General features: G+C 44.0%; 1 protein-coding gene across 1 annotated transcript; it reads right to left on the bottom strand.

The window, feature by feature from the left end:
* Nucleotides 1-13,547: 13,547 nt before the first annotated feature.
* Nucleotides 13,548-100,426, bottom strand: LOC126233971 (uncharacterized). The gene is made up of 4 exons (XM_049942900.1): nt 99,923-100,426; nt 26,950-27,153; nt 13,771-14,171; nt 13,548-13,674 (listed from the first exon to the last, which is right to left on the bottom strand). The coding sequence occupies exons 1-4, from the start codon at nt 100,424-100,426 to the stop codon at nt 13,548-13,550; spliced, it is 1,236 nt and encodes a 411-aa protein (XP_049798857.1).
* Between the last annotated feature and the right edge of the window lie 5,226 nt (nt 100,427-105,652).

The raw sequence follows: 105,652 nt of genomic DNA on the forward strand, positions 1-105,652 counted from the left end.
TCTCTCTCTCTCTCTCTCTGTCCCCTCCCCTGGTCTGTTAGGTATGAGGGATGATCTTGTCTGAAAGCTTAGTGATGATTTCTTTCTTGTTTATGAGCATGTAGACATCTGAATCCCAGAACTATTAGGTGCTTGTTTACCTTTATACTTTGTGTTGTGTTTCTACAGTAAACTGTTAAATTTAATCATTACATTGCCAGTACAAGGGAAATATCTGGTTTATTTTGGGTATTTCTTTTTATTCATATAATTCTGTGCCAGTTTTCTGTGGGATATGATTTGATATTCACTGTATCTTTTTTTCATGAAAATTTTCCCCATGTGGTATAACTGATCAGCTAGGCTTCATCTGTCGGAAAGGGCAGGGAGGCCTATCGACAACTGTTTCATCACTCTGTCATTGAGAAGTGGTGACAACTGGATATTAACAAATAAAGATTGGTAGGCATCACTTTGCAATAGATGCTATGTAAAAAAGGACAATCTATTCTCCTCCATAAGAAAACATCTGGGAACCACAACCAATCACCTTTCTGATCAACCACAGTAAACTGAATATTATGATGCAAAGAAAGGAAATCCCAACACGTAAAAAGTAGTGGAAACATTACTAAGACTTTGGACAATTTCCAGGTGAAGAAGAAACTAGTACAGTAAATGCGTGCCCCCCCCCCCCCCTCACACACACGGGGAATGAAATGGTAGTCATCTCCAATAAAATAGCACAGTGGTCACTTTGGAATGCTGTGGATGGTGCAGACCTCATATCAGGTGGTCATGTGACCCTCTACCATCGCCATCAGGCATGGAGTGAAATGTGTGCTTCTTAGCTGTATGAAATCATTGTATTGTAGGTCAACATGACAAATTGCAGAGATGAGCTTATGTGTTGGGGTGTGTTTGCTGTGAATGAAGTTGCCCACTTTGTTAGCATTTCAACGCAGACTGCCCATTGTGTCTAGAAGGAATGGTGTACCAAATGCAGACATATAACACGGCGTGAAAACTGTGGCTGTAAATAGATCTTAATTGACAGGGATTGGAGATAATTGTCACACCTTTCAGTGATGATCATTTACGAGTGTGACGAGTATTGCTGATGTCAGTGAATGCAGATCAGGCTCAACCAATTCGTGAGTGAACATTGCAAATGGAACTACACGCAACGCTGGAGTGGTGTACCTCGCAAAAAGCTTTTGCTCATAATGGCACATAAAACTGCACATCTTCAGTGGCAGAACAATATTGAAACTGGACAGTATCCAATGGGAAGTATTTAGTGTGGACTGAAAAGTCGCAATTTTGCATATTTTCAAACACTTTGAGGCATCAGGTGCATTGACAAAGCAATGAGACATTTAATCTGTAGTGTGTGGAGAATATAGTTCAGGCCAGAGGTATTTCTGTGATGATGTGGGTGTGTTTTTCTTTCCATGATTTGGGCCTCATTCTGGTTACCATGAACATGAGCCAGAATTTACATTCAAACACTCTGTGACCAAGTGTGTGCACTTTCTTTTACATGTGGTGAATATACCATGAACACTTCCAAGGTAACAGTAGCCATGTTCACATAGCTGCACATTTCTGGTTTGACGAATGCTCTGTCGCACTGCAACTGGCTGAGTAAATCTCCTTGTTTTAATCCATAGAAAATTTTAGGGACCTTTTGGGACAGCATGTGAAATGTAGCAATCAACATCCTTGCAATTTGAGAGCACTAGAGGATCTAATGGTAAGTAAGTGTATTCAGCTGGGTATGTCATGCCTGAAAAAACTTGCAGACTCTTTTTGTCATCAAATTTAAGCCTCCGTTAAAGCTAAGGAAATACTCGGCACTACTAGTGTGATGTCTCCTGGGAGTGACTTAATTATTTTTCTGGTGACATTACATATGAATATACACATACACCATCAAACTATATTGTCCCAATTGACTACATAATACCACACTGCAGAGCTGATTTACCTAAAGAAGATATTAAATTACGTTAGATGATGATACACTGTTTGTTCTGTCAGCCCATAGTCAGCAGATCCTCGAGGATGTGGAAAATGCAGCAAAATGAAAATACATTAACACATAATTACCAAAGAAGTCAGATGGTAATGCTCCTTCCACAGATCGCAAGTGGGAAGCATCAGTGGCATGAAAAAATACATATTTTTCCATTTCCAAATTAAATAAAAAGCTTACCACAAACTTTTAAAGATATGAAATAAAGTTTTAGGATAATTTATAGATTATTATAACCAAGCACCCATATAACAAACAGATTACAAGGTTTACTTCACAGATTGATTTCTGCACTGAAGCTGTACCGAAGTCAAGTAATACATAGCATTCATCTCATGTGACAGTGTTAGTAATATTCTAATATGGTTCTGTTAAGAAATTAAACATTGGAGTGTGAGAAGTTGGCGATCAATAAATCCTCTAGTTTGTTTGCAAATTGTTCTTCATTAGTAGCTAAATTTTTGATCCATCGACTGTGCTGTTGGTTGAAAAGAGACATTTTACTTATGGCAAACTTAATTAAGGAATAAACGTACTGTGAAGCAATGTTAGTATACCAATTTTTTTGAACAACTTTCAGCAATATGTTCTTGGATTTGTACAATAGTTAATTCATATTACCTTCTTTTGGACTTAGAGTGAACTTTTCTCTTGCCTTGATGAGTTTTCCCAAAATATGATGCCATATGACACTATAGATTGACAGTAAGCTAAAGTATGCCAACTTCTTTTAATTTACATCATTAATGAGTGACCTCATTCATATTTATTTAAGTGTTTCAGCAGATCTTTTGTATGCTCTTCTCAGCTGAGTTTATCAAGTTTTAACCTCAAGAATTTAACACTGTCGACCTCTTCTGTATAGAGGTAAATCTTGTTATATGCAAATCTTACGTTCTGCTAAATTGCCATGCATCCAAAATTTGTGTAAATCGAGAGTAATTTTATATGTAAGATACGGGGTTAGGCTCTTCTTTACTCAATAGTAAGTTTAAAACAGCAGAGTTTCTTAGTATTTTTACCAAAAATATCTGTTATTATCTTCCCAAAATGCATTTTAATGCAAAATTTGTAAACTTAAACATTTGACACTGAACACATAATAATAATAATAATAATAATAATACACTAAAATCATTTTCATCAAATCCATCTACACTATAAATAGAACCTGGATCATATACATTGGAAGAATATGTTGGTTCTGTAGGCAGTTCAGTTTCTGTGATGGATTTTTTTGTATGCAAATCCTTTGCAGCTGAAGTGTTCTTGCTAGGCGTTTGACATTCATTTGAAGTGTCACACTGTTTCGCAAAGAAATGTTTGTTGGCTGTGTTTTTTTGCCAGTTGATTATGCAGCTGGAACATTTATGAGAATAGTCAGCTTCTCTTTTCACTATTTTGCTCCTTATTTCTCCAGGAGTATGTTGTTCAGAAATTGTTTTTGTCAGTTCAGCATTGACGATTTTCAAGGCCTCTGCCATTTTCTTCACTGTCAGATTTTTAAAAGGCTGAACTTCCTTGACTTTCATTTCTTCTTTATTACTGTTGCCACTGGCAACTGTCAAAGCTTGTTGCCCAGATCCCAAAATGTGAGTTTAGAAGGTCACACATATTTTCTTAGACATCAGTGAATCCATGTCATTTCTGCAAGTTCCTTAGCTGCAACAGTGATATCTCTGATCACTTCATATTCTAGCACTGACAAAGCATTGGGACACAGTTTCCTCTTACATCAGTCATACATTTTGGAATGATGTCAGTCCATGCATCTCTAGTAACATCAGTTGCTTAATGTTAAACTGTTGCAAGAAACTCTTGATGGTAAGTTCTATATGATGAGAAGGGAAGTTGCTACTCACCATATAGAGGAGGTGCTGAGTCGCAGATAGGCACAACAAAAAGACTTTCACAATTAAAGCTTTCGGCCATTAGCCTTCATCAACAATAGACACACATACACACAAGACTGCAGTCTCAGGCAACTGAAACCACACTGGTTTCAGTTGCGTGAGACTGCAAAATCGTGTGTGCAAGTTGCACTTGCATATGTGTGTGTTGTGTGTGTGTGTGTGTGTGTGTGTGTGTGTGTGTGTGTGTGTGTGTGTGTGTGTCTAATGTTGATGAAGACCAATGGCCAAAAGCTTTAATTGTGAAAGTCTTTTTGTTGTGCCTATCTGTGACTCAGCATCTCCACTATATGGTGAGTAGCAACTTTCCTTCTCATAATATTGTTACATTCCATTCTGGATTTTCCATTGTTTGATGGTAAGTTCGTCATTTGAATCACATTCTTCTATGAGACTGAAGAAAGTTTTATACAGGTAGCATGCCTTGAACAAAGAATTAACGCCCTTGGGTTGCAGGATATATGTAGTGTTTGCTGGCAGAATGTTTTTATTTGAATTGATAGTGGAAATTAGGATGCTGAGAATATTGTTTCTTACAGTTCACTGAAAATAGCAGATGTCATCTAGGCTCTTTTATTCCGTCTCCAGTGAACTCCAGCCTGTGTACAGCCTAGTGTCCCATGATTTTGAGAGAGGTGGGTGATAAGGTGGTTTTAATTTATAATCCATTGCAGCATTTCCTTAGGCACCTGTTACATCAAGTTGGAAACCTGCTTGGCAGCATAGCCTTTTTCTGTTGCAATTTCTTTAAACCTCTTATTTTTTAATTCCTCGGCTCCAGCTGCAGCTGCCTCTTATGACATTTTAATGTTGTGAAAGTCAAAACAATGCTTGAAGTGATCAAACCAACCTGAGCTGGCCAAGAAGGGCACTGGATTGTCCTCCGTATTCATTAAATCTGCACACCAACTACTGGCTGTAGATCGAATAGCAGCTCGAGAGCAAGGCATGTGCTGTTGCTTGTGGTGTTCAATCCAGTGACTTACAATTTTTTCCATTCTTTCCATCGCCTCCAAGTGCTATTTGGTCACTCTAGTCACACTTGGTTGGAGATTGAGCAGTTTTTTGAATTGATTCCGTATTTTCACAGATAGTTCTCACAGTGGATTCTCTAAGTCCCAAGCCACATTGAATGCCAACAGTGCTCACATCTTTCTCATAACAGTCCAAAGCTTCTGACTTTGTTTCTGATGAATATGACTTTCAAATATGCTTCTTTCACTCAACAGACATACTTTCTTTCCTTTCACCTAACATTTTAAATACAGACCGTATCAAGTACAACTTCACAGCTCTGACCTGAACTGATGATTCCCATCTTGACAAACATGACAAGTGTGCTAATGCACTACTGCTCCCACTTACTGTTAACAGATGGCAACGTCTGACAAAACTAAAATTGCATATATGCAAAAACGCAGATATCAAATCTGCGTATAACTGGGTCTACGTGTATATGTTGGTTGGAAGCCTCTTGCAGGTTCTAAACTGCATATAGTGACTTTTTTCAAAGTGTAAGGACAAATGCATTGGCTTCAACACTATCAACCTCAGAACCTTTTCTCCAAAGTCCAAACTGCAGAGGTTAATAATAAATGGCAAGCAGGGTCTTCTTATGGTGATGCCATCCACCTGTTTGTAGCATTTGGCATGAGAACTGTAGTGGGTGTGGTGGTTGAAGATAATGCTCAACTCATTTCAACCTTTGAAATCTTGTTGAGTCATTACTACTACTACTCCACCTGTTGTTTATTTCTTCTTTTTAGATCGCCTGTAAAATTTTTCACTGCACACATAAGGGAATATCAATAAAAATTCCATCATTGGAATCTGTTATAATGAAGTGGTATGCTATTGTAGTAGTGATTTGCAACATACTCCTTGACATGTATAGCATATTTTATTGCATATAGAATATGGTGAATACATATCATTTTTGTACACCATACCAATAAATAATACATCCAAAAATACAACAGTGAACAACAGATATTGGGGTGGCGACTGGGGGAGAGAAAGATTATTCTTGAGCAAACACCAACATACTCTTCAGGTCAGAATATTTACCATTTCTTTTCACTACCTTGGGATGTATTTTTGCAGGTACACTTGGTTTTGTGGTTATGTACAGTTAGAGTTGCATAAAGCTTAGGATTTCTGATGAGCAGAGGAAGGATCTGACACCCTTGCTACCTTTTCTGTCTTTTCTGTTAATTTATGTTTTCATACTACAGTGAGATCAGCAACTTCCAATTTTTTGATGTTATTGCTTAGAGCATACAAACCAGATTTCATAATATTTTGCAAACAACAATGTGCATTGTAGGAGGACTAAAAAGTAACCAGAAAACAAGACAGTAATTACTGAAGTTTAGCAATGAGAAGCTGTCATAAAAACATTTTGAAAATATATCCCATCGAGCTGCAAATATTAACTACCTTGATCTGTGACAAATGAAGAGCGAAATGTATAGCAATAGCAGTAAACATCTGTACTTGTGTCAGAAATAGCCACATTTAAGTAAATATGACGATCACAGTGTACTTTGTGCCCCTCTTTTTGTGATGCCTGTCATCTTTGTGTTCCTCTTTCTCTAGAAGAAAGAAACACCAGATCTACACTCTGAATATTTTCAGTTTTACTGTCATTCTATGCGAGATTACTCACTACAAAGCTTTTTTCTAGTGTGGACATTTTATCTTTCTTTCATTTTTAACTTTATTACTTTTAGATTAGAATTTCATATAATTCATGTTTTATATAGTGAACTGAGGGAAAGCTAAATGTGTATCATTCCAGTATTACTGCTCTGGTTCAGCATAACAGCCATAGAGTTACACTCTCATTGTAGTGTGATAACATCAACAGTTTTCCTGTTTCATAGAAAAATGTACTCTATTAAAAAATACAATATTTTGCATAACAAATGTTTGATAATTTTGTATTGTACAAGTGAGAAATTGTATAGCTTTTCTTTCAAACCCCAACAACTGCATAAGATCCAACATGAACAAATATACAAGTCACACTTTTGGACAGCAGAAAATACAAAACAGCGATAAATATTGAATTCAAGAGCATTATTGTGTGCCTTAAAGTAACAGTACTGTCATGTGACAGGTAAATGTAAGTGTACCAAACCATAGGTACTCTTCTTACATGTTTAATGTCAAGTTAACACACCAGTTATTTAACCTGAGTTGTCCATTTATCTAGTACCCTGTTGTATCAAAATGAGGCATATGGAAACAAATACAGTAAAGAATTACCTAATGTTACAATTCTGTAAAAATCAACAACTTTATCATGTTACAAATATTTTACAGTGAATTACTGGAAAAATATTTATAATTCCATTTATCACAAATTAATGTGGTTCAACACATAGAACAAAACTGAAAGTTTATTAGTTTTCAAATTAGTCATTTATTCTGGCATGCTGAGAGGACACTATCAAGGTATACTTTACACAGTCTCCCATTGTGTGGACTGATTGATACTGACTTTCATTTAAAGTGATTATTTGTTCTGAAAGGGTTTGAACAAATTGTAATACAGAAAAATGAAGGTCTGGTTCAGCTTTAAAAATAAAATTGACAGGCTAAGCACTTTTAAGTTATGCCTGAAGTTTTCTGTTGAACATTTTATTACACCTGTAGAAAATGTATCAAGGCCCAGTATTTTACAAAACTGTATGTCTAGCATTACTTTTTTCCCCCCCTACCTTGTTGTACCTATACTTCGAGTGGTATGTGCGTGTCCTGTTGGTGATGTGCCCACAGCAGTAAACACTTATTAATATAGGCCTACAGGGTCAAATAAAATTTTATTGAGTTCTATTTAGGCTTGGGAATATGTGTGACCCTCAAACATCTTGTGTGAGTTGCTGATGCATGACATATTCTTTTATGTATGTCTTAGTCACAGTAGGTTTTGACTTGTGTATTATAAATTTAGTATTGGAGGGCAGCGTGGAGGGTAAAAATCGTAGGGGGAGACCAAGAGATGCATACACTAAGCAGATTCAGAAGGATGTAGGTTGCAATAGGTACTGGGAGATGAAGAAGCTTGCACAGGATAGAGTAGCATGGAGAGCTGCATCAAACCAGTCTCAGGACTGAAGACCACAACAACAAACAACAACATTATAAATGAAATATACATATATGATTACTAATCAATATACATTATATACAGAAAATTATTGACGTCTTTGAGTCAACTTGTTTTCTACAACCTTGATCAATACAATATATTTTCTTACATCATACTTAAGCAACACAAATTATTTGCACACTAGCTTATACATGAGACAAACAACACATAACTCTACTTGCAGATGGAACCTAAACATAAGTTTTTAATTATTTACAGCTATAGGGAGGTAGTGGTTAACCTATGAAGATATCCCAGGTCACTGTGCTTGGAGAAATGTTTCACTCGCATACATCAAGAATTTATTGTGATGTGAAACTTCACACATTATTATGAATACAGTCGTATTAGAATTGTTAATATGTTCCATTTTAGATGATATTGTTCTCCTGTAGGGTTATAATTTTTTGTCACTATTATACACTGTATGTATTTACCATATACACAGTTGCTGTTGAAATGTGTCTGAAAGCTACAGTCTGGCATCACCATCAGTTGATGACAGATTATAATGCACCCTGGGTAAAAGTGTTCTAATAATCATATTCTAGTTAGGTTTTTGTTTTTAGGCTGCATTTTTTTAGACAAGCCACCTTGAAATAAAAGCATTTTTACATTTCCTCCTGAGCATTTTTGGACAAGACAGTCAACTGAAGTGGTCTATGTCTGTATAAAAACCACAGGGCCTCAACCCTCTGTTGATTTCCACACATCAGCAAATTTCCAAAGCTGTTTGTATTCGTATTGGGAAGGGAGAAAGCCAGTTGACAATAAAATGGGTTTGAGGTGAGCTTCATGGCTGGTTCAAATGGCTCTGAGCACTATGGGACTTAACATCTATGGTCATCAGTCCCCTAGAACATAGAACTACTTAAACCTAACTAACCTAAGGACGTCACACAACACCCAGTCATCACGAGGCAGAGAAAATCTCTGACCCCGCCGGGAATCGAACCTGGGAACCCGGGCGTGGGAAGCGAGAACGCTACGGTGAGCTTCATGAAATGTGATTGAAGTATGTAATATTGACCACCTGCAGACCTACATGTGATGTACAGACATTATGCACATTTAAATGATTCAAGTACTTAACACAGAAAATGCATATGCACGAAAGCTATGAGTCACACATTTGGTGAAATGGGAATTGTTCTGGACAAATTGTACTGTTTGTACACACAATAAGCATCTACCATTTATCTCCACAGCAGATCTGGCCAGGTTAGCTGGCTGCTGCTATAACTTGACCCGTACCAATATATTTGAGGAATGTTCATATAGTCTGTTGTGTATAGTAATATGATCCTATTGGATATTGACCTGCATATGACCATTGTTTCATTCTTTGTATAAGGTGGTATCCAATGGCAGATTTGGAGGATTGTGCAATAAGCACATTGGTTTCTTGAACATTAATGTCAGAGTTTGTAACTGATCTGTTATGTTTCTTTCAAGTGACTCCTCAGATATCCCACAGAAGGCAGAGTGGAGTGTTTCACTCCTTCCATGAAGGTAACTCCTTAGTAGTAACTATGACTGAAATTGGTTGGTTCTTCACATGGCAAGAAGATGGTAATGTAATCAAATGATGTACTACTGTGTATATTGATTTACAAATTTTACTGTTCTTGATCATCTCTCTTTTTTTTTGTGCAGTAAAGGCTGGCAAAGTGTGCAAAGATAATGGCTGAAGAAGGGGACAGTAGTTGTATAGCAAAGGAGTCTAAATGAATACAACCTAAGTAGAAAAGTGCCATAATTAGTGGTGACATTTATTTTATTCGCACTACGCCAAGGTCTAAGACATCTTTCTGTGCGTTACTTTCATCTCCAACTACAGGTGACACAGTCTGTAGCTAACTAGTCTTTATAGCCCTGAGGATGTTTCACATGGATGGAAATTAAACATGCCATAGACCATGCCCTAAAGCCCATTAAAGAAATACCTTCAAAGTTGGGATACTGTACACAGATTGTAGTGGTCTTAAAGACTGTGTCATGGATAAAAAAAGATAATGATTATAAAAAAGAGAAAAAAAACAGATAGTTTATGATAACAACATTAATGTTGACATCTTGAGTGTGGAAGATCAAAGAAGTATTTAGGGGAAATGGTAAGAAGGGATATGAAATGGGATAATCATTTAAAACCAGTGTTCAGGTGGGCAAATAGAAGAATGTGATATATTGGAAGGGTTCTCAGAAAGTGCAGTGTATCTGTAAAGGAAATCACATGTAAGGCACTAGTGTGACAAGTTGTAGAATATTGTTTGAGTTTTTGGAGCCATTATCAAGTAGGCCTGACAACAGATACAGAACAAATTCAAAGTAATTATGCTAGGATTGTAACAAGTCAGTAGCAATAGCCCATACAAAAGTAACACAAATGCTCAGAGAACTTAAATGGGAATCATTGGAGGAAAGACAACATAGTTCTTGCGGAACTCTGTTGGGTAAATTTAGAGAATCTATATTTGAAGAAGACTGCGACAATTTTGCGACCTCCATCGTGTTTCACTTGGGAATTGTGAGAATGTGATTAGAGAGATTAGTGCATGCACAGAAGTATATAGACACTATTTTTCCCCTCACCGGGTATGTGAATTGAATACGATAAAAAGTGGATAATATTGGTACGATGAACTGTACAGTGGAATGCAAAGTATAAATGTGGACATAGAGGTAGGCTACTATTTGCCAGCTCCTTGAAAGTACTCAGAGTAATGGCTGATGGGGGTTAACTGAAATGACACTAATTGATTGGCACTAATAGTTGGCTCTGAGTTTAGCATATTGTCTGCTTTTGTGTACAGAAGCAGACATGATATATGGAGGTCAATGACAAACCAAACAAAACTCGACATGGTGGAGGTGACACAGGATGGTGACAATAATTTCAGTGTAAACTGCATCGTATGCTGAGCTAAAGCGTGTTCTACATGATCAATTTCCTAGTCAAAATCGACTATGCATTCTGGGTACATGTCAAGTGCTTGCATGTAAATCAGGCCCCGCAACCATGTTGCAAGTGAGTCTGTGATGTTGAAGTTCAATTGACTGTGCCAAGTGAAGAGCTTTAAATTCCACATTTGTGGATAAACAGGAGACTGTGGCGACGTCTGAAAAGTTAAGATTATTCTCTTTGAGCTCACTCCTGATATTATAATGGATTTTGTGCTTTTGTGGCCTCTTAATTTTGATTTTGTTGTTAACTTTGTTTTTGTAACAGATTATAAAGATTGCCAGGCCTGATATTTTTTGGACAAAAAAGTGTACTTAATGAATAAATAAGAACCTATATAGATAAACGTTTTTAAATGAAATTTATTTCAACATCGAAAAAGTCAGTTCTATCTACCAAGAAAAATAATTTTAGAAGGAAAACAAGATATATAGAGTGAAGTAAAAAGGCGATATTTATTGCCTCCTAAATATTGAATGATGCGTTTGTAAAGTGTGGAGAATTTGCCATATGTCATACGACCTTTGTCAAAACAGTCCACTATGAATTGTGTTTTGGTCATTGTTAGTTTCTACACTCCATAACTATGAAAGTTGTCACAACGCGTGCAGTTTTCGCGCATACGTGTTAATGAAAGCGACCATTCGCGACAGGTAAGACAATACAGGAATAAAACATCACGGGGCGTTGCAGTAGGCTGACTTGCCGCGAGTGTACTGTGTTAATTATTACTTTAGCCGATCAGCTCCCATTACAAATAGTCCTGAATAGGTAGAAGTCGGAAGGCTTCGGGCGGTAGTCACTAGTTTTCGTTCAACCAACGTATCAGAGTTGTATGTTCACTTGCTGTGTGCTATGTTTTTGTGTTGTATTTTAGTCTACGTCGTGCTGGCCCTTTTCCTTGTGATGAATAGTTGTTGTTGTAGCAGTTACCACCTTTACTAAACAAGTCAATACCGGTACACAAAGACGATTTCAGTTTCGATTGCGAACAACGTTTAAGCGATTTCCACCTAGGTGCATGACTTGCAGTTTCATGAAAGCATGAAACGCAGCTTTTCTTCACTAGTTTGTCAAATTATTTGACAGTTTGAGTCTTTGTTCAAGTGTTTCACAAACCTAGAGAGAGAGAAATTTTAATCGACAGCGGATTTCCGAGCTGTCAGCCGTTGATTGTGCTGATGTTTCGTCCCAAATATTTAGTGAGAAAGAGGTTTTCTCACTTTTTTGTGAGTTTCCACAATTGTGGAAACTACGACCAATAGAGTATATGGATAAAAACAAAAGAGCTTTGGGAATTACCAAAATGGTTGAGGTGTTGCGCCTTTTCTAACTGTATATTACGCAGGAAGACATCAAGAAGAAAATCAATATTCTATGCGCAACATGCAAATTGGAGTGCAGTAAAATAAAAAAAAAATAAAAAATTGAATATCTCCGGTTCTTTCAGAGATGTATATACGTTCCCAAATTGTGGTGTTTTAACCAACTATCATTAGGTTTTCATGGGTATATTTATCTCCCAATTTCAATCATTCCCTGGACCAAAATATTATTTTATTCCGTCTTCTTCTTCGTCTTCTTTATACACAGTAATAAAATCGATGCAAGAAATGCTTTGTCGGCATTGGCAGGCATCTCCACTGTTCAAGGGCGCCAATACTCGGTGGCAAGAGGGGGGTGAGGCGACCATCCCCATCCCTCCCCCGGGCGCTCAGGGAAAGGAGAAAAATATAGCGTGGGCAGGTGTTTTTCCTTCAAGTATACCACTTAAAAGGCTGTATTATGAACGCCCTTGCCACTAGTGTCAAAGAACAGTGTGACAGCTGTTTCAAAAGTAAAGTAAATTTGACAAACTTTGCCGGTACGACGGTGCACTTGTTTGACAAACCATTCGAAAGCAATCATTTAAATTGATAAACAAGTTTGATCGTTTATAGGGGCTTCAGGTGCCAGAATTGCAGGAGGAAGGCGGGACTTGTTCCTCCCGCAGGCTCCTCACCCCGTGGCGGTATATGTGGGAGGTGGACTTGGTAGCGTCGCTCCGCACAACCCGCTCTGGCGATCACCCGACGCGCATTTAACACACTGTAGTCGACTGATAAAAGATCGATCGTGTAAAGGGGCCACAATTTTCGTAACGACGCCAAACTGAATATCATTCTTTTGGCCACAGTCCGTTCTGCTACTCCCATCGAGCAATGCACCGACTGCTCTTGTGCACGATCAATAGATGCAGTGCAAGGGATCGGGCGAGACTTTATTGGAGCTGGCTGTTCGCGTGCCCGTTGAAGGGCGGCCGGACGGCTACGGGCACAGACGAGCAGGGTCTGCCAGACGGCAGATACGCGTGCGGTAAGGCTGGTAATATGTGCGACAGTTCTGCACCGGCCAGACGCGGACGGGGTCGGTCAACTGGTTCGCGCGTTAGTTCCTTCTGGTGGGCAGCTTATAACGGCTGCGCCTGCCCCCAGCAGTGCCCGTAGCGTCGGAGCAGCCCGCTTAGAGCGTGGAGACAGCCGTGGGCCGGCTGTAGATGTCGACGACAGAGAAGGGGGGTGGCGGCTCGCGTCCGTGCTCCAGCCGGCACAGCGCGATGGAGCCGCCGGCGCCCATCTCGTCGTCCAGGCTGTCAGCGTCGTAGTCGTCGGCGACGTCGCCCTCGACGTCGTAGTCGTCGGCAGCGTCGGGGTCGGCATCGGCGGCGTCTTCGGCGTCGGCGTGCGGGCGGTCTGGCTCCTCGGGGCGGCCGCCGCCGCAGCAGGTGGGGTGGTGGCGCGGCTGCGTGTCGAGCACGACGGCCATCTCGGCGCGGAGGCGCGCGTCCAGCCAGGCGAGCAGCAGCGCGTTGTAGCAGGCGGAGCGCGCCGCGGCGGCCTGCGTGGCCGCGTAGGCCAGCGACGCGTAGGGCCAGGCGGCGAGCACGGGCCGCGCCAGGCGCAGCGCCGCGTGCGGCAGCCACGACAGCAGCAGCGCCGACGACAGCGCCATCAGCGCCGCCGCCGTGCGCCGCACGCGCTCCGGGTCGGCGCACCGCCGCAGCGGCCACGGAGACAGCGGCGGCCGCGGCCGGGGCCGCGACTCGGGCGACGACGGCGACGCCGCCGCGCTCCACTGCTGCTGCTCCTGCGCAGTATACACACAAATGGTAACGACTACACTCGTGCCACATACGTACGTTACTTTTAAAAGACTGTTGTACAAGATACGCTACTGGCCATTAAAATTGCTACACCACGAAGATGGCGTGCTACAGACACGAAATTTAACCGACAGGAAGAAGATGCTGTGATGCGCAAATGATTAGCTTTTCAGAGCATTCACACTAGGTTGGCGCCGGTGGCGACGCCTACAACGTGCTGACATGAGGAAAGTTTCCAACCGATTTATCATACACAAACAGCAGTTGACAGGCGCTGCCTGGTGAAAGGTTGTTGTGATGCCTCGTGTAAGGAGGAGAAATGCGTACCATCACGTTTCCGACTTTGATAAAGGTCGGATTGTAGCCTATCGCGATTGCGGTTTATCGTATCGCGACACTGCTGCTCGCGTTGGTCGAGATCCAATGACTGTTAGCAGAATATGGAATCGGTGGGTCCAGGAGGATAATACGGAACGCCGTGCTGGATCCCGACGGCCTCGTATCACAAGCAGTCGAGATGACAGGCATCTTATCCTCATGGCTGTAACGGATCGTGCTGCCACGTCTCGTTCGCTGAGTCAACAGATGGGGCCCCGTCTGCAAGACAACAACCACCTGCACGAACAGTTCGACGACGTTTGCAGCAGCATAGACTATCAGCTCGGAGACCGTGGCTGGAGTTACCCTTGACGCTGCATCACAGACAGGAGCGCCTGCTATGGTGTACTCAACGACGAACCTGGGTGCACGAATGGCAAAACGTCATTTTTTTCGGATGAATCCAGGTTCTGTTTACAGCGTCGTGATGGTCGCATCCGTGTTTGGCGACATCGCGGTGAACGCACATTGGAAGCGTGTATTTGTCATCGCCATACTGGCGTATCACCCAGCGTGATGGTATGGGGTGCCATTGGTTACACGTCTCGGTCACCTCTTGTTCGCATTGACGGCACTTTGAACAGTGGCTTTACCCTTCATTCAATCCCTGAGAAACCCTACACTTCAGCAGGATAATGCACGACCGCATGTTGCAGGTCCTGTACGAGCCTTTCTGGGTACAGAAAATGTTCGACTGCTGCCCTGGCCAGCACATTCTCCAGATCTCTCACCAATTGGAAACGTCTGGTCAATGGTGGCCGAGCAACTGGCTCGTCACAATACGCCAGTCACTACTCTTGATGAACTGTGGTATCGTGTTGAAGCTGCATGGGCAGCTGTACCTGTACACGCCATCCAAGCTCTGTTTGACTCAATGCCCAGGCCGTTATTACGGCCAGGGGTGGTTCTGGGTACTGATTGCTCAGGATCTATGCACCCAACTTGCGTGAAAATGTAATCACATGTCAGTTCTCGTATAATATATTTGTCCAATGAAAACCCGTTTATCATATGCATTTCTTCTTGGTGTAACAATTTTAATGGCCAGGAGTGTATTTATTGATTTGAAGAATATAACACGAAATGTGGAACAATAATTACTCTTCTAAAGAGATATTTACTCTTTGACTTTTGAACTGTATCCCATTTGTGAAAATGTCTTTATTGCTTAATATGTCCTACATAATACGATTCAACGTAATGAATACAATCCTTATACCATCCTCAAAGTGTTTAATCGATACTTCCATACAAGCCAGTTGCCTTTTAGCCACTGAGCGTCAGGCTGTGTTGTAGCTTCTGAGACGCTTGAAGACTTACAAAGACGATGTCAGTTAAATGCTGTACCACAGAGACGCCGCTCCTTTACATGTGGGATGTGGTAGGTTTTTAGTAAGACTGGATCTCATTATGATATGCGAGCGTATCAGCTGGTGAGAGGCACGCACAAGAGGACAAATGACTTTCTTGCACATACAAATATTATAACATTTGTGCTGCACCGAATTAGAAAGTGGTTCTTTTCTTTCTTCGTCGAGTTAGTATGTTTGTTACTCCTTTACGGCGAAGCATCTGGACGGATTTGGATGAACTGTGGAATGGAGCTAGCCTATGTTGTGAATTAACACTCAGACTGCCTTTTATTCCTAAAAAAAACTCACCGTACCCGTGGGATGGTCAACGTGATAACTGTTCACATGGGATGGGTAATATTACTAAAAAGGCATTCATGAAAGTTAACTATCAAATGAACGCATTTCATTTTGCATAGAGATACTGGCGCCCAAGAATCATCAATAAAAAATTATTCTTCAAATATCTGGTGAGGTGACAACCTATATGTCAGTCAACACAGTGATGATCAGAGATGACGCTATTACATACAGTGCAGAATCTCGAAACTCATTGTAGCTGTCGAAGGTGCCATCCCAGAAGTTGGAGCTGAATATGGCTGTGCCTGTCATACTGATACATAACCTGGATCCACCAAAATTGTGCAATGGCACCAGTTTAACCATTATGGGAGGTGAGAAGGTGTATCTTGCAGGCCATCGTCATCTCAGGTGGAGCCAAAAGAGAGACTGTATTGGTACCATGAATTCCTACCATCCCTACAAACTTGGGTTTCCAGTTCAAATGCTTGCAGTTCCCTTTGAAAGTGGCCTTCTCGATCACTACAAATAAGAGTCAAGGACAAACGTTAAAAGTGGGAGGTATTCATCTGGACACGCCATGGTTTTCGCGTGGACAGCTCTACGTTGGCTGCTCGTGTGTGTCGAGAGCCAGAAATCTTAACATATGTGCAGAGACCAAGAAGCCTCAGAACGTTGTTTACAGAGACGTAATACAGTAGATTTCTGGCTCTCCATTCACACGAAGACAATTATGATCTTTTCCATGCTAGGCATGTCGCAGATATAGTAAAATTATTTACTCTCTTTCGTGGCAAATTTTTTAATTCACCACTCGGTCGTATAAAAATTTTTTCCTTAAGTTAACGAGTGAGTTATGAGCGACATGTATTCTGCTGGCGTCTCACCGTCTCAAAATTTGAGTCCCCGCCCCCCTTCGCGCGGTTTGCTGGGCCGCAAGTGGATAACTTTTGTGATGGCACATAGATGTGAATAGTGAGTTTCGGCATTAACATTTCTTTATAAATAACTGTTTAACCGCATGTAACGTCTGGGGGCGCAGCTAGTTCTATATAAAAGACTTTACGAGACAATCTGAGCAGTCGTCTTAGATTGTTTCCGAATGATGCTGCCGTTTACCCTCTAGTCATCAGAAGATCAAAACGAATTGCAAACTTACACAATGTTACCTTCTAGTCATCAGAAGATCAAAACGAGTTGAAAACTAACTACACAGTCTTATGTAAATAGTAGCCCGCAGCTCGTGGTCGTGCGGTAGCGTTCTCGCTTCCCACGCCCGGGTTCCCGGGTTCGATTCCCGGCGGGGTCAGGGATTTTCTCTGCCTCGTGATGGCTGGGTGTTGTGTGATGTCCTTAGGTTAGTTAGGTTTAAGTAGTTCTAAGTTCTAGGGGACTGATGACCATAGATGTTAAGTCCCATAGTGCTCAGAGCCATTTGAACCATTTTTTTGTAAATAGTTTGCAATTCAAATCTGTCTCCGGCAGAACTTGTGTGAGACCACTCGGGCATCAACTCCGTCCAAGTGTCAATATCCGAGATATCAAGGACCAGTTACAACAGCCGTGGGCCAGATTGCCTCAGGAGATCATGTAACGGCTTTATCATACCGTTCCCAAGTGAATCGGTGCATGTATCCGGGCCAGAGAGGGTGCAACGCCATTCTGATAAGAGGGCTCATGCTCCCAAGCATTTTGTCAATTTGACTTGATTTTGTAATCATTCAAATGTTATCACGTTCCCTTCAACTAGTGAAATTTCCCTTTTCGGTCCCTCGCCTTTTTTGTCAGTCAGCATAAATAATTAGGGATCACAGATAAGAGCAACTTAAATTAGAATAACCATAGAGAAAATGTTATGGGAAAGGCGAAGCTAAGACTGCGTTTTATAGACAGAACACGTACAAGATGCAACAAATCCAGCAAAGAGATTGTCTACACTACACTTGTCCATCCTCTTCAAGAGTATTGCCGCACGGTTATGTATCTTCACGAGATAGAGGACTGTCGGAGGACACTGAAACAGTTCAGAGAAGGGCAGCTCGTTTTGTATTATTGAGAAACAGGGTAGAGAGTGTCACGGATACGATAAGCGAGCAGGGGAGGCAATCATTAAAACAAAGGAGTTTTTACTTGTGCTGAGATCTTTTCACTAATTTTTAAACACTAAGTTTATATTCTGAATGCGAAAATATTTTGTTGACTTCTACCTACATGGGAGAAATGACCTTAGGAACAAAATAAGAGAAATCAGAGCTCGCAAATTGCAGAGTAACGACGTAGATCACCGCCGTTCGCTCAGGAGCAGCAGCACACGCAGCAGTGTAGTACTGCAGATGTTACGTACACAAAGCAGTGTGAAAGTGTCGTAGGGCAAGCGACAGGGTGAGACAAAGGACAATGACTACTCACCCTCTAAAGTTGGTCCCAGTACGTCTGAAGAGTTTCCAGATGGTTTCACAGACTTTTTACAAGAAAAAATTTCAGAGGAGGTACTTCGAAACAAGTTAGCCAGTTAGTTAAAACAGACAAATGGGCTTTGTTTCAAGACAAACATATTGGCAGGCTTAAGGCTCTGAGCACTATGCGACTTAACTTCTAAGGACATCAGTCGCCTAGAACTTAGAACTAATTAAACCTAACTAACCTAAGGACATCACACACATCCACGCCCAAGGCAGGATTCGAACCTGCGACCGTAGCGGTCGCTCGGTTCCAGACTGTAGTGCCTAGAACCGCACGGCCACTCCGGCCGGCGGCAGGCTTAAGGGGATACAGACAGAGAATCCACGCTTACGCGATCAGCTTTCCAAAAATGATGCTCAGGTGTTATAAGTACACGTTGAACTATTAGAAGTAATTACAGTATGAAGAACGAAGTGAGCAATGTGGCCATTAGGTTTGCGGCTGTAGCCGCATACCAAAAGCAGATTTCGACAACGGCTTTCATGAGCCAACAGACGTTCAACAAGAAAATAAAATACATAAGACTAGTGGACAATGAAGACACCAGGGGAGTAAAAAATAAATTGACACATGCTATAAGACACAGGGAGGATAAAATCATAATGATACCGATCAGGGCAGCTAACAGCGTCACAATTGTTGAGACAGAAGATGAATAAGGTTGCAAAAAATTACAGGAAAAGGCAAAAGAGGAAAGTGATCTCGAAGAAGCGGCGCAGGCTCCCACTCACGGTATACAGTGTTTCAATAGATATCACAAATGAAGACCTGTTAGGTGAGACCAGTTAGCCCCACGGTCAGTTCTTTAGAAAATCGAAGTCCCATTTTGACAACAGCTTCAAACAACCGATTACTTTACAAAGGAATTAATGCACCGAGTGAGGTTGCGCAGTGGAGTCGCATTCGGGAGGACGACGGTTCAATCCCGCGTCTGGCCATCCTGATTTAGGTTTTCCGCGATTTCCCTAAATCGCTCCAGGCAAATGCCGGGATGGTTTTTTCGAAAGGGCACGGCGGACTTCCTTCCCCGTCCTTCCCTAATCCGATGAGACCGATGACCTCGTAGTTTCGTCTCTTCCGCCAAACAACTCAAACCCTGAGTTAATGCGTTAAATGTTTGACGTTAAGCATGTAAAATCTTTATGGTTGAAGACGCAAAGCCCTAACTAAGTTCGTTTCATTAGTTTCGGATTATTCACCCATAGACTAATGAAAAAGTCAAAACCAAAACTGATAAAGGTAGTAGTCTATTAAATTTCGGACATGCAGCCGCGCAAATAAAATTTCTTCCACTGATGTATCGTTCGGACATCTTCAGAGTTAAGTCGCAAGGAAAGTTGAAAATGCACATGGTAAAGGTAGTGTTTGTCCTAAAAAATGTCTCGTACGGTGATATAATTTTGTTGGTATCTTCGGTTTTATAGGTGGATACTGTCCACCAAATATGTCACGTATAGAGTTAGTAGTAAAGAAGTAATAAATTAAAAGTCATACCTGATGCAGAAATCTTACCACACCAACAACGTAAATATAGTAGACGATAAACTTTTTTTCCTTTCATTATTTTGCGGGGGTGCCAACGAGGAAAAGTTCCGAAAACATGTGAAATTATATGTTAAATTTGTTGAGATATATACACAGTTTTAAACTTTAATACTTGACTTATTGTGTTTAACCTTTAACGCAAGACTATACCACTTAGTGGGTAGGATATAACTGCGTTTTAAATTTTTAAATTCGTTCAGTAATGGTAGGAAACACTGAAAACCACATTTTTGTAGTCCCTGGAAGCTGTCAGATAGGCAACTTGCTACTGGGAGTGAGTGACAGTTTTATCCTGTGTTATATTGCAGCACCATCAATTAGACGAGACTGAGCAGCTGTAAGGGGGGGTCCAAAAGTGTCTGGCAGAAGCTTCTGTCTTATTACTGATTCTACTAATCACAGGACATAGAGGTTTTGTGCCTGTTTGTGTAGACTGGGGTTCGAACTTCAAATACGCCCCAGAATGTTACTGTGTAGCTGCTGTGCAAACTATGCAGCACCTGTCGAAGAGTGTCCGATACGAAAATTTCCTGGTGGATCAAATGAACTGCGTTTGGTGACACCAAGATCTGTGGAATCCCTTACCTGCCAGGGTAGCCGAGAGCGCTAACGCGCTGCTTCCTGGCGCCGGGTCGAATACGCCCGGCGGATTAACGACGATGGCCGATGTGCCAGCCAGCCTGGATGTGGTTTTTAGGCGGTTTTCCACATCCTGCTAGGTGAATACCGGGCTGGTCCCCACGTCCCTTCTCAGTTACACGGCTCGCAGACATCTGAACACATTCGCACTATTCCATGGATTACACTCTACGCAGACAGCTGGGGTACACTAATTCCATCCCGGGGGTACGGGGTGGCGGCAGGAAGGGCATCCGACCACCCCTTAACCATTAACACGCCAAATACGATTAACGATGGCTGAACCTGCGTAACTGTGGGACAAGGCTCAAGCGATAGATAGATAGATAGATAGATAGATAGATAGATAGATAGATAGATCTGTGGGCTCCTTAAGAGTCCTAGATATTCAGTTATAAAATTTGTGTGTGTTTGTTTATATTATATATTTTATGTATATTTTACCATTTATATACGAAGTACTTAAATACGGATATGAAATGACGATGTAAGCCACAGCAATGATGTGAAAGAATAATATTAATATAGATTTGTGAACTGAATATGTCAAAGAATCTTTCTAAAAGTCAATTTAGTGGTGAGGTGAAAATGAGATTTAAAATGGGCCAAAGGCTTCAGTGCGCTGAATGTCGCGAGTTATTTAATAGTTGTCTTAATGGAATTGTTAGCTCTGTTCCAGTGCTTGAAGAAAATAATAATGAATTAAAGAGGGTCTGCCTTCTTGCAAGCACAATTTTTGTTTTGTTTAGTCCCCGAACATGTTCGACTACAATTGTGGCATCTCCAGTGCGTTTTTTGTTTATGTTTCCGAAATATATACAGGGCTATTACAAATGATTGAAGCGATTTCATAAATTCACTGTAGCTCCATTCATTGACATATGGTCACGACACACTACAGATACGTAGAAAAACTCATAAAGTTTTGTTCGGCTGAGGCCGCTTTTCAGGTTTCTGCCGCCAGAGCGCTCGAGAGCGCAGTGAGACAAAATGGCGACAGGAGCCGAGAAAGCGTATGTCGTGCTTGAAATGCACTCACATCAGTCAGTCATAACAGTGCAACGACACTTCAGGACGAAGTTCAACAAAGATCCAGCAACTGCTAACTCCATTCGGCGATGGTATGCGCAGTTTAAAGCTTCTGGATGCCTCTGTAAGGGAAATCAACGGGTCGGCCTGCAGTGAGCGAAGAAACGGTTGAACGCGTGCGGGCAAGTTTCACGCGTAGCCCGCGGAAGTCGACGAATAAAGCAAGCAGGGAGCTAAACGTACCACAGCCGACGGTTTGGAAAATCTTACGGAAAAGGCTAAAGCAGAAGCCTTACCGTTTACAATTGCTACAAGCCCTGACACCCGATGACAAAGTCAAACGCTTTGAATTTTCGGCGCGGTTGCGTGTTTTGTGCTATCTCACGGTTTTCTGCGAAAAAAAAAAAAGTTACAGGACACGTGTACCTGGACATGCTGGAAAATTGGCTCATGCCACAACTGGAGAATGACAGCGCCGACTTCATCTTTCAACAGGACGGTGCTCCACCGCACTTCCATCATGATGTTCGGCAGTTCTTAAACAGGAGATTGGAAAACCTATGGATCGGTCGTGGTGGAGATCATGATCAGCAATTCATGTCATGGCCTCCACGCTCTCCCGACTTAACCCCATGCGATTTCTTTCTGTGGGGTTATGTGAAAGATTCAGTGTTTAAACCTCCTCTACCAAGAAACGTGCCAGAACTGCGAGCTCGCATCAACGATGCTTTCGAACTCATTGATGGGGACATGCTGCGCCGTGTGTGGGAGGAACTTGATTATCGGCTTGATGTCTGCCGAATCACTAAAGGGGCACATATTGAACATTTGTGATTGCCTAAAAAAACTTTTTGAGTTTTTGTATGTGTGTGCAAAGCATTGTGAAAATATCTCAAATAATAAAGTTATTGTAGAGCTGTGAAATCACTTCAATCATTTGTAATAACCCTGTACATACAAAATTTGTGTCGCTTAGGAATACGGTTGTCTGCATTCGCGCAGCGAATACATTTAATTTATTTCATAACGGCTTTAGTCGCCGCACTGCCTCTTCGTTTGGAAATGCATGCGTGTCCGATGGAACTTTGGATCGTAATTCGGAATAACACAGGCACTGCAAAATATTGCGACTCAAATTGTCGCCGTGATCTGTTGTAATTCATAGCAGCACACTAAAATGGGCGATCCATCCCCTTCAGAGTCCAGTCGTGACAGTTTCGGCGATAATGTCATCGATCGGGAATACCTCGGGCCAGCATGTAAAACGATCGATGCCTGTAAGGCGGTAGGTGTACCCTTCCAGCGGTGGAAGAGCAATAAAAGCGTTTCTGAACACGAGAAATTTGTTAAAATCGAATATAGATTTAAGTATTAGGAAGTATCTTCTGAAAGTATTTGTCTGGAGTGTAGCTTTGTATGGAAATGAAACATGGACGTAGACAGTTCAGGAAAGAAGAGAAAAGAAGCTTTTGAAATGTGGTACTATAGAAGAATGTTTAAGATTAGATGAGTAGATCGCTTAGCTAGCGAATAGGTACTGAGTAGAAGTGGGGTGAGAAGAAATTTGTGGCGGAACTTGACTAAAAGAAAGAATCGGTTGATAGGATTCAACGTGAGGCATCTAGGAATTATCTGTTTTGTATTGGAGGGAAGTGTGTGTGTGTGTGGATGGATGGGGTGGGGGGTAAAAAATAAATTGTAGAGGGAGACTAGGGGTGAATATAGTACGTAGGTTCAAAGTCTGTAGGTTGCAATAGTTACTCGGAGATATTAGGCTTGCACAGGATAGAGCTGCTTGGAGATTAGCATCAAGCCGAGGAGAGCAGCATCAACCTAATATTCGGGCTGAAGACCACTACACTACAACTTCTCTGTAAGCTACTGTAGAATGCATGGCGGAGGGTATTTTTACTAATACTAATCTTCCCCTTAATTTATGCATGTGCAAGTTCAATGAGGAAAAAGACTGCTTATATGCCTCTGTGAGTGCTCTAATCTCCTTTATTTTGTGCTGACGGCTCTGATGTGAGAGGAATATTAGAAGCAGTAACACCAAATGTGGGTTTTCTAAACTTCCTCAACAATGTTTTACGAAAAGATTGTCTGTTCGAATTGACAGGCATGTATCTGAATTGCTCGGATGTCTTCCTCTAATCTGACGTAATGGAAATTCTGTACACTCAAGCAGTATTCAAGAATTGGCCACACCAGTATAGACGTACCACACTTTCACAGAACTCTTCCAGTAAGCTAAAGCCAGTCCTTCGCCTTTCCTACACCTGTCTTAATGTGCTTGTTACATTTCAAATCACTTCGTAATGTTATGCACAGGTATTTAAGTGATACGATTAATTCACGTTGCATACAGTAAACACTGTATTCGAACATTACAAGAATGTTTCTTCTACTCACAAGCACGAACTTACGTTTATGTACATTTCAACTAAGTACCACACAGAAATTCGTTCCAAGTGAACTTGAGTCCCCCTGTAGGCATTCGACGACAGCATGTTACCATATACAACAGTGTGACAGTAAACAGTCTCAGATTGCTGCCCACCCTAATCAAAGGACAGGCGTGGGTCTATCATGCCTCCCTGGGGTAGTACTGGTACTAACTTTGCCTCTAGTGAATGCCAGCCATCCAGGCCAATATACTGGGTTATGTCAATGAAAACCTCACTTTGCAGAGTGACTCATCTTTTTCTGGCTGATTTCCAAATTCCCTAAATCATTCTACTTGAGATTCTGGTCGGTTGATTGGTTGGATGATTAAAGGGACCAGACTACTAAGTCATCAGTCCCTTTTTCCTCGAACAGGCAGTTCTACATGACTGTAGATCAGAGATAGCGTACAGCGCAAGACAAGAGGAAGAAAACTCGAAGATCTGGGAAAGGACAACGAGAACGAGATAAAGGTCAAAAAGAAGAACGGGAGACAGAGGAAGAAAGGAAGGCAAGGTGCCCCACCTAGGTAGCACTCGTAAGCCCCAGAGAGCAGAGTGCAACAAGGGGACATACATCCCCTATCGCCCACCTCTTACCAGAGGCCACTTAGAAGTTATCTAGGAAAGACTAGCAACACGGACAGGGCAAGAGAAGCAGAGAGAGACAAAAGGTGAACAAGTATAACTGACCACAAGACAGGGGAGAAGAAGAGTAAAAGAGCAGGTAGTGGGAGGACTAGGCTGGACCACCAAGTCCAGGCAGCCGCAGCTCCGGCAAGAGTGTTTTGCCAACCCTTCAATGGACCGGTGAGTTTAAGTGGCCCACCGCTAAACAGATTGTGATTTTGTTGCAAACTGCTTTTGTCTATAGCAGGACAATGGTGTTCCTCTTTTACCTCAGCTAATAGGCGATATTTATTTTTTCAATCTGAATCTGAAGGAGCTCTTATCACATATTTGCCATTCTTCTGTTACATTTTCTCAGCCCTCCTTAATTACCCTGCTTCACTTTTCTAGGTAATTAGACCCTGGAATTTGAAAGCTAACGTACGTTTTAACTTTTGTGTCTGTAAGTCCGCTGCAAACCGGTAACTGGATATTTTATGCCTTTATTTGATCGTTGCACGTATTCTGTAACATCATGAATCTAATTAAATTCATCTTTAACGCATTCGAATGGGGATGGAAAATACTGGTATCCTACTACAGGATGAAAAGTATTCAAACCGACAAACTCTAGGGGGTTGTAGGGGACATCAAAACAAATATTTTTCCCTAATGTCATTTTTTCCTATGAGGAGTATTTAAACCGGTAGAGGAAGATTTCTCTGGCGCCCAAGTAATTAAACCGACAAACACTTTTCCATTTTTTTATGACCAAGAGACAACACATTAACACAACCCAATTTCAGTTACGGTAGATTTTAAAAAATGCCTCCATTGACACGTAAACAAAGGTTACACCGTCGGATCATGTTCTGTCTGACACGGGCAAAAACTCCAGGAGTATCCTGAATTCTTCCTGCTGCTGCTACTATTATCTGGGCAATCAGATCCTCTTCTGATGAAACAGGAGTTGCATAAACAAGGTTGCGCATCTCTCTCCACACACAAAAGTCCAGAGGGGACATGCCTGGGGATCGAGCAGGCCATGGTACAGGATCACCTCTGCCAATCCACGTTTCTGGGAATCGTCGGTCCAGGAATCGACGTACACGACGACTGAAATGTGCCGGCTCCCCGTCATGTTGGAACCACATGCGTCGTCTTGTAGGGAGCGGGACGTCTTCCAGCAATTCTGGCAATGGTCTGGGTGGATAATCAACTGGTTCCAGGTTGTGGACACGCTGTAAGTGAAATGGACGTAACAGTTGCTCTCGAAGGACTGTTCTTACATTAGTCTGATTCGTCCCCATGTTACGTGCAATTGCACGGGTGCTGATTGAAGGATCCCGTTCCACATGCTGCAAGACAGCTTCCTCAAATTGCAGCGTTCTTACCGTGCGACGGCGTCTCTGTCCAGGTAATCTGCTAAATGACTCAGTCTCACGCAGACGTTGGTACACAGCAGCAAAGGTCTGATGATGCGGGATACGGCGATTAGTTGTTGATAAACCCGCTGTGCAGCTCGTCCGTTGTGGTGTGCTATGTAGTACGCACCAACCATATCAGTGTACTCACTGCAGGTGTATCGCTCCACCAACCATTTCAGTGTACTCACTGCAGGTGTATCGCTCCATTAGTAGACAGAGACAATGCACTACTACACTGGTGGACAGCAGTTGCCTACAACTGAAGAGTGTAATACGGCCTCCACCGGCTTAAATAATCCTCATGAGAAAAAATGACATTAGGGAATAATATTTGTTTTGATGTCCCGTACAACCTCCCAGAGTTTGTCGGTTTAAATACTTTTCACCGTGTATATACAAATTTCAGTTTCATACTTTAAGATGATTGCTAGTGTCACTCAGATTTGGATTATATCTGCAGCTCCATGTTACAAAATGCGGAGACAGTAGCGAGAACGGTGTAAGTGTGCAGGTCGGCAGGCGACAGGCGACTGAGGGGCGGACTTGTAGATTGGCAGCGCGCAGGGCGTGACGCACCTCGAGGCGCGCGCGCACGGTGAGGCAGCAGGGGTAGACGACGGCGAGCGGGCCGCCCAGCACGGCGACCAGCATGGGCGTGGCGACGCGCTCGCCGTCCTCGTCCTGCGGCCGCCACGACCAGCAGCTGCCGCGGCCCTTGCCCTCCTCCATGGCGCCCATCTTCAGCACCGTCACCAGCGCCGCCACCACCCACAGTCCGATCTGCAACACCGCCGCCGCCAACTCATCACTGGCAAACTTTGACAACTGTCTTTTTATCTACCCTGCCGGAAAAAAATTAGTAAACCCTTTTAGAGGTTTCCAATTCACTCAAGATTTATCGTTCTAACAGTGCATGTGGAGTACATGAAATGATTACATTCACAGATCAGTAGCACAAACGGTTCTGAAGCACCTGGCATCGAATCGCACTCAAACACCTATATTAGTGCGTGGTGTACACTCCACGGGTGACAATGTAGCCACTGACCCTAGCATCCAGTCGGTCGTGCAGATGGAAAATACTATTCTGGGATACCTTAGTCCATGCCTGTTCGACCTGTTGTTGTAGTTCTGTAAAAGGTGTCAGTTACATGAGTCACTTATCCCGTCATATCCCACACGTGCTCGATTGGATACAAGTTCGGAGATCGTGCTGGCCACGTAAGTTCCTGCACGCCTTGCAGAGCACATTGACTTTCATGGGCAGTGTGGGCGAGCATTATCCTGTTGGAACAACACACCACTTTTCTGTTACAAGAACGGATCTACCAACATTCTGCACATACTAAGCGCTGGTCAGCGTCCCCTCCAGAAACTCCAATCGTGAACGAGAGTTCTAGCTTATCGCACCCAAGACCATAAGATGAGCGATGGGGCCAGTGTGTCTCAGGCGAAGCACTCTACATCTACATCTACATCCATACTCCGCAAGCCACCTGACGGTGTGTGGCGGGGGGTACCTTGAGTACCACTATCGGTTCTCCCTTCTGTTCCACTCTCGTATTGTTCGTGGAAAGAGGGATTGTCGCTATGCCTCTGTGTGGGCTCTAATCTCTCTGATTTTACCCTCACGGTCTCTTCGCGAGATATACGTAGGAGGGAGCAATATACTGCTTGACTCCTCGGGGAAGGTATGTTCTCGAAACTTCAACAAAAGCCCGTACCGAGCTACTAGAGCGTCTTCCTGCAGGGTCTTCCACTGGAGTTTATCTATCATCTCCGTAACGCTTTCGCGATTACTAAATGATCCTGTAACGAAGCGCGCTGCTCTCCGTTGGATCTTCTCTATCTCTTCTATCAACCCTATCTGATACGGATCCCACACTGGTGAGCAGTATTCAAGCAGTGGGCGAACAAGTGTACTGTAACCTACTTCCTTTGTTTTCGGATTGCATTTCCTTGGGATTCTTCCAATGAATCTCAGTCTGCCATCTGCTTTACCGACGATCAACTTTATATGATCATTCCATTTTAAATCGCTCCTAATGCCTACTTCCAGATAATTTATGGAATTAATTGCTTCCAGTTGCTGACCTGCTATATTGTAGCTAAATGATAAGGGATCTTTCTTTCTATGTATTCGCAGCACATTGCAGTTGTCTACATTGAGATTCAATTGCCATTCCCTGCACCATGCGTCAATTCGCTGCAGATCCTCCTGCATTTCAGTACAATTTTCCATTGTTACAACCTCTCGATATAGCGCAGCATCATCCGCAAAAAGCCTCAGTGAACTTCCGATGTCATCCACACGGTCATTTATGTATATTGTGAATAGCAACAGTCCTATGACACTCCCCTGCGGCACACTTGAAATCACTGTTACTTCGGAAGACTTCTCTCCTTTGAGAATGACATGCTGCGTTCTGTTATCTAGGAACTCTTCAATCCAATCACACAATTAGTCTGATAGTCCGTATACTCTTACTTTGTTTATTAAACGACTGTGGGGAACTGTATCGAACGCCTTGCGGAAGTCAAGAAACACGGCATTTACCTGAGAACCCGTGTCTGTGGCCCTCTGAGTCTCGTGGACGAATAGCGCTAGCTGGGTTTCACACGATCGTCTTTTTCGAAACCCATGCTGATTCCTACAGAGTAGATTTCTAGTCTCTACGAGACAACGCTCACCATGTCTAGGTCGTACTGGCAAACGACCGTCACTTGGGCGCAGACAGGATCTTCTATCATCGCTTAATACCATGACGCGCCATTCCATCGTCCGAGTGGTCCTCTGACGGCACCAATCGAGCCGTGCAAATCGATGCTGTGGCGTGACTGGAAGACAGGCTAGAGGTAGTAGTAGCTTTATTCACCTGTAGATCTTTTTTTACAACGACGTAGGACATGTGAAAGTATTTACAAGTTTAGATTAATTTAAAAAAAGCTAATTCATATACACTTATACAGAATTCTAGTTAGAGACAATCATCAGATTTACTCCTGGTATACAATACTTTTCTTACAAATAACTTATTAAACAATGTAATGCCACATTGTTCACTCATATCTCACTATCAGTCACTGCACACACTATACACACATTGCTTCATATCACTTCACTCACTACACACACACACACACACACACACACACACACACACACACACACACACACTGGTGATCTCTGGGCCATTTTCTGTACCGCAACTTCCCATTTGCTATTCTAGGAAACTGAGTTGGCATCCCTCCATAATGACTGAGATGTTGAGCTCAGAAAGAGGAAGAGCTGTTAGTATTGTGCTATGCATAGGTTGGGGGTAGGTATTTCTAGAAAGGAAAGAAGGAAAAAAAAACATAAAGTGAAGGTGTTATGTGGAATGTTGGATGTTTTATAATCATTATTATTATTTATTTGTATAACATTTTTTATCAAATCCCTACTCTTTTTTATCTAAGTAATCCTTCAATGTATAAAATCTATTGCATAACAGGTACTTTTTAGCTGCCTTTTTAAATAAGTGTATTTTTGCAATTTCTTTAATCTATCTTGGTAATTTATTGTACAGTTTTATTCCTTGGTAGAAAATGATGTTTTGAGTTTTATGTTTATTTTTTCTTGGTAAATGTAAGCTGAGTCTATCTCTCGTTGCATGGACATGGGCAAAGATGTTTGTGCAGTAATTACCAATGTTATTTATGATGTGTACAACTGATTGGTAAATGTATTCACATGGAGCAATTAAAATCCCTAGTGTTTTGAACAGATCTTTTCAATGAGCTCGACTAGTATTTTTGGTTATTATTTTTATGGCTCTTTTCTGGAGTTTGAAAATTGTGTTCATATTTTCTGCATTTGTTCCCGAAAAAAGAATGCCATAGTTAAGAATTGAGTGTACATATGAATAATATGTAACGAAAAGACACTGCATGTTACACACTGATGATAGGATTCTAAGGGCATAACATGCTGATGACATTCTGTTTGCAAGTACCTTTGTGTGTGCACCACCACTTCAACTGAGAATCAATATTCATTCATAGAAATTTAGCATTTGTTACACAGTCTGTAGAGGTGCCATCTACATTTAATTTAACATGCGTGCCCGTGCTTCCTGTGCTAATAACCTGTTCGCAACAGTTCGTGTTGACACGTCTGGGATCATAAGTCCTCTATTTGTGCTGTGGTAGCTGTACGATCCGCCACTGCTGTCGTCGCAATACTGCAATCCTGGCGGGCGTCTGTGCTATCTCGCCTACAGGTTTGAGGTGTTCACGTGACCGCTGATACCAGCATCGTTGCACAACTCACGCAGCACGTTCAACTTATGTGGCAATTCTCCGAAAGGACCACTTCGCCACTCGGAAGGCCACAATTTGATCCCTTTCAAACTCGCTCAGGAGCCGTAGAGAGTACGAATGCGTCTCCGTGGCATGGTTGCCTGCTTGCTTCAAATGTCTGCATCACACTGAGCCTTCAGGCTGTGAGCATTCCATACTGAAGGGTAGACACAGATGGAGCTCTCGTAGCTATACCACTGTGCTCTCTGTTGGTGGACGACGTTGAAACCATTATCAGTATTTACAGGGTGTCCAGAAAAGGGCTCCCTGATTTCAAAATTAAATATCTCGAAAACAAAGATCGATAGAGGAATGCAGTAAACGGTATGTTTATTGCGAAAGCTGTAAGAAGTTTATACAGCAGTTTGAAATAATAGTTACAAAAGCTGCTAACAGATGGCGCTGTACGCTGTACAGCTCATATCAGCATACATAAGTGAAATAATCGTATGAAAACAATCTTTGCAAACAATCACATCACAATGTTTTCAAAATGTTCACCATTGGCACTACAGAGGTGGCGTAAACGAAGAATGAAATTCGCCATCACATTTCGTAGTGTCTCAACCGAAATGGATTCACATGCCACAGAGATCGCCGATTCAAGCTCGTCCAGCGTAGCGGGATGCTTCGGGTAGACCATGTCTTTCACTGTGCCCCACAAAAAAAAGTCACAGGGAGTCAAATCCGGCGAATATGGAGGGCAATCCATGCCTGCACCAGTAAATTTGGAATATTCCAAAGCAATGTCTCGATTCCCGAAGTATTCCTCAAGAAAGCGAAACACTTGTTCGGTCCGATGTGGTCGGGCTCCATTTTGCATAAACCATTCAGTACCTGGTCGATCCTCTAACGCTTGCTGTGTGGCGACAAATTGTTCCAAAATTGCAACGTAACGTGCACCAGTGACCGTTTCTCGAATGAAAAAAGGGCCAATAATGCCTCTGCTGCATACTGCAGCCCACACAGTAACTTTAGGAGAATATGGCTTTTCGGAACCCCAAAATCGCCAGTTCTGCTTATTCACGTATCCATTCAGGTGGAAGTGTGCTTCATCTGGAAACCAGATGCAGCCAACATCAAATCCTTCACTATCAATCATTGTGATCATCTGATTAGCAAAGGCAACCCTTTGTTGCACAGCTCGTACGGGTATGGCCTGGTGCGTTTGAATTTTGAATGGAAACATGTGTAGGCTCTTTCTCAGTATTTTCTGCGTGCTGGAACGCTTCAAACCAGCCTCAGATGCAATTCTACGGACGGATGACATTGGATTTCGCTGAATCGCCAGAAACTGTGGCGATATTTTCAGGCGTAACTGCGGTTTGCTTGCGGCCAACATGCCCCACTAGATCATCAGTTACGCTGCCTGTTCGTTGAAATTTTGCGAAGAGCGTACGAATGGTTTTCGCATCGGGTCCTTTTGGAACATTAAATCGTGCTTGAAAACTTCACCTTGTTGCCGTAGGACTCTCTTCTAACCTGTGGTACTCTAGCACCAGAAAAACGCGTTGTTCAATGGAGTACATGGTTTTAATCTCTTCCTTCGGTACGCTAACCTCCTTTCACGTTTCAATAGTGGAACTGATCGCTCTGGGCTTCGGATCACTATTTATACTAGGCATTACGTATGGCGATTACAGCGCCATCTGTTAGCAGCTTTTCTAACTATTATTTCAAACTGCTGTATGAACTGCTTACAGCTTTCAAAATAAACATAGCGTTTACTGCATTCCTCTATCGATATTTGTTTTCGAGATATTTAATTTTGAAATCAGGGAGTCCTTTTCTGGACACCCTGTACTATCCTCCAGGTAGCACACGGTGTCATCGGATCAAAATCGACGTCGTCTTTCCATGTGTACTGATTTTCTGTGGTTATTTAAGGCAGTGTTGCTTGTCTCGTAGATTGACAACTCTACGCAAACGCCGCTGCTCTCGGTCGTTAAGTGAAGCCCATCGCCTACTGCCTCGTCGGTGTTGCGAGGTAATGCCTGAAATATGGTATTCTCGGAATACTGAATTCCCTATCGATTTCCGAAAAGGACTGAACGACGCATCTAGCTCCAACTGCCGTTCCGCGTTTAAAATTGTTAATTCCCGTCGTGTGACCTAATCGCGTCGGGAACCTTTTCATGCGAATCACATGAGCACAAATGATAGCTCTGCCGATGCACTTGCCCTTTTATATCTTGTGTACGCGATACCACCGTCATCTGTATATGTGCATATCGCTATCCCATGTCTTTCAATTCCTCAGTGTAAATGTATACCAGGGCAATGCCGGGAACTCAGCTGGTACAATAATACGCGTAAACTTTCACCACTGTACGATTTATCGTAAAATCAAATAAAGCCAGTGTGAAATACGCGCTGTGACGTGATATCAGTCTGCAAGAACATGAGAGCGGTCTAATTTATCCGAAGAACCATGGACCTTGCCGTTGGTGGGGAGGCTTGCGTGCCTCAGCGATACAGATAGCCGTACCGTAGGTGCAACCACAACGGAGGGGTATCTGTTGAGAGGCCAGACAAACGTGTGGTTCCTGAAGAGGGGCAGCAGCCTTTTCAGTAGTTGCAGGGGCAACAGTCTGGATGGTTGACTGATCTGGCCTTGTAACACTAACCAAAACAGCCTTGCTGTGCTGGTACTGCGAACGGCTGAAAGCAAGGGGAAACTACGGCCGTAATTTTTCCCGAGGGCATGCAGTTTTACTGTATGGTTAATGATGATGACGTCCTCTTGGGTAAAATATTCAGGAGGTAAAATAGTCCCCCATTCGGATCTCCGGGCGGGGACTACTCAAGAGGACGTCGTTATCAGGAGAAAGAAAACTGGCATTCTACGGATCGGAGCGTGGAATGTCAGATCCCTTAATCGGGCAGGTAGGTTAGAAAATTTAAAAAGGGATATGGATAGGTTAAAGTTAGATATAGTGGGAATTAGTGAAGTTCGGTGGCAGCAGGAACAAGACTTCTGGAAGGAATGCAAACGTCTCAAAAATGAGATCGACAGGAAGTGCAAAATGGCTAAGCAGGGATGGCTAGAGGAGCTCAGATGGAAACCCAGTTCTAAGCAAAGAAGGGAAAGCAGAAAGGTGGAGGGAGTCTATAGAGAGCCTATACAATGGCAATGTACTTGAGGACAATATTATGGAAATGGAAGAGGATGAAGATGAAATGGGAGATACGATACTGCGTGAAGAGTTTGAAGAGCACTGAAAGACCTGAGTCGAAACAAGGCCCTGGGAGTATGCAACATTCCATTAGAACTACTGACGGCCTTGGGAGAGCAAGTCCTGACAAAACTCTACCATCTGGTGAGCAAGATGTATGAGACAGGCGAAATACCCTCAGACTTCAAGAAGAATATAATAATTCAGATCCCAAAGAAAGCAGGTGCTGACAGATGTGAAAATTACCGAACAATCAGTTTAATAAGTCACGGATGCAAAATACCAACGCGTATTCTCTACAGACGAATGGAAAAACTGATAGAAGCTGATCTCGGGGAAGATCAGTTTGGATTCCGTTGAAATGTTGGGACACGTGGGGCAATACTGACCCTACGACTTATCTTAGAAGCTAGATTAAGGAAAGGCAAACCTACGTTTCTAGCATTTGTAGACTTAGAGAAAGCTTTTGACAATGTTGATTGGAATACTCTTTCAAATTCTGAAGATGGCAGGGGTAAAATATAGGGAGCGAAAGGCTATTTACAATTTGTATAGAAACCAAATGGCGGTTATAAGAGTCGAGGGGCACGAAAGGGAAGCAGTGGTTGGGAAGGGAGTGAGACAGGGTTGTAGCCTCTCCCCGATGTTATTCAATCTGTATATTGAGCAAACAGTAAAGGAAACAAAAGAAAAATTCGGAGTAGGTATTAAAATCCACGGCGAAGAAATAAAAACGTTGAGGTTCGCCGATGACATTGTAATTCTGTCAGAGACAGCAGAGGACTTGGAAGAGCAGTTGAACGGAATGGACAGTGTCATGAAAGGAGGGTATAAGATGAACATCAACAAAAGCAAAACGAGGATAATGGAATGTAGTCAAATTAAGTTGGGTGATGCTGAGGGAATTGGATTAGGAAATGAAACACTTGAAGTAGTAAAGGAGTTTTGCTATTTGGGGAGCAAAATAACTGATGATGGTCGAAGTAGAGATGATATCAAATGTGGACTGGCAATGGCAAGGAAAGCGTTTCTGAAGAAGAGAAATTTGTTAACATCGAGTATAGTTTTAAGTGTCAGGAAGTCGTTTCTGAAAGTATTTGTGTGGAGTGTAGCCATGTATGGAAGTGAAACATGGACAATAACTAGTTTGGACAAGAAGAGAATAGAAGCTTTCGAAATCCTGAAGATTAGATGGGTAGATCATATAACTAATGAGGAGGTATTGAATAGGATTGGGGAGAAGAGGAGTTTTTGGCACAACTTAACTAGAAGAAGGGATCGGTTGGTAGGACATGTTCTGAGGCATGAAGGGATCACCAATTTAGTATTGGAGGGCAGCGTGGAGGTTAAAAATCGTAGAGGGAGACCAAGAGATGAATACACTAAACAGATTCAGAAGGATGTAGGTTGCAGTAGTTACTGGGAGCCGAAGAAGCATGCACAGGATAGAGTAGCATGGAGAGCTGCATCAAACCAGTCTCAGGACTGAAGACCACAACAACAACAATAAAACTTACGCAGAATGAAACTATGAACGATGGAACGAGAAGAAAATTGATTGTAGAGTTTAAAGATGGCTCTACTAACTTCTGTTAAGTGGAAAGTCAGTAATCATCTGTCATCACTGAAGACTTGCTGCTGCAATAATTAGCTGTTTGTGGCTCAACAGCCTGGCCCAAGTCTTGTGCGTCCCTAAACTACCCCTGTTAACCGACCGCGGGAACAGGGGCCTACAGTTTAATCTGGAAAGTGAACCATGCGTCGTTCCTGCGAGATCAAACGTAGACTGTAAATGTTTCAGACTGATCGGATTCGATGGTTCAAATGGCTCTGAGCACTGTGGGACTTAACAGCTGAGGTCATCAGTCCCCTAGAACTTAGAACTACTTAAACCTAACTAACCTAAGGACATCACACACATCCATGCCCGAGGCAGGATTCGAACCTGCGACCGTAGCGGTCGCGCGGTTCCAGACTGAAGCGCCTAGAACCGCTCGGCCACCAACCGGCTATCGGATTCGATCGCATGACCTTCCGGTTTCCAGATACACTCTTTACCACTACACTCTTAAGTGTTGTGATTTGGTGGAGAAAGTTCTAACAGAGGGGTGGTTTAAAATTTCTTCCTTACTTAATGTCTTTCCTTAAGTTTCAAGAAGTTGTGTGTATGAAACTATCAGAAATTGTTTAAACTGCCGGAAGTAGTGGCCAAGCAGGGTGTGCAGAAATGAAAGTGTGCATTTTTAATCCAGAGTGTCAGTACAGAGGAAACTTGGATGACTGGGGTTAAACTAGAATTGAAACAACAGTCCATGGAAAGAGGAAGATTAGGGTTTAATATACTGGCGATGACGAGGTCATTATAGACGGAGCACAAGATCGGACTAGGGAGGGAAAATCTGCCATACCGCTTCAAAGGAACCAACACTGCATTAGCCTTAAGCTGTTAAGAGAAACCATAGAAAATCTAATACAAGTCCATTGTCTTACCAGTGCAGCAACCGCCTCCGGTAGCTGAGTGGTTGCCGGCACGGTAGCTCAGCATGTCCGGTCAGAGGGCTGCTCGCCCTCTGTTGTAATAAAAAAACTGAGTAAAGGAATCAACGAGCAACTTGAACGTATGTCTTGTGACGTCCGCCCAGACCAAAGGCAACGAACACTCACAAAAAAAGTGGTCAGCGCGACAGAATGTCAATCCTAAAGGCCCGGGTTCGATTCCCGGCTGGTTCGAAGATTTTCTTCGCTCAGGGACTGGGTGTTGTGTTGTCCTGATCATCATCATTTCATCCCCATCGACGCCCAAATCGCCGGCGTCAAATCGAAAGACTTGCAGCCGGCGAACGGTCTACCCGACTGGATGCCCTAGTTACACGACATTTACATTTTACCAGTGCAGCACCCTGTTTTGTAACAATCCACGGGCCGGCCATGGTGGCGGAGCGGTTCTAGGCGCTTCAGTCCGGAACCGCGCTGCTGCTACGGTCGCAGGTTCGAATCCTGCCTCGGGCATGGATGTGTGTGATGTCCTTAGGTTAGTTAGGTTTAAGTAATTCTAAGTCTAGGGGACTGATGACCTCAGATTTTAAGTCCCATAGTGCTCAGAGCCATTTGAACAATCCACGGACTGTGTGAAGATACTTCTATAATCAAGTATAATGTATTTTTCTTTCTATATGCATTCTGTAACTACCATGAAAATGACTTATTATTTTTCATTTTTTGCTGTTGTGTTTTTTAACGTGTTGTTAAAATATTTAGAAGTATAAGATTGTATATTAATGCAAAATTACAAACTTTCAAGGATGATGGAGAATGATAAATGTATCAATTTGAGCTAATGGTCCCTGGTTCAGAAACGAACTATTCGAAAGTTACAAGCGAAATCATTCCGATACCTCTGACACTGGAATAAACGTACCTGTACTGTTGTTGCCGAGATTGTAGGGTATCAAACTTTCGCGGTGGTAGTATGTACCAAAACATGAGAAAATGTCCAGTAAACATGGGCTCTAAAATGCATACCTGAGGAGCTATGACTATCTGTTCATTTTCTCCAGTGTGAAACACAGGTTCTCTGTCGAACAAGGGCTCATAGCTCTTAAGGTATGCATTTAAGAGCCCATATATATTACACATTTTTTTCTTGTTTTGGTCGATCATAAACATATAAATTTCTTAAAGTTGCCTACCCTACAGTCTTAGCAACAACAGTACTGGTACACGTATTCCACTGACAGAGGTGCCCTTAGGAATCAACTTTCGTTTGCTGAATGCTGGTTCCTGTGCTGGGCACTATTGAGTGCCGCCAGTCCCTTGTCAACGTAAGCACTGGGCATGCTTCAGCGACCACTGTACGTCGTGGCAGTGGAATGTTGTGTGACACAGGGAATGGGGTTCTTGGTTTGAGTGCCCGGATCGCAAGGATGGTAAAAATCTCTTTAAGTCACAAGGTGTGCTGCGCGCCCGTGAGATGCATGGCTGTTGAGATGTAACAGTCGTTAACGGGAAACCTCTGGGGAACCTGCTGCACTTCAGTTGTATAAGGTTTACTCAGGCATGCGGGACTCTCTCTGAGTGGACACTTATTTCCCTAGCTGCTCGTGGGACTGAAATGGAACTGTCGAAGTTCTCTCCTTCTCCTTCCATCGGAAAGGGTAGGCAGTACATCCACTCAAATAAGAGGGCTCGTGTAGCCAGTCCTTTAGACTCAGGGCTTGCACAGAGTTTGGCAGTAAATAGTAACAGAATGCAGGATGCTGGTCAGAATGCGTTTTTGAATTTGAAACGGAAAGAGGGCAGTTTTGAGTAGGTTTCGCCTTTCCCGGAAAGCTAAGTGCCTTGGAGAATGTGACACAGAAACAGAGCTCCATAACACCTTGAACTACAGCAAAGGTGTCGCGTAGAGATCTGGTAGACATTCCCGTGGAGGAAGTGAAAGATGAGCGGGTCAGGAAGGGATTGTTGATGTGCAAAATATATTGAAAAAGTGGATGGGATCTAGTAAAATCTGACACCTTCATCTTTACCTTCAATAGCATGAAATTCCCAGAGAATATGAAGGCAGGTTTCCTTCACCTAAGTGTGCGACCCTAGGTCTCCAACCACATGCTTTGTTTTAAATGCCAGCGTTTTGAGCATATCGCCTTAGGATGTAAGGGTGACTCCACTGGTGGCAAATCTAGCAAGGCTGCCCATGATGAAGTTGGTTGCTATTCACCTCCAAAGTGTGTAAATTGAACTGGGGATCACCCTGTCTGGAGTAGGTACTTCAGTGTATTTCTTGAAGAAAGGAAGATACAGGAAATTGAAACATCGAAACGCATCCCGTATGGTGAGGTCAAGAAGATCTATAAGGCTATGCAGCCTGCCTCACTTACTGCATACCTTGCTTCGGCCATTACGAAGCCTATTTCGACAGCTAATACCTCTACACAAACGGAGGTTGCCGATATCAGCACTAGTATCTGCGTTTGTCAGTGTACTTGTCAAGCTGTAGTTGTTTCAGAGCCAATAGCCCCTCTGAGAACATCAGAGACACTGTGCAGCTCCTGGTACCTCCAAAGGCCGAGTCTTGTAAAAAATCCAGTACTGCCTCTGCCGCTGCTGTGGTGGTTCCCATAAAGCCCTCCCAGGCCAAGAAAGCAAATGGGAAGATACCACTACAAGCCAAAATAGGCAGTAGACAGTCAGACCATGTCGTTGTCATTCGACATGACGGTTCTGCTGCTTCTACTTCAGAGCCAATGGAATTCTAAGTCAGCCCAAGGCAACCATCTTGCCCAACGGCTGACCCCCCATCCATTGTGGGCTCCTTACCCAAGTGGAAAGACAGGGTGAAAGTGCATAAGGTAAATGGCTCCCATATGACAGTGGAACATGAATGGGTTCAGCACTCATGTGGAGGAACTGAAACTCCTGGCACAGGCTCTACCCCTTTCCTTGTGTTTACAGGAAACACATTTCAAAGCCACCCGTGTGCCTATGGTATTGGGCTATTCGCTCCATAGAAAGGATGACCTGACTGGGGAAGGAGCCAAGGGTGGTGCTGCCGTATTTGTCAATGTCACACACCACTACTCTGCTCTCTCTCCTTGGTTACTGACCTACAAACAGCAGCTGTTGCAGTTCATGTGGGTCAGAAGATTACTATCTGTTGTTTGTACCTACCTCCACAGGATGCAATAGACTCTGAGGCTCTCACAGGCCTTATTGAACTCTCTTGCCTGTTTCTTCTACTGGGTGATTTCAATGCCCTTAATTTATTGTGGGGCTCAAACAATACTTGCCCCAGGGGTCGAGTCTTGGAGAAACGATGTCTCAGGAGCTGTGCATCCTCAAAATGCGTAGTCCCGCTCACTTCTCAGCTGCTACTGGGTCATCTTCAACCATCAATCACTCTTTCTTCTCTCCAGACATTGCGGACTAAGCACAGTGGTACACAAATAATGACCTTCATTCCAGTGGTCACTCCCACTGTGGATCCACCTACCAGATGGAGGATTGGTTGAACAGAAGCCACCGAAATCGATAATCAGCAGGGCTAGCTGAACGCTGTTCAGCCATCTGGCTGTGTTTGAACGCCACAACAGCGTCCAGGAATGGGTGGGGCACATCACACGGGTGATCCATCATGCCGCTGACCTATCAGTCCCAAAGTCCTTAGTTCATCTTCGGAGGCTACCTGTACCAGGTGAATGTGATTCAGCAGTCAGGGACAGGCGTGTGGCTCTTCAATCGTTTAAATGACGCCCAACAGTAGACAACCTCACTGCCTTTGGAGTCTCGAGGGCCAAGGCTCGACGTGTAATTAAGGAGAGCAAGAAAAGGTCATGCAAGCGTTTCTGGACTCTATCAACCGCTCTACTTATAGGACCAGCCCCATACCCAGTCTCTGTGCAGAAGCTAGTGAACTGCCACTTACATTCCGACGGCAGCTCCTCATGATGCGTCAGGAATATAAGTTCCTTGCAGCTCCGCATTCACTTGCTCGTCCATCTCTGGAACGCCTTTCTCAGGTCGTTCACGAGCAACAAGGCCAGTTGGGATCCGCGTGAGGCACGTTCTCGAGTCATTGGCAGTGGGGCAAGTACAATCCTAAATCCAGTGTTTTAACCATCTGACCCCTGATTATTGCGGAGACCCAGAATAATTTTAGATCTGGTGCAATACAGTGGAGATTGCACTCCTGCATATTTTTTAATACATTATTTTATGGCATTTTAAATGAGCATCACAACTCCACTGCTTTCTTTGTGTATGGGTCGAAAAAGGGGGACTCCGTTCGTTGCTCTGTTGTTTTCCTGATTGTGTACTTAAGGTCCAACTTTCTTGGGACTTTACTACTTCCCTCTCTTTGACGCGGAATTATATGCGATCTTGCGGGGCGCTGGAGCAGATGAGGTGTACTTGTTGTTGTTGTTGTTGTTGTTGTGGTCTTCAGTCCTGAGACTGGTTTGATGCAGCTCTCCATGCTACTCTATCCTGTGCAAGCTTCTTCATCTCCCAGTACTTAATGCAACCTACATCCTTCTGAATCTGCTTAGTGTATTCATCTCTTGGTCTCCCTCTACGATTTTTACCCTCCACGCTGCCCTCCAATGCTAAATTTGTGATTCCTTGATGCCTCAAAACATGTCCTACCAACCGATCCCTTCTTCTAGTCAAGTTGTGCCACAAACTTTTCTTCTCCCCAACCCTATTCAATACCTCCTCATTAGTTACGTGATCTACCCACCTTATCTTCAGCATTCTTCTGTAGCACCACATTTCGAAAGCTTCTATTCTCTTCTTGTCCAAACTAGTTATCGTCCATGTTTCACTCCTATACATGGCTACACTCTATACAAATACTTTCAGAAACGACTTCCTGACACTTAAATCTATACTCGATGTTAACAAATTTCTCTTCTTCAGAAACGCTTTCCTTGCCATTGCCAGTCTACATTTGATATCATCTCTACTTCGACCATCATCAGTTATTTTGCTCCCCAAATAGCAAAACTCCTTTACTACTTTAAGTGTATCATTTCCTGATCTAATTCCCTCAGCATCACCCGACTTAATTCGACTACATTCCATTATCCTCGTTTTGCTTTTGTTGATGTTCATCTTATATCCTCCTTTCAAGACACTGTCCATTCCGTTCAACAGCTCTTCCAAGTCCTTTGCTGTCTCTGACAGAATTACAATGTCATCGGCGAACCTGAAAGTTTTTACTTCTTCTCCATGAATTTTAATACCTACTCCGAACTTCTCTTTTGTTTCCTTTACTGCTTGCTCAATATACAGATTGAATAACATCGGGGAGAGGCTACAACCCTGTCTCACTTCTTTCCCAACCACTGCTTCCCTTTCATGCCCCTCGACTCTTATAACTGCCATCTGGTTTCTGTACAAATTGTAAATAGCCTTTCGCTCCCTGTATTTTACCCCTGCCACCTTCAGAATTTGAAAGAGAGTATTCCAGTTAACATTGTCAAAAGCTTTCTCTAAGTCTACAAATGCTAGAAACGTAGGTTTGCCTTTTCTTAATCTTTCTCCTAAGATAAGTCGTAAGGTTAGTATTGCCTGACGTGTTCCAACATTTCTACGGAATCCAAACTGATCTTCCCCGAGGTCCGCTTCTACCAGTTTTTTCATTCGTCTGTAAAGAATTCGCGTTAGTATTTTGCAGCTGTGACTTATTAAACTGATAGTTCGGTAATTTTCACATCTGTCAACACCTGCTTTCTTTGGGATTGGAATTATTATATTCTTCTTGAAGTCTGAGGGTATTTCGCCTGTCTCATACATCTTGCTCACCAGATGGTAGAGTTTTGTCATGACTGGCTCTCCCAAGGCCTTCAGTAGTTCTAATGGAATGTTGTCTACTCCCGGGGCCTTGTTTCGACTCAGCTCTTTCAGTGCTCTGTGAAACTCTTCACGCAGTATCTTATCTCCCATTTCGTCTTCATCTACATCCTCTTCCATTTCCATAATATTGTCCTCAAGTACATTGCCCTTGTATAAACCCTCTGTATACTCCTTCCACCTTTCTGCCTTCCCTTCTTTGCTTAGAACTGGGTTGCCATCTGAGCTCTTGATATTAATACAAGTGGTTCTCTTTTCTCCAAAGGACTCTTTAATTTTCCTGTAGGCAGTATCTATCTTACCCCTAGTGAGACAAGCCTCTACATCCTTACATTTGTCATCTAGCCATCCCTGCTTAGCCATTTTGCACTTCCTGTCGATCTCATTTTTGAGACGTTTGTATTCCTTTTTGCCTGCTTCATTTACTGCATTTTTATATTTTCTCCTTTCATCAATTAAATTCAATATTTCTTCTGTTACCCAAGGATTTCTATTAGCCCTCGTCTTTTTACCTACTTGATCGTCTGCTGCCTTCACTACTTCATCCCTCAGAGCTACCCATTCTTCTTCTACTGTATTTCTTTCCCCCATTCCTGTCAATTGTTCCCTTATGCTCTCCCTGAAACTCTCTACAACCTCTGGTTCTTTCAGTTTATCCAGGTCCCATCTCCTTAAATTCCCACCTTTTTGCAGTTTCTTCAGTTTCAATCTGCAGTTCATAACCAATAGATTGTGGTCAGAATCCACATCTGCCCCAGGAAATGTCTTACAATTTAAAACCTGGTTCCTAAATCTCTGTCTTACCATTATATAATCTATCTGATACCTTTTAGTATCTCCAGGATTCTTCCAGGTATACAACCTTCTTTCATGATTCTTGAACCAAGTGTTAGTTATGATTAAGTTATGCTCTGCGCAAAATTCTACAAGGCGGCTTCCTCTTTCATTTCTTCCCCCCAATCCATATTCACCTACTATGTTTCCTTCTCTCCCTTTTCCTACTGACGAATTCCAGTCACCCATGACTATTAAATTTTCGTCTCCCTTCACTACCTGAATAATTTCTTTTATCTCGTCATACATTTCATCTATTTCTTCATCATCTGCAGAGCTAGTTGGCATATAAACTTGTACTACTGTAGTGGGCGTGGGCTTCGTGTCTATCTTGGCCACAATAATGCGTTCACTATGCTGTTTGTAGTAGCTAACCCGCACTCCTATTTTTTTATTCATTATTAAACCTACTGCTGCATTACCCCTATTTGATTTTGTATTTATAAATCTGTAATCACCTGACCAAAAGTCTTGTTCCTCCTGCCACCGAACTTCACTAATTCCCACTATATCTAACTTTAACCTATCCATTTCCCTTTTTAAATTTTCTAACCTACCTGCCCGATTAAGGGATCTGACATTCCACGCTCCGATCCGTAGAACGCCAGTTTTCTTTCTCCTGATAACTTGCAAGGTGTACTTAGAGTGCGAAATTCCTTGTCTGTTCCGACTCTCTGAATGCCCTTCCCTGTCTCTAGTGCTTGTGCTCAGCAGATAAAGTAATCTAGAATATCCAGGACGTTCTCCTCCAACTACAGCGATTAGGGAAGGAGGTGGCTCTCTGCTGGGTACCAGGGCACGTGGGTACTGCAGGGAACGAAAGAGCGGATGTGGCAGCCAAGAAGGCGTGTAGCGATCCTTAGTTATTTCAGTGTGTTATTCCTCTGCACACTGTCATCTCGTTGTTGAGGTACAGTCATGCGTCGAAGGGAAGACGAGTGACTTGAAGTGAGCGATAATAAGCTGCGTCTTCCTTTCAGCCAGGAAGACGGGATGAGGTCAGCCAGGAAGACGGGATGAGGTCCTCCTCACTCGTCTCCGCAGAGCCACACTCCTCTGACGCACGGCTTCTCGCTCCGGCGAGAGGACCTTCCAGTGCGTGGTGCTTGCGGCTTACAGAGAGAGCACTGTGCACCACATTTCACTAGACTGTGTTTTATTTTCGGACGAGAGGGCAGCGGCAGGTTTACCGACGGATCTGTCCTCTATTTTAGGTGACCTTCAAACGAATGTGACGCGGCTTTTAAGGTTTTACTCCTTTGATTCTGTTACAGGGACATCAAATAAACGCGTGGTGTAATGACTGGCAATTATCTCTCAATATTAGTAAGTGTAACCTACTGCGTATAACAAGGCGAAAATCCCCATTAATGTACGAGTACAAAATAAATGCCCTGCCTTTGGAAGCGGTAACGTCCGTCAAGTATCTGGGTGTGACTATTCGAAATGACCTCAAATGGAATGATCAGATTACACAAGTAACGGGTAAGGCGAACTCTAGATTGCCGTTTATTGGTAGAATCCTGAAGTGATGCAGTCCTTCAACACAGGAAATAGCTTATAATACGTTAGTTCGTCCAGTCTTGGAGTATTGTCCGTCTGTGTGGGACCCTTACCAGTTGGGTCTGATTCAAGAGATTGAGAAGGTCCAAAGAAGAGCGGCAAGATCCGAGACTGGTATATTTAGCCATTGCGAGAGTGTTACAAATCTCATAGAAAGTTAGAAGTGGCACACTCTTGCAGATAGACGGCGCGCTAAACAGAAGGGGTTGCTCACTAAATTCCGAAATCCGATCTTCACCGAAGATGTAGAGCATATTTTATTACCACCAACTTTCAAATCGCGCAATGATCACCATTCAAAGGTAAGGGAAATAAGAGCTCGTACTGAGGCGTTCAGACAGTCGTTTTTCGCTCGCGAGTGGAACAGGGAGGGGGGGGGGGGCGGGGGGGGGGGGGGGGAATATTACTTTGGCGCGAATTGTGCTCTCCACCACAACACACCGCTTGGTGGCTAGCGGAGTATATATGTAAATATGTAGATATTTCAGATGTAGGAAAACTCCTACCATCTTTTGTGTTTGTCCCACAACTTCTTCTTGGTGTTGCGTTTTTTTTTTTTCCTTCAGTGTACATGTCGTTGCTGCTCGTTTCATTCGCAGCAATTTCAGCCGTCCTCCTAGGTTCCTGCCTAACCACACATTGGAAATCTCCACGTATTCGGAAACAGACAGCCAAATATTTATTTCATTCCAGAATGAGATTTTCACTCTGCAGCGGAGTGTGCGCTGATATGAAACTTCCTGGAAGATTAAAATTGTGTGCCGGACCGAGACTGGAACTCGAGACCTTTGCCTTTCGCGGGCAAGTACTCTACCAACTGAACTACCCAAGAAGTTTCATATCACCGCACACTCCGCTGCAGAGTGAAAATCTCATTCTGGAAACAGCCCCCAGGCTGTGGCTAAGCCATGTCTGCACAATATCCTTTCTTTCAGGAGTACTAGTTTTGCAAGGTTCGCAGGAGATCTTCTGTAAAATTTAGACGGTAGGAGACGGGATACTGGCAGAAGTAAAGCTGTGAGGACGGGACGTGAGTCGTGCTTGGGTAGTTCAGTTGGTAGAGCACTTGCCCGCGAAAGGCAAAGGTCCCGAGTTCGAGTCTCGGTCCGGCACATAATTTTAATCTGCCAGGAAGTTTCAAGTTTCATTTATTTCATTCTTCATTTTCTAATCAGACAGAAGTATAAGTAACATCGAATACTATAGAACATACTTGTTTTACATTCATAGGAAGGTTCCAGAATATGCTAACAATTTTAAAATGAAAAAAATATATTACTACTACCTTAAGCACTGTAATCCACGACATTATCTATTACGCTATGCCATAGCTGCACGATTCTGGTCTTTTGTCTTGGATATCATAGTCTTTCTTGAGGTCTTAGATCGCTGATGCGTCATTAACTGATATTTAATGTCAAAGATGAGGTGACTGTGTAGACCTTCAATGTGTCATTACCTTGAAACAACATACGCTGGCTATAATACAGAACAACTAAATATGCCAAAATAAATATGGCGTCTGCCGCACAGAGTCACTCCCGTTTGGAGCAGATGTGTGTTGTAGGATTAACCCTTTGACTATCAACGGGACGTGTGTGTCCCACGATAGGTTATCAGAGAACCAGTTGGAGTTTCTTAAAACGATTCTGTCAACAGTTGCAGTATTTATATTAGACGGCTAGTTTCGAACCTTGTATGCTCATTTTCAAGCCTGGCCTACTGAGGCTGATAGTGAATGATCTTAATAATAAACATCCAAGTGGCAACACATGCTTCATAAATGTTTGCGGAATGAATATCACAATCCACACATGCCTCTTACCAAGAGGCAGAGTTTGATTTTCACTTGGTAAGAGGCATTTGTCGATTGTGGAGTACATTCTGCAAACATTTATAAAGCGTGTGTTGCCACTTCGATGTTTATTATTGAGGTCAGAGTATCAGCCCGAGTAGGCCAGGCTTTTAAATGGACCTGTAAGGTTCGAAACCAGCCGTCTAATATAAATACCGCAAATGTTGACCGAATCGTTATAAAATGCTTTAAGGAATTTAATAAAGTTGCTGGTTCCCTGTCAACAAAATGTTGAAATTGAAGAACAGTTGGAATTTGCTGCATGATATTGCTTTGTATCAATGTCCCACTGGTAGAGATAGGCGTGCTAATGGTTAACAGAATTATTACAGTTACAAATTGCACCTATAGGTCGTGCTGTCCTTAAGTGTCCTTGTTAACCCCCATCTCCGAACTGTCACATCGAATTAGATCGTACCTGCAGATAGGCAACCCAATCACCAGCTTCGCAAAGCCCTCTCTCTTGGCGCCTTCCCGGACTCATCGTGTAGACGACTTGCACCCACGAATTGATATGTGTTGTAGGATTAACCCTTTGACTATCAACGGGACGTGTGTGTCCCACGATAGGTTATCAGAGAACCAGAACGAAGCTCATACTGAGCGCATGTAGTATGAGTTGCAAACTTGGCGAGATGCTCTGTCTACTGATGTTTGCCTGTTTCCAGTGTGTCTTGATGTCTTGTAGCTTCTATGCAGTGGTCTTCTGAAACCACGTAGGTACTTATGATTAATCCTGTATGTCCTACCTCCATCCCTATAACCCCCCCCCCCCCTTGTAAATCGAAACGGCGGGAATTTTTTTTTCATATTGTTACCTCTGACGAAGACATTAATAAAATAACCATACATTAATGTTTTTGAAATAAAACTGTTAGTTAAAGGGTTAAACCTCTTCACTATAAGCATAGTGAGTAACAAGTCCCGCGATTTTATTATTCAGCTACAGAACGCGTATTCGTGATTTTTTATACAGCAGATCGTACCAACCGAAACTTGGGGGCAGCTAAAGTACTGGCTGGACGGGGCAGTAATTACATATTGTCTCACATTTTTGTTTGTTTCCTCCACCTTCACGTCTCGTTCCAGTCCCCAGTCGGCAGAAATCAGCAAAAATCTGAAGCCTTCGGTCAAAAAGCATAATTACTATTTCCTTCGGTAGTTCGTCGGCCTTTGTGAGCATAAAGTACCATGGCGAAGTAGCAGCAAGGACTCCGTTGTTGAATATGAGCGAGCTGTATAGGCGGCAGGTTCAAATGACTCTATTATTAATTACGCAATCTATCACTGTTTATCATGTTTATTTCTGGATTCATTTATGAAACAATAATTTAAACTAATAGAAATTCATTTGTCAAGAAAAATTGTAAACCCTTTGGAATATTGTTATTACCGCAGAGTGAAGGAGTAATGAGCATTCCTCTGATGTGATCTGACGAATTTTTGTATTTTGCACGAACAATGTAATTTCGGCTTTGTTAACGCGAAAATTCAAAAGACAGTGTGAATAGTAAAATTTGAGACAGTAAATTATCGTAAAAACAAAAATTCTGCAACGCCATTCTTCAAAATTATTTAGATCAATTGAACCATGAGAACCTACAATGTGAGAATTTCAGCTTCAAGAATCAGACCCTTAGACATGAAGAACTGGAGCCAGCTGTCCGAGAAGAGATAAGTAAAAAGTTTATTGTAAATCTTACTCTTCTCGAATCCTCTGAAAAGACTTTACCATAGCGGACAGCAGCAAAAATAAAGAAGGGAGGGGTAGATTACACGCTCTCTCGTGGGATTTGAAAGAGATGAGAAACCATTAGAAGAAGACGTACGGTTCTTCGTTACGGACTACCGGAGACCGCTGTACTGACCACCGCCCCTACAATTCAGCCTTCTAATGATACAATAGGCGGGGTACAGTGCAGGATGGTGTTGTCTCTTTCGCCTCACAGCGGTACTCGGTTCCATCGGCGATTTAATAGGGGCCTCAATAAATCAATCGCGTCAGTTTCTTTACTTCGCTATCGACTGATGTATTATTCATTAGTCTTTTGCGGCGGTCAATTTTAGTTGACCTCAACTCTGCATCTCGCTCTCGCTTCTTTACTTCCTAGCTCTTAACTTATATAGAGCGAGGTGGCGTAATGCTTAAGACACTAAAGAGAAGCCTCGTCTGCGGTAGGGGGCTACTAATCTCCCAGCCATCCAGGTCTAGGTTTTCTGTGGTTTTGTGCAATTATGGAGAAAACTTGTAGTAGTTTTATTCGTCTTTGGATCAAGTTTGGTGCTACAAAGGTCATTTTAGAAAGAAAGAATGTATTGATTCGACGAACCGCACGATTCTGTCTCCAATCCTACCACCGTGTCGTACACCCCCGAAATCATTCGCGCCTGTAGGACGCTAACAGCAAACGGGAACAACCGTTTACTTTTTATTTATGCTATTTTAAAATGTGAGACAAAATTAACTGTTCCACTGAGAATAAGGTTTGTAGTGTAACGATTTCTGTAAGCAAAAAAATTCTCCCATATTGAAATTTACCGACATATAACCGAAGTTTATGAAAATGCGATGAATGATGCTTCAGTTAGGAAATGGTGTGTCATTTTAATGGCGGACGTATGAATAATCACGATGAACGGCGATCAGGCCGACTTTCGGTTGTGACTAACGAACTTAATCAAGGACTGAGCAAAAATTCAACAGGATAGTCGTTGTACTGTTGATAGTCCGAGCTTGAACTTTCCTGAAATTTGACGACTAGTTCTTTGCCAAATTGTTACTGGTGTTTTGGGCTGCAGAAAAGCGTGTGGCAGATGGTTTCCCCGATTTTTGACAGATAACACGAAAAACAACGAATGGGAGTGCACTGACTTTTCACTCGGCTGGACAAAGATTGAACCACATCGTTACTGTGCGGCGTCACCTAAATTTCACACGTGGGTCGAGAAACAAAGCGCCAGTCAATTGAATGGTATCAAAAAACCAAAGAATGCAAAAAAAATTGAGCACCGATAAAGTGTCACATTATTTCGGCATCAAAAGGGTGTCCTGTTCATCGACTTTATGTCTAGAGCAGGGTCCTTAAATGCAGTGACTTACTGTCAGACCCTTCACCGCCTATGCCGCGCCGTTCAAAACAAAGGCGCGGTTCTTTGCTTGTTTTGGAAAAAATTGGAAATTTGTGGTAAGTCCTATGGCGACCAAACTACTCAGGTCATCGGTCTCTAAGCTTACACACTACTTAATCTAACTTAAACTAACTTACACTAAGGACAACACACACACCCATGCCCGAGGGAGGACTCGAATCTCCGACGGGGGCTGCTTGATTTGTTTTGGCGGCTTTGAGTGGGAAGTTTTGAAAATCTGACTTATAGCTCAGACTTGGATCTGAGCAGTTAAAGACTTTTTCCCAAATTGAAGGATTTTTTTGAGCGAAGGACACTATGCAAATGACTACTAACTGAAAGACTAGGTTGGTGACTGATTCAAAAGTCTGAAGCCAACTTAGTATGCAGAAGGCACAGGATTGTGTGTGGAGTGCTACGACAAATGCTTAGTTTGGAAACGTGGCAACTTACAAAATAGCTGAGATATCAATGTTTGCTGTACAATAAGTTTATTTTATTATTTTGAACATACATGTCTGGAGAAACAAATGTTATTTTCTTTTAGAATGAACCTCGTACACTATAAGAATAGAAAATACCTTAATTCATACATACAAGCATTTTTATCCTTACAGGACCTTGGCAAGGATAGGAAAGGAATTCAGCCGTGGTCTCTCAGCTGGAACCGTCATGGCATTTACTTGAATTAATTTAGGAAAACATCAATCAGGATGGAAGAAATGCATTCGGAATTGTGAATTCATGGACTTCATGTCTAGAGTAGGGGCCATAAATTCGATAACTTACTGTCAGACCCTTCACCTAATGGCATTTTAGAAAAACTTAAATCAGAATGGAAGAAATGTAATCTGAACTGTGAGTACGTTTAGACTGCAGTTGCGCAATTTATTAGTGGCAAATGAAAATTTGTGACGGACTAGAACTCGAACCTGGATTTCCCACGTTATCCGAGCGATTGGTTTAACCATTTCGACTATCCGAGCACGCTCCCAGGACCTACCCAAGTCCCCATATGTCATTAAGTGTCCAGTCCTGCACTCACACAATTGCTGTGATTTCCGCATGGGGAATTATTATTATTGTTGCGGGCTGTCTAGGCATTTAATACTGTTTGCAGTTTCTGTGATTTTCGGTGTACTATGCAATGTGTTTCAGGCATGAATGCAGGCCGTCGCAATAACAATAAAGTCTTTTCCTGCACGAGGATCACAGCAATTGTGTGAGTGCATGGTGTGGACAGTCAGTGACATAATATGTCCATATGATGGAGATTTGGATCGGTCCTGGAAGTGGGCCCAGGTAGCCGAAGTGATAGTAGCGACCGCTCGCTTAAAGCGAGAAGGGGAACTTTTGAAAAGACGATATCTCGTAAACGACTCGCACTAGGATCCTGCAACAAACACCACTGCCGTTCTAATTTACCTTGCTTTTAGTTTGTTAATGCCAATAGGCATTGTTCCATTTCAAAAAGTGTGTATTTTCACAAAAAATACGCTTGTAAGAATTATTAGAATCAGTTTATTTGGTAACAATACGTGCTCATGTCTACCAGTCCATTCTGTGAAAACTGCAAAACAATACCACTTTCCCTTTCCACAATATTTGCGGTGCACGTTTTAGGTGATTCCCCTTGTATGTTGGTTTTTGTTTGATCGTGAAGCTGTTCACACTGGAAATTACACAGATTCTTTGGTGCGACTGCGGTTTTGGCGCTCTCCTGCAGTGTCAAGGAGGAAGCGAACCTTTACAGCACACTGCAGAAATAGCGCCCTCAATCTTTTCTCTGGCATTTCCGTGTAACGCCCTTATCGAGCTGCCAGAAAGGGCCGATCCGACACTCTGACGTGCGGATCCCCAGCACAGCTCAAACACGGCAGCAGTATTCGTTACCGTCATCTGTCCCCAGGACCCTTACGATAAAAAAAGAGGAACGCATGAAAATACTTCAATAAATCAAGTGACGTGATCAAATGTCAAGTTCTTTAGCCAAAGTGTTGTGAATAGCCTTCAAGTTGGACAAGTCTTTTTCAAAGTCTCTGTTTCTCCACTTCGAGAAGTATCTTCTGTTAGTTAGTCTTGTCGATTTCTTATTGTTCTGGCCTGTTTTACTATATCAAGCATTTAATGCTCAGATTCAAACTAACGTTATGGGAATATGAAAATATTTTTTGTAGTATCTTCTAGCTTTATTTTGTAACTGGTTGGATACCGTGAATTTAATCACATGAGAATGTAATTTCAGACTACTGAATAAAAAATGTGACATCCGTATTCATATTAATAACATACAAAACTGTAATCTGTGTATACTGTTTAAGTACAGTAACTGTTCAGGTATCAAAGTAACTTACCTTAAAAATACAAAATGTATATCAATATTCTGAGACAGAATAAGTTTTGTTCGCTTTTTAATAAAAATTTAGTTCTTAAGATACGAAACGTCTACAGACTTATGCAATAACGTATATCAGAACTGGCAATTTTAGTATCTTACTCCCCTTGACAAAATTTCCGCGGAAGCCCATACTTGCAGGTTACGCTCTTCAGGTTCTAAATGTGGGCTTCCCATCTGCTTAAATAGCGGGATGACGTAGCTATGAATCAGCTAAATTATTTAATAAAAGCTCTCGACTCATCCTGATAACCTAGTTTATAACTAATCTGCTTCTCCTACACAGTCAGTGGACACTGTTTTTCGTTTCCGGTGACCTGCTGTCATCCACTTTGCGAACCCGCTGTATTATTTATGGACAGCATGCGTGGCGTTTGACTGCCCATTTTATATTGTACGTTATCGACCGTGAGAGCTGAATGTAATCGCCAAGTAGGATCCGCTGTTTGGCACAGCTGCTTTTACCCAACAGTGAACTGATTTATGATGCATTAGCCTCAATCTCGGTGAACTGATGGAAACTCACACATCACTCCAAATGCCAGCTGCTAAGTGTGGTGGTTTTCGGTGCATTTCCATGACATATACAGGCAAAGTAGTACCAGCCCTCTTACGGAAAAGCCAGCCAATGAAATGTCTGAAAACACTACTGATAGATCAAGCTAAATACACTGGTGTAAAAAAAATTAACGACGAAAGTATACTCTGGCCATTAAAATTGCTACACCAAGAGGGAATGCAGATGATAAACGGGTATTCATTGGACAAATATATTATACTAGAACTGACATATGATTACATTTTCACCCAATTTGGGTGGATAGATCCTGAGAAATCAGTACCCAGAACAACCCCCTCTGGCCGTAATAACGGGCCTGGACATTGAGTCAAACAGAGCTTGAATGGCGTGTACAGGTACAGCTGCTCACGCAGCTTCAACACGATACCACAGTTCATCAAGAGTAGTGACTGGCGTATTGTGACGAGCCAGTTGCTCGGCCACCATTGACCAGACGTTTTTAACTGGTGAGAGATCTGGAGAATGTACTGGCCAGGGCAGCAGTCGAACATTTTCTGTATCCAGAAAGGCCCGTACAGGATCTGCAATATGCGGTCGTACATTATCCTGCTGAAATGTAGGGTTTCGCAGGGATCGAATGAAGGGTAGAGCCACGGGTCGTAACACATCTGAAATGTAACATCCACTTTTCAAAGTGTCGTCAATGCGAATAAGAGGTGACCGAGACGTGAACCAATGGCACCCCGTACCATCACGCTGGATGATACGCCAGTGTGGCGGTGACGAATACACACTTCCAATGTGCGCTCACCGCGATGTCGCCAAACACGGATGCGACCATCATGATGCTGTAACAGAACCTGGATTCATCCGAAAAAATGACGTTTTGCCATTCGTGCACCCAGGTTCGTCGTTGAGTACACCATCGCAGGCGCTCCTGTCTTTGATGCAGCGTCAAGGGTAACCGCAGCCATGGTCTCCGAGCTGATAGTCCATGTTGCTGCAAACGTCGTCGAACTGTTCGTGCAGATGGTTGTTGTCTTGCAAACGTCCCCATCTGTTGACTCAGGGATCGAGACGTGGCTGCACGATTCGTTACAGCCATGCGGATACGATGCCTGTAATCTCTACTGCTAGTGATACGAGGCCGTTGGGATCCAGCACGGCGTTCGGTATTACCCTCCTGAACCCACCGATTCCATATTCTGCTAACCGTCATTGGATCAACGCGAGCAGCAATGTCGTGATACGATAAACCGCAATCGCGGTAGGCTAGAATCCGACCTTTATCATAGTCGGAAACGTGATGGTACGCATTTCTCCTCCTTACACGAGGCATCACAACAACGTTTCACCAGGCAACGCCGGTCAACTGCTGTTTGTGTATGAGAAATCGGTTGGAAACTTTCCTCATGTCAGCACGTTGTAGGTGTGGCCACTGGCGCCAACCTTGTGTGAATGCTCTGAAAAGCTAATCATTTGCATATCACAGCATCTTCTTCCTGTCAGTTAAATTTCGCGTCTGTAGCACGTCATCTTCGTGGTTTAGCAATTTTAATGGCCAGTAGTGTAATTTTCACTTGACACGTCACTGCCAAGTAACATAGCTCGCTAAAACCTGCCCCATAAACAGAAAGAACTGCTACGATATAGTACAGAAAGTGACTGAATGAAATATGCAATCAGACGAGCAGAAAGGATACTTTTATCCAACGAGAATAATTGCACTGAATTTACCGCGGTTCGTTTTGGTCCCTCAGACATTACAAAAGGTGGGACATGGTTCTTAATAGGGGGTGTCATCACGACAGACGGCAGTGCATGCTACGCAACGCGATTCCATGCTGGTCACGAGGTTGGTTAAGAGTTCTTATGGTAGGGCGTCCCATTCCTCCAATACCACGGTTGACAGTATCTGGATGGTTGTTGGTGCATGTGGACGTGTTGCCGTGCGCCTCCTCAAAGCAAAAAAATGGCTCTGAGCACTATGGGACTTAACATCTGATGTCATCAGTCCCCTAGAACTTAGAACTGCTTAAACCTAACTAACGTAAGGACATCACACACATCCATGCCGGAGGCAGGATTCGAACCTGCGACCGTAGCAGTCGCGCGGTTCCAGACTGAAGAGCCTAGAACCGCTCGACCACACCGGTCGGCTCCTCAAAGCATCCCACACGTGCCCGATGGGAGTGAAGTTGGGGGAATGGGCTCACCAGTCCATTCGCCGAATATTCTCTGATCCCCAGAGCTGCTCCCCTTGCGCTGTTCGGTGCGGTCGCGCATTGTCATCTATAAAAATAAAAACAGGGCCCAACACATCCACGAAAAGACTCACGTGGAGAAGGAGTACAGTGCCACAATAACGTTGACTGGCGAATGCACCGTGTTCAAAGATCTGGAGGTCACTATTCCCATGCAACATTATGCTGACCCACACCATAACACTTGGACCAAAAAAATAATCATGTTCGACAGTATTCCTGGGTGCATAACGTACGCCCTCCTCTTGCCATATGAGAGTATGTCCAGCATTGTTTTCGGACAGTAGGTGCATGTGTGAAAGGATTACGATGTGCTTAGTGCACATCACGGAATTCCTCTCTAGTGGTGGTCAGACGTGTTCGACCACAATCTTGACAACGAGTAGATCTGTCCCCATGTTTTGAAGAAGTCCAACATTGGGCCACTGTCACATCGGGATGACCCACAAATCTGGATATTGCACTATTCGACCTGCCGGCCAAATGGAGACCCAGAATGTAGTCCCTCTAAAATTTTGTCATCTGCTGATAACGTGGTCTCAGACCAGTATACAGCATCTCTGTTTCCGTGACAGTGATCAATCAGCTTCTGACACTGTTCACGCCCTTTATGTACTCTACCAGAGCTGTGAACAAGAGTGAACACGAACAGCACTACCGCACTGTTGTAGCCGTTTTACCTGTCACAGATAACTGAAACTCAGATCATTTACGCACCCGCCGTTGGTGTGTACGTGTACCAAGTTACACTGACATCTGACCGTGGCTTCTAGGTGTTCACCTTTTTTTGTCAGACTGTGTGTGACATCGCAAGTTCTTACAGGATAACATTTATCGCAGTTAGATACCTAGACGTGGAGCCCGGTGAACGTACAGGAGACTGCAAACTTGTGTCTTGGCCATGACTCATAAGCACATCTGTCGCTACTCGCCAGCATGAGAACGGGCTCCTGTATCGCTTAGAATGACATATTAAATATTAACCGATTATTTTAAAACTTCGAATACTATATTTCGTTATTCAGAAGAAGATCTCCTCCAAATTTCAGAGCTGTAAATAGTTTCGGAGATTCAGAAAATTACCTAAAACCCACCAAACCGACACTCAGGGTGAAAAATTAAGTTAGGAACGATTACAGTTTGTCTTTTGTTACCATTTGAAATCATTCACAGAGTTCTCAATGTATCAAATGGATTTTTATTTTCAAAACTTTCATTATTCCTCATTTTGTTGTATAAAAATTCAGAAAAAATTAGTATCTGTTTATTATGTTGCTGTGTGAATAAATGAGAATGAGTGAGAGTGTGTATGTGGGACATACGAATAAATTCTGTATTATATTATGTCCAACATTACGTAATTGGAACGTGGGAAATACGTAATTTACCCACGTTGCTGATGACGTATGCCTATGGGTGATTGCTTTTCTAAGAAGGCAGCCAGAATATTAGTTTAAAGTGCAATCGTTTTCTAAATTATTTTCAATATTTTATTTCGTTTTGTTTTATTAAACATTGTGTTAGTATTTGCATTTTGGGATGACATAAATTACTTTCTGAACAGTTATTGGCTTAGGCGAGTTTTGCCGTGAGAATGATCTCGAAGGATCATTCTGATTGGTCCGTCAGAATGCTGAGCCAATCAGAATTAAATAGTTCCCACGCACAGCTAGTTAGATATGCTGTGAGTGAGGCAGTATCGAGAGAGTCGCTCGCCAGCTTCGGATGCGGAAGGACACGTTAAATGTGAAGTTTCTCATTATGTGTAAAATAAAGGAATATGAAGTTCCTCATGTTTAATGCCTGTCGTGACTAACGCTGATGTAGTTACGAACAGTTTGATGAAAGTTTGGAGTTTCGGGAATATTTTGAATTCCGTGTGGCGTATTCTGTATTCAGTTATGGAGTATTTGGCGAGTAGTTTCTTTTAAAGAAACCCACTGAAAAGGACCGAATGTGAAACTCATTTATAGTAGCGGATCTGTGACTGAGATCGCGTCTTCAATCGGGTCGGTCTTGTGTAAATTTCTGGCTGCTTTGCGTGTGGAATTGGTTGTATGAACTGTGAACGGAGAACTATAGATACGTTAGTTAGGTAAATGCGGACTTGATAACCCATTTTCATGTGTGCTAGAAGCAATAAAAAGGCTTATCTACAAATTTTTTAAACATTTACTGTGAGAAAAAATCCATCATATCACTAACCGAAATCTTGATATATGTGAGATTGCAGGGACTGAAATACTACTAGAGTTTACGCGTACTTTGCAGTACAAATTGCTTTTTCGCCGTATAGTAAGTATCTACGCTTGCAGAGTGAAGGGATGTCGAACAGAAGCCGTAATGAGGTAGGTGGACATACAGCGTTGAGCAGTACGGCGAACGAAAAACTGTACATAACCCGCTCCGCCGTAAGTGTATTTGCAAATTTCAACACCAAGAAATACATTTGTGACTAGTGGTGTAAAATGCCTGGGCAGTTATAAGTTTGGGCAAATGCCCAGGATAAATGCCTGAGCAAATGCCCAAAATTCATAAATGCGTGGGCATTAATGCATTTTAAAGATTAATTGATAAGCAGCGCTTATAAAAAAATTTAAGCTGATATTTCTTATTGGAAAAGGTGTTTCTCAACACTGATTCTTTACTGGTTGGGTAACCAAGGTGAAAAAGCTGCTTGAGAGTTAACGGAGTGTTATTAGGGGAATTAAATTGGACTGTAAGCATAACTGTTTACGTCTTTAATGAGGTCAATTTTATCACCACAGCAGTGCAGTCATATGAAAGTAACTAAAGAAAGGAGCGGAACTGACAATAAAGTCCCCCCTCGCCCCCTCCCACTGAAAACAGTTTAACATTTAAGAACACATTTATCAACAAGAAACACTTGCCAGCTATTTAATAATTTTATCATCAATAATCATTCTTCAATAATATTCAGTGATTTGACACGGATGCCAGCCGGAGTGGTCGTGCGGTTCTAGGCGCTGCAGTCTGGAACCGAGCGACCGCTGCGGTCGCAGGTTCGAATCCTGCCTCGGGCATGGATGTGTGTGATGTCCTTAGGTTAGTTAGGTTTAATTAGTTCTAAGTTCTAGGGGACTGATGACCTCAGAAGTTAAGTCATATAGTGCTCAGAGCCATTTGAACCATTTATCACGGATTACAAAGGGTGTTAAATTACAAAGCTATGACTTAGGCTATCACTACACAGCTGTTCAATGCAGTGTGTGTGTGTGTGTGTGTGTGTGTGTGTGTGTGTGTGTGTGTGAGAGAGAGAGAGAGAGAGAGAGAGAGAGAGAGAGAGAGAGAGAGAGAAACAGAGTGAGAGAGAGTGAGTGTCAGGAGTAGAACTGGTGAAAAGAAAAAGGGCATTATAAATGATAAGCAGGTGTCAGCAACACGAGCACTTTGTTGGTTCAGCAAGTTGGAATGCTAGTAAAAACACACACTCTTCTCTCTTCTTCCCTTTCGTTCTTAGTTATAAAGGCAATAAATGATATACGTAGACTACTGGCCATTAAAATTGTTACACCACGAAGATGACGTGCTACAGACACGAAATTAACCGACAGGAAGAAGATGCTCTGATATGCAAATGATTAGCGTTTCAGAGTATTCACACAGGGTTGGCGCCGGTGGTGGCACCTACAACGTTCTGACATGAGGAGAGTTCCCAACCGATTTCTCATACACAAACAGCAGTTGACCGGCGTTGCCTGGTGAAACGTTGTTGTGATGCCTCGTGTAAGGTGGAGAAATGCCTACCATCACGATTCCGACTATGATAAAGGTCGGATTGTAGCCTATCGCGATTGCGGTTTATCGTATCGCGACATTGCTGCTCGCGTTGGTCGAGATCCAATGACTGGTAGCAGAATATGGAATCTGTGGGATCTGGAGGGTAATACCGAACGCCATGCTGGATCCCAACGGCCTCGTATAACTAGCAGTCGAGATGACAGGCATGTTATCTGCATGGCTGTAACGAATCGTGCAGCCACGTCTCGATCCCTGAGTCAACAGACGGGGACGTTTGCAAGACAACAACCACCTGCACGAACAGTTCGGCGACGTTTACAGCAGCATGGACTATCAGCTCGGAGACCATGGCTGCAGTTACCCTTGACGCTGTATCACAGACAGGAGTGCCTGCTATGGTGTACTCAACGACGAACCTTGGTGCACCAATGGCAAAACGTCATTTTTTCGGATGAATCCAGGTTCTGTTTACAGCATCGTGATGGTCGCATCCGTGTTTGGCGACATCGCGGTGAACGCACATTGGAAGTGTATATTCGTCATCGCCATACGCCAGTCACTACTCTTGATGAACTGTGGTATCGTGTTGAAGCAGCATGGGCAGCTGTACCTGTACACACCATCCAAGCTCTGTTTTACTCAATGCCCAGGCGTATCAAGGCCGTTATTACGGCCAGATGTGGTTGTTCTGGTTGCTGATTTCTCAGGATCTATGCACCCAAATTGCTTGAAAATGTAATCACATGTCAATTCTAGTATAATATATTTGTCCAATGAATACCCATTTATCATCTGCATTTCTTCTTGGTGTAGCAATTTTAATGGCCAGTAGTGTACATTCCCTATCTCTTCATCTTCAGCTTGTGGCATCGGTATGTATACCTGTGCTACCATTGTCGGTGCTGGTTTGCTGTCGATTCTGATGAGAACAACCTATCTCTGAACTGTTCCATGGTAGCACACTCTCTGCTATACCTTGCTATTCATAACGAATCCTGCCCCAGTTATGCCATTTTCTGCTGCTGCTTAATGAGCAGAAATCATTGTCTTCTTTCCATTTCACTTTACTGACTCCCACTGTATCTGGATTGAGCCTTAGCAAATCCCTTTTCAGATTTTTTAGCTTTCCTGCCGCATTCAAACTTCTCACATTCAACGCTCCAACACGTAGAACGTTAGCCTTCCTTTGGTTATTCAGTCGTTCTCTCACGGCCACCTCCGTCTTGGAAGTCCCCTTCCAGAGATCCGAATGGGGGACTATTCCGGAAACTTTTGGGAATGGAGAGATCATCGTGACACTTTTTCGGTTACAGCCCATATGTCCTGTAGATACACATTATGTGTGTTTGATGCAGTGGTTTCATTGCCTTCTGCAGCCTCATACGACAGCTGATTCTTTGGCCTTTAGGGGTAGTTTTCCACCCCAAGGGCAAGAGAGTTTCCTGAACCTCTGTCGGCTCCTCCGCCTTCTTTGACAAGGCCGTTGGCAGAATGGAGGTGACGTCTTGTGATGGAAGACTTAGGTCGTCAATGCTGATGACTTTCATTCATAATTTAAGCGGTGGTGTGGTTCTAACCCGCGACCGAGGACATTTTGACTACTAATCAAAGACGCCACCTCTACACCATGGGTGCCTGACGGCTATCGTGCCAAAATCTGTCCAACTGGCGCGTTAGGTCGTCAAAATCCCCATTTGTTTGGAGGGCGCTGCCAATAATACTCCAAACGTTGTCAATTGGGGACAGATCAGGCTACCTTGCTGACCTAGGTAGGGTTTACCAGGGTCCTCCAACCAGCTCGCAATTTTCACGATCTAACCTACCAATTGGACGGAATTTGGCACGATATCCCTCGGGAGGATATCCAGCTACTCCGTCTCAGCCAATGACAAGCCTAATAACTGCTTGCCTAAGAACTAGATTTGGGCCAAAGTATTATTGACTTGCTCAATTTTTGAAGCTCTTTCTCTTGAATAGATCACACATTTTTTTCTGAAACTGTAATATTTTGTTTGCTTGTACAAGTGCATCACGCCTACGCCCCATTCGGATAATTCCTTCGTGGTGCGTCGTTACTTTCTCTTAGAGAGTATGTTGTGGTTCTTTGTCTCACAACTTAAGGCCTTGTTTGAGATGTCGCACTCAAGAATCTATGTTCTTTACATTCAAGACATAATAACCACAAGCATCATTAAACTGGTGATAAATTTCAAAGAGTGTCACACCACTTAATTGCGGAAGACGTACATTGCTCGCTGTTTCTACAACGAAAGCGTCGCCATTTCTAGCATCGGTAATATTCCTCCGCAGCATCTAGCTGCTAGAGTTTTGTGAGCCGTACGCTGTTGCCAGCAGTGTCACACATATACAAAGACTGCTCGCATATTTTAAAGCAAACCGCATGTTTCTGACTGCTCCTAGTCCTGAAGGGAGAAAAAAAGGATACCTCCGAACTTGCACACACCTCGTATGGCATGAATTTGAATATCGTCTGGATGCTAGTCGCGGACCTGATAGAAGACTCATTGAACATTTGTGAAACCTAAATAAAAAATTTGACCCTAATTGAAATTTTTAAGAAGTGCCCCAATCCTGTACATGCGTGCATGTGTAACATATTCCCTTGTGAAGTCAGACGCTGTTTTCTTGAAAACAGAACTTTTTAGTTATTCGGATAAGTTAAAATGTACCCCAGGTTTCTAACTTCATTCACATAGACGATATGGTCGTTTGAAGTTGGATGAATCTTTTTGAAATATTCTGTAGTATACATGATCACTGCCTTTGAGAACTCAGTACGAGAATTCGGTACGGTGTGGAGCTCGTTTGGACAGCAACCAGACACTCTAAATTTTGTAAATTAGAATCAAAGAGGACCTGGGTAGGATACGTTCCTGGGGATTCTCCCTGCCGCTGTTCGTATGTGAATCTAGACTCACGAAGATTGAGTTTACTGACCGACCATAACCCATACAAGTCAGATGAACGTATAGGCTAGGGAAAGGGTGATAAGCATCATTATCTGAATGAGTTCACAGATTTGTGCTACATGGTCTACTCATTGTGCTGATGAATTACGACATGCGAAGCTGCCTCATGACGTAACGCTACCTGGGCTCGTATAACGTGAGCTTCTATACAGCATTACGCAAGAGGACCAGAGCGAGGGAGGCATAGAAGGAAATTTGTGAAAGTAAGGAGAGGGATGCGTTCATCAACAAAACTGTTCCACGGGTATCAAATACTGACAGTGGGGGGGGGGGGGGGGGGATTTTGTAGATGTTTGTCTGGAGTGGAGTGGTCTATGGAAGTGAAACGTGAAAAATGGGAAAACAAGTGCTGAAAAAAGTGGAAGTATTGGAATTCTTCTTCTTTTTGTCTTAGGTTTTAAGCTTCTGCCTTGTGCTCTTGTTATTTGCCTTTATCATACGTGGTTTATTCGTTTTTTGATCTCTCGACCTCAATCTTTGTCTACCTAAACGATTTTTTTGTATTGTTTAACACTAGATTATTATTTTGGGGGCCCTATTTTGAGTGATTCGAATGACATGGTCTCTAAACTTATTCCTTTTCTCATCATTATAATCGTAATTGATAGTAATTTCGAATTTTAGCCTGACTGCTATATTCCTTTTCCTGACGTCTTAAAAATTAATGGAATATATATATATATATATATATATATATATATATATATATATATATATAATCTTAAAAAAATCTGTAATTTTAGCGTGTGTTTGTGCGAAACATCTAGGGGTGATAGATTACATTCTGGGGAGTAACTTTTGTTAGAGACGATATGGTAGCTAACTCTTCTTCCTGACGCTAGCAGTCCTTTTGTATAGCTTATGCCTCTGAGAAACGGTGCTGCATAGGCACTCTGTGGCACATGTATGCCTTGTTTGCTGCCAGCAATCCACTCATCTGTTCCTTATGAAAGGCGGTAAACTCACCAAATTAAAAGTCCCTTTTTCACTTCTAATCCATCTTTCTCTGCTTAGAGTCAGTAATTTTAGGTTTTCTTATTGAAAATCATTCAATCAATTTACTGGGTTAGGTGTTATGCAACATATCTGGTCAGAAGACCTTTCTAGAACGGTGAAATTTCGTCTTCTTGGAGCCGATGAATACTAAAGGATGCCTAGCGTCAGCAGGAACTGTCAGTGAACATTTTGTCTCTGACAAAAGTTGTTCCCCATGACATGATCTATCACCCACAGACATTTCACGCAAAGACTTTGAAACATTCTGTACACTGAGGTGACAAAAGTCATGGGATAGCGATACGCACGTATACAGATGGCAGTAGTATCGCGTACAGAAGGTATAAAAGGGCAGTGCATTGTCAGAGCTGTCATTACTCATGTGATTCGTGTGAGATGGTTTCTGAAGTGATTGTAGCCGCACGACGAGAATTAACAGACTCTCTGAACGCGTAGTGGTAGTTGGAGCTAGTCGCATTGGACGTTCCATTTCGTAAATCGTTAGGGAATTCAACATTCTGATGTCCACAGTATCAAGAGTGTACCGAAAATACCAAGTTTCAGGCATTACCTCTCACCATGGGCAACTAACTGGCCGATGACCTTCGCTTAACGACCGAGACCAACGGCGTTTGCGTACAGTTGTCAGTGCTAATAGACAAGCAAACACTGGGTGAAATAACCACAGAAATCAATGTGGAATATACGATAAACGTATCCGTCAGGGCAGTGCAGCGAAATTTGGCGTTAATGGGCTATGGCAGCAGACGACCGACACGAGTGCCTTTGCTAACAGCACGACATCGCCTGCAGCGCCTGTCCTGGTCTCGTGACCATATCGGTTGGACCCTAGACGACTGGAAAACCGTGGGCTGTTCAGATGAGTGCCAGTTTCAGTTGGTAAGAGCTGATGGTAGGGTTCGAGTGTGGTGCAGACCCGACGAAACCATGGACCTGTGGTGTCACCGCCAGACACCACACTTGCTAGGTGGTAGCCTTTAAATCGGCCGCGGTCCGTTAGTATACGTCGGACCCGCGTGTCGCCACTATCAGTGATTGCAGACCGAGCGCCGCCACACGGCAGGTCTAGTCTAGAGAGACTCCCTAACACTCGCCCCAGTTGTACAGCAGACTTTGCTAGCGATGGTTCACTGCCTGCATACGCTCTCATTTGCAGAAACGACAGTTTAGCATAGCCTTCAGCTTTGTCATTTGCTACGACCTAGCAAGGCGCCATATTCATTTACTATAATTCTGAGCAGATAAAATTGTGAATCATGTACCGTCAAGAGCAACGTTCATCATTAATGGATTAAAGTTAAGTATCAAAGTAATTACGCCCGCTTTCTGAATTCTAATTCCTTATCATGTTCCAGACCTCACGTCAGTATAGTCCTTCCCTCCTCCCACCAGCCTGCGTGAGCTAAAACGCGTGCATTTCGGCCTCCATTAGTTACACGGTGTTGGCTCTTCTGCAAACACAACAGGACCTACGTTGTTCCCAAGGAACTGTGAAAGCTCACGGTGGCTCCAATCATGGTGTGGGCTGTGTTTACAAGGAATGGACTGGGTCGCCTGGTCAAATTAGATGGAAGGTTGACTGTAAATGGTTATGTTCGGCCACTTGGAGACCATCTGCATGTACTTTATGTTCCCAAACAACGCTGGAATTTTTATGGATGACAACGCACCATGTCACCGGGCCACAGGTGTGTGCGATTGGTTCGAAGAACATTCTGGACAGTTCGAGCGAATACTTTGACCGCCTATATCGCATGACATGAGTCCCATCGATCATTTATGGATTTATGTGACATAATCGAGAGGTCAGTTCGTGCACAACATCCTGCACCGGCAGCACTTTCGCAATTATGGACGGCTGTAGAGGTACCATGGTTCAGTGTTTGTCCAGGGGACACCCAACGACTTGTTGAGTCCATGCCACGTCGAGCTGCTGCACTCCTCTGGACGAAATGAGGTCTGACACGATATTAGGAAGTATACCATGACTTTTGTCACTTCAGTGTATATACCCTTGCCTGTGTAGACGCGTCTTTGCTGGTCATCGGGAATCAGTTCGAAGAGCGACACGTCAGTGAAGACAGTTCTACTCCAGTCAATGAGATTCCATGCCGAAGACGTGTCTGGAGACGCCCCAGACAGCATTTCATAGCAGGACCTCCTTGGTTGTCATCCGCTGCACTCTTACAGCACAGCGGTACGTCGATGATATTGTAGGCACCATTTTGTTGCCCTTCATGGCAAGCCAACCTGGGCTTACATTTTAGCAAGATAATGCCCGCCCGCATACGACCAGAGTTTCTACTGCTTGTCTTCGTGCTTTCTAAACCCTACCTTGGCCAGCAAGGGCGCTGGATCTCTCCCCAATCGAGGACGTCTGGAGCATTATGGGCAGGTCGATCCAACCAACTCTGGATGTCGACGATCTAACTCGCCATTTGGACAAAATTTGGTACGATATCCCTCAGAAGGACATCCAACAACTCTATCAATCAATGCCAAGCACAATAACTGCTTGCATAAGGGCCAGCAATGCATCAGGGCGTTATCGACTTGGTCCATTTGTGTAGCTCTTGAATAAATCTTCGTATTTTTCTGAAACTGTAGTCATTTGTTCGTCTGCACACTTCCATTACATTACTGATTTACGTCTCATTCGGATAACTCCCTCGTATAGCGTTGTTTTTTAGTCTTAAGGTGTATTTAATAGACGTGACCGCTTCCCGTGATTGTTCTGCAATCGCGTACCAATACAATAACATATCTGGAATGAAATTTTTCACTCTGCAGCGGAGTGAGCGCTGATATGAAACTTCCTGGCGGATTAAAACTGTGTGCCGGACCGAGACTCGAACTCGGGACCTTTGCCTTTCGCGGGCAAGTGCTCTACCAACTGAGCTACCCAAGCACGACTCACGACCCGTCCCCACAGCCTTAATTCCGCCAGTACCTCGTTTCCTACCTTCCAAACTTCGCAGAAGCTCTCTTGCATACCTTGCAGAACTAGCACTCCTGAAAGAAAGGTAGGAGGCGAGGTACTGGCGAAATTAAAGCTGTGGGGACGAGTCGTGATTCGCGCTTGGGTAGCTCATTTGGTAGAGCACTTGCCCGCGAAAGGCAAAAGTCCCGAGTTCGAGTCTCGGTCCGGCACACAGTTTTAATCTCCCAGGAAGTTTAATAACACATCTGTCTGAGTGTTTGTGAGGTATACTTTACGTTTATTTACGTTGAGGATAATTAGGAGTACCAACACCAAACGTCGACCTCTGCAGTTCTTCCCGCATATTGGTACAATTTTATGGCGGCTTCTCTGTATACAATAGCATCATCACAGAAAAGCCTAATGGAACTTTCGATGTTATCACTAGGTCAGTTGCATGTATTGAGAAACGTAATGCTCCTGTAACACTCCACTGGAGTACGCCAGAAGTTAATTTTACGCCTGTAGATTTCTCTCGCTGAGAATTACTTGCTGTGCTCTGTCTGCTAGAAACTCTTCGCTCCAATCAAACAGATGGATTGATATAACATACACTCGCGCTTTGTTGTTTTTTCGTTTCTTATCGCTTCTTTCTTTCACCTCTGGCAACGAGTTTTGTAAGTAAAAAATTGCATGTTACTGTAGATTCCGTTATAACTGGCCGGTTAAGTCACTTCAGACGTGAAAATAGAACAATACGACCGTATCTGTAAACGACTGAGGACATATTTATGGTACTTCAAATATTGGAAGACGTACGACGGTAGGGCAACTATAAAAGAAGTTTTCACGAGGAAGAGCTGACTTCGTGTTGCATAAGAAGTCTCTCGGGTTTTTCATGTTGTCTGCGGAGCAACTTTTAGGTCAAAATCGATCTGTTAGATCGAACTTCGTCCCTGATCTCTGATTTGTGTTCTGCCTACTTCTTTTAAAAGAGAGGGATTGAGAAAGCTCTCTAAATGCTTAGATTTGTAGATACGTGCCGAACAAGTATTAGGAGAACGGAGGAGGTAACCATCCATGGCGTTTGTCACGACCATGTAGACTTCACGTTAACAAACGTAAAGAGGAAAGAGACCTTCTGCTCACATTGACAACTCCAGTGAGCGCAGCCGGCTAATTACGTAGTTCTTCTCATAGTAATCATAATTGTTTTTCTAAATTCAATACCGCCTCTTTTCTCTCTCTGTCTAACAATAATGTTTTACTCTGTAGCCGGCCTCGGTGGCCGTGCGGTTCTAGGCGCTCCAGTCCGGAGCCGCGCTGCTGCTACGGTCGCAGGTTCGAGTCCTGCCTCGGGCATGAGTGTGTGTGATGTCCTTAGGTTAGTTAGGTTTAAGTAGTTCTAAGTTCTAGGGGACTAATGACCACAGCAGTTGAGTCCCATAGTGCTCAGAGCCATTTGAACCATTTTTTTTACTCTGTGCAGAGCTACAATATCCAATGTCCACATTAACGTGTTTTAAGCACTTTAAGTTTGTTATAACTTCTCCTTTGTTACGTTAGCTACCTTCAGCAGTCTTCTTGCAAGCCCTATCAATGTTTCTGTCTGGTAGCGCTATTCTGCGGCTTTCTATTTTATATTTTACCCGTCCGATGAATATGCAGTATCTTTCTAAATATTACAATTATACTATTTTACTCCACGAATTTATGTGATGACAACACTTTTCGCTGACGATCAGCTTGAGATTTCTGATACTGAGAACACTCACAAAAAGTATATATAGTTTTAACATAACTGTCTACTATACTATTTTAACTGAAAAAACGCTGTCGGTTTCCAACCTTAGTCATCAAGGGATAGTTGATTTAGTAATGAAGAAATATGTGACGTTCGATTAGAATACCTCTACATCTACGTACATATTCGGTAATCCGCCATACGGTGCACACAGGAGGATACCTTGTATCACTGCTGGTAGTTCCCTTTATGCTTGCTATACGTCTCCACACAATCCCTGACCCCTCTTATCCTGTCTTCGCGGTTCTTAAGCGAGATGTACGTTGGTGACAGTAGGACCGTTCTGCAGTCTGTTGCAAATGCCGAGTCTCTAAACTTTCTCAACAGTGTTTCCCTTCAGCAATTCCAGTTTGAGCTCACGGATCATTTGCGTGACACTCGCGTGCTGATCGAGCCTACCGGTAACAAATCTAGCAGCGAGCCTCTGAATTGCAGCGACGCTTTACCTTAATCCGATCTTGTACGGGCTCCATACATTCGAACTGCACTCAAGAATGAGTCGTACCAGTGTTCTATACGCGGTCTCCTTTCTAGATGAGCTATACTTTCCTAGAATTCTCCAGTAACCCAAAGTCGACCACGGCCTTCTCTACAGCCGACCTTAACGTGCTCGTTCCATTTCTGGCCGCTTTGCATGTTACGCCTAGTTATTAATCCACGTGAGTATGTCAACCAGCACGCCACTAATACTGTATTTCAACATTACAGGCTTGTTTTTCCTACTGCATTAACTTACATTTTCCCACGTTTAGAGCAAGCTGCCAACAAGTTCAAATGAATGTAGGCTGCAGTTGTTATGCCGAGATGTAGAGACTTCTAGGCCGGCCGCTGTGGCCGAGCGGTTCTAGGCGCTTCAGTCTGGAACCACGCGACCGCTATGGTCGCAGGTTTGAATCCTGCCTCGGGTATGGAATGCGTGTGATGTCCTTAGGTTAGTTAGGTTTAAGTAGTTCTAAGTTCTAGGGTACTGATGACCTCAGATGTTAAGTCCCATAGTGCTCAGAGCCATTTGAACCATTTTTGAAGAGACTTCTGCAGGACAGTCTGTAGTGTCGGCAGACTTGCCAACACTACGCACACTAATTGAAAGAGGCGGCCAAGATGCACGCGCTAATTCACGAAGGATGGAGTGAGGTCTGAAACAGGATACGTAATGAATGCTATAAAGAAAAGTACGTAGCTTCTCGAATACTTAACTTTAATCCATCCTTTGTATACATCGTTCTTGATGAGACATCTGGAGATTGTGGCGATACAAGTGAGGCTCTTTAGATACAAGCTATCTAAGGCTAATGGCGCCTTGCTAGGTCGTAGCCATGGACTTAGCTGAAGGCTATTCTAACTGTCTCTCGGCAAATGAGAGAAAGGCTTCGTCAGTGTAGTCGCTAGCAACGTCGTCGTACAACTGGGCGAGTGCTCGTACGTCTCTCGAGACCTACCGTGTGGTGGCGCTCGGTCTGATCACTGACAGTGGCGACACGCGGGTCCGACATGTACTAATGGACCGCGGCCGATTTAAAGCTACCACCTAGCAAGTGTGGTGTCTGGCGGTGACACTACACAGTCTACTGTGAAGAATAGCATAAAAATAGTCTTCGGACTGAAGACCACAACAACAGCTCGTAGTAAAATTGGAAAATTTGATGGTAGTAGTGGAACAACACGCGCTACACTAAATAAAAGGATTAAGAAAGATGCCAAATAGTGTTGTACAAAACTATGGCAGTGTTATTCATACACTATGGCAGCAAGAGAGACATGGACAGTACCAGCTGAAAATGAATCCTACTGGAAGGTGCAACAGGTGCATCGTCCTCTTTTGAATTTAACTCAGTCAGAGAAGAATAAAATACAACAGTACTATATTATACTCTTCCCAGCAGCATCGCTCGCATACGCCTCCACACATATATTGAACAGATCCCCTCCTCCCGTGCCATCCTTCCTTCCATTGTCTCTCTGTTCACTTCATCCTCCCACCCATAACTGTCCATCTGTCCATCTCTTCCCCCACTCTCTCTGCCTGTCCATCTCTTCCATTCTCTTATTTCTCTCTATCTACTCCACCCCCTCTCTCTGACCATATCTCTCTCCCTCTGTCGATGTCTTCCTCCCCCTCTCTCTATACCCTCTGTCCCCCTCATCCCTCATCTTCAATCTGCCCACTGCCCTGTTACACCTTCTGCCTGCCTCCTACACCTACTTCTCCTCCTTCACATTATATCTGCCCATCTCCTACCCCTATTTCTACTCATCTCCCCCCTCTCTCTGCCCATCTCCTCCTCCTCCTTCCCTCACTGTCCAGCTATTCCCCTTCTCCCTCTCTGTGTCCATCTGTGCCGCGCGGCTAGTTCGCACAGCTCCCCTCCCCCTTCCCCCATCGAAGGTTCGAGTCCTCCCTTGGGCATGGGTGTGTGTGTTGCCCTTAGCTTAAGTTAGACTAAGTAGTGTGTAAGCCTTGGTACTGATGACCTCAGCAGTTTGGTCCCATCGGAACTTAACACAAATTTCCAATTTCTGTCCATCTGCTCCTCTCCCCCTCTCCCTGTCCTTTCCCTCCTCCATGTCTCTCTCTATCTGCCTGTCTCCTCCTCAACTCTTTCTCTTTCTGTCCATCTCCTTCTTTCCTCATCTCTCTATCCCCCTCCTCTTGGCCGAGCGGTTCCAGGCGCTTCAGTCCGGAACCGTACTGCTGCTACGGTCGCAGGTTCGAATCCTGCCTCGGGCATGGATGTGTGTGATGTCCTTAGGTTAGTTAGGTTTAAGTAGTTCTAAGTTCTAGGGGACTGATGACCTCAGAAGTTAAGTCCCATAGTGCTCAGAGCCACTTGAAACCTCTCCTCTTCCCATAGGAATACTAAATGTACACAGAGCAGTGCTGCTCTGTGTACGTTTAATATTCGGGTGTTTGCTTCTAAAAGTCCTTTGTCGTATATTGATATTCATGGCATGCACTACACATTATTTAAGTAATGACTAATATAACTGCCGCGTGGGATTAGCCGAGCGGTCTTGGGCGCTGCAGTCATGGACTGTGCAGCTGGTCCCGGCGGAGGTTCGAGTCCTCCCTCGGGCATGGGTGTGTGTGTTAGTCCTTAGGATAATTTAGGTTAAGTAGTGTGTAAGCTTAGGGACTAATGACCTTAGCAGTTAAGTCCATAAGATTTCACTCACACACTAATATAACTAGTGGCTTAAACCATTTTAAACATTATCCATGAAGATGGTCCAAAGCTGAAACTGGTTAATATTTGGGTTTAAAATAAAATCAGCTGATGATTCAAATATGCATTTTATACATTACTTAACGGCTGTTGCCAGTCATCTTCCAAAAATGTTTTTTATCTTCGTATTTGAACTGACCCGTGCTTACTCTGTCGTGTACGTGTCATGCTCTACGTGACAGTAATTCTGTCGTATGCCTGTTTCATGCACACCACAACTGAGGATCTGAGTGAGGTGACTTTGAGATGGCTGAGGAAACGAATTGATGGCTCCCGTCGACTATTCCAGCCGATGATTTTCAGTCTAGAGGCTGGCTACCAACATAGACCATAACAAGACCGAGTGACGTAGTCTGCGTCATTTCTTTGGTACCAGCTTTCGTGATCATAATCTGCCGCAACACGAGTCCGATCCTGACATTCTTCCCCTCATAAAGTAGAACATTTATTAACCGTACTACAACAAAATGTAATTACCGAAGCTGTACGTCGAGCATCCTGAACTGCAAAATGCAGTGAACTATGTAACGAAGTGATCTCGAATGTTTTAAATATTATTTACAGGAAGTGATTAACGAGTGCTTTCATGACTTCTGTTTAAAACTTTATTTGAAAGACGGGTAATCCTACATGAAGCGACAGTGTTACCCAAATAACTAGCTAGATTAGAGAATACTGCTGTGTTATTCAGCCACACAAAGATTTATACTCTGATTACTTATCAATTACCAATGTTTGCTGTTAATAACTTGAATACACAGTACTAATGTACCACAATAATATTAAACAGTTCTTGATGAACGGGCTTTCGGCTTCTTAGGCCATCATCAGATAACTGACGATGGCTGACGAAGCCGAAAGCCGATTAATAACGAACTATTAAATAAATATTATTGTGGAACATTAATACCGTGTATTCAAGTTGTTATTATATCTATTTTCCACCAAGAACCGACGGAATATTCCATAAGTGTCTATTACACACTACTGGCCATTAAAATTGCTACACCAAGAAGAAATGCAGATGATAAACGGGTATTCATTGGACAAATATATTATACTATAACTGACATGTGATTACATTTTCACGCAATTTGGATGCATAGATCCTGAGAAATCAGTACCCAGAACAACCACCTCTAGCCGCAATAACGGCGTTGACACGCCTGGGCATTGAGTCAACCAGAGCTTCGATGGCGTGTACAGGTACAGCTGCCCATGCAGCTTCAACACGATACCACAGTTCATCAAGAGTAATGGCTGGCGTATTGTGACGAGCCAGTTGCTCGGCCACCATTGACCAGACGTTTTCAATTGGTGAGAGGTCTGGAGAATGTGCTGGACAGGGCAGCAGTCGAACATTTTCTGTATCCTGAAAGGCCCGTACAGGACCTAAAACATGCGGTTGGGTATTATCCTGCTGAAATATAGGGTTTCGCAGGGATCGAATGAAGGGTAGAGCCACGGGTCATAACACATTTGAATTGTAACGTCCACTGTCCAAAGTGCCGTCAATGCGAACAAGAGGTGACCGAGACGTGTAAACAATGGCACCCCATACCATCACGCCGGGCGACATGCCAGTATGGCGATGACGAATACACGCTTCCAATGTGCGTTCACCGCGATGTCGCCAAATACGGATGCGACCACCATGATGCTGTAACAGAACCTGGATTCATCCGAAAAAATGACGTTTTGCCATTCGTGCACCCAGGTTCGTCGTTGGGTACACCATAGCAGGCGCTCCTGTCTGTGATGCAGCGTCAAGGGTAACCGCAGCCATGGTCTCCGAGCTGATAGTCCATGCTGCTGCAAACGTCGTCAAACTGTTCGTGCAGATGGTTGTTGTCTTGCAAACGTCCCCATCCGTTGGCTCAGGGATCGAGACGTGGCTGCACGATCCGTTACAGCCATGCGGATAAGATGCCTGTCATCTCGACTGCTAGTTATACGAGGCCGTTGGGATCCAGCACGGCGTTCCGTAGTACCCTCCTGAACCCACCGATTCCATATTCTGCTAACAGTCATTGGATCTCGACCAACGCGAGCAGCAATGTCGCGATACGATAAACCGCAATCGCGGTAGGCTACAATCCGACCTTTATCAAAGTCGGAAACGTGATGGTACGCATTTCTCCTCCTTACACGAGACATCACAACAACGTTTCACCAGGCAACGCCAGTCAACTGGTGTTTGTGTATGATAAATCGGTTGGAAACTTTCCTCATGTCAGCAAATAGTAGGTGTCGCCACCGGCGCCAACCTTGTGTGAATGCTCTGAAAAGCTAATCATTTGCATATCACAACATCTTCTTCCTGTCGGTTAAATTTCGCGTCTGTAGCACGTCATCTTCGTGGTTTAGCAATTTTAATGGCCAGTAGTGTAATTTTTTGTACTTGCAACAAGGTAATTATTATGTATAACTTTTCAGTATCACATGAAACAACCCCCTAACGGTACATTTGTATGGCTGCTCCAAGTTATTGCAACCTTTATCATAGCCATTCAAGGGGGGTGGTGCTCCATATTAATTTTCATCGATTCAGTTCAGTATTATAAAGAAGCATCTCTAATATCTGTGTGGTAATAGCAATGTTATATTTTCGTACATCCTTTTTTTTATCAAAGGAACGAGCTTCCTTCAAGTCCTTCGGACTCGTCTTTCTCTCATCTGCTTTTTTAGAAGTAAGACGTTCATATTCATATTCTTAAGTTAACTGCTAATAATAACCACATTTTCGAGATACGACGACTAAACGGTCATTAGATATTCACACCGTGTATCATTAATTGTATCTATCAGTGCATTCTAAGTTCTAGCTATTTATTTACGTTGTGAAGTATAAGTTCGGTGATGTGATCATTCCACGCCATCCACGCAATGCTACAAGCTTAGTTATATCATTATTTTAGAACCTGCGGTCTGATTTGTTTTGAATACAAACTTCAGTTATTCTTTTTGTGCGCTGCGACATATTTCGATGCACTGCACTGCTTCTTCACGCGGTCACGCATTACCCAATTTATCGCTATCCAGCGGCGATCTCCGTGCCTGACCTCATCATAATAGGACCAAAACAACGGTAACACGCTCAGAGTCAGCTACTATGATAATTTCATTCAAAACATATTTCAGCTAAAAATTAATCTGAATCATTTCTGCTTCCGCTGCAGCTCTTGTAATACTTGCAACCACAGAACAATTAACATTCTACCAGAACTTTGCTTAGATCTACATCTACTTATCTACGTCTACATATATACTCCACTAGCCACCAAGCGGTGTGTGGCGGAGGGCACAATTCGCGCCAAAGTCATATCCCCCCCCCCCCCCCCCCCGTCCCCCTCTGTTCCACTCACGGATCGCGCGAGGGAAAACGACTGTCTGAGCGCCTCAGTACGAACTCTAATTTCCCTTATCTTTGAACGGTGATCATTGCGCGATTTGAAAGTCGGTGGTAATAATATATGCTCTACATTCTCGGTGAAGATCGGATTTCGGAATTTAGTGAGCAGCCTCTTCCATTTAGCGCGCCGTCTATCTGCAGGTGTGTCCCACTTCAAACTTTCTGAGATTTGTACGCTCTCGCGATGGCTAAATGTACCAGTCACGAATCTTGCCGCTCTTCTTTGGACCTTTTTAATCATTTGAATAAGACCCAACTGGTAAGGGTCCCATACAGACGAACAATACTCTAAGACTGGACGAACTACCGTATTGTAAGCTATTTCCTTTGTTGAAGGACTGCATCGCTTCAGGATTCTACCAATAAACCGCAATCTAGATTTCGTCTTACCCGGTACTTTTGTAATCTGATCATTCCATTTGAGATCATTTCGATTAGTCACACCCAGGTACTTGACGAATGTTACCGCTTCCAAAGACTGGGCATTTATTTTGTACTCGTCAATTAATGGGGATTTTCGCCTTGTTATACGCAGTAGGTTATACTTACTAATATTGAGAGATAACTGCCAGTCATTACACCACGCATTTATTTTCTGCAAATCCTGATTGATTTGTTCACAACTTTTGTGTGATACTACTTTCCTGTAGACTACAGCATCATCGGCAAACAGTCTAATGCCGCTGTCAGTACCATCAACCAGATCGTTTATGTAAATCGTAAAAAGCAGCGGACCTATTACGCTGTCAGTACCATCAACCAGATAGTTTATGTAAATCGTAAAAAGCAGCGGACCTATTACGCCCTGGGGCACACCTGAAGTTGCGCAGTCTATATTACAAATGAGATATGTATTGTTTATGCCATGTTTTTAACTAACTATGACATTAATAATGCAGGGACATGGTCCTCGTAACAATAGTTTTATTTGTTGCGCTGTGTTAATTGTTCACTCTCGTACTTTAAAGTGCATATTTGTGAAAAACTCGACCGAAATTGTAAATAGCAATAGGAGGTGGAGTGCTTGCAGGAGCTGCCCAATACTTTGCTGCTACTTGTGGTGATTACGATACAAAACCTTAAGGTGACCGCCGGCTGGGTTGGCCGAGCGGTTTTAGGCGCTACAGTCTGGAGCCGCGCGACCGCTAAGGTCGCAGGTTCGAATCCTGCCTCGGGCATGGATGTGTGTGATGACCTTAGGTTAGTTAGGTTTAAGTAGTTCTAAGTTCTAGCGGACTGATGACCTCAGAAGTTAAGTCCCATAGCGCTCAGAGCCATTTGAACCTTAAGGTGACCATGTGAGGCCATTAATTACGGTAATATTGGCTACCGTTTTTAAATAACATAACAATCTGTTACACAATTCGCCTAGAGGAGTGGCTGGAATAATATTTTCTGCCTTTTTGCGGAAGATGTCATGATTTCATTAAAATATAGTAATTCAGCTACACGTTGTAATATCAAACTACCTTACCTCTAAAATTACGTTAATACGCTCCTGGAAATTGAAATAAGAACACCGTGAATTCATTGTCCCAGGAAGGGGAAACTTTATTGACACATTCCTGGGGTCAGATACATCACATGATCACACTGACAGTACCACAGGCACATAGACACAGGCAACAGAGCATGCACAATGTCGGCACTAGTACAGTGTATATCCACCTTTCGCAGCAATGCAGGCTGCTATTCTCCCATGGAGACGATCGTAGAGATGCTGGATGTAGTCCTGTGGAACGGCTTGCCATGCCATTTCCACCTGGCGCCTCAGTTGGACCAGCGTTCGTGCTGGACGTGCAGACCGCGTGAGACGACGCTTCATCCAGTCCCAAACATGCTCAATGGGGGACAGATCCGGAGATCTTGCTGGCCAGGGTAGTTGACTTACACCTTCTAGAGCACGTTGGGTGGCACGGGATACATGCGGACGTGCATTGTCCTGTTGGAACAGCAAGTTCCCTTGCCGGTCTAGGAATGGTAGAACGATGGGTTCGATGACGGTTTGGATGTACCGTGCACTATTCAGTGTCCCCTCGACGATCACCAGTGGTGTACGGCCAGTGTAGGAGATCGCTCCCCACACCATGATGCCGGGTGTTGGCCCTGTGTGCCTCGGTCGTATGCAGTCCTGATTGTGGCGCTCACCTGCACGGCGCCAAACACGCATACGACCATCATTGGCACCAAGGCAGAAGCGACTCTCATCGCTGAAGACGACACGTCTCCATTCGTCCCTCCATTCACGCCTGTCGCGACACCACTGGAGGCGGGCTGCACGATGTTGGGGCGTGAGCGGAAGACGGCCTAACGGTGTGCGGGACCGTAGCCCAGCTTCATGGAGACGGTTGCGAATGGTCCTCGCCGATACCCCAGGAGCAACAGTGTCCCTAATTTGCTGGGAAGTGGCGGTGCGGTCCCCTACGGCACTGCGTAGGATCCTACGGTCTTGGCGTGCATCCGTGCGTCGCTGCGGTCCGGTCCCAGGTCAACGGGCACGTGCACCTTCCGCCGACCACTGGCGACAACATCGATGTACTGTGGAGACCTCACGCCCCACGTGTTGAGCAATTCGGCGGTACGTCCACCCGGCCTCCCGCATGCCCACTATATGCCTTCGCTCAAAGTCCGTCAACTGCACATACGGTTCACGTCCACGCTGTCGCGGCATGCTACCAGTGTTAAAGACTGCGATGGAGCTCCGTATGCCACGGCAAACTGGCTGACACTGACGGCGGCGGTGCACAAATGCTGCGCAGCTAGCGCCATTCGACGGCCAACACCGCGGTTCCTGGTGTGTCCGCTGTGCCGTGCGTGTGATCATTGCTTGTACAGCCCTCTCGCAGTGTCCGGAGCAAGTATGGTGGGTCTGACACACCGGTGTCAATGTGTTCTTTTTTCCATTTCCAGGAGTGTATGAATCGCCGTTTTCCGGTTGCATAATGCCATTAATTTATGGTAATTCAACCATACTGCATAAATTATAGTAATATTTACCATCATTTCTTAAGCTGATTTACCTCTTCTGCTGATGGTTCTCTCGCTGCAGCGTAAAGACCTAGAATGACAAAGCCCCCGCGATTCCTCTAATAATAAAAGCAGGGTGGGGGAGGGGGGGAGGGAGGAGCCTGATTCTTATTGGTTCACGGAAGGAGGAGGAGGAGTGAAGTGTGAGGCGGAAGAGGACCTCCTTGAATGTACCGCATATAATTGCCTCAGGTTCGTGGGCAGGGCGAGTTGTTCCTGCGGGGTGGGGGTGGGGGGTGGGGGTGGGGAGGGGGGTGGTGTCGTTGGAGATAAGAACATCATACCCCTGTAGTCTTATCTTTGATTCCAGGAAATACCCTGCAAACCTACCAACACGTAAAGGGACTAGAACCGTGAGCAGCAGGCATTCTGTCTGGAAAGTGGTACAGTGCAGTCAACGGCTGATGTGCACAAGGAACAGTTATTTTGTGCTGTAATGTATTGCATAATGTGGAACAGAAGCCTCTGGTGTATTTACAGTAACAAGTCGTCTCAAACAAGTAATTTCTTAGATGCCAGATATTTCGAGACTAATGAGTTGCAATGAGTCCAGTAAGAATTGTGGACAAGGAATACAATTTAGTAAGCACCATCTACATGTTTAATATGAGACGTGAAGATAGTGCTGGTGATGACTGGGTGTTGTGTGATGTCCTTAGGTTAGTTAGGTTTAAGTAGCTCTAAGTTCTAGGAGACTGATGACCATAGATGTTAAGTCCCATAGTGCTCAGAGCCATTTGAACCATTTTGAAGATAGTGTAAAATACTAACTGCTCGCTGTTCACACGTCTGTGATTCAGTTGAAAGCAAGAACATTTTTATCATTAGAAGTGTAAGAGGAAAGTCAGTTATCCACGAACTGTTTTGTTAACTTATTTCTAAACTATATAGTACCATGATTCATAATAATATGTGCTAGTATCACTTGCATCTACATCTACATGGTTACTCTGCAATTCACACTTAAGTGCCTGGCAGAGGGTTCATCGAACCATTTTCGTACTACTTCTCTACCATTCCACTCTCGAATGGCGCGTGGAAAATAGGAACACCTAAATCTTTCCGTTCGAGCTCTGATTTCTCTTATTTTATTATGATGATCATTTCTCCGAAGAGAAAGTTGGTGATCGAAATTTCGTAAATAGATCTCGCCACAAAGAAAAACGCATTTGTTTCAGTGACTGCCACCCAACTCGCGTATCATATCAGTGACACTCTCACCCCTATTGCGCGATAACACGAAACGGGCTGCCTTCTTTTGCACTTTTTCGATGTCCTCCGTCAATCCTACCTGGTAAGGATCCCACACCGCGCAGCAATATTCCAGCAGAGGACGGACAGGTGTAATGTAGGCTGTCTCTTTAGTGGGTTTGTCGCACCTTCTAAGTGTTCTGCCAACAAAGCGCAGTCTTTGTTTCGCCTTCCTCACAATTTAAGTTGCTTGTAATTGTAATTCCTAGGTATTTAGTCTAATTGACAGCCCTTAGATCTGTGCGATGTATCGTATGCCCAAAATTTATCGGATTTCTTTTAGTACTCATGTGGATGACCTTTTCTTTGTTTAGTGCCAATTGCCACTTTTCGCTCTATACAGATATTCTCTCTAGATCAATTTGTAATTGGAATTGATCGTCTGATGATTTTACTGGACGGTAAATTACAGCATCATCTGCAAAAAATCTAAGGGGGCTGCTCAGATTGTCACCTAGATCATTTATGTAAATCAAGAACAACAGAGGGCCTGTGAAACTACCTTGCAGAACGCCAGATATCACTTCTGTTCTACTCGATGATTTACCGTCTATCACTACGAACTGTGGCCACTCTGAGAGGAAATCACGAATCCAGTCACACGACTGAAACGATACTCCATATGCACGCAATTTACGTACGCAATATGATTAATAGTCGCTTGTGAGGAACCGTATCAAAAGCCTTCTGGAAACTTAGGGATATGGAATCGATCTGAGATCCCTTGTCGACAGCACTCATTACTTCTGTGTTGCACAAGAACGATATTTTCTGAATCCGTGTTGGTCATGTATCAATAAGTCATTTTCTTTAAGGTGATTCATAAGGTTCGAGTACAGTATATGCTCCAAAATCCTACTGCAAATTGAGGTCAGTGATATGGATCTGTAATTCAATGGGTTACTCCTATTTCCTTTCTTGAATATTGGTGTGACCTGTGCTACTTTCCAGTCTTTAGGAACAAACCTTTCGTCAAGTGAGTGGTTGTATATGATTGCTAAGAAAGGCGCTATTGTGTCTGCATAGTCTGAAAGGAACCTGATTGGTATACCATCTGGCCTGGAAGACTTGCCTTTCTTAAGGGCTTTAAGTTGTTTCGCAACACCTAAGATATCTACTTTTATGGGACTCATGCTAACAGCTGTTCTGGTTTCAAATTCTGGAATATTTACTTCGTCTTCTTTCGTGAAGGAATTGCGGAAAACTGTATTCAGTAACTTCGCTTTAGTGCCACCATCATCAGCAACATTTCCATCACTATCGCGCAGTGATGGTATTGATTGTTTCTTGCCACCGGTGTACTTTACATATGACCAGAATCTCTTCGGGTTTTCTACCATGTTTTGAGACAATGTTTCATTGTGTAAAATATTAAAAGCATCTCACATTGACGTCCGCACTAAATTTCGAGCTTCCGTGAAACTTAGCCAGTCTTGGGGATTTTGCATTCATCTGAATTTGGCATGCTTTTTCTGTTGCTTCTGCATCAGTGTTCTGACGTCTTTTGTGTACCATGGTGGATCAGTCCCGTCCCTTATTAACTTATGCAGTATGAATGTATCTATTGCTGTTGATACTGTATCTTTGAATTTGAGGCATATATGGTCTACACTTACATAATTAGCTTGGAAGGAATGGAGACTCTCTCTTAGGAAGGCAGCAAGCAAATTTTTATCTGCTGTTTTAAATAGACATATTTTGCGTTTATTTTTAGTGGTTTTGGTTGATATGGTTTTGAGCCTCTCTACAATGACGTTTTGTTCACTAATCCCTGTATCCGTCATGACGCACTGTGTTAGATCAGGATTATTTGTGGCTAAGAGGTCAAGTGTGTTTTCGCAACCATTTACAATTCGTGTGGGCTCATGAACTAATCGTTCAAAGTAATTCTCAGAGAAAGCATTTAGTACAATGTCGGAAGATGTTTTCTGCCTACCACCGGTTTGAACAGGTATTTTCGCCAACAAATCGAGGGTAGGTCGAAGTCTCCATCAATTATAACTGTAATGAAATTCAAGTTTTCTTTGAACCGTTCAGCTATTATATCATCTGAGTCGGGGGATCGGTAGAAGGAGCCAATTGTTTTTTTGGTTTGGCTGTTGAGTATAGCCTCTACCCATAGTAATTCTCAGGAACTATCTATTTCAACTTCACTACAAGATAAACTACTACCAACAGACACAAACACACCACCATCTACTTTATTTAATCCATCCTTTCTGAACACGGTTTGCGCCTCTGTAAAAATTTCGGCAGAATTTATCTCCGGCCTTAACCAGCTTTCTGTTCCTATAACGATTTCAGCTTCAGTGCTTCCTATCAGCGCTTGAAGCTCTGGTACTTTTCCAACACAGCTACGACAATTTACAACTACAGTACCGGCTGTTGCTCGGTCGATTCTTGTCATTTATTTGCCCTGTACCCTTTGAGACTGGGGCCCTTTTTGATCTTTACCGAGACTGTCTAACCTAAAAAACCGCCCAGTCCACGCCACACAGCCCCTGCTACCCGTGTAGCCGCCTCCTGTGTGTAGCGGACACCTGACCTATTTAGGGGAACCCGAAACCCCACCACCCTATGGCGCAAGTCGAGAAACCTGCAGCCTACACGGTCGCAGAACCGTCTGAGACTCTGATTGAGACCCTCCACTCAGCTCTGTACAAGGTCCGCAATCGGTCCTGTCGACGATGCTGCAGACGGTGAGCTGGGCCTTCATCTCGCTAGCAAGACTGGCAGTCTTCACTAACTCAGATAGCCGCCGGAAACCAGAGAGAATCTCTTCCGATCCATAGCGACACACGTCATTAGTGCCGACATGAGCCACTACCTGCAGTTGGCTGCACCCTGTGCCCTTAATGGCATCCGGAAGGACCCTTTCCACATCTTTGATAACTCCCCCCGGTACGCATATGGAGTGGAGTGCACATTGGCTTTCTTCCCGTCCTTAGCTGCCATTTCCCTAAGGGGCTCCATCACCCGCCTAACATTGGAACTCCCAATGACATGCAATCGCACCCTCTGCGCTTGTCCGGATCTCTCAGGAAGACCCGCCACTGCCGCAACAGGCGAGGCCGCTCTTGCTGGCTCAGAAGTACTTTCAGCAGTGGGCAGTACCTCAAACCTGTTACGGAGGCGTAAGGGTACAGCCTTGCGGCCAGCACCAACTTTCACCTTCCGCCCAGGGATTTGCGACCCCGCCACGGTTCGCCAATCACCGTCAGGCAAGTGTCGACCGGCAGGGGCGTTCGAATCCGAGGGCGCAGTGGCATCAGAGAATCCAGGCGATGCTACAGGTTCCAGAAGCGCCAAAGCTTATCCTAGCTTTCCTCACACGCCATTTTCCAAAGACACATTGTTAATCAAAGAGGAGGCAATATACTTGTTTGTGAGATAGTTCTAGTGTGACGTATCACAAGTGTGAATGAAATGGCTCCAATTCAGAGGTTATTTAACTTCTTAAACAAAAATGTTGTTCAGTTACTGGAATGGTTGCTCTACCATAGTTCATGGTTAATTTGATTTTTAGGATCTTGGAAAATTTACGATAAACAGTGGGGTTATCAAGTGATATTATTTTTCTTTGAAAAAGTTCGGTAATGTTAGTGGGAAAAGTAGAGTTCAACAAAATTGTTCATTGCTTGCTAAATATTTTCTAAAGTCAAGTTGTAAAATTTCAAGAAAAATTCAGTTACTGATTCGAATTGTAAACAGAAAGATATTTGTAAATTTTTGTCCGTTCAGGACTGTCAACTGATTTCTTCAGCTAATAGTATTTTTTTTTTCAGAACGAAAAGGCACGAGTTAAAATTGTACTGGTTCCTAATCAAGTTGTGAATTCTGGCACTGTTATTTAGTGGATAATATGCAGTTACCTGAAAGATAACCCAGGTAAGAAGTGAAGCTTTATTGAAAAACATGAATAGTATCCACTAGACGCAGAGGAAAAATACGATAGCGTTTGCAACAGTTGGGTAGGTTTTAGAAAATGGCTATCTTCCCTTCAAAATGAATGTCACTAAAGTATTTCTTAAGTCAGATACAGTTTGATAAATAGTAATGGACAATAGTTTACAACTTTACTTTGCTAGACTTTTCATTAGCCCAGTGAACGGAGACCAAAACAGGTCGAATAGGGGGAAAAACTGTGTGGTCGCAACTTTTTGTACAGTGGTAGGATGAAATATCATGTGGTTTGTGAGCATGGGAGCGGGGGCACGTTTAAACGCCACTTTTTAATCTTTTTCCCGAATAACTCGAAACCCATGGCTTCTAGCGAAAATATTTCCCAGTACAAAATTAAAATGCATAAAATTTAAAATTTTTGCCAGAAATTCAACTCACTGTGGGAAGTATAGTTGTACCAACTGAAGCTACACAAGAAAATTTATGACCGATCGGGACTAAAACCCGGGTTTCCCGCTTATCGCGAGCGATCGCCATAGCGCGTAGGCTATCCGAGCATACTTCCCAGAGCAACCCAAACTTCCATATGTCACACACCTATCTATTTCTTCTCATGTATTATTAATTCATTTACGTACACTCGTACAGCTCGTGATTCCCGTGCCAGTTTTTAGGATACAGACCTCGAGAAGTCATACATTGCCGTTGTAATTTTCGTGAGAGGTCCCTTCTTCGCCCTGTTGCTGAGTGACCCAAAACATTGCAAATTCACAACGAAATAATGTACGTAGAGAGGCGAAAATTGACACATTATGTTATTGAAACAGAAAAGTGAAAAGTGCTCAAAATGACCAATAACTGGCGCTTCGTAAGATGCAAAACAATAACTAGCATAACAAACGATGTGCGCAAGAGCTCTTTCACACTGGTAGCAATATGGGGTGGAGCGCCATCCTGCATAAAAGTCCCACCTTCCAGCAGTGTTTATGAGTCAGGCTAGGGATGGTGCGATTCTGTAACACATCGGCATACCTCGCACCCGTCACACTAAGGGTTTGAAAAGCAGCGAGAAAAAGGGTACGATCAAGACTAATGTAGTAAATCTACACCACACCGTGACTTTCTAGTCATGCGTCGTGGTTTCCACGGCAGTGCTAAGACTTTTGGTAGCCCGAATTCTGGAATTGTGGATGTTGGCAGACACTTGGAGTGTGAAATGTGCTTCATCGGTCCACAACACGTCAGACAACCAATCGTCGTCTTCCACCATCTTTTGAAATGCTCACACTTCAAATGCTCTCCGCGTGACGAAATCGATGGCTAACAGGTAACTAGGAAGCTGGATTTTGTACGGATAGCATTGGACGGTAAGCCTTAGTGCTCTCCAAACAGTAGTACATGGAATGCCGATGAGACGAGAGTCTTCACGAGCGTTTACTTTACCATGCTTAGACGGACCCGCTAAAGTCTCCATTTCTGCCAGAACTGTCCGAGGAACGGTAACACTTATATCTGGTCGCCCTATACAGGATCAATCGTCTAAGCAACTTCGAACTTCGTGATCATTTTCTCCACAGCGATACCTGTCACAAGACCTGTACCCGTTCTAATACCCTTCTTACGGCGATAGGACAATAAAGCTGCAGCAGCAGAATATCCATTCTGATAGTGAAGCTTCATTAACAGTACCTTTCATGGTGAAGTCAACGTGCTGCGTTTGCTAGCACATTTAACTCCCCGTCTCACTACTGCCCATTTTAAACAAGATTCTCATGTGGCGACACTGTCCAGCGCCATGCGTTGGCCGGCTTTTGCACTCGTTTTTGGGTCCAGGCATATATAAAGTTTTGCATCACCCCAGTTCCCACCAGAATTACTGAAGCCAGACGTTGACTGTGTATATTGTATAACAGACACAGTCCCTTTGACTGTTCAGAGATCTCACTAAATCCTCTCAAAGATGCAAACAACCACGCATGAGCAGCGCTTATTAGACGGAGGGGCTCCGACAGCCGATCAATTCCAGTCATTCCACCAGGAAGGAGGTACACGTCTCGTGTTGTCTGTAGTTCAACAATGTGTAGAGGTGAATACCGCGGTTCGATCGCGTCCCCATTGTTACTTTGTGCCAGGAAGGGCTCTCAACAAGGGAAGTGTCCAGGCATCACGGAGTGAACCAAAGCGATGTTGTTTGCCACATGGAGGAGATACAGAGCGACAGGAACTGTCGATGGCACGCCTCGCTCAGGCCGCCCAAGGGCTACCACTGCGTTGGATGACCGCTACCTACGGATAATGCTTTTCGTGCAGCCACAGGACGCCGTGTGACGACTCAAACTGTGCGCAATAGGCGTCCATTGCGAGGTCCATCTTGGCAAGCACGACACCACGCAGCGCGGTAGAGATGGGCCAAACAACATCTACATCTACATCTACATCTATACTCCGCGAGCCACCTTACGGTGTGTGGCGGAGGGTACTTATTGTACCACTATCTGATCCCCCCTTCCCTGTTCCATTCACGAATTGTGCGTGGGAAGAACGACTGCTTGTAAGTCTCCGTATTTGCTCTAATTTCTCGGATCTTTTCGTTGTGATCATTACGCGAGATATATGTGGGCGGTAGTAATATGTTGCCCATCTCTTCCCGGAATGTGCTCTCTCGTAATTTCGATAATAAACCTCTCCGTATTGCGTAACGCCTTTCTTGAAGTGTCCGCCATTGGAGCTTGTTCAGCATCTCCGTAACGCTCTCGCGCTGACTAAATGTCCCCATGACGAATCGCGCTGCTTTTCGCTGGATCATGTCTATCTCTTCTATTAATCCAACCTGGTAAGGGTCCCATACTGATGAGCAATACTCAAGAATCGGACGAACAAGCGTTTTGTAAGCTACTTCTTTCGTCGATGAGTCACATTTTCTTAGAATTCTTCCTATGAATCTCAACCTGGCGCCTGCTTTTCCCACTATTTGTTTTATGTGATCATTCCACTTCAGATCGCTCCGGATAGTAACTCCTAAGTATTTTACGGTCGTTACCGCTTCCAATGATTTACCACCTATGGCATAATCGTACTGGAATGGATTTCTGCCCCTATGTATGCGCATTATATTACATTTATCTACGTTTAGGGAAAGCTGCCAGCTGTCGCACCATTCATTAATCCTCTGCAGGTCTTCCTGGAGTACGTACGAGTCTTCTGATGTTGCTACTTTCTTGTAGACAACCGTGTCATCTGCAAATAGCCTCACGGAGCTACCGATGTTGTCAACTAAGTCATTTATGTATATTGTAAACAATAAAGGTCCTATCACGCTTCCTTGCGGTACTCCCGAAATTACCTCTACATCTGCAGATTTTGAACCGTTAAGAATGACATGTTGTGTTCTTTCTTCTAGGAAATCCTGAATCCAATCACAAACCTGGTCCGATATTCCGTAAGCTCGTATTTTTTTCACTAAACGTAAGTGCGGAACCGTATCAAATGCCTTCCTGAAGTCCAGGAATACGGCATCAATCTGCTCGCCAGTGTCTACGGCACTGTGAATTTCTTGGACAAATAGGGCGAGCCGAAAGTACCGCTCAGGATTGGCATCACGTTCTCTTCACCGATGTCGCATATGACTTCAACCAGACAATCGTCGGAGACGTGTTTGGAGGCAACCCGGTCAAGCTAAACGCCTTAGACACACTGTCTAGCGAGTGCAGCAAGGTGGAGGTTGCCTGCTGTTTTGCGGTGGCATTATGTGGGGCCGACGTTCGCCGCTGGTGGTTATGGAAGGCGCCGTAATGGCTGCACGATACGTGAATGCCATCCTCCGACCAATAGTGCAACCATATCAGAAGCAGATAGGCGAGGCATTCATCTTCAAGGACGACAATTCGCGAACTATCGTGCACATCTTGTGAATGACTTCCTTCAGGATAACGACATTACTCGACTAAAGCGGCCAGCATGTTCTCCAGACATAAACCCTATCAAGCATACCTGGGATAGACTGAAAAGGGCTGTTTATGGACGACGTGACCCACCAACCACTCTGAGGGATCTACGCCGAATCGCCGTTGAGGAGTGCTACAATGTGGATCAACAGTGCCTTGATGAACTTGTGGATAGTATGCCACGACGAACACAGGCATGCATCAATGTAAGAGGACGTGGGTATCAGAGGTACCAGTGTGTACAGCGAACTGGGCCACCACCTCTGAAGGTCTCGCTGTATGGTGGTACAACATGCAATGTGTGATTTTCATGAGCAATAAAAAGGGGCCGGCCGGTGTGGCCGCGCGGTTATAGGCGCTTCAGTCTGGAACCGCGTGACCGCTACGGTCGCAGGTTCGAATCCTGCCTCGGGCATGGATGTATGTGATGTCCTTAGGTTAGTTAGGTTTAAGTAGTTCTAAGTTATAGGGGACTGATGACCACAGATGTTAAGTCCCATAGTGCTCAGAGCCATTTTTTTGAATAAAAAGGGCGGAAATGATGTTTATGTTGATCTCTATTCCCATTTTCTGTACAGATTCCGGAATTCTCGGAACCGAGGTGGTGCAAAACTTTCTTTGATGAGTGTATAGTGACGAACTACTGTTCCAAATATTGAAATTTATTTCTGAAATTCAACTCACTGTGATAGGTATAGGTATACTGGTTTCCGGTTTCAGTCCCAGTCTGGGAAAGATTTTCATGTGTCGATTTTGGTTGTACATCTATACCTATTACAGTGAGTTGAATTCCAGGAATAAATTTCAATATTTCAAACTGTAGTTCGTCATCAAATATAAATGTACATTAAATTTCCTAACAAAAGGTTTTATTCATTTTCTCTCGTGGGCTAACAGTCTTCGCGTTACGGAGAATGGAAAAATCGCTGATTATTAAAAAGTGTATCAGTGATATCAAATTACTGGTTACCTTAAAAAAAAGTGAGTTGAGAACAAATATTACATGTGCGTACCACGTGTAACTGCTGTAGAAAGGTGTTATGTGATAAATTGTGTTCTGGGGGTGTAACAGGATGTAGGGGAAGAGGATGAGGGTAGAAGTGCGAGGGAAGGTGGGCCGCCGCGTTGTGGTCTTGCAGTTCCCTCCTTCACAGGTCTCCAGCCGAAGAGCGAACAGATGATTCCTCATTCTATCTACCCCACTATGTGCCAAGATGCAACTACAGGGTGTTTCACAAAGTTATGCTGACCCTCTGCAGCACAACTTGTGAACCACTGGGGAGACAGAGTGCACATGCCCGGAAAGGTGTTTATTTTCCACGAAGTGCATTAACATTCTGTCCTGTGTCTCTGTCTCTCTCTGCCCCTCTCCCTTCCCCTCCCCCCTCTCTTTCTCTCCCTCTCTCTTTCTCTCTCTGTCCCACTACAGGCTGTGGCGGGTCCATGGGTACCGACCGACCACCGCGTCATTCTCTGCCAGTGGCGTCATTGGATGTGGTATGGAGAGGCGTGGGGCAAGCACACTGATCGGCCGTCGTCAGTTTTCGTGATCTGGAGCCGCTACTACCTGTTCAAGTAGCTCCTCAAGTGGCATCACGAGGCAAACTGCATTAACACTACAACAAACTCATACTCATAAAATCTACGTAATTGTCTGCACACTATTCTACACTGCCAGAGGGCAAAGGGCCGGCCGGAGTTGCCGAGCGGTTCTAGGCGCTACAGTCTGGAACCGCGCGACCGCTACGGTCGGAGGTTCGAATCCTGCCTCGGGCATGGATGTGTGTGATGTCCTTAGGTTAGTTAGGTTTAAGTAGTTCTACGTTCTAGGGGACTGATGACCACAGAAGTTAAGTCCCATAGTGCTCAGAGCCATTTGAACCAGAGGGCAAAGATTCTTGGACATCATGTATGGAGCTGTAGCGATGTTCCGGTAAAGGAGACTTCCTCCTCCACGAGCGCTGCTCTCTTTTCATTATGCAGACAGACTGTACTTCCCTAGCATTTCTACATCTACGTGATTACTCTGCTACTCACAATAAAGTGCCTGGCAGAAGGTTCAACGAACCACCTTCAAGCTGTCTCTCTACGTTCCACTCTCGAACGGTGCGCGGAAAAAACGAGCACTTAAATTTTTATGTACCCGCCCCCGGTAGCTGAGTGGTCAGCGCGACATAATGTCAGTCCTAAGGGCCCGGGTTCAGTTCCCGGCTGGGTCGGAGATTTTCTCCGCTATGGGACTGGGTGTTGTGTTGTCCTAATCATTTCATCCCCATCGACGCTCAAGTCGCCAATGTGGCGTCAGATCGAAAGACTTTCATCTGCCGAATGGTCTACCCGAGGGGAGGCCCTAGTCGCACGACGTTTAAATTTTTTAATTTTCTGTTCGAGGCCTGATTTCTCTTATTTTATCCTGATGATAATTTCTCCCTATGTAGGTGGGTGCAAGCATAATGTTTTCGCAATCATAAGAGAAAACTGGTGATTGAAATTTCATAAGAAGATCCCGTCGCAACGAAAAACTTTTTTGTTTTATTGATTGACACTCCAATTCAATGTCATGTCTGTGGCACTATCTCCCCTATTTCGCGATAACACAAAGCGAGCGCTCCTTCCTTGAACTTTTTCGATGTCATCCGTCAATCCCTGCTGATGCGGATCCCACACCGCACAGCAGTATTCCAGGACAGGGCGCACAAGCGTGATGTAAGCAGTCTCTTTAGTAGTCCTGTTGCACCTTCTAAGTGTTCTGCCAATGAACCGCAGTCTTTGGTCTGCTCTACCCACAACATTATCTATGTGATCGTTCCAATTTAGGTCATTTGTAACTGTAATCCATAAGTATTTAGTTGAATTTACAGCCCTCAGATTTGTGTGACTTATCACGTAATCGAAATTTAGCGGATCTTTTTTAGTACTCATGTGAATAACTTCACACTTTTCTTTATTCAGCGTCAATTGCCACTTTTCGCACCATACAGATATTTTGTCTAAATCATTTTGCAAGTCGTTTTCGTCATCTGATGACTTTACAAGACGGTAAATGGCAGCATATTCTGCAAACAATCTAAGAGGGCTACTCAGGTTGTCTCCTATGTCGTTAACATAGATAAGGAACAATAGGGAACCTAAAACACTTCCTTCGGGAACGCCGGATATTACTTCTTTTTAACTGGATGACTTTCCGTCTATAACTACGAACTGTGACCTTTCTGACAGGAAATCACGAATCCAGTCGCATAGCTGAGGCGATATTCCATAGCCACGCAGTTTGGTTAGAAGACGCTTGTGAGGAACGGTGTCGAAAGCTTTCTGGAAATCTAAAAATTTGGAATCAGTTTGACATCCCCTGTCGACAGCAATCATTACTTCATAAGTGTTGTGTTTCACAAGAACTATATTTTCTGAATCCGTGCTATGTGTCAATAAATCGTTTTCTTCGAGGTAATTCATAATGTTCGAACACAGTATATGGTCCAAACCCCTACTGCAAATCGACGTTAGTGATGTGGGCCTGTAATTCAGCGGATTATTCCTATTTCCCTTTTTGGGTATTGGTATGACTTGAACAGTTTTCCAGTTTTAGATACGGATTTTTCTATGACCGAGCTGTTGTATATAATTGCTAAATAAGGAGCTATTGTATCAGCATACCCCTGTCCAGTTCTCTTATGTGGGTAGACAAAATGAGCTCGTGTTTATATAGTGGAGTTAGTAAAACAGTAGTTATTTGCAGCTGTTAGGTGTGCTGTTATGTAAAGAAGTTCAACAGCTGGAGCCTCTCAACCATCTACCACAATGAAGGAGCCGTCCGGAGTGCCACATCCCATTACAATGTCAATTTCATTGTCTCCGCTATCACTGGCTTGGATGCTTTTCATCCCAAGAGGAGTCTCGAAAGCTCCAGCGCAGCCTCAGATTCGCCAACATCTACAGAGGTCCACAGGCTTAAATTGTCTCCCTCTGCAGCCATTACGGAACTTCAGATATTTCAACGTAAGTCAAGCAATCCATTATAGCACTTACCGTTCTAGACTTGAATATGATCAGTCTCGCTCCATCAGGCCCATTCACACCCACCTTGGTAGATACACTGTGGCTCCAGACAGTGCAGCCCAATCTACAAGTGCCAGCAATTCCTGAACGGAAGAGATTTATGCAGTCTTCCAGCATCTCAATTATTGGCGAGAACTTTCTGGTCATTCGGTAATTCACCACCAAGTGGCTACAACTCATGGCCTTACAGCAAGTTGTAACGACAGACAGCAACAAGGTGCCACATTTACCAATGCAGTCCGTTTCCCAGTAACACTACAAAGGTCACTGACAACATCACACTTACAAATTATACACTTAGTGGCCATTGTTTATAGGAAACGTATTTAATATAAAAGCTCGCTTAACACCTACTATTAAGTTCTCATTTAATAACCTGAAAATAAATACACTGTATAAACAAGAGCTCAGTGAAGTTACCTTTTCCGCTCGCATAAGAGAACTGGACAGGAAATACCAGGGAGACATAGTTTGACTGTAAACTGAAAACCGAGCAGTGCTCGCGCTAGGGAAACGTGCCTTTCCTGGAAGGACGCTTCAGTTGCCGTACAGGACGACCAAGAATCAGTTTCCTCAACAGCGGTGTAGAACAGTGTGCAGAGATTTACATAGGTTCTGTCCATATGCGTTTCTTTCGTAAGCATTATTAATAACTTATATCTATATTCCATGCAGGGTTAACCCCGATCCATGGAAAATAAACACCCCCGAGTTTGTATGTGCACTGTATCGCCATTGGTTCATAAGGCGCGCTGCGGGGGGGGGGGGGGGGCAGTATAACTTTGTGAAGCAAACTGCAATTGCATCCTGTGAGACAGTGGTCTAGACAGAGTGGAGAATTACCTGCTCACTCTTGAGGTTGCAGTCCTACGAAGGAGGGAACCGCACGACCTCAATCTGGCAACATCGCACTTCTATCCTCCACCCCTCTCACACCACTAAAACATAATTTATCCCCTAATATGGCTCTACTGCACTTAGAAGTGGAACTCACATATATTTAATATTTTTTCTTAACCCACTTCACTCAACAATAAAGATTAATTTTGTACCATCAAAACCCTATCTCCTGCAATGCGGAAGCTATTAGACCTACAGGAAAAATTAATAGTGCCTATTTGTAGGAAATTTAATGTAGTTTAATTTTGTACTGGGAAATATTTGCGCTAGGAGCTGCGGTTTTCGAGTTATTGAGGCACAACATAAAAAGTGACCTTTAGACACGCCCCCACTCCCACGCTCAGATCCCACAGGTTGGGATTATCAATATGTTGTTCATGACGCTCCATCCTGCTACTGTACAAAAATTTTCTGCTACATGATGTTTTTCCTTAATTTTCCTTTATTGACTGGACTACATGCGCATAGTTCATGCGTCTGTAGCAGCCGAAGGTCGTAGCAAGGTCACGAAAGTTAAGAGATGAGACTTCACACACGAGAGGTAACAGTTGAAAGGAGATAAGAGGAGGATTAAGCGAAAACACGTCGTACTTTACAATTTGACATAGCTTCTGTAATGTTGTTAGGGATAATATCTTTGAAATTGTAAGGTTATCAGTGACAAAATGTCGGGGGCAAAAAATTATTACAACAATATTGTACGACCAATTCTTGCTTATTTTTCGTATGCCTGGGACCCTTACCAAGTTGGATTAATATAAGAGAAAGAAAATATTCAGATGAGAGCTGTATGGTTCGTCACAGGTTTGTTTAGTCGATGTGAAAGTGATACAGATATGCTCCAAAAAATCGTGGTAGGAGATGCAATAGAAAACGTGTTGTGCAACGTATAGACACTTACTCAGAAAATTCGAAGTGCCCACTTTGCTAAATGCGTCAAGAAAATATTTCATCCTCTAGCATTTGCTGTTGTGGCCTTCAGGTGGATGACTGATCTGACATTACTCTATCCTCGGTAAGATCCTTCATCTCTGTATAACTACTGCAAATTACATCTATTTGGGCCTACTTACTACAATCAAGCTTCGGTCAATCTCAAACATTTCTCCCAACATGCATCTAACATATTTCTAAAATTTCACAAATCTGGGCTGATTACTTCGGAATTTCTAAAATCAGTAGAGAAAATGGCAAACAAAGGACTAATCGAGTTTATTTGTATAATCTATAAGACTAGAGACATGTTATCAGACTTTCAAAAATTATCATCCCCGCAATTCCGAAGACAGAAAGGACAGATAAATAAATTCTCGCAGAGTTAGTTTAACAGCTCGTTTATCTGAGTTGCTGATAAGAATAATATACATCGAGTTGGAAAAAGTCAAGGGATACCTCTTAATATCGTCTCGGACCTCATCTAGCCAGGCACAGTGCAGAAACTCGAAGTGTCTTGGAGACAGCAAGTCGTCGGAAGTCCCCTACAGAAATACTGAGCCATGCTGCCTCTATAGCCGTCCATCATTGCGAAAGTGTTGCCGGTGCAGAATGTTGTGCGCGAACTTACCTCTCGATTAACTCCCATTAATGTTCGATGCGATTCGTATCGGTCGATCTGGTGGCCAAGTCGTTCACTAGAATTCTTCAGAATGTTCTACAAACCAATGGTGGACAGTTTTGGTCCGGCGCTGCTGCTACGGTCGCAGGTTCGAATCCTGCCACGGGCCTGGAAGTGTGTGATGTCCTTAGGTTAGTTAGGTTTACGCAGTTCTAAGTCTAGGGGGCTGATGACCTCAAATGTTAAGTCCCATAGTGCTCAGAGCCATTTGAACCATTTGAATTATTGTCCGGTGACATGGCACATTGCCGTCCATAAACATTAGAGACGGAGGATGAAATTAGTGTTTAACGACCCGTCGACAGCGAGGCCATTAGAGACGGGGCGCAAGCTCGGATTACGGAAGAATGGGGAAGGAAATCGGCTGTGCCCTTTTAAAGAAGCCATCCCGGCATCTGCCTGAAGCGATTTTGGGAAGTCGCAGGAAACCTGAATCAGGATGGCCGCGCGCGGGTTTGAATCGTCGCCCTTCCGAATGCGAGTCCAGTGTACTAACCACTGCGCCACTTCGCTAGGTCCATACAAATTCCATCGTTGTTTGGAAACATGAAGTCCATGAATGGCTCCAAATGGTCTCCAAGTGGCCGAACACATGCATTTCCAGTCAGTGTCCGGTTCAGTTGTACCAGAGGACACAGTCTATTCTATGTAAACGCAGCCCACACCATAATGGAGTCACCACCATCTCGCACAGTGCCTTCTTAACAACTTGGGTCCATGGTTTTTCCAGTTGTCTAGGGTCCAACCGATATGGTCACCAGTACAGAAGAGGCGTTGAAGCCGGTGTCGTGCTGTTAGCACAGGCACTTGCGTCGGTCGCCCGCTGCCATAGCCTACTAACGCGAAATTTCGCCTCACTGTCCTAACGGAAACGCTCGTTGAACGTCCCACATTGATTTCTGTTATTATTTCACGCGGCGCTGCTTGTCTGTTAGCACTGACAACTCTGTACAGACGCCCATGCTCTTGGCCGTCAAGTAAAGACCGTCGGCCACTGTGTTATAGCTGGTAAGAAGTAATACCTGAACTGTCGTATTCTCGGCACGCCCTTGAGACTGTGGATCTGCGACTACTGAATTCTCTAACGAATTCAGAAATGGAATGTTCCATGGCTCTAGCTCCAGGTGCCATTTCGCGTTTCAAGTCTGCTAATCCCTTCTGTGCGGCCGTAACTACGTCGGAAATTTTTTCACACCAGTCACCTGAGTACAAATGACAGCTCCGTCAATGCACTGTCCTTTCATACCTTGTGTACGCGATACTACAAAAAAATGGTTCAAATGGCTCTGAGCACTATGGGTCTTAACATCTGAGGTCATCAGTCCCCTAGAACTCAGAACTACTTAAACCTAACTAATCTAAGGACATCACACACATCTACGCCCGAGGCAGGATTCGAACCTGCGACCGTAGCGGTCGCGCGGTTCCAGGCTGAAGCGCCTAGAACCGCTCGGCCACTGCGGCCGGCCGCGATACTACAGCCATCCGTAAATGTGCATGTTGCTATCCCATGACTTTTGTCACCTCAGTACACAGAAGAATGGAGAAAAATTGAGGATGTGTTAAATGACGACCCATTTGGCTTTCGGAAAGGTAATGACGTCAGTGAGGCCGTTCTAATGTGGGGGTTGACAATGGAAGCAAGACTTAAGAAACGCGAACGTTCATACGATTTGTCGACCTCGAAAAAGCGTTTTATAATGTAAAGTGGTGCAAGGTGTTCGAAATTCTCAAAAATACGGATAAGTTATAGGAAAAGGTGGGTAATGTACAATATATACAAGAACCACGAGCGAATAACAAGAATGGAGGACGAAGAACGAAATGCTTGGATTAAAAAGGGTGTACGACAGAGATTTAGTCTTTGCCCCTACTTTTCAGTCTGTACATCGAAGAAGTAATGATGGAAATAAAAGACATGTTCAGCAAAGGGATTAGAAGGGTGAAAGGATATCAATGATAAGATTCACTAATGACACTGCTGCGCTTAGCGAAGGTAAAGAAGAATTCCAGGATCTTTTGAATGGAAAGAAAGGTCTCTTAAGTGTAGTCTCTGGATTGAGGGTAAACCGAAGAAAAAGTAAAGTGTTAACGAGTAGCAGAAATGAGATTAACAATAAACTTAAAATCAAAACTAATGACCATCATGCAGATGAAGTGAAAGAATTCTGCTACCTTGGAAACAAAAGAACACGTGACGGACGAGGCGAGGAGGACATAAGAAGAACACTAGGAGAGGCAAAGGGGACGTTCTTGATGAAAAGAAGTCTTCTAGTATCAAACATTGGCCTTAATTGAGGAAGAAATCCCCGAGGAATTACGTTTGGAGCACAGCATTGTACGGAAGTGAAACATGGACTATGGAAAAGCCGGAACGCAAGAGAATCGAAACGTTTGAGATGTGGTTCTAAAGAGGGATGTTGACAATAACGTGGACTGATAAGATAAGGAATGAAGAGGTTCTCGCAGAATCGGCGAAGGAAGGAACATATGGAAAACCTTGACAAGAAGGGATAAGAGGATGGAACATGTGTTAAGACATCAGGGAATAATTTCCGTATTACTAAATGCGGCTTTAGCGAGTAAAGTTGTAGAAGAAGACTGAGATTTGAGTAACTCCAACACAGGATGACTTAGACAGAATTCCTAGTTGGTGTGATGAATGGCAGCTTTTTGTAAATGTATAAAAATACAAGTTAAAGCGGATGAGCAGGAAAAATAATCCTGTAACATTCGAGTACAGCATCAGTAGAGCGCTGCTTGACACAGTCGCATCGATTAAATATCTAGGAGTAACACTGCAAAGCGATATGAAACGGAACGAGCACAAGAGGCTGGTACTAGGGAAGGCGAATGGTCGACATCGTTTTGTTGGGAGAATTTTGGGAAAATGTATCTCATCTATAAGGGAGTCGGCGTAAAGAACACTATTGCAGCCCACTCTTGAGAAGTGCTCGAGTGGTCGGGATCCCAACCAGGTCGGCTTAAAGGAAGATATCGAAGCAATTCAGAAGCGTAGGTTCGATTGGCACTAAAGTATTATGGACATGATTCGTGAACTCAAATAGTAATCTCTGGAGGGAAGACGACATTATTTTCGTGAGGTACTATCGAGGACATTTTTGGAATCGGCGTGCGTGGCTGACTACAGAACGATTCTACTGTCACCAACATATTTTTAGCATAAGAACCAAGAAAACAAGAGAAATTAGGGCTCATGCAGAGTCTGCTAGACAGTCTTACACCTCACTCTTCTTTGCGGGTGGGACAGGAAAGGTTCAAATGGTTCTGAGCACTATGGGACTTAACATCCGTGGTCATCAGTCCCCTGGAACTTAGAACTACTTAAACCTAACTAACCTAAGGACATCACACACATCCATGCCCGAGGCAGGATTCGAACCTGCGACCGTAGCAGTCGCGCGGTTCCGGACTGCGCGCCTAGAACCGCTAAACCACCGCGGCCGGCGACAGGAAAGGAAATGACTAGTAGTGGTAGATGGTTCCCTCCGCCATGCACTGTACGGTGACATTTATGTAGATGTAGAATAACTGGAGATGAACAGGCAGGTATTATTCTAAAATGAAGAGGCTGGCAAGGGAAAGGAATTCTTCGTGGATCGCATCAAACCAGTCTCAAGACTGAAGAACCCCCTCCTCTTCCAAAATAAATAAATAAGTAAATAAATAAAATAATAAAAAATGAACACAAACAAAAAAATGAGCGTTGCCCATAGACTGTCCGCGAATGGAGCAGAAGTGGAGGGAGGGGGGATGATACTGGTAGACGATGTAAGTGGGGCGTTTAATAAGTAACGCAGCACATTTTTTTCTCGTGCAGTTTCGGTTGTCGTACTTCATGGAATATTCCTGCTTCCGCCCGTATAGTTCCGTGAAGTACCGATAGGTGGCGGCGCTGTCTTCAAAATGGCGTCTGCAAAGGAGATGCTTTCGAAGCTGAGTACTCTCATTGACTTTCTTTTCGTGGAAACCCAGAGCACCGCAGATCTTTATAGGCGCTTGCAGAATGTTTACGGAGACCTAGTAGTGAACAAAAGCACGGTGTGTCGCTGGACGATGAGTTTATCATCACCGCAACAAGGTAGCGCTAACCTGTCCAATCTCCTGTGTGCCAGCTGGCCGGACATACCTGTGGCTCCTGCAATGTTTGAACGTGCGGAGACTCTCATTCGAGGTGATCGACGGATCGCAATCAAACACCTCGCTGCGGAACTGGAAGTCTCTGTTTGTAGCGCTGACGTAATCGTTCATCATTTGTGTCCTCAAAGGTGTGTGACCGTTGGGTTCCTCGCGTCCTAACAGAAGAACATAAGGAGTAACGAAGGTCCATTTGTGTGGAAATGCCTGCAGTTACGAGGCTGATCATGACAATTTTTGTGTAACATCGTCACACGCAACGAAACATGGCTTCATCAGTTCGAAATGGGAATGAAACCGCAATCCATGGAGTGGTGCCGTATCACGTGTCCCTCGAAGAAAAAGTTTCTAAGCCGCACCGTCAGCTGGTAAAGTCGTGGCGACTGTTTTCTGCTACTGTAAAGGAGTTATTCAGTATGATGTCCTCCCTCATGGTGGAACGATAAACTCTTAAGTGTATTGTCTACTCTCAGGAAACTGAAGAAACAACTTTAGCGTGTTCGCCGCCACAGAAATGCAATCGAACTTTTCCTTCTCCATAACGAGGCAAGGCCTCAGACAAGTCTGCGCACCCGAAAGGAGCTCACAAATTTTCAGTGGACTGTTCTTCCTCATCCTCCCCTACAGCCCGGATCTGGCTCCTTCCGACTTCAATCTGTTTGGCCTAATGAAGGACGCACTCTGCTGAAGCAGTAAGTGAATGGTGGGGTGGTGGTGATGCAGCAAGACGTTGGATCTGACGTCGACCATTAGAATGGTACAATGCGGAGATACAGGCCCTACCAGTAAGTTGGTGTAACGCCGTCGCATTGAACGGGGATTGTGTTGAAATATAGGGTTTCGTAGCCAAAAGGGTGGGGAATAATATGGTGTACTGGAATGTTGAATAAAACCAACCTACATTTAGAAAAGAAGAAAGTGTCGCACTACTTTTCGAACGCCCCTGGTACCTTCCACTACACATTACATTGTGGTTTGCAGGGTGCAGATTGCAAGATACCCTCACTTCTAAACTGATACTGTTATTACTCAGCTTAGCCGCGAGTCCGTAAAGGGTAGTATATGTGACGTACAGTATGACTGGTCAGCAGTTCCACCCGGAATTTGCGAGTGTAAGTCGGACCTTCCTTGATCCGCCTCGGTCGGTCGTGTCGCGTTTCCTCCTACCTGTGCGCGGTGCAGCTCTCGTAAATGTCGTCCCGTGGAGATTCTTCATTGGCGCATTGGATGTCTCTGTCGGTGGAAGCTAATTATCTGAAATTGCTGTCGATCAACTTTGGGGTATCTATTTACTCGAAATTAACATTCAGAATGCCGTAATATCACTTTTATTCCTATTAGATCAATAATGAAACACTCGTGTCACTAACTACTTGTAACCGAGAGCATGGCTACCATCGAACAAGACAGGCTCTGACCACTATGGGACTTAACTTCTAACGTCATCAGTCCCCTAGAACTTAGAACTACTTAAACCTAACTAACCTAAGGACATCACACACATCTTTGCCCGAGGCAGGATTCGAACCTGCGACCGTAGCGGTCGCGCGGTTGCAGACTGTAGCGCCTTTAACCGCTTGGCCAACCCGGCCGGCGAACAAGACAGGAAGAGCTATTAACGCCGATTGCCGTCTTTGGCGCACAGTCCGTATCTCTTACTAGTTTCGTCACAGTTCGTGGATTTCCGATCAAGTTCGTACTTACTAAGATACGCATTTGTTAATGAACGGGTGTGAATTTTAACGAGGCAAAATTATGATAAATAGTTTTAAACAACCAGAGGCTCCTCCTACTATTCATGTTGCCATAAATGACTTTAATTATTAAATATAAATAAACAAAATCGGTGACTTTGGCGCCAAGATGGCGGTACTTCCCGTCACGTATATTTCCCAGGCTGACGCTTGTTGCTACGGTCCAGCGCCGAGCCCCACCCCACTACGCGCGACATATGGTCGCTTCGTCACCTAGCCAGCCAGCGTGGGAAATGCTTTTCGATTCATGGCCGGCTACGGATTACAGCACTTCCTAACTATCGTGAATACATCAATAAGAAACTTCCTGGCAGATTAAAACTGTGTGCCGGACCGAGATTAGAACTCGGAACCTTTGCCTTTGGCGGGCAAGTGCTCTACCAACTGAGCTACCCAAGCACGACTCACGCCCCGTCCTCACAACTTTACTTCTGCCAGTACCTCGTCTCCTACCTTCCAAACTTTACAGAAGCTCTCCTGCGAACCCTGCAGAACTAGCAAAATATGGTTCAAATGGCTCTGAGCACTATGGAACTCAACTGCTGAGGCCATTAGTCCCCTAGAACTTAGAACTAGTTAAACCTAACTAACCTAAGGACATCACACACATCCATGCCCGAGGCAGGATTCGAACCTGTGACCGTAGCGGTCTCGCGGTTCCAGACTGCAGCGCCTAGAACCGCACGGCCACATCGGCCGGCGCAGAACTAGCACTCCTGAAAGAAAGGATATTGCGGAGACATGGCTTAGCCATAGCCTGAGGGGATGTTTCCAGAATGAGATTTTCACTCTGCAGCGGAGTGTGCGCTGTTATGAAACTTCCTGGCAGGTTAAAATTGTGTGCCGGACCGAGACTCGAACTCGGGACCTTTGGCTTTCGCGGGCAAGTGCTCTACCAACTGAGCAACCCAAGCACGACTCACGCCCCGTCCTAACAGCTTTACTTCTGCCAGTACCTCGTTTCCTACCTTCCAAACTTTACAGAAGCTCTCCTGCGAAACTTGCAGAACTAGCACTCCTGAAAGAAAGGATATTGCGGAGACATGGCTTGGCCACAGCCTGAGGGATGTTTCCAGAATGAAATTTTCACTCTGCAGCGGAGTGTGCGCTGATATGAAACTTCCTGGCAGATTAAAACTGTGTGCCGGACCGAGACCGCGACCGCGGAAGGCAAAGGTCCCGAGTTCGAGTCTCGGTCCGGCACACAGTTTTAATCTGCCAGGAAGTTTCATATCAGCGCACACTCCGCTGCAGAGTGAAAATCTCATTCTGGGGACATCAATAAGAGACAATAATTTATTAAAACTGGTAAAAATGTCTTCTTCACGTAAGAGGCACCTTACAAGATGTAGATGTAGAGTTCGAGTAGTGAGGTGGCGTACGCACCTGCAGGAACCAGAGCATGCACCGGTAGGGCAGCGACTCTGCGTCGTCGGTGGCCGAGTGGCCGACGGACTCGACGAGCAGCTGGAGCGAGGAGGCGCACAGTGTGAGGCTGGTGACGATGGCGACGAAGAGGAAGGTGGCGTCCTCGAGGCGGCACGTGTCGCGGCCCATCGACGACACGCCGTAGAAGTGGTTGAGCGCGGGCACGTGCACCACGAGCACGCACATGAGGATGCAGTGGGCCGTGGCGGTGCCCACGGCGCACACGTCGCCCGCCGCCGTCAGCGAGCTGCCGCCGCGGTGCAGCGCGCGCAGCAGCACGATGTTGCTGGCCAGGCCCATCACCAGCGTGGCCAGGTGCGCGCCCATGAAGCCCGCCTGCACCCACACGTTGCGCGTCAGCGCCTCCGCCGACACGGCCGACGCCCAGGCGGCGTCGGGGGCCGCCGTCGCCGCAGACATCGCGCTCGCCCCGTCGCTCGCGCTCATCCCTTGTTGCATCATCACTCGGACTCACTTCTCGTTACCCGCTCGACGGTTAGCCCAGAAACTAGTCACACCGTGTCTACTCCAAAAGATTACCGAGAAAAGGTCGAAATATTGGGCGCAGGAATACACCACTCACTTATTACACAATCAGAAAACCACACTTCTCTTCACTGACCCCACGAGCACTGTAGGGTAAGTCACACAGAGGGTATCCCAAGCGACTGCAAACTAATGATCAAAAATTCTTCACTCGTTTGTTGCACCGCCTTGCAACCGAACCTCCCTTCGCTGACCACAGCCAGGAGGCTGCAAAATACAAGTCGACTTATAGATTGCACCACCCAGTAACACTTTCTCTTCTTCCCTTGATAGTCACTTCGGAAAACAATGACATCCCAAGATTTAAAGAAACAGATCGACGGCTTAGAAGCAGATACCTTCTATCTAGAAATGAGATGCACCGATTATACCACAAAAGCTTGCAAAATACGGTTCTACGTATTACGAAGCAGCACTTGTTTACCTCGATACTCGATTCAGCAAGCAACCACAGAAAACTTGGAGAAATAAATCCAGTTCTGGGAGCATCTAATTCTTCCACATTTACAGAACCAGTTAAATTGATTACTTTGACTGATACGACAGAAGCACTCACTGTGAGGATACAAGAAGTTAAAAAACACAGTTTGACGTATTGCAAGCAGTAATCTTAGAGTCGTTTTTCGTACAACAGGAAAACCAGGAATCTCTTGTACACCTCAACAGTTTCTCAAGTTGATAGTCGCCATGAAGATGCATCAGGAATGTCAAAAAATTTAGATAATCAGTTTGGAAGCAGAAATACTGCAGGTAGTTAGATAAAGAGACAACCTGACTTCAGCTTCCTGTCTGATTGAGTTAATAACTATGCAGTCGCCCTGAAGATATATAAAAAAGTGCGATTAAGCATGCTGACACGTGTCAGAGCAAATACCAGTGTTCCAAGGATGAGTAAACATGGACAGCAAAAGCGCCCTATTAGTCAGATCGAAGAGAACTGCTCTTGAGCCTGTGGTCCCAAGGTCTGGACAGGCAGTTGCAGAAGCAGTGAAGCTAATGTGCCAAGTATAACAGTTTATATCGGACAAATATTTGACCAATCCAAAAAGTATGAATGCCTTGCGTTACAGTCCTTGCTCGATGAGAATGAGTGTTCTGTTGATTACCTTAGCAGCAAATCCTCGCTGGATGAAGTACGGGAGAAACGACAAAGTGGATGTTGATTAAGACACAACTTCCGCGGAGAAACGGGTGCTGGTGAAGGACTTCCAAGATGTATCTTCGAAATCTTTTCAGCTCCACTTTTCGCCCCAGTGGAAAAATTAAACGAGAGATTAGGACCTGGTGATTCTGAGATAGCTTAATCAGTGGGAGCAACGATCTAATGGTGACAGCTGCAGCAACGGATTTTCCTTGAGTATAAATATTTCAGTCACTTCACATCTCGAGGTTGGCGGTTTCTTAGCTCTCGTCCTGTTGGGACTTTATAATCGTACGCTCTGCTGCAAAATGTCCTTCACTGTCTCGCAGTTGCTACTGGCAGAATTATCTTGTGTGGCTTAATTCAGTCGGAAACAGTGCCAATGTCGACGCGATAAAATATATACTTCTTTGTCAGATTCAAAAGTCGTCTTATGTCAGATTCAGGACTGGAAACGTTCTGAGTACACCACATACAGTGAAGCAGTTGAGCTGTTCAGTTGGAGCTATGCTCATGTTCCAAAAGAATGTTCTAATCGATTAAGAGGGCAGCTGAGCCGATGTAGAGACCTTACGGTAGAGCATGCGCTTTCTGTAATAAAATTATGATCTCAGTTATTGCACTGTCGTCGATAGGCAGCAACAAGTCCCGCTGGGACTTTATAATCGTGATCTCTGTTGCAAAATGTCCTTCACTGTCTCATAACCCCTACTGATAGAATTATATTAGTTGGAGGAAAGCATTTGATGGATAATTAACTTTTCACGTGTACTCTAGTAAATCTCTCATTTATATTGAGCATTAGTTTTAGGTCAACTTATCGTAATAGACCACTCAGGTACTCGACAAGGAACTGGGTTGCTAATAAACAGAAACTCTCTGTAGTAGCTTCAGCAATAGTCCAAAATATAAGTAGTTTTCTGTAGGTCCCCAGCGTGCCTTGTAAACAGTCGAACAGTAGTTGAATTAACAGTATAAACTCTCCCTACCTCCAGAGTTTTCGCTTAAGGAAGTTTCTGTCTTTGGCATAAAATTTCCTCACAGATACACGCAAACACGCGAATACTGTCCAACCAATTGGAATAACAAGATTATGTCACCAGTAACGATGAAAGCTTTTACCAGTATTAATGTTCGCTCACTGCCTTTCAACTAAGTTCTTTTCTCGACTGTGATTATAGCTTTGAAGAGTGTTTCTGTCTTCACATGAACGTCCTTGCTGCTGGATTTCAGGCAGTGGTATATTCTAGTTCTCGTTTCACCATTTCAGCTATATCTGTGCAGTTAAGAGTGCATGCTGTGTGTGCCCATTCAGTGTTGTACACAATTCTAACACAATCCAGCCTCTACAACTTCAAGCAGGTACTGGTAGTGCCTCCAACAAAAATATCGCAGTATTCACTGCTACACACAAATCTCCACTGTCAGTTGTCTTTCTCTGTGTGCGGTAGTCTTTCCGCAGGGCGTGGATCACGAACGCTGTAAGAGAGTCAACTGTTCGTTATCCTAGCCCAAATAAGAGCAGCTGCACTCACTTCCTGTAGTATACAGTAGTGGTGATCACAAGAACTGATGATAAAGTCTTCAGTCACGAGACGGAAATGAATAAAGACCGTTACAGATGCCACAAAGGTACAAATCGATATGGTAGAGTCAAATATGGACAGATCTCTTTGTGTGTTGGCGCTAGTGTTCCTTACGACTCGCCATATGCGAAAGCTTCATACCTAAAGCTCTTCTTCAGTCCAAGAAGACAGAATGTTGGCAACAGAAGTAGTGTGGAGTCTTTTCATACCTTGAAACTCGAGGATATGCACGCGAATAGCTATTTTATGTCTGGGTGGTGAAAAATAATGTCCGTCACTGTGGTATTAACCAGCGTCATGCAAATACACAGCAGCACATTGACCAGTTGGAAATGAATCCGTAAGTGCTGTGAATCGCAGAGCGAGGTGACTTTTTGCTTGACGACTAGAGAAAATGGCTGTCTCGTTAGCTCAGCATCAGTCACTTCTGGCGAAAATGGAGAATCAGTCTCTGAGGTAAGACTTTAGCCAACGCCGCGACTGACGGGCTCTGAGAAGCGAACGCAGTGACAGTAACTGATCACGGTTTAACTGTATACGGCCCCACTACTGTGGAACGGGTCATACGGAAGATCGAGGTGTAATCAGCCCACATTGTTGCAAAAGCCTTCGTCACTACAGAGGCTCAATCGTTGATGGACAACTGGATTTTGCCAAAATGGTCGTTGGGCGTTTGACAAAGGTTTGGCGGAAAGACGAGATTTTTCTAACTGGCCGGCATTTGACGCCTGGATCAGTGTACGAACAATGTCTTCGAACTTGAGCAGCGACTTATCGAAGATGAGGTAGAAAGTGTCCATTCGTACACTTTCGAAGTCTAGTTGGCGGTGACAGCTGATAGTCACCACACTGTAGTCAAGTCACCGCTGAGAGAAATGGAAAACGCGAGGCGCCCAAGTCACATCTGGATGGAGAAAGAAGCACCGGTTTGCGCCGAGTGCACCTTTTCAGTCAATCCTCGCGAAGATCCTGTGGCGCCTCAGCTCCAGGGGATGACACGTGCGACGGCGAGTGGTTGCTAGCGGCCGGTGGCCACGCCCCAGTCCTCGCGGCGCGGACCCGCCGAGGCTCGGCTCGGTACGGAACGGCAGGACTACAAAGACGCGCACGACGCGCTCGCCGCCGGGACACGCGCTGCGGTCGGCGTCCCACCAGCAACAAGTCCAGCGCTGTGGCCGGGCGCTCGATAACCGGCTGTAGCGCGCATGCGCCGCCGGTAAGCGCATGCGTCGTTTGCTTCGCGCATGCGTCGTGCGTCTGGCGCGTGCGCGTAGGTGGCCAGCCCCGCCCCCTTCGACCGGCGGCGGTCGATACATCAGCGAGACAGCTGTTGGGCGCGCTCATCCCCGGGCGGACGTCGCTCGCAGATTGGGCACCGGAGCGATCGATAGAGGTACCGCCTGACAGTTCTCAGCTGTTCCCCTGCTGCTTGACGCCTACGTACACTGTTTGTCTCTGCCCGCTACCTTCTAGAAGCTTACCTGCTCGTCGAGTCGACCCTCGCTGCACCCTGCAATTTGAGCCTGCAGTTGAAAATGATGGAAATGACTGGTCAGCAATGTGGTGGCGTCACGAAAAGAATAAATATAACTTCTCCCATAATATTTATACAATCGACACACCTACATCTCTACTGTGGGAATCACTGCGAAGTATGTGGCACAGGATACTTTTTATTGTACTATGCATTACTATTTCTTCCGGCTCCATTCACAGGTGGAGAGTGAGAAAAGGGACTGCTTGTGTCCCTTTGCGAGAGGCGTCATTAGCCGATTTTATCTCCTCGACCTCTATAGGACAGATACCGTAGAATACTGAGGAATATTCGTACTTTCTTCCTTGACCGATCATTCCTGAAGGCCGGCCAGTGCTATGTTTGGCGGCCGCTGTGGCCGAGCGGTTCTAGGCGCTACAGTCTGGAACCGCGCGACCACTACGGTCGCAGGTTCGAATGCTGCCTCGGGCATGAATGTGTGTGATGTTCTTAGGTTAGTTAGGTTTAAGTAGTTCTAAGTTCTAGGGGACTGATGACCTCAGATGTTAAGTCCCATAGTGCTCAGAGCCATTTGAACCAATTAATGAAGTTTTGTAAGTACTGTAGGTTTTCGCAAAATGTATGGCTTCTTTTTTGGTCAAATGTTACAGCAAAGCGAAAACAAGACTCCCTATAAATTACAGTGTGGATTTTTGTCAGAAATTGTAATAGAGGATCGCTAAGGTAATGGACAAATTTGCTATCAAGCTGACCAGGGTGAGGTCTAGCTTACAAGGAAAAAAAAAAAAAAGATTTAATTGCCTGAAAGTAATCACGGCAATTACGAAAAAGTAAATTAGTGATCTGAGTTAAAATTGAAATATTTCTCGTACAGCTACGGCTAGCTATATAAATGAAGAATCAATAAGTTCATTTCTTCG

The sequence above is a fragment of the Schistocerca nitens genome, chromosome 1, assembly GCF_023898315.1.
Source record: "Schistocerca nitens isolate TAMUIC-IGC-003100 chromosome 1, iqSchNite1.1, whole genome shotgun sequence".
In the NCBI taxonomy this organism is placed as follows: domain Eukaryota; kingdom Metazoa; phylum Arthropoda; class Insecta; order Orthoptera; family Acrididae; genus Schistocerca; species Schistocerca nitens.

What these genes read in the sequence shown, in the direction of transcription:
- LOC126233971 (XM_049942900.1), bottom strand. Translation starts at nt 100,426, where the DNA reads ATGATGCAACAAGGGATGAGCGCGAGCGACGGGGCGAGCGCGATGTCT. An exon ending in GCATGCTCTGGTTCCTGCAG is followed by an intron (nt 27,154 to 99,922) that starts GTGCGTACGCCA and finishes GCGGTGTTGCAG; the next exon opens with ATCGGACTGTGGGTGGTGGC. An exon ending in CCCGAGGAGCCAGACCGCCC is followed by an intron (nt 13,675 to 13,770) that starts GCACGCCGACGC and finishes CGACGCTGACAG; the next exon opens with CCTGGACGACGAGATGGGCG.